General features: G+C 36.8%; 2 protein-coding genes across 9 annotated transcripts in view; both read left to right on the plus strand.

Moving 5' to 3' along the window:
- The first annotated feature begins 8,343 nt into the window (after positions 1–8,343).
- On the plus strand, positions 8,344–85,292 carry Zfr (zinc finger RNA binding protein). 4 transcript variants are annotated; one of them, XM_046422317.2, is made up of 21 exons: positions 8,478–8,633; positions 8,924–9,023; positions 27,520–27,543; positions 28,828–29,110; positions 31,164–31,308; positions 33,392–33,610; positions 41,135–41,382; positions 44,315–44,506; positions 45,540–45,831; positions 48,301–48,497; positions 50,390–50,509; positions 51,823–51,968; positions 53,962–54,124; positions 54,852–55,057; positions 56,087–56,237; positions 58,768–58,909; positions 63,466–63,563; positions 64,425–64,520; positions 78,016–78,127; positions 78,241–78,338; positions 83,682–85,292. In XM_046422317.2, exons 1-21 carry the CDS (start codon positions 8,597–8,599, stop codon positions 83,859–83,861), a joined length of 3,249 nt encoding a protein of 1,082 aa, XP_046278273.1. In that variant the 5' UTR covers positions 8,478–8,596; the 3' UTR covers positions 83,862–85,292. The 4 variants fall into 4 exon arrangements, with proteins under 4 accessions (XP_046278275.1, XP_046278273.1, XP_046278274.1 ...); XM_046422318.2 differs by lacking the exon at positions 27,520–27,543; XM_046422319.1 differs by lacking the exons at positions 8,924–9,023; positions 27,520–27,543 and having other exon boundaries at positions 8,344–8,633.
- Positions 85,293–100,923: 15,631 nt separating this feature from the next.
- The window catches only part of Mtmr12 (myotubularin related protein 12), an 81,132-nt gene continuing 37,876 nt past the window's right edge, over positions 100,924–144,179 (plus strand). Inside the window, exons 1-6 of one of the 5 annotated variants that reach the window (XM_058572090.1) lie at positions 100,924–101,136; positions 132,953–133,013; positions 135,871–136,013; positions 138,019–138,091; positions 138,827–138,957; positions 140,898–140,991. In XM_058572090.1, coding sequence (XP_058428073.1) covers positions 101,056–101,136; positions 132,953–133,013; positions 135,871–136,013; positions 138,019–138,091; positions 138,827–138,957; positions 140,898–140,991 — 583 coding nt within the window. In that variant the 5' untranslated portion in view covers positions 100,924–101,055. Of the gene's footprint in view, positions 101,137–101,290; positions 101,521–132,952; positions 133,014–135,870; positions 136,014–138,018; positions 138,092–138,826; positions 138,958–140,897; positions 140,992–144,179 lie in introns of those variants that run through there. The other 4 variants (XM_046422320.2, XM_058572089.1, XM_046422322.2 and 1 more) reach the window with 4 other exon arrangements.

Raw genomic sequence — 144,179 nt, forward strand, 5'->3', positions numbered from 1 at the left:
AATGTTGATAAGTGTTTAACTAAAGTTAGGTCATACGTGGGGAAAGGAACTTTGAGACATGAGATGAGATGGAGGCATTTGGGAAGGTATAGTTAGAGCTAAGAATGCTGATCCCCAAGTCCCCCACACTTCCCTGGGCAACAGAAGCCACCTTCTCCTGAATAAAAGTTTTTGAGTGTTGCATCTGGGACAGATGCCTCATGACTTAAGGCCTCTTCCAAGGACCCTGGGACAGATGCCTCATGACTTAAGGCCTCTTCCAAGGACCCTCATTGGTTGAGGCACAGTGCCTGGGGGACATCCTTGGATTTTTGAAGCAACATGGATGGCATCTGGGCATTTTCCATTTACTGGGAAACCCATAAGGCTACAAATTTTGAGTGTGATTAGGAGGAAGATTATGAGGAAGCTCTTAAGCAGGAAAACAGTGTGATTCAAACTGCTTTCCCGCTGGGCCTGATGACCCAAGGATACAGGAGTTCTGGAAACTTCTGCACAGAGATGCTGTGCACTTCCTCTGGCAAGCCCCAACAGGAAAATCAAGGGCAAAACCCCTAAGGTTTTAAAATCAGATTGTGTCATGTATGCCAACAGCTCTTCTACTTGAGAAGCAGTTCCTGAGAGGCTTCTAGGCTTGGTAGAGACTGAACAACTAAGTATGAGAACCTGTATTATTCCATTGTTAATTACTATAATAAAATGTCTGAGGCAGGCTAACTTTATAAAGAAAAAAAGGTTTATTTAGCTCACAGATCTGGAGATTCAAAAGGAAGGACCTCATGACAGAGCTGTGAGAGCATGTGTAGGAGGAAGAGATCATATCTCAAAACCAGAAGCCAGAAAGCAATTCAGGGGTCAGTCTTTCTCTTACAACAGCTTGTTTTCTTGAGAACTCAGGAGTCCCATGAAAGCTATCTTAATATTTTTCAAAGGCAGCTCCCCCAATGACTTACTGGGCCCTACCTCTTAAAAGTTCCACCTCCCAACATCATCATACTGGGGGCCAAGCTTAATAACACATGAACCATTAGAAGACATACTTAAACCATATCCAGACTGTATTATCTGATACACTGAACCATAAAAAAAATATACACAGAAACATTTTAAAATAGAAGTGATATATATATATATATATATATATATATATATTACATATATATATATATATATATATATATATATATATATATATATATATTACATATATTATATGTAAATAATCAAGGTAGAGCAGTCCTGAAGACAACAGTAAAGTCGTATAGCAGATGGCCCAGAATCCCATGGTACCTGTTCCAGTAACCTTGTACTCTCTTCTTCTAGCCGTCTTTGTAGCCTCATGGGGAGACCCCTATGACCAGTTAAGGAAAGAGGCAAACAAGAATTAAAGGCCTAAATCATTAGTGTAACTGCATGGTATGCTGGTGTGAGTTGAAATGGAGAATTGTTGTCCTGCTGCCCGACTTAGGGGACTTGTAAACTCTAGTGTTAAAGGGCCGGTTTCAGGGAGTACACATTATTGTCTATATCATGTGTAAACAAAGACAAATTGAGTATGGATTTACACTTATAAATGGGCACTGGCTGGTAGGCTGGTCAGCTGATCAGGGACTGGGAAAGAACTAAAAAAAAATATGAAAGAATGACTAGGGGAGAAAAGTATGGATAGACCTTCTAGAAAGTTCACAGAATGTGAAGACATTCATGTCTTGTGTATCTTTGGCCCACAAACCTAAAAGATGGCATGGCAAAAGGAACTTTCACAGATGAGATTAACTGAAGGATTTTAAGACAAGGAGAATATCCTAGATTATGAAGGTGGGCCCAAGCATCTTCCTTTTAAAAGGAAGACAGGAGTATCAGAATCAGAGAGATTTAAAAGGTAGGCAGTGTCTCCCACTCTCTCATTTTGTTTATTTATTTTTAACTGGAGATTGAAACCAGAGATGCTTTAACAGAACTACATTCCCATTCCTTTTTTATGTATTATTTTTGAAGCGGGGCCACCCTAGATTGCTGAGGGTCTTGCTAAATTGCCAAGACAGGCCTTGAACTTGTGATCATCTGGTCTCAGTCTCCCAAGTTACAGGTGTGTGCCACCACACCAGGCTGAAATATAGGGGGGGGAAATATATATATATATATATATATATATATATATATATATATATATATATATATATTTAAGACTGTTTGCTTCTTTCATTAATTGGTAATAAAGAACTCCCTATGAAGCAGAAGGAATACAACGTTGTTAACAACCGGATTTTAGCTCAGTAAGATTTCTAAACTTCCAGATGTGGCAGCACACAACTGTAATCCCAGCAACTTTATTTGGAAGGCTGAGGCAGGAGGGTTACATGTTTAAGGACAGCATGGGCAACTTAGTGAAACCCTGTCTCAAAATAAAAAATAAACAGGGCTAAGGTTAGAACTTAATGGGAGCCCATTTCTGGGTTTAATCCCCAGTACTTAAAAAAAAAAAAAAGATTTTTAAACTACCAAATTGTAAGATAATAAATGAATAAATGTGTATAGTTTAAGCTAGGAATTCGACAATGATTTATTACAGCAGCACTAAGAAACTAACATATTACATAAATGTTCATCAGAGAGTGTTGCCAGTGGTGGAGATACTCCAATATCCAGGTAGACAAGATGTTCCATCTTACGGAAGTCAATCAATCTCTTTTCCCAGCCATCCTAGTACAAACTTGATGGACCATGTACAAAATGTGTTTATTTATTCAATTCTCACATCGAATTTATGAAGTAAGCAGTAGTAGGTTTTTCCTCCCTATTTTATAGATGGAGAGGCCAGTGCATAGGAAGGTTAAGTAATTTGGCTGAAGCAAGTAGTGCAGCTAGGATTTGAACCTAGATAATTGGAATCTAGTATAGCACATATTGTATACAATATGGTAACCATTAGCCAGACATGGATATTAAATTAAAAATTTAGTTTCTGTCCAACTACCACATTTGAAGTGCTCAGCAGCCACATGTAGCTAGTGGTTGCCATATTGGGCAGTGCAGAGACAGAACATTTCCATCATTAAAGAAAACTCTATAGGAGAGTATTGCTCTAGACTGTAAGCCCTAAACCAATATACCCTTTGGCATCTCTCATTGATAAGATCAACAAATTCCAAATAAGGTCAAATTGTGGTTAAAATTCTCTCTCCAAGTCTTTTAAAAAATTACCTTCTTTAATTCTTTTTAAGGTGTTGGGGCTCAAACCAGGACCTTGCACATGCTAAGCAAGTGCTCTACCTCTTTATACCTTTAAAATAGTTTTTCCTTGTGACTGTCCTGCACTCCCACAGGTTCTTCAGATTCCTAAGAATATGTGTCATGGTGCTAGGATTGTGGCTCAGTGGTAGCGCTCTTGCCTAGCACATGTGAAGCACTGGGTTTGATCCTAAGCACCACATTAAAAAACAAATAAAATAAAGATATTGTGTCCATTTAAAAAAATAATCTGTGTCACAATGAAAGCCTTAAAACATTGATGTTGCATGTTGAGGCTTGGCAGCAAATACCATGTGCTAGAATGTCAAGGGAGTTGGGAAGACTAAAATAGGCTGATTTTTGCTTATGTGCCTATTGCTATGTCAGGTGGTAGTTGGGTGAGGATAGAAGATATTAAAGACATATATCATAAAACTATTGCCTTCAAGAAAGGGATATGAGACTAATTTCATCCATCCCACAAACACTTAAGTGTCAACTATATTCTAGGCATGGTCCTAGACATAGAAAACTTAGTGGCTGAATTGACATAGTTCCTGACCCTGTGGAGCTTAGGTTCTTTACTTGCGGGGAAGATAGATATCAAGCAAGAAGTGACAAGTTTACGGTGTGTTGGGAAATGCAAAGTATGTAATGCCAAATAATTAGACAATAATATGAGTGCTCTAGGAATTTATAAATGAGAAATAGCCCTGTGTGCTAAAACTGGAAACACAAAGATGACTCTAGTGACTCATCAGTGACAGGACATGTTCTTACTTTAGAAAAGTGAGAATCTTTGTGAGATTTTCAGCAGGGCGGTGACATGTGGGCTGACGTGTTTCAAGGAAGCAGTATGTCACAGAGGTCAGACATCTGGTCAGACCTACTCTAAATATTGCTTGTGGCACTTATTAGCCTTGTGAACTCAGTATACTGTCTCTACATGGAGTAATCATACTAGTTTCTACCTCACAGGTTTTTCTAAATAATTGAAATGATTCATTATAACATACATGGTTGTTCATATCACTACTTCCACAAATCTTATAATTGTGTGGAAGATGGGATTGAGAGGATTGGATCCTTAGGAAGAGAGATCAACTAGAAGGCTGTTGAATAGTCTCGAGCAAGAGATGAACTAGGACAGTGACTGTAGAGAGGAAAAGAATTTTAGATATTTATAAAGTTTTTTTAAAAAGGTATAGCAGCAATTCCACTCCTAGTATAAACTCAAAACAACTGAAAACAGACATCCACACAAAAACCAGTATACTGGTGTTCACAGTAGTATTCACAATAGCCAAACAATGGAAACAACATAATGTCCATCAACAAGCGTTCCCCTTGAACCATGAGCACTGTCCTACCTCACTTGCCCCTTAGGAGATGAACATCTTGGTCAACCTTACCTGGTCCTGCTGTTCCCTACATGCTGTGCCCTCCCACCACTAACCTTTATTAGAACAGTCCCAGAATGCCTGGAGTCTGAGCCTGTCTGAATCATGACCTATGCCAGTGCTTTATTTTCATTTGTTTATTTATTAGCCCCAAACCAAAGACTGTAATTACGTGTCCTAAAAGAGGATCACAGGTTCTAAATGAGCTTCCTGGTCTCCTGCCTCGCTCCCAGGAATAAAGAAATAATAGCAGTTTTGTCCCTATCTCCCCACAATCCTCCATACTGCTGCTACCTATCCAGATACCTCTCATTTTACGCCTGTGTGGGATAGATCTTCCTCTCTCCATCCTTTGACCCACTTTCCGATTATGAGAAGAATGGTGGTGGTTAGAATAACAGCTTACACTCACATTGCGCTTGCAACGAGGCAGGCAATGATTTAGAGATTCACATCTACAGGAAATAAAGCCCTACCAACAACTCCCTCATATAGAATCTACTTTTACATCTCAATTTACAGAGGAGGGAAAAAAAAAAAGATGCATAAAGAGGTTGTGACTGAGGTCACATAGCAGGGAGTAAGAGAGCTGGGATTTGAAACTAGCTGGGACCAGCTAGAATTATTGCTTTTATTTACATCATTATATTCTTCTCAGTATAGACTAGATAGTATGATAAACTTTCTAACTAATATATCTATATTTTAATAAGGCCTTTCAGGATACCAAGTCTTTACTCTAAGGTGTGACTGAAGGTGATTTGATGTACAGAATTTTCAGTTGTCTAGGGACAGCTTCTCAGGCTAGTGCCACCTCGTGGTTAACAGTACTCCCAATTAAGATTTCCTCATTTGCTTTCAGATGCTAATTGAGGCTCAAAAGTATGACCCTGAGGCACTACAGGTTTTTGACCTTCTGAATCACGAAAGAAAGATTATGTTGTGCTCCTCTGGTTTATTCCTTCCTTCAGTACTTACTGGGTCCCAATCACTAGGCACCCAATACTGGCTCTCTGCCCTCATGAAGATCATAATTTGATGGGAGAAATGCATATTAATGGAATAGTCACACAATAAATAAGTTTAAGATTGCAGCTGTGACAAGGCAACTAAGAGGAGATGTCTGGTGCTCTGCGAGCATAATAAAGGTCTAATCCATTAAGGTCAGAGAAGAATGAGGAGGGATTGACTGAACTGAGACCTCCAAGCATGAAGATTAACCAGGCAGAGAGAAGAAAGAACATGCTAGTCACAGAGATCGTGCAGAGCCCTGTGGTGGGAGGAAGGATGATAAATAGGAAGTGAAGGTAGCTGGAATGAAGAGAATAAGGAGGGAGATGCTGAAAAAGTAGGAAGGCCAGATCTTATAAAGTCTTGTAGGCTACATGGAAGAATTTTGCTTTATCCTGGGAGGGCTGGGAAATACAGAGTTTGATCAGATTTGTATTTTGAATCATTTCTGGGCATAAAGGATACCAGATACTATAGCTAATTGCCTCCAGTCAAGTCTTTCATCTTCTGTTATCAGCCTAGAGGATTACGTGCTGCCATATTGCCTAGACTGGATACTGTGGGACATATACTCTTCTGGGCAGAGCTGCCTACTTTTGGGTTGTATGTGAGTGACCTGCACAGTCATTCATTTACAAGGTTAATTTTAAAAAGATTCACAAATATCCAGGTTAATTCTTTTTAAATAAAAAAGTTAGGTGTTTCTTTACATAAATGTCAACTCATTAAGCCCCCACCACAATCCTATAAAGGACATGATATTGTTGTTCTTGTTTCACAGGTTCAGAAAGATTAAATAACATGTTGGGTCAGTCCACCACTAATTGTGCAAGAAAAAGACCTAGCCTTTTTTACTCCAGTCCTCTCCAACATTACTTCCTTAAATAAGGCCAAGTCAGGGAATATTCAGGGTATTCCTATAGGCCGCATCTTTTTTTTTTTAATATTTATTTTTTAGTTGAACACAATGTCTTTACTTTATTTTATTTTTTATGTGGTGCTGAGGATCAAACCCAGGGCCTCACAAATGCTAGGTGAGCACTCTACCCTGAGCCACAACCCCAGCCCTAGGCTGTATCTTTGGGGGTGTGGTTGTAAACAATTTCACTACTGCCACACCTACTGACTCCTAAGAATAGCCTCCAAGAAGGTAGATCTTCCTCTTTCTATTATGGGCTTAGGATGTGCCAATTGCACACCATCCTCTAAAGATCTGCCAAACAAAATCAGCCAAAACAAAATCTTTTCAGGCAGGTGATTCACACCTGTCTTTTCTCCTCTGGTTTTGTTCAATTAGCATATGTCTTGAGGCTTGATTACTCAATGAAGTTTGAGGCAAGTTACCTTTAAAATGCAGTTTTAATATCCTATGTGTAGGACATATTTTTTCCTAGCAACACACTAGGAGCACAAATAAATTTTGCTTGAGGAAACATCAGTATTTTCAAAAACAATGACAGTTTCTCCCCCCCCCCACAAGTGTTCTACATTTTCTCTTTTCGAAATGATTAAGAGGACATATCAGACAGGTTCTCATAACCTGTACTTTTGTAGGAGGTGTGGGGGAGCAGGGTTGGTACAAATAAGAATTGAGGCATTGTTTCTGCTCTGAAAGAGAGAAGGTGAGATAAAGCCCTGACTTTCATGGGGAAGCTCTGATTCACCCTTTGAATTTCTTTTTAATGCTCATATCCAACACTGCGCAGACACGAGTAGAAGGGGATCTGGGGGATGGGCATGGAGAAGGTAAGGCAGAGGTGAAATGGAGCACTTCGCGAGGATGAAAGCCAGAAAAAAGGGAAGGCGGCAAAACAGTCCACCAGAAGAGGGACTGAAAGAAGAAAGGGAATGATTGAAAATGAACTGAGACAGTTTAAAGAGAAAGCAGAAGGAAGGAAGAGATTTTTGCATGGAGGAAGAATATTGTTCCATCTTTACCACGAAGATCAGGCATCCATACCAAGCACCTTTTAGAACTGGTTTGTCCCGCCACTCTGACCTCTTGGATTTGGTCCTGAGTTAGGACCCTACCACTTCCTTCCCTTTCCCAAGTCTCTAGCTCGCTGATTCCCTCACTTCCTTCAGGTCTCTACACAAGTGGTGGCCTTAACTTCATCCTAATAAAATAGCTCTGCTTACTTTCTTGCCCTACTTTATTCTTAGCTCCAATTACCATCCGACTTTCTGTTTTGGCTATTATCTGACTCAGACCCCTTCCTAGCATGTGAATCCCATGTGAACGTGGACGTGGTTTTGCTCACGGCCACGTCTACAGCACTTACAACTGCGCCTGGCAACTTGTAAGGGTCTATATACGCTTGAGTGACTCAAAGGAGAGGGTGCGGCGACACAGAGGGAATGGCGGGAAGCGTATGTGGCAGGGGCGTCAGCGTGTTTTTTTCGTCTAGCACACTAGCCATTATTTTTTGGTTCTCTTCTCCCCTTCTCTCCCTCTCCACTTAAAAGGCCGAGGACAAACAGCAGGAATGCAGGAAATGAGGCAGAATTCTAACTAACCCAGCTCAAATTCTAATGAAAAGTGAAAGGAAGGGGAAGACTGAAACATGAGAGAACAAATGCAAATGCAAAAGTAAACGCGTGAAGAGGGCGAAAAGGCTAACAGACGTCACACCCTCCGATCCCTCTTCCCGATTCCCCGTGGCTGGGCGAGACGCTCTTTTCTTGCACTCGTGCGGCCGGGCCGCACGTCGCGGTCTCTACCACCTGGGAGAGGCCCAGGCTCACGGTCGCGCGAGGTGCCCCCACGCCGAGGCCTGGCTTGTGCCCGCGGGGGCTGCGAGGGCGGTGGGGACTACAGCTCCCAGGATGCCGAACGCGAGTGCGCCTGCGCAGTGCGGCCGGAGGCGGCGGTCTGTTCTCCGCTGAGGAGGAGTGGGGCAGAGGAGGGAGGCAGCGGGTGAGAGTTCAGAGTTCAGCAGCAGCAGCCCGAGCCCATGATTCCCATATGCCCTGTAGTTTCTTTCACCTATGGTGAGTCTAATGTGGCCCGCGAGGTCTCTGCCCTGTCCCTTCTCTGGCCTGGGGCAGCGGGGAGGCGCGGAGGTTGGGGCTGGCTCCGGGGAGGAGGCGGCGGCCGCCACCGGGGCGTGCGAGGGAGTGAGGGAGTGCGGGGCGGGAGGCGGACGGCAGCGCGGCCGCGGCCGGGCCGGCCAGGGCGGCTTCTCACGGCGCCTCTCTCTCTCCCCTTCCCTCCCTCGGCGTCCCGGTCCCTCCGCTTCTTTCCTCCCGCCATGGGACCCGACTCTCCGTGCCCGCCGCAGTGCCCAGCCGGCTGGGGGAAGATGCCAAAATGGCGACCGGCAACTACTTTGGATTCACCCACAGCGGGGCGGCGGCGGCGGCGGCTGCGGCCCAGTATAGGTAACGGCTCCCCACTCCCTTCCTTCTCTCCACCTCCTCGCCCCTGGGCCCGGATCCCGCCGACGCGACGCCCCCGCGGCCGCTCCCGCGCCAGCCCCCACCCGGCGGCCCCGAGCCCGGGCCTGCAGCAGGCCCAGCAGGGCCCCGCGGCTCTCCGGGCCCGCCCCGCCCCGGCCCGTCCGGCCCGGACCGCGGCGGGGAGCCGCCCCCGGTGGGGGCGGGGAGGGAGAGACAGCCGAGGTTTGGGGACGTGGAGGGCCGCTGGGGCCTTCGGCGGCCCCGGAGTTAAAATGGCCTCCTGCGGCCTTGGAGCGGAGCCGAGCCGCCCGCCACCGCCGTCCGGCAGGCCCCCAGTCCCCGCCTCCGCCTCTCCAGCCCCCACTCTTATCGTTCTCTCGCTCGGGAGATGGAGAGGGGATGGAAAGGACCTCTAGAGGAGTGTTGAGTCGCAGGCCCGTCGGCCTTTTCTCCGATGCCTCTCTTGGTCTTCCCCTTGTGCTCCAGCCCCCTGAGCCCAGATATGTGTCGTTGTCTAGGCACCTTCTCCTCCGTCCTGTTTCCCCTGCCTCCCCCCACCTGCGCCCCCGGTCCTACAAACCCACTGCCGGCGTCACTGCTTTCATCTTTTTCCCTCAGTTTTCCACGTAGAGAGAGATGTTAATATGCCAACCACCTGTGAATTGTGTAGTTCACTGGAAAAGATGTGCAAGTTTCTGGTGCTGATAAATGAGTGCACAGCCTTGTTTTAGCTACTGAGTTTAGGCTTCAGGTGGGCCAGTAATTCACCTTGGGGGTCTTTCGCCTTTGGGGAAAAGGAAACGCGATTGAGATTATACTGAGTCATTGCAATGCACTGGCTAAAATCTCTACCTTAAGGGAAGCTGTCAATTCCGAACTGTCTGTAGTTCATTATAAAGCTTTTCAAAGATAAAAACACAAAACTGGATGGATGTTTTATTGTTATTACACTTGAGTCATTCTGACACAGTCTCTTGATTTAGACCATAAGAGCACATGGCTCCTGAGTAGTAGTAAGCTTTATAATGTATAGATGTCCAGATGTATTCGGCTGGTTAGGTATTAGTTAAACCCAGATAGATTCCTTCCCCACCCCAATTTACTTAAGGGGACAGGTTGTGTAATGGAAAAGGGCATCAGTAGAGTCATACCATTTGAATGACAGTCTCTCTTGCTCTTGATTTTATGATGCTGGGGACAGCATACTTCTGGGTTTTCATTTTCTCCACCTGTAAAAATTAGTACTGGGTCAACTGTGTTTTGGGGTTGAAACTTCGAATTCTGAGAAAGTTGCCCTATATTATGGAGTCTTAGGATGCCATTTATTGCAAGAGACATCATTATTATATATGCTCCTGGGAAAAAAATCTGCCAATTAAAATAAGATGCAGTGTTTAAGACCCCATTGATTTTAAAATTTATAAGGGTATGTTATATTGACAAAATTTGTATTTTACTAATTGTTGAATGCATCATCATATGTGCCATTTTACAGCTGCCTTATCTTGAGGTCTGTATTGCAAAAAAGAACTGAGAGGACATTGTTACAGCAGAATTTGGGGGGCTTTTCAAATATTATTAAATCCTTTGCTTAAAAGTTGTAAAAACTATACAAAGTTTCGATAATAAACCCTTTTAGAGTTAGTAATTTTTCTGAAGAGAAAAAAAGCCATTTTATGTTTTCTGGGAAACGAGATAGCTAATTGGCATCTGTGCCATTAATCTACTGCTAGCAAGTACCATGTGTTCTAGAAAGAGCTGTTTTATGTAGTATTTTTCTGTTTTCTTAGTATCGACTGAGTGATTTGTTAAATCATTAGCTGCTCACTGAATAGTGATGGGTTTTTTTGTTGCAATTTAGAATTTTTTTTTTCTAAATGCAGACAGAAATAAAGGGAGGTAGTATGCATTTAAAGATACTTGATTTTTTGTGTAAAATACTTACATTTATATGTTTTATCCCAGTATGTGAAACTTACTACAGAATTTCTGTACCTAATATAACTACAGATAGAAACAAAGGAAGAAATATCAATTTAAAGAGACTTAATTTTAAAGATATTTACGTGTGTGTTATCCCAGAATAGAATACTCTTACAGAATTTTGTACCGAATATTTTGAATCCATTTCAGTAAACTGTAATAACAATCCAAATTACTGAATTGATCTGTGTATGTCTTAATGAGAAAATACTAGTCTTTGAATGCATGGTACCAAAACTAATTATTAAAGCTTTTTTGTCCTTGTACATATAGTTCATGAAAATTTCTTGCATTTATATAGAAGAAATCAGATCCAAGGATGCTAATACTTTGGCCAAGGAAGATGAATAAATAACATGAATAGCAAAGGCATATGCAAAAAAAAAAAAAGCAGTTATGTTGTTGATTTTTCTTCTGGCTGGAAACAGTTGAACTTTCAGAGTGAAAGAACACAGCTTAGTTTGCTAATTTTGTTTTTGTTTTCTTAATTTGAAAGATCTGAAACCCAGGAATTCTAAGTACTTATGGAGTAAATGTTCTAAATTTTAATTCCAGTTCTTAGTTTTCTTGGTTAAAGTTGTGCAAAGTATTTGATTGAATTTATTTTAGGTCTAAGGATTATTTTTTGTTTTGGGTAATGCCAGGGCCTTATGCATGCTAGACAAATGCTTTACCACTGAACTACACCTCCAGCTTAATAGTAGATATTCACAGTGGCATACTGAAGATCAAGTTAAGATGTTATAAGGAGATCTTTAAATTTATTGTAATAACTTTTAGGTTTTATTTTTGGTAATGAGTATTGAACATTTTTGTGGTAAGCATTTACTTAGTCTTTGTGTTACGTCCCATCATTCACTGTTTTTTTTCCTGTTTTATGTTGTTCTTAAAGGCATGTAAATAAACCCACTAAGCCATCTTTGCAAATGGAATCTTTTTATTTTCTTACCTTTCACAGATTTTATTCTCCCATGGGAAATTTTTATACACACAACACACAGACACACACACACATATATTTGTATGTTTATTTTGTATGTTTTTATAGGACATTAATTTGTGAGTGTACAGGACAGAAAATCTCAGGCATGGTGAAAACATGGATGGTTTTCTGGCAGAAAGGGAACTTGGGTGGATAACCTACTTGAATGTAGCAGTTGTCTGTTAGAAAAAATACACTTTTAGAAATACAGGACTAATTTTATAATAAATTTTTGGGAAAAGAACTGTTTGAACAAAGAATGTGAAGGAAAATAATTCTCAATGGGAAAAAAAACTTTGTAATACTTTAGGATCAAAAATCCTTTCCCCATTCCTTTGACAGGGCTACAGAATTTCTCATAGTACTTGAATTTTTCAAGGGGATTTGGAGTATATACAAATATATGTTATAAATTTTATCCATTCTATAATTAATAGGATGTAACCATTTACTTGAGAGTTTTAAACAGCCAGTTTTGTTGCATCTATTCTTTTAGAAAAACCTTGGACATTCCTTGTTATTCTCCTATTAAGTCAAGACACTTGTCTGTTACCTAGATAACCTAAATCTTTTTTTTTAATATTATAAACTTTTAATCAATGGCAAGATGATTTTACATAGTACTCATTGTATTTCTGTTTTTGCTCGGCCTACTATATATGACTGAGAGAACTAAGATCAGCCTGGTTTATTTTGGCTCATGATTTCAGAGATTTCAGTCCTTGGTCAACTGACCCTGTTGACTTGGGGCCTGTGCAAAGCAATAACCTAAATCTTTACCTTGTACTTAAATTAGTTTTCTTTGTCCTTTATATAACTCTTGGTGTGTCATTGATGTCTGAATGCTATTCTACCTTTAACATTTTTTTTTTACTATGTTTTATCTAGTATTTATTGAATCCAGAGACTTTAAATGTTACATAAACATGCAGAGTACGCCCATATTCTTAATTTTTGCAAATGTTAAACAATTTGTTGATGGACATTTAAATTAAGGATTTGCTAGTCCAACGAAGGAATCTTATCTAATGATTTTGAGATGTCTTTTGAGGCGTATGTTCCTAAATGATAAGTGTCTAAATATCACTAAGATAACTTTGGTTGGCTAACATTTAGCTTGGGTAGGTTGGTTAGCCAATGAGTTTATTTTTTTCTTTTTTCTTTTACACTTCCCAATATAGAGTTAAAAATATTATGTCTTGAAAGAAAGGATAAAAGTAATACTAGTAAGATCTAAAAGGATTAATCACTAACTGAGGAGGTGAAAAAACCAGGTGAACAGGTTTTTGAAACCAACCATGGTGGTGGAAATTTACTGGCTTTATGAAAAAATTATTTTTCCAACTTTTAAGTATATTGGCTCTTCCATTGTTGAATCAGAGAGCCTAGAACATATCTTGTTTGGATAAATTTGAAATAATGAAAACAAACTTTCTTAAAAGGTAGTTGCAGTTGCTGTTGCATTTAATGATAGTTCCCTTATATGTTTTTAGAGCCTTTAGAGTAGTTGGAAGCCAGGCGCGGTAGTGTGCACCTGTAATCCCAGCGGTCCAGGAGACTGAAACAGGAGGATCTCAAGTTCAAAGCCAGCCTCAGCAACTTAGCAAGGCTCTTAGAAACTCAGTGAGACAGCACTAAATAAAATACAAAATAGGACTTGGGATGTGGCTCAGTGGTTGAGTGCCCTTGAGTTCAATCCCCAGTACCAAAAAAAAAAAAAAAAGGTAATTGGAAAGTGCTAGAGTGTAGCTAAGTGGAAGAGCATGCTTAAAACGAAGGGTTTAATCCCCAACACTGCAAAAAATAAAAAAGGATTAGGTTGAGCCCAAATATCCCCACATAGAATGTTAAGGTGTATTTTTGAGTTTGCTTTTGTACACTCCCTTATTATTTACTATGGTGAAAAGAGCATGACTTTTGGAGCTAGTTGGTCTTCGATTTGAATCCCAGCTTTATCTCTTCTGTTACTTGGCCAGGGCACTTAGCCTCTCTAACACTGTTTTCTCACCTAACTTGCCTTGAGCTGAAAATTAAATATAAAGTTTTCTAGCCTAGAACCTGGTTTTCAGTAAATATTCCAATCAATGCTGTAGTATTCCTACAAAGTTGATATTTGAATAACAATACTATAATGGTTTTTAAAAGCTCCTTGGTTAATATCGAATATACTTAATACATAGAATTTCATAATCTCACAATAAAATTTTTTAAAAATAAGTGCTTCTATCCATTGGTGATAGGTTTCAATGTAATGAGAGGGAAGAAAGTTTTTCTTATATGCAGACAACATGAGTATTAAAATTATCAGACCAAAAAAAGTGAGAAATTATAAGAGCAGCACATTGGTAGGGTATAGTGGCACATACCTACAGTCCCAGTTGAGGCAGGAGGATTGCAAGTTCAAGGCCACCTTGGACAACATGGTAAGACCTTGTCTCAAAATAAAATACAGAAATGGCTGGGGTGTGTAGCTTGAGTAGTAGAGCACTTGTCTAGTATGCTTGAGGACTTTGGTTTAATCTTCAGTACTGCAAAAAAGAAAAACACGACTTTAAGTTCTCTGGACCTAAGATCAGGCAAAAGACAGTAGCATTCCTGTTGCAGCAATATTTTAATACTAATTTATTAGACCATTAAGTTTCAAGTAAGACCTGTTTAGATATAGCCATCAAACGTAAGTAGGAATAAAACAAATGAAACATGCAAAACACCTTAAGAAGAAAATACAATCAAATATAAAAGTTGTGGAAATAAAGGTTATATTCAAGGAAAAAAAATTAGTGCCATCAAGTTATTGACTACTAGTAGTCTATGTAAAATGTAATTCCAATAAAAATATCAAGATTTTTGGGTTAACTTGGGGGACTTTTATTGTTTGAAGTGAAGAACATAGTCCTGACAATCTGGTAAGAAATGATAAGCAAAGACTTGGAATATCAGATACCAAAACTTTATTTTTAAAAAAGTAATATTGACTCAGAGATAGACATAGATTGTTGGATTAAAACAAATTCCAGGGTTGGGGTTGTGGCTCAGTGGTAGAGTGCTTGCCTAGCATGCATGAGGCATTGGGTTCCATCCTCGGCACCACATGAAAATGCAAAATAAAGATATTGTGTCCACCTAAAATTAAAAAGTAAATATTTTAAAAACAACAACAAATTCCATAGATAGACCTATGCTTAAATATATAGTTAGTCAGAATGTATAGCTACTTAGAGGTATTTGTTTTTTAAAAAGCCACGTTATTTTAGAAATATGCCAGCAGGTTAATATAGAAGAGTAGTAATTGTTATAATTACTGAGATACATCTTTATCCTATATTAAAGCTGAGGACTCATCTACTGTGCTTGTTTGTAAATTGTCCTTGACACCACTGTAGGATACAATATCAGTGTACGTTTTTCTGAGTATGGCATTTCTTAGTATTTCATGAAAGCCATGTGCAGTTCAGCTCTTCATTACTTATAAAGATCAAATGAATGAAATAAACCCTAGCCTTTTGCTTTTGTTTTCTTTATACTCTGTATATTTGTAGGCCTGGGGTCATAGCATAGTAGTAGAACTCTTGCTTGCTACCATGTGCTCCCTGAACTCAACTCCAGCACTTTGTGGGGCTGGGAGGGGGAAGCATAGTCCCTTCTCTCAAGAAGTTTACATTTCTTGGGCAGGAGGGTAGGAACAGCTATTTGTACAAATAACTATGCCATGAAAACTTTTCATGAAATTCTGAAATGAGAAATTGGAAGATTCTGGCTATGGAGTTTGAGATAGATGTCATGGTTTTACATTTTGAAAATGGAGGGATTGTCAGTTTAGACAAAAGAGTTGTGTTGAGCCAAGACAGGAATGTGTAAATTGCCTTATGTGCTTGAAATTGGATGGGCTCTGAAGTTAGATTAAAAGCTGTATCTGGTTTCTTTTACCTGCCATGTAACTTTGAACAATATGGTCTCTTAGTAGTATTTTAGTTTCTTTACCTATAAATTGGAGATAATATTTTTTTTACCTCATAAAATTTAAGTTTTTTTTTTTTTTTAAATTTAGTTGTAGATGGACACAATATCTTTAATTTTTATTTATTTATTTTTATGTGGTGCTGAGGATCAAACCCGGGGCCTCATGAGTGCAAGGCAAGAGAGATACCACTGAGCCACAACCACAGCCCCTCCTAAGATTTAAAGTTTTAAGAACATTTATATATATAAAAATAAAAGTGCACATATAAGAAGATACTGAGTACACCTGTGTAACCTGCATCCAAATTAAATAAAACAAAACATTGTCAACACCTGGAGGCCTCTGCATTCTTCCATTGTGTTGTTTTGAAGATTCATTGTCATTCATAGTAGCTGGCATACATTGTATTCCCATCATTGTCAGCCATTATTCAGTAGGTGTTGGGAAATCGGATTCAAAAAAGGGATACAGGTTGGTAGCATAAATCTGAATATCTTCCATGTTGTGATGATCCCTACAGCTGTGACTTGGGACAAAATCAGAAAAGTACAGTTTCCAATTTGTTTTGAATGGATGAAAGAAAAATAGGGAAAGAATAAGCTATGTTTATAAAGTTGGGAAACATCTGTGTTTAAGGCAAAGCCAGAGAAAGAAAGAGATGCTGTCAAGTAATGTTCAAAAAGAAGTTAAAGACATAATACTTTTTTATTTGTTGTTGAACACAATGCCTTTATTTTATTTAATCCTACTTGGGGTTTGTTGGTGCTAAGGATCAAACCCAGGGCCTCGCGAGTATTAGGCAAGCGCTGTACCTCTGAGCTACAACCCCAGCCCAGACATAATACTTTTTTAGTTAAAAGAAAAACAAAAAAGGCCTTTAAACAATAACAATGAATTGCTATGATTTATGAAGATGGCTTTATAGCTTCTCTGACTAACCCCAACCCTGCCCACCCAATCTTTTTTTTTTAACCATGAGCATAATGCTCTTTATAAAATGTAAATTTAGTCAAACACTCTTCTAATTAAATTATTGTTGGAGTGTCTGATTGTTTTTCTTTTAGAGGTGTCAGTGTCTGATCCCTTTCCCACATTATGAAATCCAAACATATCTGAAAATCTTCTATTAAGTTTGTTAAAAAAAAAAAAAGTATAAAAACAGAATTGGTCAATGGCTACTTTCAGTTTTTTCATTTCTGTGAATAGTTGTATCATTCCTTGAAGTGATTTTAATATATTTGAGAAATGACAAAGTGTGTGTTTTTTCTTGAGTACGGAGTTTTGGAGCACTTTTAGTTAACTTATGGTATCCATTAGCTTTTACTCTTTTTTAAGCACTTCTATTTTCACTTAGTTATAAGGATTTCCTGTAAAAATGTTTAGGCAATTGTACAATGTTTTAGATTTTTTTAAAACTATTTTTGGACATAATTGTACACAGTGAACAATTATTTAAATTTACCTTCATATTTACCGCTTTTTACTTAACATTCATTTTTTATGAGATCATTTTTGTTCTTCCTAAAGTAAATCAGAATTTCCTTTAGCGTTGATATAAGAGTAACTGAGTTTTTTCGTTGTTGCCTTTTAAAATCTCAATCTTTAAAAATGCCCTTATCCTTGAGTAGTCATCATTTAGTTTTTATAGGGAATTTTTTTCCTCCAGCTGTTTAAGAGTTTTTATCATGTTTACCATTTCACTTGAGTGTATGTTGGTATGAATTTCCTTTTATTTAATCCTACTTGGGGTTTATTGGGGCTCTCGAATATGAAGATTATCTTTTATTAATTTGGGGCTGGGCTGAGGTTGTGGCTCAGCAGTAGAGCGCTTGCCTAGCATGTGTGAGGACTTGGGTTCGATCCTCAGCACCACATAAAAACAAATAAATAAAATAAAGATATTGTGTCCAACTATAACTAAAAAAAAAATTGGGGGACAATGTTTCTTTTCAGATATTTCTTTCTTGTTTTTCTCCATTTGTAGTATGACTTAGTTGTAAATTAACACTTTTTATTCTGTCCTCCAGGTTTTCAATCTCTCATGTTTTTCATCTGTGTCTTTGTACATTCTGGGTAGTTTTTACAGTTCACTAGTTTTTTTGTTAACCATGTGTAGTTGGTTATGTAATGCCTTCCTGAGTTTCTGGTTGTGATTTATATATATATATATATATATATATATATATTACATTTAGTTTTGGAAATTCTGCTTGGTTTTTAAAAAATTTATCTGATTATTTTTGACCCATCTCTTGTTCCTTTATCTATTTTGTACCCAGTAATTCTAATACCTGTTGTCTTTTCAGAAATAAAATTTCTTTTTAATTCTGTGGATTCTTTTGTACATAGTAGCTTGTGTGCCTTATGGGGCTTGTGATTTTTTTTTTTAAATTCATTTTTTGTTTGTTGGAACAGTGTCTGCAACATGTAGAGAGAAAAACATATTTTGTAATCTGAACTACAGTGTAGAGTTAGATTAAACTAACTTCTTGGCTTCGATCCTGGTCAGATGTAAATCCTAGAACCTGAACATTGTGGTTAAAGGGGAAACTTTTATTTACACAGAGCCAAGGCTGAAGTTTTTTTACAGTTTTCCCTTAAAGATGGAAGAGAGCTTTTTTTTTTTTTTTTCTAATTTACTCAAAGTGGTCATTCCTTTGGGAGCCCCCAGATTCTCTCATGTCTCTGATAACAGAAAATGATGTTTATGCAGCAGCATACTGGATGAAGTAGGAAGATTTGGAGCTCTGGATAAGAGTAGTTGCTGCTCTAAGCAATAGATTTGGGTTCTTACTACTCGTGCACTGCCAATTCTAAGAAATGATACTAACATCTGGTGGCAAGTTCTGCTTTTATACCATTCAAAAGTGTGGTAGACTGGTGCTGCTCTACGACCTCTTGTTAACAGCCTATAAAAGGTATTTGTAGAGAATGCAAATCAACTACATTACTAAACATACTATTTAATTCAACTTTTTTTTTTTTTTTTTGGTAGCAAAATTCCTCTTGGGAAGTGATACATTGACTTAATTTCAGTACTTAATTTTCTTTCCCTGCAGAAAAACTGCAGTTTGAAGACCTGCTACCTTAAGTAGCAGTGTTCCAGACCTCCAGGGATCAAAAATCACCAGATGCCATCAGAATAGCTAGTATACTTGTGTGGTTTTTTTTGTTGTTGTTTTTTTTTATTTTTTATTCTTTTTAGATATACATGACAGTAGAATATATTTTGACATTATTACAAACATGGAGTATAACTTATTAGGATTACCTTTGATTTTTAGCTATAGAATTTCCTTTTTTTTTTTCTGTCCAATATTCTCACTTGTATTAACAGAGATAAATTTTAAAAAATATTTGGTCCCCATTTTGGATGTCTTATAGTTGCTAATATTTTTGAGTTCTCTTATATAAATTTACCTAACTGAATGCTAAATGTTCGTTTGTTTTTTCTACTTTGAAAAATTGTCTTAGCCATATTAAATCAGAATGTGGAAGTGCACTATTCGGATTTGTCAAAAAATATTAATCATCTTAGTATTTTTAAGTATATAGTTCAGTAAACATTGTGTTCACATTGTTGTGAAACACATCTTCAGACCTTGTTCATCTCAAAAATCTGAAACTAGACCCATTAAACCACAACTTCTTTTGCCCTTTCCCTAACCCCTGGTAACCACCATCCTACTTTCTGTTTCTGTGAATTTTATCACTCTAGATATCTCATATAAGTATTTGTTATTTTTAACTAGCTGATTTCACTTAGCATAATGTTATTAAGGTTCATTCATAGTGTACCCATGTGACAGAATTTCCTTTCCTTTTTTGAGGTCGAATATATGACATTGTGTGTGCATATCACATTTTTTTTTTTTTTATTCCTCCTTTGTTGGATGTTTGAGTTGCTTCACTTCTTGGTTCTTGTGAATGGTGCTAGACATAAAAATATCTCTTGGATGTTGTGCTTTTAATTTTTTGGACATATATGCAAAAATGCAATTGCTGGGTCATATGATGTTTGCTTTTTATGGTTTTTTGTTGTTGTTGTTGAGGTATTGGGAATTAAATCCAGGTCCTTGCACATGCTAGGCAGATGCTCTACCACTGCCAATTTTTAAATTTTATTTTGAGGCGGGGTCTCACTGAGTTGCCCAGGCTTGGCCTTGAACTTGGGATTCTCCTGCCTTAGCCTCTTTAGTAACTGGGATTACAGGCCTGCATCACTGTGCCTGGGTACCTACTTTTGATTTTTTGAGGAACCTCTATGCTGTTTTCTACAGCAGTTGCATCATTTTATAATCACATCAACAGTACAGTTTTAATTCCTTTTGTATATCTCAAATACGTGTTTAGTTTTTATAATAGCCATTCTAGTGGGTGTGAAACGATATCTTGTTATAACTTTGATTTGCATTTCTCTAATCATTTAAGATTTTGAGCATTTTTTCATATGTTCTTTATGCCCCATCTCTCCATACTGGGGATCCAGCCCAGGGTCTTATACGTAAAACCCAGGGTCTTATACATAAGTGGTAAGACAAGCACTTACCACTGAGATATGTTCCCCACCTCTTTTTATTTTGAGACGGCTTGCTGAGTTGCTCAGGCTGGCCTCAAACTTACAATGCTTGTGCCTCAGCGTCTTGAGTGCCTGGATTACAGTGTGTGTCACCATACCCAGCTAATTTACAAATATTTTCTTCTGCTTGGTATGTCTTTTCACTGTGATGGTTATACCCTTTAATTCATAGAAGTTTTTAAGTTTGATATAGTTCCAGTTGTCTGTCATTGCCAAATCTACTGTGATTAAACTTTTCCCTTCTGTTTTCTATTAAGAATTTTAGTTTAATAGTTTAAATACTTTTATTTGGGTCTTTGATTTGTGTGTATGGTGGAGTGCTGGGCATTGAACCCAGGGCCTCATACATGCTAAACATGTACTGTGCTGCTGATCTACACCCACAGACCCTTTCCTCCATTTTGAGTTATTTTTTGTATATGGTATTCAGTAAGGAGCCATCTTTTATTTGTTGGCATGTGAACGTCCAGTTTTCCCAGCCCTATTTGTTGAGAAGACTGTCCCTTCCCCCATTGAATGGTCTTGGCATGCTTGTCAAGAAAGAGTTGGCTGTATGCAAGAGTTTGTTTGTGGGCCCTTTATTCTTTTCCATTGATCAGTATGTTGTCTTTATGTGAGTACCACAGTGTTTTGATGACTATAGGGTTTTTTGTTTGTTTGTGTGTTTGTTTTGGTTACTTTAGATTGAAATTAGGAAATATGAGACCTCCAGCTTTGTCCTTTTTTAAGGTTGTTTGGCTATGTGGGTTCCCTTGCAATTTCATACAAATTTTAGAATTGATTTTTAAATTTCTGCAATTTAAAGTCATTGTGATTTTGATATATATTGCATTGCATCGGTGGCTCACTGAGCATTGACATCCTAATACTAAGTGTTCCAACCCACAAACATGGGGTGTTTTTCCACTTTGTATCTTTAAATGTTCTGGCAGTGTTTTATGGTTTTAATTGCACAAGTCTTCCATCTTCTTGACTAAGTTTATTCTTAAATATTTTTATTCATTTTGATTCTGTTGTACATAGAATTGTTTTCCTAATTTTCTTTTTGGATTATTATATAGAAATGTACCAATGTTTGTGTATTAACTTTATATTCTACAACTTTTTGGTGAATTTGCGTAGTCTGATTGTTTATTTTTGTGGTATATTGTGGGGTTTCTACATGCAATTTCATGTCATTTGTGAACAAAGATAGTTTTATTTTCTTTCTTATTTGGACACATTTTCTTTCCTTTTCCTACATAATTGCTCTGGCTGTGATTTCCAGTTCCATGTTAAATAGAAGTCTTTTTCTTGATCTTCAAGAAAATGCTTTGAGTCTTACTCTATTAATTATGATGTTAGTAGTAGGCTTTTCATAAATATTATGTTGAAGTCATTTCTTCAGTTTCTAGTTTGTTGAGTGCTTTTTATAATACATGCATTTTCTACGTCATTTGATATGATTGCATGGATTTTGGCTTTCACTCTGTTTCTGTGTATTAATTACATTAATTGATTTTTGTTAAATGTTGAATTTGTCTCCATGTTGTAGACTATTTAAGAACACAAGTTTATAGAGTCGACATGGTAGCTAAGAGTACATACACTGGGGCCATACTCTTCAGGCTTCGGTCCTACTTGTTATATGATTCTTGAGTTTAGGTTAAGTAATTTTCTGTTAGGTTCCCATTGATTATAAGCCATACTTCACTGTAAGTAGTTGTTATTAATAAACTAGGCAATTTCTTTTTTCTGTTGCATAATAAAAAGAATCTTTTTGGTTTAAAGGGTAATAAATAGCAGGAAAATGAATGCTGAATAATCATTACAAACTCAAAGTTAATGGATTGTGTCATAAAAATAGTTCTTTTTGGTATTAGGATTCCCTCAGACCCTTGCAATTATTGAGGATCCCAAAGGGCTTTTGTTTTTTTTGGGCTATGTTGATGTTTACTACATTAGAAATTACAATATTCAAAATAAGAGAAATAACATGCCAACCAAAAATATCTTTATGAAAAATAATGAAATTCCGAAAAATAGATCAGAAAGACTTGTTTTACATTTTTTAAAAAATTTTTAATTCTCAGTCAAAGCTATTGGATTCTTAAATCTATTTCTGCATTTTGCCTGTTGCAGTAAATTGTTTGGATTAAAATATATGAAGGCAGTCTGGTCTCATGTTTAATAAAAAAGGGAAGAACCTCATGAACCATTTTGTAAAGGTCTTAGGAATCCGTGGATCACATTTTGAGAGCCACTGTTGTGTAGAAACTAAAAATTTACCCTTCCCAGAGACCTTTGTCCTTAATGAAGTCTAGTTTTCTTTTGGTGTTAATCTCCATATCACTAAATAATGTGCCTCTTTTGTTATTTCTTAATTTATCAGCGGAATGCAGTTATCTTTGTATTTCCTGTAATCATTGTTTAAAATTTAGTGCTTATCTTCTCTTCTCATTTTTCTTTTTTTTTTTTTTTTTTTTTTTTTAATTTTTTATTGTGGGTTGTTCAAAACATTACAAATTTCTTGACATATCATATTCCACACTTTGATTCTAGTGGGTTATGAACTCCCACCTTCACCCCATACACAGATTGCAGATTCACATCAGTTACACATTCATTGATTTACAAATTGCCATACTAGTGTCTGTTGTGCTCCGCTGCCTTTCCCATCATCCACCCTCCCCCCTCCCCACCTCTCCCCTCCCCTCCCCTCCTCTCTCTCTACCCCCTCCACTGTATAACCCTGAGGGTCTCCTTCCATTACCGTGCAATTTACCTTCTCTCTCCCTTTCCCTCCCACCTCTCATCCCTGTTAAATGTTAATCTTCTTCTCCTGTTCTTCGTCCCTACTCTGTTCTTAGTTACTTTCCTTATATCAAAGAAGACATTTGGCATTTGTTTTTTAGGGATTGGCTAGCTTCACTTAGCATAATCTGCTCTAATGCCATCCATTTCCCTGTAAATTCTATGATTTTGTCATTTTTTAATGCAGAGTAATACTCCATTGTGTATAAATGCCACATTTTTTTTATCCATTCGTCTATTGAAGGGCATCTAGGTTGGTTCCACAGTCTTGCTATTGTGAACTGTGCTGCTATGAACATGGAATTCAGCGGTAGACTCTTTCTATTTCTTCAGATTATACATTCCATTTCTAGCCCATCAAAGATTCAACAGTAGTTCAGTATTCTCTAAGAATTTTATTTTATTTTTTAAAATTCTTTAATATTTATTTTTTAGTTTTCGGTGGACACAACATCTTTGTTTGTATGTGGTGCTGAGGATCGAACCCAGGCCGCACGCATGCCAGGCGAGCGCACTACCGCTTGAGCCACATCCCCAGCCCTCTAAGAATTTTAAATGCTTGTGATTTTCTTCTATTCACCTCATCTCATGTTATAGTTTTACTTATGATAACATTTATATTATATTCTGCAATCAGTTTATCTTCTGTAATTTAGGTTGGTGCCAAAACTTTAAAGCAAAAACTCTTCCATTATGAATGTGTAAATAGTGTTCACTGAGGATCCAGATACCATTCATTCTGTGATTACATTTCCCAGTATGTTCATTTTTACAATCTTGTACCACTTAACAAAATCTTTGAAGGCTGAAGTTCAAATGAATTTTTCCTTTTACATACTGTACTAATTGCCCAATTGTGAACTCTTCTACTGGGATCATGCCTTTCCTGAGTAGTTTTCATATTTCCTGAAGTCTTTCATTGCTTTTTTTTTTTTTAACCTGCTGTCACTGTCTTGATTATATTTTGAGATTTCTAGCCTCCTTGTCTCTTATCTACTGTGTACAATCCTCTGTCTTCTGGATATCCTTTTCTCCGAGATTTCTGTTCTCCTGATTCCAGTTTTTAAACCATAGATGACTGGGCCTGCAGTGTAGCTGCTGACCTATGCTTTCATCTTTCTCCACTGATGGCATGACCCCATGATTTCTTGGTATGCTTTTTGTTTAGCCTGGAGTGTATCTTCGTGGAGCTTCCTAAGAAAAGGCTTACAGGAGGTAAATTTCACTCCCTGCATGTCTAAAAATATCATTATGCTGGATAGTTGGACTGAGTAAAGGAGTCTACATTAATAATAATTTTTCCTTGAGTTTGGAACAGACGTTTCCCTACTGTCTACTAGCCACTAGTGTATCTATAAGAAGTTAATTTTCATTTCACTGTAGGTGGCTAGGTTTTTTTTTTCTTTTTTTCCTGTCCTTTGGCAAATTGAAGGATGTTTTTTGGTGTTGCAATGTTGTTAAAAAATACTATGTCTCCAAGTTTGGTTCTTTTATTCTGTTTTGCTTGCATTGTGTAGGCCCACCATTGAATTTGAAAATGTGTTTTTCTGCAGAAGTGGGGAATTTTTTAAATTTCTTTCTTTTTTTCCCCTTTGATACCAGGAATTGAACCCAGGGGCACTTAACCACTAAGCCATATCCCTAGCTCTTTCATATTTTATTTTGAGACAGGGTCTCACTCAGTTGTTTAGGGAATTTCTTTCATCTACTTTTTTTTTCTTTTTCTCTCTATAATTCCTTCTACTTGGATATTAGACCTTGTAAATGTATCCTTTTTCTTTTATATTTTTCATATCTTTAACTTGACTGTATTGCTCAACTTCATGTTCTAAGTAATGCTAAGTTCTTGTTTTATAGATACAAATTAGTTTTTGAAAATTCTCATCTGTTACCTTGAGAGATTTATTTCCCACGAGGTTTTGTAGTTAAAATAGGCTTTCTTTAAATGTCTGGTGATTTTGGTAGTTAATTAATTAATTTATTTAAAGAAAAAGCAGTAGGCTGCCTGGAAGTTCTATCTTAGGCCTCTAGCTCACTTTTTGACAAGCGGGTAGGAATCTGGTCATTAACTTCCAAGGCAAATCCAAGAAAATTATTACTCCTTAATAATTCCCTAAATACTGTCTTTTCTGTTATTTTCTTTTTTACCAAGAGAAGTAACTATTCTTTATGTCTGACTCTTGAAATATTCCTTTACCTTTCTTACACGTTATTCGTTATTCTTGTGTTTGTTTCCTGGTTGATTAATTAGCTTTTCCAGTTTAAAACAGACAAGATGATTAGACTTTCTTCAGAGGGAGATTATTATCCAAATAGGAGTTTCTGCTGTACAGGATGCTTAGTAAACAGAAGTTTCATATTTCACAAATATTTTTATGACCCAATACTTGGATTTTTTGTTTACTTCATGTCCTGGTTTACTCAAGAAATAATTTAAAGACAGGTACATTTTATGTTTCGTGTAGTGAGAAAATTTAACAGCTTTTATTTTAATGCTTCATTAATTAGGTAAAAACCTTGATTTTTACTGTCTCTTATCTATGATAAAGTTTGCATAAACTACTTTGAACTTGATTTGACCTGAATTTTCTTCTCTTTATAATGCACCCTCAATCCCCAGTGTTAGGGATGAACCAGGGCCTCCCTCATGTAGAAAAGTGCTCTACCACTGAGCTACATCCCCCAGTCCTTGGTCTGAATTTTTTTTTTAGTAAATTTACTTATCCACTAGATAGTTAGTTGAATCAATGCAATTAATTAGTTGAATCTGATCATCTATATCATGTTAAAGGTAATTTTTCTAAAAATGTTTGTAATTAAAAGAATTTCTCAGATGGATTTAAAATAACACACCCTCTGGGTTCTCTAACCTTATTCTGAACAGCATTCAGCTGCCCTAGTGCTTGGTACACTAGGAATTAAAACTGCATTATCATTCTTCCTAATGCTTTTGGTAGAGATTATCATTCCAGTTCAGATGAGTACGTATCTGGCTCTACAGGGCAGAGTTGGATTAGGCAGCCTATGATTGATTGATTGATTGATAGATAGATAGATATCGATATATATATCGATATATATATGTACAGTAATTGCTAATTGAACTGGCATGTTTTCTGTAAGCTTCCTAGGAAGGGTGACATTAATTTATTGTTCAAACTGAGACACTTGGAAAAGTGATGGAGAATACTTTTTATACTGGGGCAGAAGGAATGAATCAGAGCATAGTCATATTCCTGTGTCACATGTACTTTTAGAATTATAATCAGAGGGAATATAAATCACTTGCCTGCCTAGCTGACTTGACATTCCACTATATTCCCACTTGCTTTTTGTCATATAGGATAAACTTTGGGGACCAAGAAATGTGGACAAATACTGAATAAGAAATGGTGGGATGAATGGAAACAGTATAGTTAGCCATCTATACCTGTGTGTTCTACTTTGTGAATGGAAAAATTCAAAAGAAAATAACATCTATATTAAACATGGTGAAGTTCTTTATTTCCTAAGAAATACAACATAACAAATATTTATGTAATATTAAGTGTTACAGTTAATCTGGAGATGATCTACAGTTTACAAGAGAATGAATATAGGTTGTATGCAAATATTAGAGCAGTTTATATAAGGACTTTTGAGTATCTTTGGTTTTTGTCATCCATGGGAAGTCATAGAACCAATCTCACATAGATACTGAGGGACAACTGTATAAGAATCCAAGACTATTTGAATTTTTAAATAACCAAAGTCCTTTCTATCCAATGTGTGAAATATTACCCTATTAGTAAATGATTAATGTAGGTTTCACAGACCTAGTGTATTTATATTTAACTATAATTCTTTTTCTCAGGTCTGGGAATTTTGATGATGTGATTTGACAGTTTTTCTTAAGAATGTAGAATTGCCCACAGAAAATGTCAAGTCCCAAACACTTCCCACTATTAAAATATAAAATTCCCTTTTCCTGTCTTATAACTTGGCATTTATGTAGAAAATGTTGGTTAGTTTTATATCAAAATATGGAAATCTCATCCAAATAGAAACTATTGGCATTTCTTTGGATTCTGTTCTTTGGACCCTATTCTAAGTTTTGTTTGTTTGTTTGTTTTGTTTTTTGTTTTCTTTTTCATATTGGACTGAAATCTGCCACCCTGTAACTTCCATCTGTTGGTTCTAGTTCTGTTTTCTGGAGCAACATGGAGTAAGTGTCTTCTTTTAGAAGGCAGCTATTACCTTTTCTAGACTGAATTTCCTCAGGTCCTTCTGTTTTACATGAATTAAAACCCATATCTGTAAGATTTATCTTGATTCCCCTTTAACACATCCTGGTTTTCAGTGTTTTCCATAATACAGTTAAATATAATGCTCCCAAATTTTTATTCTAAACTGTATGGTACCATGGACACCCATGCAGAATACCCTGTACTATAGCCCATGAATTCAGATACTCTATTAGTGCAGCTTCATCTTATTTCTGGGTCCCCACTACCCACTTAGCTATTCTTAACTGTCAGCTCATTAAAACTTGTGGTCAGCTTAACTTTGCCCACTTAATAGCCATTGGGGCCCTCATTTCTTTAGAAGGTATTTCTACCTTAATTATTCAGCTTTGGCAAGTGGAATCTTGAGAATGTTAAGCAACAAATCTATAGGCCTTCGGTTTTAAGTGACATAGGGTCTCGATTTAAAAGTTAAAATAACGGTGGGAAATTATTTGATTACTGTTAAGGAAAATATTTTTGCCTCTTTTGAGGTAATGATTGCAAATCATCTGATTTGGATCTCCTTCTATAACATTTTTAAGAAAAATTAATATAATGAAATGCTGCCTCTAAGATGGAATGTTTATCTAAGTTCGTATTCCAGTGGAAGTTTTCTACCCTAAGACATAATTACTCAGCCAGAGGACTGTTGACATAATTTAGGTATTTGTTTTGGGGGTGCATCTTAAGATGTCTTAACAGAATCCCTGGCCTCTTCTGCCCACCAAGTTAAATGCTAGTAGCACATATCAACATTACTGCCTCTGAAGTTTGTTCATCAAAAGTATCTACAGGACTGAGGGTAGAGATCAGTGGTAGAGCGCCAAGATTTTTTTGTTCAGATTATAAAAACTAGAATACAATAAAGAACTTCACATACAACAAATAATTCTTTAAATTCCTAATTTGGTCAGTTTTCTTTTTCTTCCTAATGATCCTATCCCAGTTTGCTGTTCTTGCTTTGCAATATGATCCATGATCCAAAACATAATATGTGTGAATATATAATGTATTGGGATTCAGGAATAGAAATTAAAGAACAGAAACAAATATGGTGTTAAGTAGGAGGTTTATTGAGTTCAAATACTTGGCCTTTTGTAGTCTGTGACTAAATTACTTGCAAATGTGATTTTAATTTAAGTTGATGAATAACTTTAAGTTGACTTACTCCTTGGTTTTAAAATTAAATTTTGTTATATTTATTCTTCTACTTCACAATATAGCCAGCAGCCAGCTTCCGGTGTAGCCTATTCTCATCCAACTACAGTTGCTAGCTACACTGTCCATCAGGCTCCAGTAGCTGCTCACACAGTTACTGCTGCCTATGCACCAGCAGCCGCCACAGTTGCAGTTGCCAGGCCCGCACCAGTAGCTGTTGCAGCTGCCGCAACAGCTGCTGCTTATGGAGGCTACCCTACTGCACACACAGCAACTGACTATGGTTACACCCAGAGGCAACAAGAAGCACCGCCACCACCACCTCCAGCTACTACACAGAACTATCAGGTAAGAAAACTACTAGTTTCAATCACCTTAATGTGAAAGTTTAGTGGGCTCTCAGTATGTAATATAATGCCCAAGTCAGTACTTCTCAAACTTGAGTCTTCCAAAATATATAGGTAACGAGAAAAGTGAATGGATTTTCTAGATATTTTGGGGGACAATAAGCATTAAATTTTCTTGAAATGAATTTTAGTAATTCTCCCTTACCCTGTTTATTATATGTGTGTGTGTGTGTAAATGTATATACACACACACACTTTTTTTTTTTTTTTTTTGCTTTAGCTTTTTAAAAGTTACACATGAATTCTAGGTTAAATATTTTGTACCCAAGTTTTTGATTAAAAAAAAAAGAAGGCATAGGACAGATGTTCTTGATTGTACTAGAATGTTATTTATCCATCTGAAGCATAGGTGTGGCTCGCTCTTTTAAGAATGATGGGGACTGGGGCTATAGCTCAGTGGCAGAGCAGAGTGCTTGCCTAGCATGTGTGAGGCATTGGGTTTGATTCTCAGTACCACATAAAATAAGCAAAGGCATTCTGTTCATCTACAACTCAAAAAAGTTTTTTTTTTTTACTCATGGGCCTAAGCTATATTGGACAAATATATTACATATTTTCTTCTAGGCACTTACCAAAGATGGAAATCCCGTGGCCTGTACATTTATGTTGTCAAGATTTTCTTTTTTAGTAAATAACAAAAATTGTTCATGCTCTTACTCATCTAGGTACTTGTTCATTCTTTTTGAAGTTCTAAATCGCCTTTATATAATATTTTGTTTGAAGACATTACTTGATTACCATTAGCTTAATTAAATTTAGTTCTGATTTCTTTAACCCAGTTTCTTTTTGTTTTGTTTGGGTTTATTTATTTGTTTGTTTATTTTCGTGCCAGGGATTGAACCCAGAGGTGCTCAACCACTGAGTTCTTTTTTTCATTTAGAGACAGAATCTTGCTAAGTTGCTTAGGGCCTCGCTGAATTGCTGAGGCTGGCTTTGAACCCAAGCTGCTGGCATTACAAGCGTGAATGTGCCACTGTGCCTGGCTGTTTGTTTGGTTTTAAACTTTGATCCTACTGGACTTGCCCCAGATTTCTCTTATTTGTGGAAAAAAATGAAATCAACATTACTAGTATTTGCTATTGATTTTATTTTTTTAGTTGGTGGACCTTTATTTACTATATGCAGTGCTGAGAATCAAACCCAGTGCCTCACACATGCTAGGCAAGCGCTCTACTGCTGAGCCACAGCCCCAGCCTAACTTTGTTGTTTCTAATAGGGTCTTTGAAATCCATCATTTTCTGGGCCATGACTACTTCTTCAGCCTTTCCACCCCTCCTTACTTTAGACAGTGCCAGAATTCACTCAGCTCGCCTTGATCTTTCAGAAAGAAAGAAAAAAAAAAAATGGAAGAGAAAACTAGAGTAATCACAAAGCTTAATAACACAAATAGTTTGGTTGGTTTTGTTTGTTTTATTTTGTTGTTCTGGAAATCAAGCCCAGCGCCTCAAATATGTGAGGCGTGCTCTCTACCACAGAGCTACACCGTTAGCTTCATGGGTCATTTTTTCTAATGTTGTAGGATCCATCTTTAAGGCAAAATTTCCATAAGTCTTTTTTGTTTATTTTTGGTATCGGGGATTGAACCCAGGTGCACTTAACCACTGAGTCATCTCCCCAGTCCCATTTTAAATTTATTTTGCAACAGGGTCTCACTAAGTTGCTTAGGACATTGCCAAGTTGCTGAGGCTGGTTTTGAACTTGATAATTCTCTTGTATCAGTCTCCTGAGTTGTGCTGTGAATTTTTAAATGAAATTAAATTTTATTTGAATAAATGTTATTTTTAAATATTTCAATGATGGTTCTGATTTTAGAAGTTAAACATGCTGCTAGAAGTGTTTTTGATCTTGATATAGTTCAAAATTAATTTCTTTATATTGAGTTGATTCCTTTATGTCTAGGTCTGATATTTATGTTGTTTTTCTTTTTTGTATTTCTATATAGTAAGGATTTTTTGCTTGCCAATTTTAGCAAGATTTCCTTTCATTTTCTTTAGGACTCATACTCATATGTAAGATCCACAGCTCCTGCTGTAGCTTATGATAGTAAGCAGTACTACCAACAGCCAACAGCAACTGCTGCTGCTGTAGCTGCTGCTGCCCAGCCTCAACCTTCTGTTGCTGAAACCTACTATCAGACAGGTGGGTTGTATTAACTTACACAATTTCATTTTTAACCATCAAAATATATGATTCAGGATATTTTCTTAAATACATTTATTTATTTATTTATTTATTTATTTATTTGTGTGTGTGTGTGTGTGTGTGTGGTGCTGAGGATCGAACCCAGTATCTTTTGCATGCTAGGCAAGTCCTCTACTACTGATCCATAACCGTAGCCCTGATTGAGAATATTTTTAATGAGTAATCACAAAGCTTAGTAGCACACAAATGAGTCCACCTAAAATCAGTAGTTTTATGTATTTATTGAGTAGCAGATTCTAGCTATGTCCTTCTTTTTAACTACTAGAAATCCTTTGAGTCATAGAGAAGTTAATGGAAGCAGTTCATAATCATGTCCTTTTCTCCTGGAAATGTATTCCATTTGTGGTCTTTAGCAGATAGTTCCCTCCCTGCTGAAATAAACTATATAGAAGCAGCTGTGGTAATAATTCCGACCACATTCTTACCTTTATCAGAAATGCCTAGAACACTTACATTGCTGATTGCCTTTGTAACCAACGGACACTTCATTAATGGGCTCCATATTTGGTAATTTCTTATCTTTTTTTTTTCTTTTTAAAAAGTTTATTCTTTTTAGATAATACATGACAATAGAGTATGTATTTGTACATGATGCAGAGTTACACTGGTAGAGTATCCATATATAAACATCTCTCATTTTAATGACTGTTAGTTCTGTTATCAGCCACTGATAATGTTAAGTACGGTATATGTGATGTTGCAAATCAGGAAGTGTTTTGTATGTAAAGAAGCCTGCATATTTTTTACTTTAAGAAATGAACTTCTCATAAATTCAATTAAGAACTTTTAAAACTAAGCTTTTTGAAGTCTGAAAAGTTGGTAGCTCCTTTAATTATTTTTGAAGGACCTGAGAATGTGAGTAGAGCTCTGGATTACTAGAAAGTAAAATTGGCTTCCAGCTCTGCCTTTTACTTTTAGTATGGGTGAGGTTTTTGTTTTGTTTTTTTAATCCATCTCTGGCCCAGATTTCTGTAGGGTGTCCTTTCTGATTTTACTATTTTATGAGTCTCTTCAAAGTAGTATTAAAATATTTTGAATTGTAATGACTGCTATTGTTTTACTTGCTGCCTTCTCTGTTGATTTTGGCATGTAATTGTCTATAATGAACTTCCTAGTTAATTAATTACCAAGCTAGGCTTATACATATTTAAGAGCATTGAATTACCTAAGAGTCAGAAGATCTTCGTTTCATCTTAAGTTCTGATATTGTATGACTTTTAAAGTCATTTAGGTCTTAAATATTAGTTTTTTCTCTGTTAAAATGTTATCTTCATCTGTGTGGATCACATTTCATAGGTAACAGATAAATGTTACAGAATGATTATGGTCTTCTGAGATTTGGCTTTCTCAGAAATAACCTTTGTATTCTTTAGTGATCATTATTAAGTGATTAATTACTAATTTAGTGATTGATAATAAGGCTCATAAGATTCTTTCAAAGTGTATATTTGTTTTGAATATGGTTGAAGGCAGGAGAAAGTTTAGCAGAGACATGAGTGGTAGTCATTTGAATTGCTGTACTAAAGCTATTGACATTTGAAGAATTAAGCCAGTAGTACCTTGGGAGTTAAGAGTTATATTGATGTTCACTAGGGTCAAATCACTTAAATGTGATGAATGGTATGTGAACATGTTCCATAGAATTAAGCCTTGAAATTTTTAATGTAAATTGAAATGTATATTTGAAGGCACTCTCAATTATGTTCCAAACATAAGTTTGATTCTCTAGTGTACTGACTAGCCCAAATACACATATACTGCTTATCTAAAAACTTTTTATCTACCAGTTGTAAGTACTATTACTATTCCAGTTGTAAAGTTTGCCAAAGTATCATTTTGGAAATGTGTAGAAAGTATTTGGGGAAAGGTAGTAAATTATTTATATATTTCATTCATATTGGTAATAAGAATTTTACCAAGAAGAAATTGCTAGCACCTGTTTTTGTTGGTGTTTAAGAATATTGTTATAGAAGCTAAGCTGACTCACTCTTCTCATCTTCTAATGTGTTTTTTACTTTAGCTCCCAAAGCAGGGTATAGCCAAGGTGCAACTCAGTATACTCAAGCCCAGCAAACTCGACAAGTGACAGCCATAAAGCCAGCTACACCAAGTCCAGCTACCACTACTTTCTCCATTTATCCTGTGTCCTCCACCGTACAGCCAGTAGCAGCTGCAGCTACTGTGGTGCCATCCTATACTCAGAGTGCTACTTACAGTACCACAGCAGTTACTTATTCTGGTAAGACTGATAAACTGTGTTTAAATGACTAAACAAATTACAAAGGGAAACTCTTGATATTCTGTGGAATTATCTTATTCCTGATAGCAAGAACTGAATTGATAGGCACTAATATAAATGTATGTGCATATTATGACAAAAGACCATACTCTAAGTAGTTTGCGGTTCGTGAGGTGTGTGGGGGGGTGGGGTTTCTTTTTTTGTTTTGTTTTAAGTGAACTATTTTAGCAGAATATAAAGTACTCTTTGGGAATTTGAAAGTCAGTGATGAGTCTTTGACTTAGTATTGCAATTAAAAGAACAAATACCCAGTCTTCTATAGGATCACTTCCTTTCTGACTTTTTCAAATGAGTTTGAAAACTCAAGGATAGCACTAAAGGGATAAACTATAAGATGGTTATGTAACACATCTATATTTAAAGTACAGAATAGCTCTATTTTTCTTCAATAATCATAAATTTTCCCTAAAGAAATATGATCGTTAAAACCTTGCTGTGTCCATGACTCTTGCTAATTTCTAGTTGAGGTATTTCATGGTGTTGCAGTAATTGAAATCCCACATTGTTTGTAAACTCTTGGTTTTATATTACTGCATTGTTTCTTATTGTTTTGCATTTTATTTATTCCTTAATACCCTATCTCGTTCAATGGAGGCTTTAAGGTGACATGGGCTAATTAGTACTAATGTAATCTATTAAGAAACATAGTCCAGGATATTCCCTATTTAAGAAGGAAGTCCTTTGTTAAGATCACAAGAAACTATTTATTATATTATTTGTATATTATTATACAAGACTTCCCAGGTGCAGATTTTTGTGTATCTATCTGGGTAATTAGTTATAATTATAACCAAAATTACTGCAATGAAATGATTGGGCACTTTTTTTTTTAATGTCCACATTAGCTTCAAGAAAATAGGAAGTACAAGAGCATCCCTTTCTACTCATTATATTCCTCTTAGATAAGTTCCAACCTAATACGTTACCCTGGATTCTTCAAAAAGTATTTCCTAAGAATAAAGACATTGTTTTATGTAACTACAACAACTCTTTCAGGTAGCTTGATTTTTACCTTACCCAGTTTATAGGTGATTATTAAAATTAGAAACTGTTGACTTTTTTTTTTTTTTTAAGAAAAGTTAAACCACTAAGCATTTTATATCTAGACATCAATTGTCATTCACATTTTAGTGCATGTGTGTCTACTATATTCCTTATGTATTTGGCAGTATGCATATATCAATATAATTCTTCATAAAAATGAATTTGTCTTAAACATGCTATTTCGTGAACTCCTTTATTCTCACAGTGAATGTCCTTTTACTTTACTAAGTATAGAGATGTAGCATTTCTTTGATTGATGCTTTTATCCAACTTTTTATTTTGGAAATTTTGAATTGTGTAGAAAAGTTGGAAAAATAGTATAAGGAATACCTGCATACTATTAACCTAGATTCAGCAATTATTAATGGTTTTTCACATCTACTTTATCTTTCCTTTTCCTTAAAATCTATTTTCATATGGTTTAGTAATATATTTTTAAGTTGCAGACAATGTGGTATTTTGCCCTTACATCTTTGGAAAGTATTTCCTTCTAAGAATAAGGTCATTTTTTTCACATACCTGTAATACCAGTATTATTTAAAGAAATTAAACATGGATACTAGCAAATATATAAAATTTCCCGTTGTCCACAATTTTTTTTTTTTTTTTTTAACGACTGAGCTTTATATACATTTGATATATTTGTTTGTGCTTTTTTAAATGCAGGGTCCAGTCTACGATCATAGATTGTATTTGATTGTCATACCGTGTTGGTTTCCTTTAATCTAGAACAGCACACCCACCTGCCCCCTACTTTTTTTTTTTTTTTTTTAATAGCAGGGATTGAACCCACTGAGCCACATTCCCAACTCTTTTTATTTTTCATTTAGAGACAGGTTGTTCATCTGGGCCTGTTGCCCAGCTACCGTATGATGTTGGATCCTTTGGGGAAAAATCTCAGTTTCTATAGTTCTCTCAGTTAATTGCAATTTTTTTTTTTAATGTTATTGGGCATTCTTCTCTATAAAAGAGCCCCCTCCTTCTACTTTTTTTGGTTTCTGTGGACTTTTTCTTTGTTATTCAGTGTATTATGATCCATTACTCTTGTTGCTATCTTCAAGGCTCAAATGTCCCAAATTTGGCTAACAGTATTTGACTCAAATCAGCTCCTGAGTCTTTTTGACATGACTACATTAGTCTTTGAGCTCTTCTCTTTTTTTTTTTTTGGCACTGTAAGTTATTACAGATACATTTTGAGCTTCCCATTTCCTGAAATGGTTTCTTATAAATGCCTGTGGTATTAGGTATTAGGCTGCATGGTATTTTATTGTATGGATGTACTATATTTTGAAATATGTATTTGGGGGCATTTAATTTTAATTGACATAATTATATTAAAATATATAAAAGACTATTAAGCACAGTGTGACATTTTAATATGCATTTATTTATATTGCATAATGATCAGATTAGGGTAATGGATATATCCATAACAATCTCAAACATCACTTCTCTATATTGGGAACATTATAAATCCCTACTAGCTATTTTGAAATGTTCAGTTAACGGTTGTCAACCATAGTTTTTCCCACTGTGCAGTATAAAATACTAGAAAGTATTTCTCCTGTTGGACTGTACCCTGCCATACCCATTAACTGTCCTCTCACTATCCACCCTTCATCATACCCTTCCCTGGTAATAGTGGTAACCACTATTCTATTTTGTGTTTCTTTGAGATCAAATTTTAGCTTCCACATATGAATGAGAACATATAGCATGTGTCCTTCTGTGCCTGACTTACTTCACTAAACATAATGTCCTCCTGTTGTATCCATATTGCTGCAAATGACAAATTTTCATCCTTTTTTATGGCTTAATAATATTTTGTTTATATATACCACATTTTTGTCTGTTTTTTCTGGACACCCATGTTAATTTCTTATCTTTATTGTTATGAATAGCATTGCAATAACAAGCAAGTAAAATGCCGCTTCATCATAGAAATGTTCATCCCTTTGAATATATAGTGAAATATTGCTAGATGATATGGTGGTTTTATTTCTAGTGTTTTGAAGAATCTCTCATTTTCCATAATGGCTATTCTAGTTCTTCTCTGTTCACATCCCAGCCAACATTTTTTAGTAGCTATTCTAACTGGATGAGATACTATCTCATTCTAGTTTTGACTGAGGTTTCCCTGATAATTAATAATATTGAGCATTTCGTCGTACTTGTTGGCTATTTGGGTATCTTCTTTTGGGAAATATCTGTTAAAGTCATCCCTCCAGCCTCAGGTGCTGGCAACTGAACTGTGACTGGCCAGCAAGCATATATACTACCACTGTTACACTCCCAACTCCATTTTAAAATCAGTTTATTTGTGTTTTTTTTTTTTTCCTGTTGAATTGTTTCTTATGTTTTTAAAATTAATCCCTTAATGAATAATTTGCACATACTTTCTCCTGTTTGGGTTGGGTTTTTGTTGTTGTTGTTTTTATTGTTTTGTTTTTTGTTAACAGTTTGTTTTTGGTCTTTTGTATTGTGTTGTTTTTGTTTGGTTGCTCAGGAGAGCTTTAGCTAGTAAGGACCTTTTTGGTTCCAAGTACGTTTTAGGAATGTTTTGAATTTCCATGAAGAAAGTTAATAGTGTTTGATGGGAATCATGTTGAATTTATAGATCACTTTGGGTAGTATGGACATTCTAACAATATTAGTTCTTCCAGTTCATGAACATGGAGTCCTTATTTGCTTGCATGTGTTCCCTCTTCGGTTTCTTTCATCAGTTTGTAATTTTTGTTGTAGAGATCATTTACTTTCTTAGTTAAATGTATTTCTGGATTTTTGGTTTTTGTGCTTATTGCAGGTAGGCTTGCATTCTTGATTTCTTTCTCAACAAGTCTGATATTAATGTATTAAATGTTTACTGACATAACTAGATAGATTAGTCCTTATCTTAAGATAAATTTCTACATGGAACCATTTTGTCAAAGAGGATCTACTTTTTTAGAATATGTGATATACACTATGAAATTACCTACCAGAGAGCATTCTTAGGGCTTCTGAATTCTTTTACTTGTGGGCTTTGACAATTAAAACTTAGGTTATTTTTATCTCAAAATAAGGAGTTCTAGGGGGATTGGGGGTGTAGTTAAGTGGTAGAGTGCTTGCCTAGCATGTGTAAGGCACTGGGTTCTATTCTCAGCACCACATATAACTAAGTAAAATAAAGGTCCATTAACAACTAAAATAAATAAATAAAAAGGAATTCTAGGGAATGGGGCTATGGCTCAGCTGTAGCACAATTGCCTGGCATGTGTGAGCCACTGGGTTTTATTCTCAGCACCACATAAAGGTCTGTCAAAAACTGAAAAAAAAATAAGGTGTTGTAGAATATTGCTACCAAGTAGTTACTTGAAACATGAAGGGTTGATTGAAATTATATGTTTTTGTTTCTGATATTGTACACTTAGGAATATTTCAGTTCTAATAATGTTGCTTAAAGTGAAACTATTTTAGTTTTTAAAATGGAGCTTTTAGCTGGGCGCAGTGGAGCTTATCTGTAATCCTTCCTTGGGAGTATGAGGCAAGAAATAAAAAGGGCTGGTGATGTAGCTCAGTGGTAAAGTGCCCCAGGTTCAGTGTTCAGTACCAAAAAAATAAAAAAGTCAAGCTTTTACTCAATTTATTGATAGGCTTATGTTTTCCCACAGTACTTTTATTAGAAATATACATTTGTTTGCTAGTAGTTAACAGGAGAATTTAAGTTGTTCTTTAGCAGAATTCCAGAAAATTTTACTCACCTTTCAGTGTTTATTCTGTTTTTGTAAACTGAGTAATAAATTATAATTAGACTTTCCTCTTATTAGTTTTGAACTACCTGTGTGCAAGTGGAGATGACTCAATGTTAGGCTTAACCTGGTGATTTTATGGTTAAATAAGTCACTGTTAAAGGAACTCATACTTTCTCAGTCTTAAGTTTTCTCATCTGTTAAGTACAGACAGTGGTACTTATCTGTGCTGTGTCTGACACATTGCTCCTCATATTGTGAACTCTCAAATTAAAAGAATTAGAAGACCTGGTCATTCAGTACTGTTGGCCTCTGTTGCCGTTTTTCTCTTTGTTTTCTTCATAACAATTCATGAAGTTATATTTAAATGGCATTTTTACATTTTCTATACAGGACTGAAATCATTTGGAAGATGTCTATTATGAAGACTTCATAGAGGCTAGGGGTATACAACAGTGATAGAGTGTGTGCAAGGCCTTGGGTTTGACCCCCAGGATCTCCCCCCCCCCCAAAAAAAAAGGGGGGGATTTCATGATCCTAATCATGATACTAATAAGTGATAGTCTAGAAATAGTTTTGTTCTTAATTTATGATTTAATTTTTAATTTATTTTTTTGGTACCGGGGATTGAACTCGGGCATTCAACCACCAAGCCACATCCCCAGCCCTATTTTGTATTTTATTTAGAGAAAAGGTCTCACTGAATTGCTTAGCGCCTTGCTTTTGCTGAGGCTGGCTTTGAACTTGTGATCCTCTTGCCTTAGCCTCCCAAGCTGCTGGCATTATAGTCATACACCATAACTCCTGGCTCTTAATTTATGATTTTTTGAGACAGGATCTCACCGGGGCTTGATTGATCCTAGTACCTCAGACTCATAAATAGCTGGGACTACAGGTGCATGCTACTCTTTCCATCTAGCTTTGTTGTTTTTAATTTAACAAATTTATTGTGTTTCTTTATAGAGAAATTTAAACTGTATCTGTTTTTGCTTATAAATTTGAAAGCCTTTAGCTGTAAGTTAAATTATGATCCTTTAAAAAAATATTTTCTAGATGTTCATGAACCTTTATTTTATTCATTTATTTATATGTGGTGCTGAGAATTGAACCCATTGCCTCACTGGGCAAGTGCTCTGCCACTGAGCCACAGTCCCAGCCCTAATTATGATCTTTTTAATCACATTCGTAAGTAACAGAAGACAGTGATAGGATGGCCTATAAAGAATCTGGGCTGTGGCTCAGTGGTAACACACTTGCCTGGCATGTGTGAGGCAGTGGGTTCAATTCACAGCACCACATATAAATAAAATAAAGGTCTGTCAACAACAACAACAACAAAAAGAGTCTATTGATTACCTGATGTGGGTGAGGCCCTGGGTTCAATCCGCAGTTTCACCACCCCTCTACCACACAAAAAAAAAATTGTTGGAACTATAGAATTTTTCTCTTAACTAGTCATATTAATTATTTTCTGTTCTATCTGATTTTGTGCTTTTCACTGATATGTCTGCTTACTTTTTCCTACTTGATGTTAGGTATCACTTGTCTATTTCAACATTCTATCTTAAAACTTCATAAGCATTTGTGTACTTTAACAAACTAACAGACATTTGGGAATGCTTTTCTCAAAAATTGCTTGACTTCTTTCTTTCCTGGATATGTCCATTTCCAGTTACTTATGATTCTGATTTCCTATACATTTTTTCTCTTATTCTTCTAGCTATGCATTCTTCCCAGTGTGTGTATATATATATATATTGGAATCAGTGGGTTTTAAGACCTTTTAGTAGAGGAGCCTGCATTCAAGGGACCAAAGAGTTGAGTTCTCTTGAGTAGTGTTCTTTGCCATCTTGACCACTAGGAATCTCTCTCCTGAGCCTCACTCACTCTTTGCCTGACTAGTCTCACTTAAGGGAATAAAGGCCTAACTGAAATACATTGAAGAGGGAGTATACCAAATTTCTGGAGATTTGGGTTTATGACGGTTACATTTTCCAGTGTTCAGATAGTCTTATATATAAATCCAGCAATTTTGTCAAATTTTACAGCTTTATAAATTCCAAAATCTGTAAACCGTATAACATAAATGTTTATGTAGTATGTCAGTAACTTGCATAATGTGCATAATAGCTCCTATCTTTGGTTTTATCACTTGTGCAACCCATCAGTCATTCTTGGAGGTTATGATCTTGATATCATCTTTGTGTATTTTTCTCTTCTTTTAATCTCTTTTATCCTCTTACACTCTAAGCAAATCAATTCTTATTTTCATGATTTTTGGGGGGCGGGTGATTTTTTTCCTGTCTAGTATCGTACTTAAGATTCCACCTCAGATCCAATGCTTCCCAAATTTTGTTCAGAGGATTTTTGTTTGGGAAATATTAATAGGTTCTATGACTGTATAAGTTTGTCAAACACTATTACATCCCTCCATTTGAATTATTTGAATTATAAGCTTTTTCAAGACAGACCAAATCTTATACTTTATACCTCTGTAACACCTGGCATGTGTTGAGTCACTGCTTGAGTGACATGTAGATGGAAGATAAAAAGTTTCTGGCTATACATTATTGTAAATATTCACATGTAAATCTACCTGTATTGGCGGGATTTATTGACTTTAAATTTATAAATAATATTTAACTTGTTTTATAATTATGTAACATAATTTTTGTTTGATTTTATTTGTAAGGTACGTCTTATTCAGGTTATGAAGCAGCAGTGTATTCAGCTGCATCTTCCTACTACCAACAGCAGCAGCAGCAACAGAAGCAAGCAGCAGCAGCAGCAGCTGCTGCAGCTGCAACAGCTGCCTGGACAGGGACCACCTTTACTAAAAAAGCACCATTCCAAAATAAACAACTGAAACCAAAACAGCCTCCCAAACCACCCCAGATTCACTATTGTGATGTTTGTAAGATCAGCTGTGCTGGACCACAGGTACTTGTGTTGTATGTTTTATCATGAATCTCAGTAGTTATTTTTGGTAGTTAAGTATGCTGATTTTCTGACTCTTGTGCCTACACAAAAAAAAGGTTTACATATTTTTTTTCCTGTTAGCTTTTTAGCTAATACATACATATAGTTGGTCCTTCACATCTGCGGGTTAGCACATCCATGGTCTCAGCTAACCATGTAACAGAAATATGTGCGGCAAAACACATCTATACTGAACATGTACAGAATTTTTTCCCTTGTTATTTTTCCCTAAACAATACAGTACAACAGCTATTTATGTTGTATTAGGTATTATAAATGTAGTCTAGAGATGATTTGATGTATACAGGAGGAAATAAATAGGACTGTGCCATTCTACCTACGGATGCACAGCCTTGGAATTTTGTAACCAGTCTCTCACTGGCAGTAAAAGAAGACTGTATTTCTCAAATAGTCTTTTTTTGATGGGGGGTTGGGAGTAGGGGTGGGGGCTGGTCTTGGGGATTGAACCCAGGAACACTTAACCACTGATCCACATCCTCAGTCCTCTTTATTTTGAAACAGGGTCTTGCTAAGGTTCTTAGGGCCTCACTAAGTTTCTAAGGCTGGCTTTGAACTTTTGATCCTCCTGCTTCAATGTCCCAAGTTACTGGGGTTACAGGCATGTACAACCATGTCTGACAATCATTTTTTAGAAGCTGTTTGTATTGCAATTTGAAAGTATTGTTGGGGGGGGAGCTATAAAAATGATTATGAGTATAAATGAAAAATAGGGAAATTGAACTTTTTTCAGGATGGCTGCTTTGCTTATTAATTAAAAGCTAAATTCAATTTCAAAGTTTTCAAATTTATAACTTTTCTGAGACTGACTTATACATGCTTTGTAGAATATTATTTATTTCTATAAATTTTCATATAAGGACTGTAGGAATGTTGGGAATAAGGAAGATATAAGCACATAAGCACATGTCTTTTTCAAAAAGAACAATTAATGAAGTATGTAAGACCTCCATTTTCTGGTTTTGTTTGGCTCCAGTTTTAAATTCAACGCCTCTCCCAGTCTTGTAGCTTGGTAGATTAAAAAAAAAAAAAGATTAATTTAAAAGAAAAAATCAATTTGACTTTCTGGTAGTTTCTTAAATTATAGCCAGCTATCCCTCTGCCCATCCAGTGTACATTTCTTTTTTATTTACTAGATTACTTCTATGTTTAATTACAAATTTGAGGAGTGTTTTCAGTTACTAGTACTGATGATCTCTGAGTTACTGAAACCAATTTTAATATATGTGGCTAGATTTATAAAACCATGTGGGTTTTTTGTTTTATTTTTTCCTCCACTGTTTTGGGTATGATAGGAAAGGGTGGCATTATGGCCACATGGTTGGTGGGGGCAAAGTGATTTTTATGATACAAGTAGCAAGCACAGAAATAGGAGATTTATTGACTATGTGGGTGCCCATATGAAAAACATGAAACATGGTACTATGGTGATAGTTTAACAGCACTATTTGGAATGAAGACATGAAGTTGACCGTTGATTACAGGGGGAGAGAGGAGAGTTAGATGGCTACACAAGAATGGGCCAAGGGTATTTCTGCAAGTCAGAGACTGAGCCTTAAAGTGTTAATGAATCTTAAAGAAAAATATCACTGAGATTTGAATTAGACTCTAGGTATGGGCCAAGAAAGGGAGAGTTAAGGTGAATTCAGGGCCAAGGTTTAATCTTGGTTCTACAGCTAACCATGTTAGAGACAGACTTCTTTGAGCTTTTCTTTCCATAACAAGGATTTGTCTTAAGTAATTAATAAACTATTACATGGAACTACTTGAGGCCACTGAGATAATGACAGGAGAATCAAACAACTGGTCCTTAAAATTTCACCCAGCTCTGAAATCCCATGATGAACATAAAATTTGATGCTTATCATTTGTGAGTCTTAAAAATAATTTTAATAATAAAACATGAAAGAAGAACCATTTGGCCACACAGAAAACAAAATTGCCTAGCAATTCTTATTGTTCTTTTATTTTAATTACCTGCCTTCCTTAATCATGTGCAAAATATCTGCATGGTTTATTGGTAATTTTACCATAATAATGGTTTTCCTTACAAATATATACATTTTTGACTCTTAGGTACCTATTTTAAATAAGCTTTTGTTCAGGTGACATGGATTATAATACAGGTAATGTTTCAGAATACATTCTGAGTTAGAAAAGTCAGTTTTATAAATAAACATGCCTATTTGTCAAGACTCTTATTACCATGCAGTAGCTTTTTTTTTTTTTTAAATTTTAATAAATTTTTTTTAGTTGTAGGTAAGCACAATGCCTTTATTTTATTTTTATGTGGTGCTGAGGATCAAACCCAGTGCCTCACACATGCCAGGCAAACGGTCTTCCACTGAGCCACAACCCCAGCCCCATGCAGTAGCTTTTGGTACTGGTATAAGGTACATTTTTCTTCCCTCATCTTAATTCTGTAATTAATTCCTTTGTTGAATGACCATTCTCCCTGAGCATTCTCTGTTCAACATTATACATAAGCAATAAAAGATATGAATTCTTGAAACTGGAAGAAGTTGCTTATGTTATGACTGTGTATGAAAGTGTTTTGCAGCTCAAAGTGTTGGATAAATGTATTCTTGGAGGGAGGTGTACCTCATTGATGAAGGGCCTGCTTAGCACACACAAGTTTCTAATTCAGCCCCTTCACCACCACGCACAAAAAAGTAATCTCAATAAAGAGCGTGCAGAGACTCACAGATGTATCACATATATAGTGAATTCTTCATGCTCGTGCTCACATTCTTATTCAGCTGCTTTTTAAATTTTCATTTTTTAAGTAAGTAGTAGAAATTTGAGAATTAAGTAATATGAAATTCTGTAGAAAGAATATCAGTGAAGCAAAATTTGCCCTTTTTGTTTAAAACAGACTTATAAAGAACACTTAGAAGGACAGAAACATAAAAAAAAAGAAGCTGCATTGAAAGCCTCACAAAATACCAGCAGCAGCAACAACTCTACTCGTGGGACTCAGAATCAGCTACGTTGTGAGCTCTGCGATGTGTCTTGTACAGGAGCAGATGCATATGCTGCCCACATTCGTGGTGCTAAGCATCAGAAAGTAGGTGGATTTTTTTGGCACACAGCCTTATGTCTTTGTTTTCTTTTACCTTTTCAATGGGGATTTTAGTAAAGATGACTTCAAATTTTGAAAACATTGTGTTCTAAGCCTTGCTTATGTGCTAACATATATAATTCTTTAAAGGGAAAGACTAGATTCCTTTCTTTAAATTGAATTAAACCACTTGAAATAAGTGTTTGAAATGATATAATCACTTTCTACTTGGTCTTTTTTAATTATAGATTGGCTTGCATGTGACCAAGTTGTTTCATCTTTCCCTATTTCCTCACCTGGTAATAGATGGAATATGTATACATACCTGCTTCACAAAGTACCTTGAAAATAATGAGTTTTGTATATAAAAGCATTTCACTTAAAAAATATGGCTCTTCAAAAACTATGCATGGAGCCACCACATGACCCAGCTGTACTACTACTTGTTATTTATCCTGAAAAATTAAAGTATTACAGTGATACCTGTTACAGTGATACTTGCATACCTGTTTATAGCAGCACAGTTCACAATAGCCAAATTATGGAACCAGCCTAGGTATCCATCAGTGGATGAATAAATAAAGAAAGAAAATGTGCATATACACAATGGAGTTTTATATAGCCATAAAGAAAAATGAAATTATGAGATTTACAGGAAAAAGGATGGAACTAGAGACCATCCATTTGTTAAGTGAAATAAGTCAAACTTGGAGGGTTCTTTTTCTTTCATATGTGGAAGCTAGAGAGGAAAAAGGAAAACAAAGGTGGGGTTTGGATCGCCTAAAAATCAGAGGGAGATCAGTAGAGGAAAAGAACCAGTGGGGGCTTAAAGTGCTGGGCCAGATTATCATATTATGTTATATGCATTTGTGAATGTGTAACAACAAATTCCATCAATATGTACAACTATAAAGCGCCAATAAAATGGAAAAAATATAGCAAAGAAAAATATGTTCATTTTTTTTATAATGTCATTTAGATAAGCTTAAAAGTTTGCATTTTGTGTTTCCTGACAAATAAATGCACTTTTGTTTTGTAGGTGGTTAAATTACACACAAAACTCGGTAAACCTATTCCTTCAACAGAACCAAACGTTGTTAGCCAAGCTACTTCTTCAACGGCTGTCTCTGCTTCAAAACCAACTGCCTCTCCTTCAAGCATTGCAGCAAGCAATTGCACTGTGAATACTTCATCAATTGCAACTTCTTCAGTGAAAGGTCTTGTGACTACAGGAAATTCATCTCTTAATAGTACATCCAACACTAAAGTATCAGCAGTGCCTACCAATATGGCTGCCAAGAAAACATCTACACCCAAAATAAACTTTGTTGGCAAGTACTGAAGTTTCTCTGTGTTCCTCTTAACTCTGTCAAAATGGTATTTCTTTTCCACTGAAGGATTAACCCTTCTGCTTATGCTATTCAACTCATCCTTTATCTTCTTCAGATATCTGCCCTTTTCTCTGTATCTATCCTATACTGTTTTCTTCCCTTCAGCCATAGAAATATGACCATATCTTATGTAGTTGTGGATTTACTCAGAGACCTTTTTTTTAGTTTGGTTTGGGGTTTTTGGCACAGTGTTAGGGATCAAACCCAGGGCTTTGTGTATGCCAGACAAACACTACCACTGAGCTATATCCCTCCTGAGTCCTTACTTTATCTACTTCTGTAGTTCCTTTTCAATTCAGTCTACTATAGTATTCCCTGAAACTGATTTCAGGATTCACCAAAGACTTAATTGCTGAGCGCAGTGGCCAGTTTTTGGTTTCATCCTATTGACCACCCCTCCCCCCCGATATTCTCTTTCCATTGACTGCTGTACTATAAAACTTAAGATACATCTTTATCTCTTTTTATAGGTCCACACATCCTTTTCTCAAGTATCGTTATTGGTCCACTTCCTGGATGCTCATTAAATAGTTCCTAAGATGCTGATTCTAGCTCTTATCTCACTATGCTCCATTATTCCTGGGTGGTCTCATCCATTCTGATACTGTTCGGTGACTTGAAATATTTTTTGGCAAATTAAAAACCCTGGAGTTTTAGAGCTGTGTTTTACATACTTATTCTCTGTTCATTCTCTGTATGGTTTCACAGATGTTTTGCAATGTGTTCTGTTCTAACCCATAAATCTGTCACAAGAATACCACAATATAATCTCACAAAATTACTGATTTTTCAAATAAAGTTTACTAATACTTTTTATTCATTTCTTCCTCCTGCTTTTTCCTGTCTTTTTAATTACCCTTGCCTTAATTTTTAGGTCTGAAGTCTCTTTCTTAGAACTTTTTGTTTCTTACTCTATCCAGTATCTTCAATATGTTGTTTGATAGTCTGATCAGTCATCATAAAATACATGCCAAATTGTATTAGTCTTCTGCTTAAAAATTCACTTTGGCTTTCCTCAAGCATATCTATATTCCTTAATTCTGTCATATAAGATTCTTCATGGGGCTGGTGATGTGGCTCAAGCGGTAGCGCGCTCGTCTGGCATGCGTGCGGCCCGGATTCCATCCTCAGCACCACATACAAATAAAGATGTTGTGTCCGCCGAAAACTAAAAAATAAATATTAAAAATTTCTCTCTTTAAAAAAAAAAAGATTCTTCATAATCTGCCTCCTACTACCTTCCTAGTTTCATATCTTGTCACTTCTTCCTAGATAGTAATTCATACTGAATTATTGACTCTTCCTTGAATTTTCCATTTCAATTCCCATGTTGCTGTGTTTTTTAAGTACATGCTGTTCTGTTTAAACATTTTTTTCTTTCTTCCTGACCAGTATTATAATCATTACTTCTCTTTCCAAGCCCAGTTCAAGTTTCACACCCTTTGTGTAGCCTTTCTTAACTGGATCAGGTTAAAGAGTAATGACTTCTTTCTTTAGCTTTCCTACAATATTTGGTTCCTACTTATTGTAGCACTCTCACATGGTGTTATAATTATTTGCTTTTTTGCTTTTTTTTTCTTTTTAATTTTGGGCACCTCAAAGGCATCTACAGTGTCTTCTGCCCCCAGAACATAGGTGCTTAACACTGAGCTTGATCACCAACCTTCCGACCTGCCCCCCACACCCATTTTTGTTTTGTTTTTTTAATTTCTACTTAGGGTCTTGCTAAGTCGCTGAGGTTGGCCTTAAACTTGGGATCCAAGTATCTGGGATCAATAGGCGTGTACCACCACAACTACATTCTCTTATGGTATCATCAAAACTTAGGACATTGCCCTCATTTTGTATATTGTTTAAAATATTTTTGAAAGAAAGTCTTTGTAGACAATTTGCAATCAGATACTCAGGCGTTCTCTTGGATAGTTATTTAAAATGTTAAGTTTAGTTGATAGTGGGCTGGGGTGGTAGCTCAGCAGTAGAGCATTTGCCTATTGCACTGGGTTGCCTAGCACATATGAGGCACTGGGTTCAAGTCTTACCAACAAATATAAATAAATATCCATCAACAACTAAAAAATTTTTTTCAATTTCTTTAGTGGATAATTAAAATGAAAACCATGATTTATGGGGTTTTATTTCAGTTTTTGAGATTATTCATACTATCAGTTTAGAATAACAAACTTTTTGATTAGCTTTTGGATTTTAGAGCTAAAGAAGGGGGGAGTTCAGAAATATGTTTTATTAATAGGATTTTAGAAGCCACTTGTGTGGTTCTTTAAAATTCCCATCTTTAGTATACGCACAGAAGTTTGACTATTGGTAGAAAATAACTTTCTATGAAGTTTTCATTGTATCAGGGTTTGTCCTTTTATATAGAAATAAAATTACTGTAATTCTTTGTTGTTCTAGGTGGTAACAAGCTGCAGTCAACAGGAAATAAAACAGAAGACTTAAAAGGAACTGAATGTGTTAAAAGTACTCCTGTCACTTCTGCTGTGCAGATTCCTGAAGTAAAGACAGACACAGTGTCAGAACCAGTCACACCAGCATCTCTTGCTGCATTGCAGAGTGATGTGCAACCAGTGGGCCATGATTATGTGGAAGAGGTATTGCTTTGAGAATACTATAGCTCTGAAATTGGGTAAAGGGAAGATGTATGTGACTTTGTTGCAAGCATGCTCTACATGTAAAATAAAAGTATACTTAGTTATATTTTAGATTTAGGTCACTTATGAAGGAATGAGTATTATAAAAAAGTCCTTTAAGCTTGCCTGTTTAACTTTATTCTTGTTAACAGTGTCACTGAAGTGTAAGGTAACTTTTATTTATTTGCAGATATTCTTGTAATATTCTATTTAGCTATCATAAGACATTAAAATTTAAAAAATTCTGCTGGGTGCAGTGGTACATGCCTGTAATCCCAGCGGCTCTGTATCCTGAGGCAGGAGGATTGTGAGTTCAAAGCCAGCCTCAGCAATTTAGTGAGACCCTATCTCAAAATAAAAAAATTCAAGAAGAGTTGGGGATGTGGCTCAGTGGTTCAGTGCCCTTGAGTTCAATCCCTGGTACAAAAAAATGTTAAAAAATTAAAAAATGCATATATTTTTTTTAATTCTGTGAAGCAAAAATAATGATGGAGAGAGCAAGTAGATCTCCTTTTGAATAATTATTTTGATTTATGTTTAAAATTAAGGTTGCTAATTTAACACATGACATTTATTTGGTTTCTCAAGTTGATTAGAACACTATTCCTATTTAAAGGTTAAATAAATTAGTAAATATAGGAGCAAGGGGACATTAGACTTGAATAAATTAAGTTTAGGATTAGCATTTGCTATTAGCAGGAAAGAAACCCAGTGTTGTGACACTGCTATTTACTTTCATTTTATTGCAAAGCATTGTATCATTTTTCTGAGCTTCAGTGTCCACGTCTATAAAATAGGAATATTCCTCAATAAAATTATGACAATTAGATGAAACTAAGAACCTAGTACATGCCTGGAAGACTGCATATTATTTTGAGTTCTTTACTTACAAGATGCATTCTGTAATTTATAAGTAGTTTATAAACAATTCTAACTTAGCTTTATCTCTTATAAGTAAAATTTGAGCTGGGCACAGTGGCACATGCTTGTAATATCAGTGACTAGAGGCTGAGGCAGGAAGATGGCAAGTTCAAGGCCAGCCTCAGCCACTTAGGCCCTGTCTCAAAACTAAAAAAAGGTCTGGTGATTTAGTACAATGGTAAAGCACCCCTGGGTTCAGTATGCAGTATCACTTAAAAAATGTAAGATTTGGTATTCTTTTTTAAAAAAATGTTTTTAACTCAAGCATCCTAATTTCTGATTGATTTGGATTAATTAAATACTCAAAAATTTCAGAAATTTGCATTCAGAGCCAGTCTAAATGCTTGTAATTTCAACTACATATCCATTATTAAATTCGTAATAACATTCTTGTCTACTTATCTTTCTGATTGTACAGTTAGAAAAAAAATTAATCTGGACTTTCCATAAAGTTACATGTATAAAATCTTTCAGGAAGTTGTATGCTACAGTAATGCTTTTAAAAATCTTCATCTCCAAGAACAATATTTGGCCAGCTTTAGGTATTCTGTACTACTGATGAGAAAATTTAAGGCATCTAGCTAAATTTCAATCTAAGTGTTTATAGATTAAAATATTCAAATGAAAGAGAATTACAAAAGCAAATGTACGTAATATTTTGAAAGTTAAAAATACTTTCATTCTCAGTTTCTATCCTTTTAAATGTATATCCATTCCATTTATGTTTTTCTCCCACTTCAAATTCCAGATGTTCACATCTGTATTAAATAATCCATGAATATTGTGTGTGTGTGTGTGTGTGTGTATGAAATTTGCAAAATGAATTGCACCATTATGTACAATTACACACATTAAAAAATACAGAAGCAAAGAATCTGTAAGGGTCTATGAATGAAATTTTACAATTATTTCCTGTTTTTTTCTACACCAAGGTACGAAATGATGAAGGAAAAGTAATACGGTTTCATTGTAAATTATGTGAATGCAGCTTTAATGATCCCAATGCTAAGGAGATGCACTTGAAAGGACGGAGACACAGACTTCAATATAAAGTAAGTAAATTTTAACTATTCTGTTTTTCTTACAACTCATATGTTCTTTATGTAAAACAAAACATCTAACCACAACTCACCCAGTCAGTGAACTCGCATGAGCTCTTGAAAGATTCACGTAGGTACTAAATCAGATGTTTGTTTTTTATTTAGTAGTTAGTAAAACCAATATAACTATTTTCTCATCAAATTTGGTAATTGTGGAAAAACGAACAAATGTTGCTTTGATCAAGTAATCATTTAAAGATAGTTGTTCCATATAGTGTTTGAAAAATGTGTCAAATCTTTATCTACTTCCTTTATTTTGGTAGAATTCCAAATAAAATCAATTTTAAGATGATTTTTTTGAAAAATTTCATCATCTTGCCCTAGGAATTCTTCACTGGATACACTGTAAGAATTAAGATAAATCTTATTTTTTTTTTTTTAATTAGTTTACCTTCTTATTTTTTTTTTTTTACAACTAAAAAATATTTATTTTTTATTAGTTAGTTGCTCATGATAATACAGTGATCTTGACATCATACATTTGATTCAAATGGGGTATGAATTCACATTTTTCCAAGTGTACAGGTTGCAGAATCATCACATTGGTTATAAGGCCATGTATATACATACAGCTATACTAGTGTCTATTTTATTCTGCTGCCCTTCCTATCCCCCCCTCCCATCCCATCACCTCTCTCTACCCAATCTAATGTGACATTAGATTAGATAAATATTAAGATAAATCTTAATATTTAAAGTTTTAACTAGGTCGGATTAATGAACTAGTTTTATATTTTCTCTTTAAAATGCAGGGCTGGCAAAACAGTCTGTTAAATGGCAATATTTTCATGAAAAGAAATATTGCCAAAGCAGATACTTAGAATGTTTCATCTATTTATAAACAACTAAAATTAAACATTCATCAATCAGTCCCACAAGGACTTTCATTTGGTCAACACTAAATTACATACTAATTACTTAGTAATTTTATATATTTTTTAAAATTTTTTAGTTGCAGATGGACACAATACCATTATTTATGTATATGTGGTGCTGAGGATCAAACCCAGTACCTCACATATACAAGGCAAGCGCTCAACCTCCGAGCCACAAATCCCAGCCCTAGTAATTTTGCATTTTAGTTAATGTATTCTGAATTATTTCCTCTGATTCAATTTAGTTATGCTGATTTTTCTCTTTAGGAAAATTTTGTAAGTAAAAGCCTCTATGATCAATATGTGTAGTTGTATGGCTAAAGATGGAGGTAGATTGTTGAAGGTGGCTGCCTTTTTTTTTTTTCTTTTAATTTTTTTTTTTTTTAACAGAAAAAAGTAAACCCAGATTTGCAAGTAGAAGTAAAACCTAGTATTCGAGCAAGAAAGATTCAAGAAGAGAAAATGAGGAAGCAGATGCAGAAGGAGGAATATTGGCGAAGACGGGAAGAAGAAGAACGCTGGAGAATGGAAATGAGGTAATATCCTTAACTTTTAATAGCATGATAGTGATTCTGCCTTCATAAAAAAAAGTTTCTGGGTATATGTCTTCCATTTAGAGCTAATTCATATTTCTTTAATGTACTTTTAGTGTTTAGTAAGATCATAAGTCTAGGAAACATTATATTAAAATTATTGGGATTAGGAATTTTCTTGAAAGTGGTATCATGTAAAGAATTTCATGTTATAAATTAATAAGTACCTCAATTTAAAACAGGCAAAATAGAATGACTGGTTACATGATAACAATATTCTGAATATAAGGGTTTTTCGTTGTAGATGGATACAATACCTTTATTTTATTTATTTAGTTTTATGTGATACTGAGGATTAAATCCAGGGCCTCACACATGCTAAGCAAGCACTCTACCACTGTGCTAAAAATTTCTTATTTTTTATTACTTATTTGTACACACTTCCTATACAGTACTTACTTGGCTTTTATTGTATGTTACCTTTAGTTTTTACCATTACGTGTAAACCAGTTTTTATGTGTAAGATAAAAATAAGTCCTATATCCTTTTTGGAGCTTCTGCCTTTGTAATGTATTCTTCCCTATACTAGGACTTTCCCCTCTCTACTAGGTTATATAATTATTTTTTTTTACTTGTATGTCTAAAATTTATTAAGTACCTAATTGCCGGTAAATGTGTTACATACTATAATGTGAATTGGCAAACAACAGTTAAATGTCCCAGCTGTTATTTTACTTAAACATCTTTAGCACTAATAAACTATTCCAAGTTGGACTGAACATATTTTTCAGAACCTTCAAGCTGTTTTTTTTTTTTCTCAAGGCCTACATCACATAACAGGATATTTGGTTCCCTCAGTCCTTGGATTACCTAAAAAGCTATGCTTATTCCCAACATGAAGAAATGAGTAGTTTGTTACAGTGGTGGTCAAGAAGCATAATTCTTTCTTAAGTTTTGTTTTAAACAGATTTGTTAATAAAACTTGCTACCAAAATTTGCTTGACACATGATTTTCTTTGAGAGCTCTTACTATGCTAGTTTGAAGTTGAAAGTAAAGGTAGAACCCAGAGGGAAAGGGATGGTGAAGAAGATTGTAGAATAGATTAGAAAGATGTCACCTGTACACTAGATGTCCACATTACAGGTTCAGCTCATGGGTGTTTTATTTGGAATACATAGTAAATTTTCATCTGAACCAACAACCATGAAGTTTTCATAAAAACCCTGATGACCTTGGCAAATGCATTCATTATTCCTTATGGCGACAGTTATTATGAACTAACTAAGTCACAGCTGTTGTCTCTAGACAGGATATTTGCTTTGTACTGTACTGTAATCTCTATTGCTCTTTATAGGTCCCCAACAATGAGACTGTCTCATTGACCTTGAATAGCCATTTATTACTATACACCATTGATTTTGCTCATATTAGAGAAGTGTATATGTTGTGCCTGTATCACAAATAGAGAAATTAAAGGTATTTTAAGAGGCTTTCTTTAAGGTAAAAAAAAAAAAAATGTAGGAGAGAGTTTTAGTTTTATAAAGACCAAGAAAATGCTATTAATGTCTGTGTGCACATTGGGTGTTTTATATACATTACTGGTTGAGCCCCCTTAGGTGTAGATATTTGGGTTTACGATCTTTGCCTTGTTTATAGTCCTTTGCCTATTCTTTCTCATTTGTCATCATAAAGTCTTGGCTGTTGTAAAATTTTAAGTTATAGAAAGCAAAATTTCAGTGGGGAGAGGTTGGAAGGAACAGTTTCTGTTCTTTCTACTTTGACCTTCAGCTCTGAAGTTTTCTTCTGCTTTTTGTTCTCTCTGGTTCTGTGTTTACATTGATTTACTTCTCAATGAAAGCAAATATGGGAAATCAGGTAAGTAGGGAAGAAGAAAAATGTTAGGCTGACTTGGGTAGAATTTTTATGTCATCACTGATGCAAGTCCTTGGGTTGTATTTCTTCTCATAACCTCGTATAATATTCTTTGTGTTTCAGACGGTACGAAGAGGACATGTACTGGAGACGAATGGAGGAAGAACAGCATCATTGGGATGATCGTCGCCGAATGCCCGATGGGGGCTATCCTCATGGTCCTCCAGGCCCATTAGGTCTTCTGGGAGTTAGACCAGGCATGCCTCCTCAACCACAGGGTCCTGCAGTGAGTGTCTATGTTTTTTATATAAGAAATGAATATTTAAACTTGTTTCAACATTAGGAGATCCTTTGGAGGGCTAGTTTGTAGACTAAATCTCTTAATCTAATGGGATTTTTTTTTCATCTGATTTAGATGTTTCTCACAAAGATCTGTGTCTTGAGAGTTTATGTTCTGAACAAACTGGCTAAAAGGATTATGAGGAACATCTCATAAAAGAAGTTCAGACTACTGAAAACAAGAACAAACATTCAGCAGTTAGAAAAAAACAGCAAACTCCTTTGCCTATTCTTTCTCATTTATCATCATAAAGTTTTGGCTGTTGTAAAATTTTGAGTTAAGGAAATCAAAATTTCAAAATCATCAATACTTTAAATTTATTAAAAAATATTTTCAGGGGTAGCCATGTACCTCAGTAGTAGAGGTCAAGTCCCTGGGTTTGATTTCTACTACCACATGTAGTCTTGCATTTTCATTTTACTGAAATGGAAAATTGAAATTTGTTTAAGTGGATATTTTGCTTAACTGGTTTTTATTGAAAAGATATGATCAAGTGTAATCAAAAAATAATATTTACTTTTGCTCAGAAGACTTTTTTAGTATCAGGGATTAAATCCAAGAATGCTTAATCACTGAGCCATATCCCTAGTCCTTTTTTATATTTTATGTAGAGACAGGGTCTCACTAAGTTGCTTAGGGCCTTGCTAAATTAAAGTATAACTTTTCTCTCTAGCCCTTACGTCGTCCTGACTCATCTGATGACCGTTATGTAATGACAAAACATGCAACCATTTATCCAACAGAAGAGGAGTTGCAAGCAGTTCAGAAAATTGTTTCTATCACTGAACGTGCTTTAAAACTCGTTTCAGACAGTTTGTCTGAACATGAGAAGAGCAAGAGCAAAGAAGGAGATGATAAAAAAGAGGGAGGTAAAGACAGGTGTGTTTTCAGTGTTATTTACTGTACATATTTTTAGTTTTCCTTATGTGCACTTTTTACATTTGAAATCACAATTAGATAATTCCTGTGTGAGTCTACCTTTCTTAACTATCCTTGTGTTAGATACGTAATATTTTCAGCTAAAATGAGAAATACATAGTCCCACTGACAACACAGTTTAAACCTTGGATTTTACTCATTTAAGTTTACATAAAAACATATTAAATCTGTTTCAAAGTCTCTGGTATGGTTTTCCAGTTGCATTCAGCCGCTAATTTCTCTATTTTTTTGTTGATATGTCCCCCTTGCAGTTTTACTATTCTGTTGTAGCACTAACCATAAAGCATGAATAAGCCCAAACTTTAGCTCCATCTTTCTTATTGAGTTTGTATAGTATGATCTATAACTTTTTACTTTTCCTTTTACCATTTGGAAATATTTTTGTATTAATTCAAACATGACTTTTATTAATGGTAAAGTGAAAAACAGAAGTACTCGGTATCCTTTGTTTTGCCTGTGAGAACTTAGTTCTTGGGTTGGGGGGAGGGTACTGGGGATTGAACACAGGCGCACTCGACCACTGAGCCAAGGCCCCAGCCCTATTTTGTATTTTATTTAGAGACAGGGTCTCACTGAGTTGCTTATTAGCACCTCACTCTTGCTGAGTTAGGCTTTGAACTGATGACCCAGGGCCTCAGCCTCCCAAGCTACTGGGATAACAGGTGTGTGCTACCATGCCCATGATTTATTTTTAATCCATATTGCTTATCTAATGATGTATAGTTAAAAATACTATAGTTTTGTTAGTGTAGTTGATGAAGATTTTAATAGTATTAAAATAATTTCCCTTTAATATTGTGTTTAGAGAATATCATGGTTCTGACTGAGGGCATATATAGGTCAGTGGGAGAGTGCATGCCTAGCATGGAAGAAGCCCTGGATTCGATGCTCAGCGCTGCAAAAAAGAAAGAAGACGGGGGGAAAAAGGAAATAAATGTCATATTATAATATGAGTTGATTTTGCTACAGAGCTTTGAAAGGAGTGTTGCGAGTGGGAGTATTGGCAAAAGGACTACTTCTCCGGGGAGATAGAAATGTCAACCTTGTTTTGCTGTGCTCAGAAAAACCTTCAAAGACATTATTAAGCCGTATTGCAGAAAACCTACCCAAACAGCTTGCTGTAAGTATGATGGAAAATGTTAAATTTACCCCTTGTCTGGTTCAAAAGTTTTTGGCAGGACTAACTGTGCTTCAGTTTAAACCTCAGCCAGCCTTTAAATTTTTGGCTTGACTTTCCATATTGAGTTTTTTGCTTAATTGTGCAAACTGATAAAACTATTTTCTACTTTGTCTTTTTAGGTTTTATGGTGCTTGTATTTGACATGAAGCCATCTTGCCAGTTTATTTTGAAATGTAAAATTGTAGCATATGCCCTCCTTTTCCTGTTCTTTTTCCAAGACTTAAACTGTAAGGCAGTTGATGGGGACAAAAAGTGATTTTTTTTTTCCCCTCTTAACAAAGCCACACTACCAGTGTTTAATTTTAAGTTTTTAAATTCATGAACCTCTTACTTATGTAGTTTGACATATTTTTAATAAAATATAACTAAAAGAAAGGATTTGATTTTGATTTCTTCAGTTTAATTATTAATACAATAGTATCCCCTTATCCTCGGGAATGTGTTCCAAGACGCCCAGTCAGTACCTTAAATGATAATACCAAACTCTGTGTATATTGTGTTTTCCTTATACATACATACCTTTGATAAGGTTTAATTCACATGTTAGGCACAGATTATCTTTTGTAGATTTTAATTGCCGGCATCACTACTCTGCACTTTGGGGCCTTTAAGTAAAATAAGGGTTACTTGAACACAAGCACTGCCATTCCATAACAATCTAATAACAGTTCAACTAAGGAGCTAATGGGCATATATAGCATGGGCTAGGCAAAGTCATGATTCACATAGCTGGCCAGATAGGGGAGGGTGCCTCAAGATTTCATCATGCTATTCAGAATAGCATGTAATTTAAAACTTATGAATTATCTGTTTCTAGAATTTACTGTATAATATTTTCAGACTGCAGTGATAACATGTAACACACTACAGAAGGTGAAACTACAGATAAGGGATGACTTCTATAGTTTCAATTTTCTAATGTGTATAATGGTAGGAAGTACTTCTCTTGTCTCCAGCAAATCATGGCAATACACAATTAAGAGAACATTCCTATTTATTTTTGGTACCAGGAATTGAACTCAGGGGTACTCAACCACTGAGCCACATCCCCAGTCCTATTTTTGTGTTTTATTTAGAGACAGGGTTTCAGTGAGTTGCTTAGCACCTTGCTTTTTCTGAGGCTGGCTTTGAACTCACGATCCTCCTGTCTCTTCCTTCAAGCCTCAGGGATTATAGGCGTGCGACAAGAATATTCCCTTTTGGTTTTACAAAACAACCTTACTTTAAAGCTTGAATTTAATTTTTTTGTGTGGGGGGTATAAAGTCATGATATCTTGGATAAATTTTATTTCAAAACCTTTCAATTTAGCCATTCTGAATTCAGGGATTAAAATTTCATTGGTAGTGTGGATCCTACAGTACTAAGTCAGAATACTACCTGACAGCAATATTACAACAGATGATAAAAGGAACAGTGAAAGCACCTTGTTGAACTTAAACTTGCACCACTCTAGCACTTTCTATTGTTCTCCTACCATTGTTCTAGAGAGAAAGTTCCTGTTTGTCTTTTTACCTCTTTGTTGTCCCTGTTAGGCCAATGAAAGGGGCAAAGAAAAGATTAGGGGCCTTAGAATAAAGTCATAGAATTTGTAAGAAACATCTCCATTCTACTTAATAAAACTACAGAGCAGGAAATCCTGTATCCTAATTAAATAATTAACAGTTAAGCTAAAGCAGATAGCTCTTTCAAAGCAACCTGCTCTTATTATGTAAGTGGATTAGCAAGTAAAGTAAAATTAATTCTTCATCATAATCATAGTTAACATTTACATAGTAATGGGTTTTACGTAAATAACAACCTAAGTGTTAGGTACAATTATTGTTCATATTTTACAGGAACAATCACAGGGTAAATAATTTGCCCATCTTCACATGGCTTATAAAATAGAGCTAGGATTTAAGACTAGACACTACACTGTAAACACTTCATGTAATTTTTGTCTAAAACTTTAATTTGTTCATATAAATTGTGACTTTTTACATGTCTACCAAATTGCGGTAAATCTTGGGATTTGTTTTTTGTTCTTAAGTGGGACTTCCTGCTTCCTGATAAGATGTGGATCTATTGAATTCACTGAGAATATATACTGGGAATGCTTGAACTGTGGCTGTAGGATCCAATGGTTGAATTGTTAGGTCCAGTTATTTTAGTTCCAAGTTCTGTAAATATGAAAAACAATGCCAGTATTTTTTTTTATCTAAGAATTCATCATTTAAGAGACATACACATTTACAAATATCCCAAATAATACTAATAATGTTAAATATTAGCTCAACAAAGATTTTGAAAATAAAGAGGTACAAGAGATTAATTATATGGACATATATGGCAGATCTTATAGTAGTATATGATCTTGTCTTTATAGAATGGTTAGGGTAGTAGAAAACTAAAAGAATCATAATGAAACTGCTTTTGTCTGTTAACAAATGCATTATATCCAACTAATTTCTTATAATCTTTTTTACATAGGTTATAAGTCCTGAGAAATATGACATAAAATGTGCTGTATCTGAAGCAGCGATAATTTTGAATTCATGTGTGGAACCCAAAATGCAAGTCACTATCACCCTGACATCTCCAATTATTCGAGAAGAGAACATGAGGGAAGGAGGTTGGAAAGCTGTTAAACATTCTACTTTTCTATTAACTGTTTTTTTGTTTTGTTTTATCATTATTTTCAATTTACCTACTCTTTAAGATGGCATTAAGCCCTAGAAGGCAACATGCTGGCATTACATATTTAATAGATTTGACTTATTTAGCAACCAGTTTGGGTTGAGATCATTTCCCACAAAGTAAGTGCTCTTGTTAATGATAATTTTTACATGAAACCCATAGGATATGATTGGTTTTCTTGATTTTTTTTTCTTTTCTTGCTAACCTCAGATTTCTGGAAAAAAATTCAAAATTATTTTTACTTGGCATAGTTGACTTGTGAAAAAAAAATTTAAATGTTTACTAGTATAGGGGCCACAACTTTAACTTCCATTAAGAAGTTCTCAATCTTGCCTTGTCTTAAAAGAAGACAAGAAAGTTTCACAGACAAAATTGGCTAACTATTCTTAGCACTTACATTTGAGGTATTATTATATATGTAATCATGGATTTGGCTTGTTCTAAGGTAAATATTTCTAGTTCTCTGAGGTTGCTCTTTGGTTTGGAGCACTTTCATAAATGTTGATCATCCTAATGCACATAGATTTTGATATTTGGCCTGAATATCATATTAGAATTAAAAATGAATTAGGCAGATACAGTTAGTGAGTTAGAGTACAGTTCAGCATTTTTAAACTTAATTTGCCATTGTAGAATATGAATCCTGCTGGTGCCAGCAATGTTGCTTTAGGGACTGTTCTGTAACATTTTTAAAGCTTCAAAAGCTTTTAAGCCAAAAAGCATGATCAGTGTCTGCAGTATGTTGATTCTTTTGTTTTATGGGTCAGATAAAATTTACTTTGTTTCCTTTCATGTTGTTTTTATACATCTTAACTTGTTAAATATGGAATTACACTAATATTTCTTTGTGATACAGGTTGAGAAAAGCCTCTCAATTACTGTCCATTTAAATTTGTTTTCTTACAGCAAAGCATTGTTTTTTTTGTGTGTTTTTTTTTTTTTTGTTTTGTTTTTTTTTTTAATGGCACTGGGCTTTCTACAACCCAGGAAAAAGGCATTTTACCTAAAATGTCATTGGGAGACATGTTTTATCTTGCATACTTTGTTATTTACCATATTAGGATTTGTATGTTGTATCTTAAGCTTTGCATCTTCAAAATAAATGAGTTTCATGTAAAGGATCTTTTATGTAACATGAGTTTCCACTCAAGGTTTGGCCATGGGTGTTGCTGGAGAAAGAGTTTGAGTCAATCTGATCAGGTCATAAGTAGCATATGACCTTTTACTTACGTAGCATATGACCTTTAACATATGTAGCATATGACCTTTTATTTAGGACTGGAAATTTTAAAACTTTCTAATACAAAATATTATAAATGTTGCTATTTTAGTGTGAAATTATATAACAATTAACTTTGTTTCAGAGTACATTCTGTCCAATTATGTTTAGACTGAATTAAATTATGTACAGTATCAAGCCTTTTTATTTTGCAAAAAATTAAAGTTAATAGTGTCATAAGTGTAAGTTCTTTGATAACCTATCCCTTTTAAAGGAAACAAAATTATATTTTTGTCTGACCCAGACTTGAGTTAGAATTACTGTTCTGAATTATAAAAATGAACCTGAGGGAAATGGTCAGTTCAAAATTGAAAGATTGTGCTTCAAGACACTGAGCTGGAAAGTTGGATATGCAAAAGTGTAGAAACATTGATAGAGTGTTCCTTGCTGCAGATAACTGCAGTAAATCATTTCTTTAGCTTCATTACGAAGATTGCTTCTTTCTTGCTGCAGAGTAACGGTATGTATTCTCTCTCACTGCAGCTCCCAATGCTCTGTGTCTTAAAATCACTTAAAGCCTATAGCTTGCTTTGGGGAGTTAGTACAGGGGTTAAGGAAGGCTTTGCCGGAAGAACATTGTAAATCATGAGACTGACTACGTGCACATAGTGTGGTAGCTCTTTGATGTGTAAAAACCCTGTTTCATATGAAAAAATATTTAATAAAAGAAACTATTAAATTGTTCTAATAACTGTTAAACGCATGACAGATTTTACTTTATAGTACTGTGTTTGACAGTTAAACATTTAATTGACTTAAAGCTTAAAATGTTCAAAATGCTCTAACCCTTGCTACAGAATTGTTTTCTGCAGCAAGTCAAGTATTGTGTGTGTTTTTTTTTCACCTGTAGCTTATCAGGCCCGGTCCAAAGCCTTCTAGCAGAGGGGATTGATTCCTGTCAGGGGTTGCTGCCAAGACATCGGAAGGATTTTTGACCAAGGTTTTCAAAAGCTCAGTGTCACATCTGCCATTTGGTTAAGGAGGGATTTTGGATGCAGAGTCTGGCATTTATTGTCTTTCGTGTGGCTGTTTTGTTTGTTTTGTCTTTGTCTCTTCTAGAATTAAGCAGTGTTCACACTAGTTTTTAAATGGTTGAGTGGATTATATATTTTACATAACCATGTTAATTTAAATTAATATATTCTTATTAACTTTTAATCATAAAATAGTGTGGACACCGCATGTCTTCTAATTGGTGATTAACCCCTTAAAATTTTTGAAATATGTTCATGTAGAATAATAATTTGCATTTTGTTTTTATAAATTAACTGATTTCTGTTTTAACTGGGTGTTAGGCAGCAAGTATGATTTTAGTACGATATATCTAAGGGGTTAATCCACTTGAAGTAAAAAATGGGTGCAAAAATCCACACTCTAAATTTAACAGCAATTTCCTACTTATAGTTCTAATATATTTTTAACTTGAAATAGGTGTCTTGGCATCTTTGAATTTGTGTCATTGATTAAAATTTCCAAAGTTATGAATGCTTGTGAACAAAATTCTTCTGTATTGGAGGAAATTTTTAAATGGTGCGTTAACATTAGATTATTTAAAAACTTAAAAGGTGATTGCACACCATCACCTTTGCATTTTAAGCTTCAGCAAATAATATAAATAAGGAACATGGAAAAGAGGTCCTTTAAAAGCATGTTCTAGATACTTTGGAGAGCAAGAATGGTTTGGGGAGTTGGTTTTTTTTGTTTTTTTTTTTTCCCCTTAACTGTGCTTTCACGTGTCTTTCTTCCTTATTTCAAAGAAGTCTTTTTCTTATATTAAAATTTATTTCTTGTTTTCAGTAGCTAGTCTTTCAAGTTTTGAAATTACCTACTAATATTTTTTTCCTTAATAGTTTCTTTTTAGCACCAAATCCCTCCTTCATTGCCTATTCTCAAAATACTACATAATTTTCCTTGATTATCTATAAGACTTCCTTTTTATAGGTCTTCTAAAAATTTTGTATCTGATTATTTGAGGAATAATAACTGAGAAAAGAAAACCCAAATGGGATGAAATTCTTCATCAGTTTTTTAACATACTTCTTTATACGTCATCTGCTTAGAATGAGGACAAGCTGTCTTTTTTAAGATTTGTTAATACTCATGATAAGATATACATTGAAGTAATTTGCATCCTTACCTTTTTCTTGTTTTATCTTCTGTTTCTTCTTTTGTCCCCAATATTCATTTGGGGTTCTCAATGAATTATATCGTGAGTGCCTAGTGATTTTGGTATTCTTTGACCAAAGGACTGCTATAATTAACTGATGATATAGAAAATGTACTATAAAGTCACTGAAAACTGTGAATTAGATTTAAAAAGTTACTATTTGCTTGCTGATAATTTGATTTGCATATTTGATATATCATGTACATTTTATAGATTTTAGATGAATATATGGTTGGTCCTTTGACTGCTTATGTGAGTGACTTTTTTTAGTTTAAAGTTAACTTCTTGTCCTGGTTTAGTTTCATATTTTCTCCACAAGTTTTATGTACATCATTTATGTTTTAACCAAGTTGAAAGATCCTATATATTATTTATCATCAAAACATTCATTCATCTTATTCCATCTTCTCTGTTCTTAATTCCATTTAACCATGCTAGTTTCTATTACCCATTTCTGCTTTACCCATTTGCTTCTCTAGTTACTCTTTGGATTACATTTTGTGAAAACTTTGAATTTTAAGGGGCATTTCATATTCTAAAATCCTCTTGTGGAAGAAAATCATTGATCTCTTAGAGAAATGCCTGTTTGGGGGCCCCCCATATTCTATTGATCATTTCATATTTATCATCAGTTCTTTGCTATAATTAGCCTCAGAATAACCTTTGATCACTTAGAATACTCAACAAACTCAGTAGTTAATTGTACATTCTCATTTATTAAGGTGGATTTTTGTGTTCCCTTTGTCTTGTCATCTTTGTGCTGGTGCGCTGTGTCCAGTAATCTTTCCTTTGGATTTCATTTGGGTGGGTAGGGTTTATTTTTCCAGAAAATATTATATTATTAAATTAAGAGTTAAACTTAATTTCTCCTTTTATTCTTAAAATTGAATTATGTAAATTTGTTGAAAATAACTCCCTGGGTGTGTTAAAGTGCTGACAAACTTCAAATGGCTCATGTGACACTGATGCTACTTTAAGGAAGTGTCTTGCTCACCTGGTCAAACACCCATTCCTCACTGCATTTTGCCAATTCAATCCATTTTAGATGTAACCTCGGGTATGGTGAAAGACCCACCGGACGTCTTGGACAGGCAAAAATGCCTTGACGCTCTGGCTGCTCTACGCCACGCTAAGTGGTTCCAGGTTCGGAACATCATTTTACTTTTTTCTTGTAGCCTTATGAGAGAGTCGTTCAGTACACATGTTTAACTGTGCTTAAACATTTCAAAAGATTGCCCAAGCAATATTATTTTAAATTAAATCTCAGAAAATATGTTAACATAGAAAGCTGGATGTGAAGATTCTGCATATTGCAGTTACTATTAATTTGACAATAAACTTTCGTTTTGGGGGTGTTTTGTAGTTTGGGTTTTTATTTTTTCTTTTTAGTGGCTATATTTAAACTTGACTTGTTTAGGAACATCACATGTTTGTATATGTATTATATTCCATAAGGCTGCAGATTAATTTTGCTTTAAATAATGGAATATGTGTTTAAAGCTTTGTGTATAGTTTTTTAAGATTTTTTCCCCCCTCTTTCTCTAAGTTAATAAGTGTAGGGAGTGAAAGGTGAGGAAGCAGCTGTTTGGTTTAGTGACTTTGCAGTCATGCAAAGGCACAGCAAGGAAACCAAACAGATTTCCTTAGCCTTTCAGTCCCTAGACAAACTTTTTAGCTCTTCACTATTTCTTTTATTTCTAATGTAGGCAGATTTTTTTTTTTAAGTTTACTGTTTTAAATGAATATAGGTCAAGGTTCACAGGGGATCAAGAAATTTTATTCTTGTATAATCTGTTTACTTTGACCTAAATACCAACTTTTATATACTAACCCTGGCATAAAATACTGCTGTAAATGGCAGCTCATTGAATCCAACTTTTAAGTGTGATTATTTTTGTTTTTATCTGAGCTTCCATTGAACAGTGGTATTTTAATTTTTTTTCATCAAGGGATATTTTCAATATTTCTAAGTTTAATCCAGCTGGTTTTTGTATTGCCCTCAAGGCTAGAGCTAATGGTCTGCAGTCCTGTGTGATTATCATACGTATTCTCCGAGACCTCTGTCAGCGAGTTCCAACGTGGTCTGATTTTCCCAGCTGGGTAAGTAGTATATAACTGCATAATGTAAAAAAATAAATATTCAGGAAATATGTCTGCAGTTACTTTTACCCTTAAGCTTCTATTTAGTTATCAGTCTTATTTTTATTTATTAAATACAGGGTTTTATTATTTATTTTTGTGTGTGTTTTGGCACTGGGGATTGAATTCAGGGTCACTCAACCACTGAGCCACATCCCTAGCCCTGTTTTGTATTTTATTTATTTAGAGACAGGGTCTCACTGGGTTGCTTAGCACCTCCTGGTTGCTGAGGCTGGCTTTGAATTCTTCATGCCTCAGCCTCCCTAGCCACTGGGATTATAGCTGTGCACCACCATGCCCAGTATTTTGTTGGTTTTTTGTTAATTTTTTGTTTGTTTTCTTTTGATGGGAAATGCTGGGCATCTTAGCATGTTTGATTTTTCTCAGAAGTTAATAAAGAATTATGTGTCATACTTATTTTGTATATTTTCTTTGCTCTTTTTTTCCTCTTCCCAGTGGTTTTTTTTTTTAATATTACAGCAGTAATTAGTTGGATTTTACACATGTAGGTATATTTAAAAGACTGAAAATGAGCTGTTAAGCCCTCTGTGCAGAATTCTGTTCATATGTTTTTAAAATAATGCATAAAGTTGAGAATTTCAAAAATTCAATAATTCAGAATGGTTAAAAATAAGTATTGAACACCTCCTTATTTAAAGGCAAATTATATTAACTGTTTGCTGTAATTTTTTCTGAGGGTAGGGAATGCATACTTATGCATCCCATATATTTGATTTCAGTCAAGCCTTTTGTTTTTTGGGGGTGGCAGGTATTGCTGGGAATTGAACCCAGGGCCTTGTATATCTTAGGCTATTCCATAGCCCCCGTGTTTCTGTTTTTTGTTTGTTTGTTTGTTTGTTTTTTATAAATAACTGTACTGTTATATACTATTTGCATCTTTCTTAACAAAATAGATTTTTTTGAAAAGTACCTCATTCTCTGTATTAACTATGTAGTATTCCCTTGTGCTGTACTTTATTTAGTATTCATTTGATAGACATTGGGGGTTTTTGCAGACTTCAGCTTTAAGTCCTCATTTTATATATTATTTTCAAGTTTTTGAAGGTAGAATAAATTGCTACAGCTGAAATTTCAAGATCAAAGAACATGTTCTAATTGTTCATCAGAAAGTTGGATCATTTAAAATTTCAAAATATTCTGGGATATCATTGTACTTTTCTTTTTGTACTGAGACTTGAACCCAGGGTCATTTAACCACTGAGTCACATCCCATCCCTAACCTAGAACTTTTAGTTTTTTATTTTGATAGAGGGTCTTGCTAAGTTGCTTAGGGCCTCAGCCTCCTGAGCCACTGGGATTATAGGTGTGCATCTCCGCCCCCAGCTCATCATACCTCTTAATGTTTAACAATATATAATAGACAAAGTAAGCCATCTCATTTTTCATTTGTTTCTTTTCTTTCTTTTTTTGGTACTGGAAATTGAACCCAAGGATGCTTTCCCAGTTTTTTATTTTATTTTGAGACAGGATCTCACTAAATTACTGAGACTGGCCCTAGACTTGTTAACTTTTTTCCACAATAAGAAATTGGCCTTTGTCTCTGTTAAATGATATTTTCCAGTTTCTCATGTGCTCTTCAGTTCATAATTCTTGCTATGTAAAAGTCTTCTAAATTTTTATAAATTCTGCTGGGTGTGGTGGCACATGTGTACTCCCTGCATATTTAGTGGGAGGAAGGGATGGTTAGAATAAAGATTTGTAATGTTTGGTCTGGGGCTGTAGCCCAGTGGCGGAGCACTAGCCTGGCATGTGTGAGGCACTGGGTTGATCCTTAGCACCACATAAAATAAATAAAATAAAGGCATTCTGTCCATCTACAACTACAAAATAAATTTTAATTTTAAAATAAATTTTAAATAATTTTAAAAAGACTTATAATGTTTAATTTTTACCAGGAAAAAAAACTAAGTATTACTTGTTTAGTTAAAAATTAACTTAAAAACTAGAAATTGATCAAAGATGAATCCAGCTGTGTACTTTTGTAGACAGATTGCTAAATTAGTTCTATATTTGAATGGTTCACTAGGTCTTTATTGAGGTGGCTTTTCATTTCTTGACTGACTGCATTTTATCATCAAACAGTTCTTAACAAAAAGTATGCTTTAAATTTCTTACATATTTGAGATTCTGCCAGTCACCACTATTTCAATGAGGAATACTTTTGTTAGGTTACAGTTTTTCCCTCTCCATTTGTAATTGTTGCTCCATTATCTTCTGACATTTAGTATTACTAAATCTAAATCCCAGTTAAGTTTTTTTTTGTGCTTGATCTGATGCATGAGTGTATTTAAAATTGTTTTCTTTATCCTGGAATTTGAGTAACTTAACCACATTTGTCTGAAAATCTTGTTCTTATTATCCGTATTTCTTTAAAATGTTTGTGTTTCCTTGCCTCTTACTTTTTACTTTTGTTATAGCTAAAGGTGAAGAATAATTTTGTTATGTTTGATCAATATGCTTATTTTAGGAACACCGATTGTCCTATTGTTTGGTTGCCTTTGTCTAACATATCTACTCTGATTTTTTCAATTGTTTAGTCTCTGTCTTCTTTCTTTCTTCTTGTATCCCCAGTGATTATCTCCTTGTCAACAACTTAGTTTTCAGCTATGTCCTATTCTTTGCTATTTGTTTATTAGTTCTCTAAGTTATTTTGCATTTCAGTTTGCTTTATTAGCCCTATAATCTTAATAACCTCTTAATTTTGAGCTCTTAATTTTAAGTGCCTTTAATTACACATCATACTCTAGAACTCAAATGTTAGAATTTACTTTCATTCCCATAAATTAAGATTCATTCAGAACAGATTTTTTTTAGAAACTCTTTAATGGACTTCAAATTTTATAGCAGATTTTGACTCACAGAAAAATTCAGTGAAAAATATTGAGTTCCCACATATTCTTTATCACTACACATGCACTGCCTCTCCTACCATCAACATCCTGCTCAACAATTGAACTACTTTAACATGTCCTTATCATCTAAAATATATAAAGACTAGATTTTTCATCTCTATTTTCCATATTATAGGCACAAAAGTACAAAATGTCATACAAATCTATTCCACTTTTTTTAAATGTGTTTTTTTATTCTTAGTTGACGCTTGTGGGGTAAAATATGACATCTTAGTACATTTATGTAATATGTAATGATCATATCAGAGAAATTGGCATGTTCATCACTTCAAACATCATTTTTTTATTCTGGGAACATTCAAAATCCTCTCTCTGCTAATTTGAAATATACATTTAGGACTAGTAATAAAGCTAAGTGGGATAGAATGATTATAGCATGTGTGAGGTCATGGACTCTATCCTGAGCACCACCAAAAGAGAAAGAAGCATATAATTAATTGCTGTCAACCATAATTACCCCACTGTGTTATAGAACACAAGAAGGTATTCTGCCTATCCTGTTGGCTCCCCTGTACCCATTAACAGTCCTATGTTCATTTTACTTTACTCTCCTGTACACCCTTCCCAGGCTCTGATAACTGCTCTTGTACTTTGTACTTTATGAGATCAACTTTTTTTTTAAAGTTATAGATGGACACAATACATTTATTTGTTTATTTGTTTATTTATTTATTTTTATGTGATTGAGGATTCAACCCAGGGCCTCATGTGTGCTAGCACGTGCTCTACCACTGAACTACAACCCCATCCCCCTGAGATCAACTTTTTAACTGCCACATATAAGTGAGAACATGCAGTATTAATCTTTCTCAAAAGCCTGGTGTACCTAGCAGCTTGGGAAGCTGACACAGGAAATCATGAGTTCAAAGCTAGCCTCAGCAACTTAGTGAGGCCCTAAGCGATTCAGCGAGACCCTGTCTCTAAATAAAATATTAAAAAGGGCTGGAAATGTGGCTCAGTGGTTAAGCACCCCATATTAAAAAGGGCTGGAGATGTGGCTCAGTGATTAACCGCCCCAAAAAAATGCCTGAGGTATTTTACTTAAAATAATATTCTCCATTTCTATTCATGTTGCTGCAAATGTCAGAATTACATTCTTTTTCATGACTGAATAACATTCTGTTGTGTTTGTATGTCTTATTTTTTTTATTCAGTTATCTGTTGTTTTTTGGTACTGGGCATTGAACCCAGGGGCACTTAACCACTGAGCCACATTCCCAGTCCTTTTTATTCTGGGACAGGGTTTCACTAAATTGCTTAGGGCCTTGCTAAGTTGCTGAGGCTGATCTTGAACTTGGAATCATCCTGTCTCTGCCTCCGAGCTAATGGGATTATAGGCATGTCTATTATGCCCAGATCAAGAATGTTTTTAATATTTCTTCTTTTTCTTCCACTGTGCATTATAAGAATTGCTTTTACAAAGGAGTTGGATTTGGCTATATGCACCCTTGCTAACAGACATGGGCTATGCACTCTATTGTATCTGCTTCAGGTTTTAAATCCAAGAGCCTTTTCTCTTGCAAAATCTCCATTTGTTTCTTGAATCTGATTGCCATATCATTTTAGGAACAACCTCATTGGTGACACCACTAAGGGTGTTTGAAGCCCTCATGTTGAGAGTTCATAACCATCTTTTTTGGGGTTGGGGGTAATGGGGATTGAACTCAGGAGCACTTGGTCACTGAGCCACATTCCCAGCCCTATTTTATATTTTATTTAGAGACAGTCTCACTTAATTGCTTAACTCTTCTCTTTTTGCTGAGGCTGTCTTTAAACTGGAGATCCTCCTATCTTTGCCTCCTGAGCTGCAGGTGGGATCACAGGTGTGCATCATCACGCCCAGCCACAACCATCTTTGATGTTTTTTTTTTCCCCTATTTACTTGGTACTTGCTTCGTTTATTTACTTATTTTTATTTTACCTGTATTTTAGCCATGTCTTTTTATTATTGGGCATAATTAGAAGTGAATAAGTATGATTCTTCTACTCTTTCCTGATTTCTACAAAAACTTCAGCATTGCAAATTATGCTGCCTTTTTTCTACTGAGGTAGAAGGTGGTCAGAAGAGGTTTTTCTTTTCAGGAACATTTCTTCTAGAACTACCTGCAGCATAACTCATGCTACCTTTCTACAGCTTGGAGGTTATTGATGAAGTCTTTTGGATTTTGTTCACTCAGTCAACCCTATTCCTCCCCCACTTCCCACCCCACCCACCCCAGTCTGGAGAGCCCAATAAGACCAAGACCTACATGAGAGTTACCCAAACAGGGTAAGCTCTCAGTTCCTTGTAAATGTTCTCCTTCACTGACAAGCCTTTCCTGTATTTGATTCAAGTTATTGCAGTCTTGGTTACTGGCAGAAGCACATGCACATTATAATATATTTCTTCTTTTTTTTAAATCTTAGTATTTGTCATTGAATCAGGGGTGCTTTACAGTGGTTTGTAGCCTCATCCCTTTTCTAAATTTTATGTTCAAACAGTCTCACTAAGTTGCCAAGGCTGACCTCAAACTTGCTTTAAATTTCTTACATATTTGAGATTCTGCCAGTCATCACTATTTCAATGAGGAATACTTTGTTAGGTTACAGTTTTTCCCTCTCCATTTGTAATTGTTGCTCCATTATCTTCTGACATTTAGTATTACTAAATCTAAATCCCAGTTAAGTTTTTTTTTTTCTCCTTCAGCCTCCTGAGTCACTGGGATTACAGATGTGCACCACTGTTCCCAGCTTGTAATTTATTTTTTAATCATAGTCATGTTTGGGGGCCAGAAGATCTTGGGATTTGGCTCTTGTGTGTTGTCACTTTAATAACCTTTCTTCTTGATTTTCATAAAAGAAATTGGAGGTTCTTATGAACTTTATTTTTAATTTTATATAGCCTTCTGATTACTTACTTTGAACAAATAATTAATAATGCTTGCTTTTATGGATTTTCATATACATTGAAATAGTATTGAAAATGGTATTCTACCTTCTTTTGTTCTGAATTTGTCATGGTGAAGTGCAAAAAAATTCAGTGGAGTTCTTTTGTAAGGTTGGTCTGACATCAGAATTGCTATATAGTATCCATAGCTTCTTTAGCATGGTATACATGCTGTAAATTATGAATGGTGTGTAGTTGAATTTCTAAAAATATATATTTTATTGCTAAACAGTGTATTTGGATGATAAATAGTTCACATGAAAAAATAATAATCTGTTGTAGTATAGATGAATCTCCAAAGCATTGTTTAAAGTGCAAGAAGCCGGGCTTGGGTTGTGGCTCAGTGGTATAGAGTGCTTGCCTAGCATGCATGAGGCATAAAAATAAAAAATAAAGATATTGTGTCCAACTAAAAAAAAAAAATGTTTAAAAAAAATGTGCAAGAAGCCAGGCACAAAAAGTCATATTGTTTCCATTTGTATGAAATAATGAGAATTAAAAATTTCATACAAGGAATGTATATCCTTATGGACTAGGGAAAGACTGCTTAAGGGGTAAGGAGTTTACTTGGGTGTGTTGGAAATCTTTTAGAACTAAGTAGAGGTGATGATTGCACAACATAGTGAATAAAATACTAGTTGTTCACTTTTTTAAATAGTTAACTTTACATTCCGTAAATTTTACCTGAGCTTTTTAAGCTCTCTCAGATTGTGGGGAGAACTGTTCTAATAATACTGCTCACATAATAATTGAAATACGTAATTTAACATTACTTTTCACATATTTTTTTTTGTTTTCTTCAGTGTGTTTGTAAGTAATTTAGATATTAGTGCTGGTAGCAAGAGAGTTCTTGTCTATCGCTGAGGGAATCAATGAAAAAAAAATTAGGGCTGGGGATGTGGCTCAAGCGGTAGCGCGCTCGCCTGGCATGCGTGCGGCTCGGGTTCTATTCTCAGCACCACATACAAACAAAGATGTTGTGTCCGCCGAAAACTAAAAAATAAATATTAAAATTCTCTCTCTCTCTCTCTCTCTCTCTTTAAAAAAAAAATGATAGTATATTGATAACTCCAGGCAAAGAACTAACATTATGTTTGCTTACAAAAGAATCAGCAACTTGTACATGGAGTATCATCTCATTTACTTTAACTTAAAAAGGGGTAATAACTCAGCATTTAGCTAAAAGTAAACTTTCCCCCAAAAGTCATAACAGTTTAAGACTTTTGTAGATTTTACCACTTTGAAGTAAGTTGTTCTGCATAAGTTATGTTACAAAAATACAACTTCCTGTGATTGGACTTGAAAAATGGAAATCTGTCACACATGCATTAATATTAATCTATGTCAACTAGAATATATAATTGGCTGTTGTATATAGAATTGTTCATAATGGATCTATAGAATCCTTTTTTAATAGCATAAATATAATCTGTAAAATGTGAATAATAGTTATATCTACCTCCAGAAGGTGGTTTTAATGGTAAAAACTAGTCAACGTATATAAAAACTGATACCAGTGGTTACTGCAGGATAAGTGCTAAGTAAATAGTAACTAAAATGTTGAAGAGGATACCTGCTACTACTATTATTTAATCAGAACTCATGCTAGAGATTTCTTCTAGTCACAGATGAGTATTTTTTGTGCTTTTGTTAAGTGTAACATACTGACTTTCCTGGTTTAATTAATATATGCCATTTAAGACTTTGATAGAGCTTGCTGGTTGTGCTCTAAAAATGGTTTTATTGCTTTATACTCCCATTAATGAAAGTGCCTGTATTACTATAGTCTCTTCAAGTGTATATGTGTGTGTGTGGTTTTTTTTTTTTTTAACATGACTTTTTTTTTTTAACCTCTACCAAAACTAGAAATTAATGTCTAAGGAAAGGTTTGAAAAAGTTGGTTTTGACTCAGAAGAACTTAGGTGATAGCTTTATTACCTACAATAGTCTTAGACAAACTGCTTAATATCTTTTAAGGTATCTTTTTTTATATCTTTAAAATTGTGGTATAATAGCATCTATGAGAATTAAGTGAAATGATGTATTTAAAGTGCTTAGCACTTCATGAATACTTGCCTGTAATCACAACAACTCTAGAGGCTGAGGCAAAAAAATCCGAAGTTCAAGACTAGCTTCAGCAACTTTTCGAGGCCCTAAGCAATTTATCAAGACCTTGCCTCAAAATAAAAGGGGCTGGGGGTGTGGCTCAGTGGTTAAGTGCCCCTGGTACCAAAAAAATACTAATAATTAAATACAAGCAAATATTATAATCATAGATTATTTTTATTTTTAGTAGTAGATGAACACAATACCTTTTTAAAAAAAATTATTTTTATGTGGTACTGAGGTACAACCCCAGCCCCACATGTCATGTCTTAACATACCTAGATTTATAATTGATTAATTTTCCCACAACTTTCTCTAGAAGTACACTGTGAAAATCTGAGATACTTTTGAAAAGCTGCATATTTTATAATATATTTTGGGGAGTGGATACTAGGGATTGAACTCGGGCACTCGACCATTAAGCAACATCAGCCCTATTTTGTATTTTATTAGAGACAGGGTCTCAATTTCTTTCATCACTGAGTTGTCAGTGCTATTCTCACATTCTTTGTAAAAAATTTTTTATTAGTGCATATTCATATATACATAAAAATGTAATTTTATCAATTTTACTCCTCAATTCCTCCTCCCATTTCATCCCTATTCTCTACCCTAATGGTTTCCCTTCTTCCATGGCATCACCTTTTTTTTCCCCTGTTTTTTTCCCTCTAGCTTCTACACACATGAGAGAAAATACATAATTTTTTTTCTTTTAATTTATTTTGCTACAAATTATCGTCTCCAGTTTTTATCCTACAAATATTGATTTCATTCTTGTTTATAGTTAAAACTCCATTGTACATACATACCACATTTTATCTTTCATCTGTTGATAGACACCCGGGCTGATTCCATAACTTGGCTAATGTGAATTGTGCTGTGATAAACATGGGTATGAATGTATCTTGAAAATATGCTGAATTTAATTATTTTAGAGAAATATGTAGATCGTATAGTAGTTCTGATTTTAGCCTTTTGAGGGACCTCCATACTGATTTCCGTAGTGGCTATACTAAGTTACATTCCCACTAACAATGTATAAATAGTCCCCCCCCCCCATCCTTGCTAGCATTTATTATTTATATTCTTGATGATTGCCATTCTAACAGAGTGAGATATAATATCAAGATTTGAATTGCCCTGATGGCAAGAGTCGTTAAACATTTTTTTCAGGTAATTTGTTGGCCATTTTTACTTCTTTTGAGAAATGTATGTTTAATTCACTTACCCATTTATTGGCTGGCTTATTTGTTTTATTAGTGTTGAGTTTTTATATATATACATTTTTCTAAATATTAATCCTCTGTAGGAAGGGCAACTGCAAAGATTTTCTTTCATTTTGTAGGTTCTCTCTTCACTGTGTTGTTTCCTTTGCTGTGCTCTTCAATTTGATGCCATCCCATTTATTGATTCTCTTATTTCCTACCTAAGCTGTAAGGTTCCCAATCAGGAATTCTTTGTCTGAGCCTATATGTTGAAATTTCCCGGTTTTTTGTTTGTTTGTTTTTTTGGTTGTTGTTGTTGTTTTGGGTTTTTGTTGTTGTTGATGTTTTGTTTTGTTTTTCCTAACAATTGGAAAATTTTAGGTCTTACGCTTGATTCGTTTCACATTGACTTTTGTGCAAAGTGAAAGGGTTCTAGTTTCATTCTCCTATATATGAATATTCAGTTTCCCATCAGAGATGGCCTTTAACTTTGAATGTTTTTGGCACCTTTATAAAGAATCATATGATTGTGTGGGGTTTTCTCTGTCTTCTGTACCATTGATCTACATGTGTATTTTTTTGCAAGTACAGTGTTGTTTTGTTTCTATGGTTCTGTAGTACAATTTGAAATTAGGTTAAAAATACTCTGTTTCAAAACATTATTTACTATATGCTGGCAATTTATGCTAGTTTAGGAAATTAAAAATAAATATCTACCTTAATCTCATTAAAATAAATATCTACTTTAATAATCTCAGTCTTTTGGACATCTTTTTTTTTTAGAGAGAGAGAGAGAGAATTTTATTCATTTTTTTAGTTTTTCGGCGGACACAACATTTTTCTTTGTATGTGGTGCTGAGGATCGAACCCGGGCCGAACGCATGCCAGGCGAGCGTGTTACCGCTTGAGTCACATCCCCAGCCCTTTCTTTAATTTTTTTCGGAAATGAGAGATATTTCTTTCACATGTATGGAGTTTTCTAGATGATTGAAGCTTATTCCTTAAAACACTAAAACTTTTAAATGACATTCCTTTAAAAAATGTCTTCACCATCTTTCTATATTCTTCAACTGAATAAACTGAGCTGTTTTATTTTTTTTCACTGTGATTTATATTATAAGCATTTATCATTTTCAGTCTCATTTATGCAAGCTATCATTTTTTCACAGCCATTAATGTGCAATTTTTATAAGTTACACCTCTCTTGAAGTGTATTCCTAACTTTGGAACTATATTCTGTATGTGTCCAACTTTTTACATTTTAGATTTTGAGAAATGGTCTTAAAGTAAATAGTTTTTACCTCTGTTCTCTATGAGTTTTTTAGTGTATAACTAAACATGGAATCTTTTTTAGCTCCCATATCATTTTAAGGATTTCTTTGTAGTAGTTTCATAAAATATATTTTCTTTGGGGACGCACTGTGGCTCAGTGGTAGAGCGCTTGCCTAGCATGTGTGAGGCACTGGGTTCAATCCCTCGCACCACATAAAAAATAAACAAAGTAAAAGTATTGTGTCCATCTAATTTAAAAAATATATTTTTTTTCTTTGAATTGTTATTTGTGGTTTCACTTATAATTTAAATGAAATCTAAGTATTATTCTAAGTGAAAGAAACCAGACTTAATGTGGTTCCACCTGAATGTAATGTTCAGAGTAGGAAAATCTGAAGAAGTTGAAAATAGGTTGAGTTGCCCAGGGTTGAAAAAAAAGGGGAATGGAAAAAAGAACAGTCTTTTGGATATGGGGTTTCTTTATGAAATGATGAAAAGTTTTTGAGAATTAGATGATGATGTTTGGACAATTTTGTAAGTATACTAAAAGCCACTGAATTGTACACTTTTACTTTCAAAGGGTGAATATCACTGGGCATGGTAGCATTTGCCTGTAATTCCAGCTACTTCAGAGGTTGAGGCAGGATTGCAAGTTTGAGGCCAGCCTGGAGGACTTAGCAAGATTCTGTCTCAAAATAAAACATACTGGGGATGTAGCTCAGTGGTACACTGAGTGCACCCATGGGCTTAATCCCCCAGTACTATACAAAAAAAAAAGTGGATCTTATATGTGAATTAGAAAACAGTTTTTAATATTTTTGAAAACACATTTTTCTAATTAGAGACCCTTCAAAACGTGTCCCGAGTTGGCTGCTTTTTAATTCTGTACTTTTATTTTTGTCTTCTATTCATTGGTTTAGATTTTGAGTTTCTTACATGTAATTTTATAGTGATTGTATACTTTGTATTTTCCTCAGATAATAGAAGTTCAGTTATACATCCAATGGAAGTATAGATGATACATGTATTTTGTAAAGAAAAAGCAGAAGTATTTTCAGTAGAATATTGTCCTAATTTGTAGCAGCATCAATCTATAGGTATGAGAAAACAGTGTATGCAGGATGAAAATAATTTAAGAGTTTTTATTTTGTGTGCGGTAAAGGAAGGTTTTAATTAAAAATAAATTAAATCTATTCTTCAATTTTTTTTCATTAAACACAAATTTTTTAATTAAGCCATAAGTTATAATACAAAATATGTATAACACACAATACATACATGTAATAGTTATGTATATGTATGTACATATATAAAGAGAAGCACAATTTTTTTTATTATTAGTTATTCAAAACATTACATAGCTCTTGACATATCATATTTCATACATTTGATTCAAGTGGGTTATGAGCTCCCATTTTTACCCCGTATACAGATTGCAGAATCACATCGGTTACACATCCACGTTTTTTTTTTTAAATGTAAATTTTATATTGTCTTATTACTTTTGATGTTTTGGTTTTGGGAGATGAGATCTTGCTAGGTTGCCCAGGCTAGCCTTGAATTCCTTGGCTCAGTAGTCCTGCCTCAGCCTCCCAAATAATTGGGATTATGAGTACATATTACCAATCCTTTGTTTTTATTTTATTTCTTTTTTTAAAAAAAATATTTTATTTTTTAGTTGTAGTTGGATAATACCTTTATTTTACTTATTTTTATGTGGTATAGAGGATCGAACCCAGGGTCTCGCATGTGCTAGGTGAGAGCTCTACCACTGAGCTACAACCCCAGCCCCTATTTTTATTTCTTTATTTGTATTTAATTTTTAACGTTCTATACTATATTATAAATTTCTTTTATTTTTTAATTTTTAAACTTTATTTATTTGGTGCTGGGGATTGAACCCAGGGCCTTGTGCATGCAAGGCAAGCACTCTACCAACTGAGCTATATCCCCAGCCCAAATATCTTTTTATTTTATGTAATTATTTTTATGTGATGCTAAGGATTGAACCCAGGGCCTTGCACATGTTAGGCAAGCACTCTACTGCTGAGCCACAACCCCAGTCCCTATAGTATAAATTTCTATTTTCTGTTTTTGTGAGTTATTTTATTTATTTATTTTAAAATATTCTTTAGTTGTCAGTGGACCTTTATTTCATTTATTTTTATGTGGTGCTGAGAATCGAACCCAGTGCCTCACACATGCTAGGCAAGCACTCTACCACTGAGCCAAACCCCAGCCCTGTGACTTATTTTATGTAATATTTTTAAACTTTAAATTTTTTCTCTTTTCATTTTTACCCTTTGTTCTCTCCCCACCCCCTTAGTACTAGGGATTGAACCCAGGGGCACTTTACCACTGACCTACACCCTTAGTTCTTTTAAATTTGAAACAGGGTCTCATTAAGTTGCTGAGGGTCTCACTAAATTGCTGGTGTTGGCTTTGAACTTGGGATCCTCCTGCCTCAGCCTCCTGAACACCTGGGATTACAGGCATGTGCCACCATGCCTGGCAATCTAATATTTTTAATGACAACCAGGAGTGGTAGCATGTGTGTGTAAGCCCAGCTACTTAGAGGGCTGAGGCAAGAGGATCCCAAGTTTGAAGACGGCCTCAGCAATTTAGCAAGATCCTATCTCAAAATAGAGCTGGGGTCTGTGGATGTTGCTCACGGGTGAAGTCATCCCAGGTACTACATGCCTGGTACCACCAATATATATATATAATGACACTTCAAAATTTGTCATTCTAGTGTTTGAAAAATGAATTTTATTTATTGGAACATGCCAATTACAGCTATTCAGGAAGCTGAGACAGGAGGATCACAAATTTGAGGCCAGCCTTGGTAACTTTGTAGCCTATGTCAAAGTTATTAAAAAAATTGAAGGGATAGAGATGTAGCATAGTGATAGAGCAGCCCTGGGTTCAAGCCTCAGTATCACCAAAAAAGGGGAAAAAAAGAATAATTTCTTTTATCTGTATGTTATTAAACATATTCTTGTTTTTGTTTTTAGGCGATGGAGTTATTAGTAGAGAAAGCAATTAGTAGTGCTTCCAGTCCTCAGAGCCCTGGGGATGCTCTGAGAAGAGTGTTTGAATGCATTTCTTCAGGGATTATTCTTAAAGGTATATTTCATTTTGTTCTTAATGAAGTAAATTTGTATGATAGTTAAATAAAAGTTCTTCTCTTACAGATGGGTATTGCTAATACGTTTGTCTCCTTGTGGTAATGATTGTAGGTAGCCCTGGACTTTTGGATCCTTGTGAAAAGGATCCCTTTGATACCTTGGCAACAATGACTGACCAGCAGCGGGAAGATATTACATCCAGTGCACAGGTACTAGAATTTCTAATCCCAGAGCTTTGTTGGGTTACTGTCTTTAAAGTTTTATTTTTTCATAATTGTTTTTTAGATGAAGTCACTATATAATATTTTGCTTCTTTATTAAGTAAACCTTTAAAAAAGACTTACCTTAAATTAGATTTTGCTACTAGAATTTTTAATATATTATTTAATTATGCAGGTGTTTTCAATTAAGAACATTATGTACTATAAACACAGTATTTTCAATGTTTCGTTAAATCAGAGTATTAGAATATATATATATATATATATATATATATATATATATATATATATATAAAATAAGCAGAAAGTCATGTTTTCTCAATACACGGAAGTTGTAGGGTATCTGGTTTTAGACGTTATTGATATAATTTAGCCTTTCCTAACAGTGCACAATATAATAAGTGAAAGTATGAACTCCGGGGTCAGACTCCCTGGGCTTGAATACCAACTGTGCCATCTTGTTTATAAAATGGGAGGAAAGCAGTTTCTAGCTCAAACAGGATCATTGGGAAGATTAAATTGCTTAATATATGTAATTATACTATACTACTAGGTATATTGAAAGATCTTAAATGTTAGTGTCATCATCAGTTATCAATCTAAAATTATTATAGCCATCCATAATTTTTATGATCCCAGAAATGTACTGAGTAGGGAGGAAAAAAACATTAGCTGTGAACAATAGTAATCCATTCTATGGTAGATGAGAGTTGTTAAACTTAAGATCTTGATTTATTGCCTCTACTGGCAAGGGTAATTTGGAATTTCAAAGATGTCAGGCATAAGTAAATGTTACACTGGAAAGTATACTGGGTGGGAGGCAGTAGTATTAGAACATTAGGGATATTTAATAGACTTAAAATAGAACCAATTCTACAGTATTAAACTAGTTTTGATTTCCTTGATTTAATTTTCGAAAGAATTAATTGTGAATTTAAGTGAAAAGAAATTTGGGGTTAGGAGCAGGCATTTGAAAACTCACTCTGCAAGCCACCCCCTCACTCCTCACTGTACTAGGAATTGAACCCGGGGGCACAGTACCACTGAGCCATGTACTCAGCCATTTTTATTTTGTGACAGAGTCTCTTTGAGTTGCCCACATCGTCCTCAAATTTACAATCATCTTGCCTTAGCCTATCCCAAATTGTTGGTATTAAAATCTTGTGCCACTATGACCAACTAGAATTGACAATTTTAAAAAGTACTTTTTTTTTTTAAAGCAGCCTTGAAGAAAATTGTCTAATTTTAGGAGATAGTTAGAAATGTTCTTATTAAAAGTGATGGAGTTACAGAGTCCATAATTCAGTTTATTAAACATCCTTGAAATTGCAGTTAAGAAGAGATTAGTGAATCCTGAAAGTTAGGGCTAGGAAAAGAGAACATTGTAGCTTTAAAGGGAATGTTGTGCTCATGATACAGTTGAATGTCTTGATTGTGATGGTGGTTAAATAATGTACAGCTACATATATAATAAAATTGAAGAGGGCTGTACATATATAAATAGTGAAATCTGAATAGTCTCTATATTGAACCAATTTTCAGCTTGTTTCTTCATGTCCATGTTTTATGTTTCTCTTTCATTCCTTTGTCCCTTTTTAGGACTATTCCTCTTTTCCTTCCAAAAACATTCACCTTCTTGTATGCCGTTTTGAAAAATAAGTTAACGGTCCCTCAATAAGTTATACATAAATTATCCTGTGCTTCATCAATTCTTTGATTCCTGTTTATAAACTCATGAAATCAGAATGCTGTGACCCTCTCTTCTCTGTCAGCCAGGGCCATTAATTAAGGTGATACCAGACATAGTGGATAAAGAAAAGACAAACAGACACACATAGGAAGAAAAAACTGGAGCCAGGTGTGTAGCCAAGGCCTGGTGAGGCTTGACTAACTCCGGAACTAGCCAAGAAAAGTTTTATTATACAGGTTTCATCAAAGGTTTTATTTGTGGGAAAGTTTCAGCAAAGCAGGCAGTCTGAAGGATGCAGGATTGTCAAGACATTAGGGTCATCTTGTTTTGCTCAGAGTTCACTATCCCTGGGAGAAGATGCTGAACTCAAGGCCTCCGCTAATAGAGCCACATGCCTTCTCACATAGCCCACCTCCCCCAGCGTTACCACAGCAACTGGGCATCTTGACCCACACCTTCACACAGGCAGCTCCCAGCACAAATGCAGCCACAAGAGTCAGATAGGCCATGATTTAGATCACCTCTCTACATCAGAAGAAAAAAATCCATATGAAAACTTGTTCACAAATGTTCATAGTAGCATTATACATAATAGCCAAAAAGTGGAAACAACCTAAATGTCCATCAATTGATGAATAGATTGATTTAAGAGTGATAAAGGTTTGGGAATTAATGGAGACAGTTTAACGACTTCAAAAGTATTACTAAAAATGACTGAATTCTACTCTTTGAAAGTATGAGTCTTGGGTTTGGGGATATAGCTCAACAGTAGCATGTGCAAGACCCTGGGTTTGATCCCTTTGATACTAGAAAAGGAAGGGAGGGTTAACCTTATGATGTGTGAACTATAGTTCAGTTTGTGGAGCTGGGGATTGAAGCCAGGGTGTTGTGTATGCTAAGCACACACACTACCAATGACCTGTACCCCAGCCCAACTTTCAAGATTTCATGAAATCTTGCCATTGGTGCCAAAGACACCTCTATTCACTATAGACATAGTCATATAGTGAAAATCTTTTTTATTCATGAACTAACAAGGATTTTTTTTTTTTAACCATGGGGATATCAGTGTCATGCAGTGTTTTTATATTCTTGGTAATTATGTTGTCACAATGACAGAAAGTTGGTTTGCGTAATGGTTTGATGCTTAATGATTGTTCAATAACATGTTATGAATTACCCAGAATTATTTAGGTTTTGTAGTTAGCCTTTTCCACTGTGTTACTAGAGAGTAGAATTTGTATGTGTGTGTTCCAAGGGATCATTTGGGGATTATCTGTTGTTGGGGGATTGTTTCAACTCATTGAATACCAGCTACAGTAACAGAACTTTTTTAAAATATCTTTTTAGTTGTAGGTGAACACATAACTTTATTTTTATTTATGTGATGCTGAGGATCGAATTTAGGGCCTCACACATGCGAGATGAGTGCTCTACCACTGAGCCACAGCCCCAGCCCTAACAGAATATCTTTAAGATATCTTATAGTGAATAAACATAAGCAAGCATACACCCAAAGGACTTAAAATCAGCATAGTATAGTGATGCAGCCACATCAATGTTTTAGCAGCTCGGTTCACTATAGCTAAGCTATGGAACCAACCGAGGTATTCTTCAACAGATGAGTGGATAAAGAAAATGTGGGATACATACACAGTGGAATATTACTTAGCCATAAAGAAGAATGAGATTGTGGCTTTTGCTGATAAAATGGAACTGAAGAATATCATGCTAAGTGAAATAAGCCAGTCCCCAAAATGCAAAGGCCGAATGCTTCCTCTGATATGCGGGGGCTAATTCACAATAAGGATGGGGCATTAGGGAACAACAGTTAGTTTAGATTAGGTAGAGGAGAGGGGAGGGGATATGGGGATAGGAAGGATAACAGATTGAAACAGACATTGTGATCTTATGTACATACATGCCTTTATGACTAGTGTGGATTCTACAAAATGTATAATCAGAAAAATGAGGAAATATACCCCATTTATGTGTATCAAAGTGCATAAAAACATTCTGCTGTCATCTATAACTAATTAAAACAAATTAAAAATGTATAAAGTAAAAAAGAGGGGATGAAGGGAAAGGAGGGGGATGGTAATAGGAAAGACAGTAGAATGAATTGGGCACAGTTTTCCTCTGTTCATATATGAATCCTCCTGCCTCAGCCTCCCAAGCCACTGGAATTATAGGCATGACCAGTATAACTCCACATCATGTACAAGCACTAAATGAGATGTATCATACATACTCCATGTAAGAGGCAGGTGGGGATGGGGTGCAATGGTAGAGGGACAGCGCAAAAGGCAAGTTGGCATGGTTCAATGTGAAGTTTGCCTGATCTTACAAAACAGAAACGGTAACTCCCAGATACCAAAATATCCAGTAAACCAAGTATGGTGTCATATACCTGAAATCCCGCTACTCAGAAGACTCAAGGCAGGAGGATCACAAGTTCAAGGGCAAGGCTGATCAAATTAGCAAGGCCCTGTCCAAATAAAAAATGAAAAGGCTAGGAATGTAACTCAATACTAACGTGCTCCTAAATTTAATCCAAAAAACCAATAACTTTTGAGTATAACTGCAGTTCCAAAGTTGTACTTTATACCAAATGTCTAGGAAGGCTGTCACCAACCATTATATGAAAGCAGTTAACCTGCATTTTTTTGTTTTATATATCCTATATATTTTTTGATGTTTCATAATTTATAGTTAATTTATGTTTTAGTTTGTTTTTCATGTATCTTCACTAAATAGTAAGCTTCGTGAAAGCAGAAATGTTATTTATATTCTGGCATAGTAAGTGCTTACTTAGATATCTAAAAGGAGCAAGCATATGAATGAATGGCTAAATGGGAAAGAAATTGAAGTACGGTTCTCTGTTTTGTAAAGCCTTATATGTGTGTACAACACGTGCCTTGAGCCTGTGCTCATGGGTATCCAAAGAAAAAGTAGTAAGATAGGTAGATAAGAACAAAAGAACAGTTTGCTCATTGAGAAAGAGACCTTTTCTTTTATTTCAGGATGTTTTTTCCAGTGAATATAACACTAAATTTAAACTGGCTGTGGTTTCACACCCCTGTACTCCCCGCTACTCAGAAGGCTGAGGAAGTAGGATTTAAAGTTTGAGGTTAGCTTGGGGTTAGACCCTGTCTCAAAATTTTAGAAGGGATTGGGGACTTGAGGTGTACCTCAGTACTTTTTTATTCTTTATTTATTTGGCACCTGGGATTGAACCCAAGGGCATCTGACCACTGAGCTATATCCCCGGTCCTTTTTTATATATTTTTTATTTAGAGACAGGATCTCATCAGCTAAGTTACTGAGGCTGGCTTTGAAATTGCAATCCTTCTGCCTCAGCCTCCCAAGCCACTGGAATTATAGGCATGGGCCACTGCACCTGGCTGGTCATTTGTTTTTTTAACTTAATGTTTCAGAAAGCAACATGCACATACAAAATACTGGGGGAAAAAAAACGTCAGAGCATATAGATGTCAGTTCTGATAATGAGTTATGAAACTAATTAATTCAGCGTGTGTATTTCATTAAACCTGCTTTTTTAAAGTTGTTAAATGGAGGGAATAAACATAAGAATATGTTGGTTTTAAAAATTAATTCTAAATTCTGACTCTTTGTTACAGTTTGCATTGAGACTCCTTGCATTCCGCCAGATACATAAAGTTCTAGGCATGGATCCATTACCCCAAATGAGCCAACGTTTTAACATCCACAACAACAGGAAACGAAGAAGGGATAGTGATGGAGTTGATGGATTTGAAGCTGAGGGGAAGAAAGACAAAAAAGATTATGATAACTTTTAAAAAGTTTCTGCAAATCTTCAGTGTTAAAAACAACAGGTGCCGGTTTGTTGGCTCTTTTTCATTCATAATAATGTCTACTTTGAAAATTTTATCAAGAATTTAAGAATTTCATGGAAGAACCAAGTTTTTCTATGGCATTAAAAACAATGTACAGTGTTAGGTATTATATGAATGGAAAGACACCAGAAAAATTGTGTTCCAACTAAGGAAAAACAGAGGTTCTGGGTTTTTTTCTCCATTATTTTGGTTTTATTTCCTGATTGCCCTAGCGCCCCCTATTTTTGTGTCTTATTAACTAGTGCATTGTCTTATTAAATCTTTACTGTATTTAATGCAGGATTTGTGCTTTAGTTGCTCTGTGTATTTGGATATTTTTATTTAGAAGTTTTGTTTGCTTTTTGACATTAGTTGTTAAGTTACTTTGTGTCATAGATGATATCCTTTACCCCTTAATATTTTACAGCAGTACGTTTTTTTGTAACGTGAGACTGCAGGATTTTTTCCTTTTGTTACTGTATGTGAAGGATTACAACACAAAAAGTTATCCTGCCATTCAAGTGCTCAGAACAAAATGTTTCTGCAGATCTTGTGGCATTTGTCTCTAGTGTGATATATAAAGGTGTAATTAAGACAGATTTCTGTTAATCTAATCAAGTTTGCTGTTAGTTGTGCATTAGCAGTATAAAAGCTAATATATACTATATGGTCTTGCAACAGTTTTAAAGCCTCTGCATAATTGATAATAAAAATGCATGACGTTTTTGTTTTTAATAGACTTTTAAAATTATAATTTTAGGTTTGACAGGTAGATCTTTGTACAGTTGACTTTTTGACATAGCAAGGCCAGAAAATAACTTTCTGAATATTTTTTTCTTCTGTATAAGTGGAAAGAGCATTTTTCACATATAAGTGGGCTATTATTTTCAGAAGAAGTTTATCATTGTGCAACTAACAACTAGCCCTTAATTATGGTGACAGTTTCTTTTCGGTGTGTGTGAGATTACTATAGCAACTATTACAGTATAACACAGTTGAATGATTCCCACACACACACACACACACCCCATCACCCAGATAATTTACAGTTCTGTTAACAGTGAGGTTGATAAAGTATTACTGATTTAAAAAATTAAGATTATCTAAGGGAAAAAAAAAACAGAAAATTATTTGGTGTGGCCATCTTACATGCTAATGTCTTCTACAAATAACTAAATATTCTAGCAGTGGTGTAATGAAAAGTTACATCTTACTGTTGATGTATGTATGCTCTGGTACACATATGTCATTTTGTTGTCACAGCACTACAGTGAAATACACAAATAAAAACTTAAATTCATATAATGACTTAACTGTATTATATGTTAGAATTTATATCATAAACTTCTTTTGCTTTTAAATGACTTATGCTTCAGTAAAATTATATTCAAATTTCTTGGGTACTACATATCGTTATTCCTAACATAAGTGCTACCTTAGTGCATAATTACCAGAAACTTTTATAGTTCAGTACTGTATTGGTTCATTTTAATTCTAGGCTCATGATTTTCCCCCAGATTTTTACATCACCAGGTAACTGTAAGATACAACTGGGGAAATAAATAGGCTTCTCTCCCAGATATGTCACAAACTATCTGTGTGACTTTGTCAAGCCTCTTTTTTTTTTCTTCCTTTTTTCCTCCCTTTTCTTTTCTCTCCCCCGCCCCCCAAGTCTACCCTAGTAGTCTTCCACTATAATTTTAGAATTTTTTTCCTTACAGTTCTCTTAAGGGAAGGAATTTTTTCTTTTTTTTTACTGATAACAAACACCGTATTAGCTTTTTTCTCTTTTTTTCCATGTAAAGCTATTCATAACAAAGTCTCATTGTTAGAGTGCTTGCATAGCATGCTTGATGCCCTGGCTTCAGTCTCCAGCACCAAAATATAAATCAATAAACCTATTCATAGTAAGTGAAAGTACCATACTATTTATTTTCCACATGAGGAAACTGAAGCCCAGAATAAAAGATCATACATCTTCAGTATTAAGTGACAGTTGAAATTAAGACCCAAATTTCAAAATTTATGGTCAGCAACACTTTGTCAGACTGGCCCCATTATTGCAGTTATGTTCAAAAGATGTTTTCAACCCATGTTTCAAAATTTTGCCTTTGGTTTGGGTGCCTTTATCCGGAAATACAATTGGTCCATTTACATTTTTTTGCTAAATTACTTGTGTATTGATTTTTTTTTGGCACGGCTTAATTGTTGTAGTAACTATGGCTAAACCCATAGTAACCATCTTGTATGAAAGAATAATTTACTCTGTAGTATAAAGAAGCATTGATTTTCACCTTAATGCATGCTTGAGCTAGTTGTTTCATCAGCTGGTTTATTTACCAGTTATTCTCTGCATCTCAGACTGGCTTTCCCTGTTATTACTGCATTCTTATTTTAAAATAATTTAATGGTAAACCAAATAAATTTATTCTTTCTCACCATGCCCTAATGATATAATGCATTCCAAATTAGATTATTTTCTTTGTCTTAAACACTATTATGTTTCTGTTTCTTGTCTTTTTTTTTTTTTTGGTGGGGGGGGATGGTACTGGGGATTGAACTCAGGGCCTTGTGCATTCGAGGCAAGCACTCTACCAACTGAGCTATATCCCCAGCCCCTGTTTCTATTTCTCTCAATAATGTAGAATTAAAATGCAAAATTGCGTAAAAAACTTAGCAAAGAATCCGATTTTTTCTTAAGTCAACAGTATAAAATCATTTTTTTCCTGCTTATTTAAAAAAAACAAAGAACCTTTTGTTATGAAATTTTTAAATTTTTTTAAATTTAAAATTTTTTTCCCAATAAAAAGCAAAGATTTTAGTGTCATATAAAGATGATAATATTCATAGTAGTCATCTAAAATTTTTTCATGAGAGTCACCTGCAGAACATTTTAAGATTAAGATTTCTCAGCCCTAATTACAGATTGTTACTGAAGAAGACCATAGTAAGCCTGAGAATCTTCATTTTAAGATGGATTTCTGTCAGGAATGGTAGTACATGCCTATAGCCTGTAATCCCAACAAGTCAAATGCTGAGGCAGTAGGATGGCAAGTTTATGGCCAGCCTTAGCAACTCAATCCCTAGTACTGCCAAAAAAAAAAAAAGTCAATAAGATAACTTTTTAATATCTATTTGAATGGATAGCACATACACATGATATAAAAGTCAAAAAGATGTAAAGTGGTATATGGTGTAAGTATTCTACCTCACCTTACCTTTAGTTGTCATTTTTCCAGGAGCATTCAGTATTGACTCTTTGTATTCTTTCATATTCTTTCACAGATGATTCCTGCACACATTATCACAAATGTATGCTTCCTTTGTTTTGTACACAAATGACAGCAATGCTGTGTACATTCTGCAACTTATTCTGCAGCTCACTATTTTTCATTTGATGTATTTGGACATCTTTCATATCAGTAAATTAGACTTTTTTTTTTTTTTTGTAGATGGACACAGTATCTTTATTTATTTTTAAGTGGTGCTGAGGATCGAACCCAGTTCCTCACACATGCTAGGCAAGCACTTTACCACTGAGCTACAACCCCAGCCCCAGACTCTTTTCTTTAATTGATGTGGTTCTCATACAAGTGGCCCGTGGTTCCTGCTTTAATAAACATTCTTCATAACAGTAATTCTAGTCATTATAGTAACTGACCTTTATGAAATGCTTTTTAAAAAAGCAGCAATCTCCTGTTGATCAGAAGTATAGATGATTAATTTGATCCCAAAACCTACTAATTACTTTTAAAATGGATGAATTTTTTAAAAGCAGGGGTTGGGAAGCAACATATTTCACTTGAATAAAAATAAGCCTTGTAAAACTATAGGATGATTCCAAATAAAAATGTTCTTTATGCTGGTGGAATGTGATGGACATCATTATCCAAAGTACATGTATGAAGACATGAATTGGATGTCAACATACTTTATTTACAAACAAAGATATGAAAAACTGTGGTAAATATGTGTAATAAGAATTGTAATGCAAAAAAAAAGATTTTTGAGTTGTTAAAAAAGTAAATTGTAAGCCTGGGGGTGTGGCTCAGTAGCAGAGTGTTTTTGCCTAGCATGTGCAATCCCCAGCACCACAAAAAATTAAAATAAAAAAATAAAAATAAATAGCTGAATGTGGTCATCCACACTAGCTATAACCCTACTTTTTTTTTTTTTTTATGTGTGTGTGTGTTGGAGATTGAACCCAGGGCCTTGTTCTTGTAAGGTGAGCACTCTCCCAACTGAACTATATCCTCAGCCCTAACCCTAGCTATTCTGGAGGCTGAGGCAGGAGGATCTCAAGTTCGAGTACAAGCCTGGGTGATATAACAAAACCCTGTGTGAAAAAATTTGAAAGGGCTAGGGCTGTAGCTTAGCGGTAGAGCATGTGCCTAGCATGCACAGGCTCCTAGTACAATCTTTGACTTATAATGTAAACAAATACAGAAGACCTGACTTTTGGTAATACATGTTCTGAGGGGTCGTAGGGTAATTAAAACTTCTATTGCCAGTATCCGCTAAATTAGTGAGCTAGCATTGGAACTCTTAACAGGAAAAGTTTCTGTGTCTCAATAACATCAAAATGATGGGTGTACATAATAAAGTCCTCCTACACTTGGCATTGGTCACATCAGATCTGGAATAAGGTGTTCCATTCTGAGCATTAAGTGTAAGAGATGCTCAAGAGAGAATGACTAAGTGAATTTGTTTCCCTCCCTTTTTCCCCCCTGTAGGGAATCAAGCCCAGGGCCTCAAATATCCTAGGTGAAGGTTCTGCCACTGAGCCCCCTCTCATAAAAAGGGCGGGGATGTAGTGTGGTGGTTGAATTACCCTGGGTTTAACCCCCACCCCGCAACCAAATGGTTTCATGGCAGCTAAGATACATAAAATTTTGGGACAATTGGTGCTGGTTTTGCTATTACCTTAACACTTGTCTTGGCACTGAATATTGTGTGTGTGTGTGTGTGTGTGTGAGATTTTTCCTGCCTTTTCTAAGTGGTACTTTTCGTTCTTCTGGTACAGCGTTTTTTCTACATGTACATGGGATTTATGACCTATCTCATTTCTCTTCCAAGCTTTAGATTCTCCCTTATTCAAATTATTTTCAAATCCTGTTTTCAAACTCAAGTCTGTACTAATCAATGTACAGCCCTTGTATATTCCTTCTAAGTCTGATTACTGCTACTTTTAGAAGCCTTTAAGGCAGGCTTAGTGGTGCAGGCCTGTAAACCCAATCTTTTGGGAGGCTGAAGCAGGAGGATCACAGGTTCAACTCCAGCATTGACAATTTACCAAGACCTTGTCTCAAAAAAAAAAAAAAAAATGTTTCAAAGGCCTTCAGACAGCTGCATCATGGCTCAACAGCATATATTATTTCATACTCATAGTATTGCTATGATAAGTATTCATTATATATGAGCAAGCTGAGGTTTAAGGCTATGTAACTTAATGTTGATATAATAAAGGATCATCCAAATGATTCCCATCATCAAAATGCTTCATAATTGGGGAATTCTGTTGACTTTAAAGCCTGAGCTTTTAACACTAGGTACCTCTTTTTTTTTCTTTTTAACTTTTTGAAAATTTTTATTAAAAAAAAAAACACAAAGCACAAGACTTTTTTTCACTTCAGTATGTGGTATGTTGCATTTTCCAGTTTGTTCAATGCTTTAAAGCTCAAGGATGCCTCTGCTTTCAATTGTACATGGGCCTGAAGCATCCTAGCTTTTGGCAAGGAGGCAGGAGACTCAACAAAAATCAAAATAGGAACAAGGCAGACTAAATGCAGGGCACATCTGTTTGAAAATTACAATATCAGTAAAAGTGATACGATTTACAGGTGAAATGAAACTATCTGGAACTGGCCTACCACAAATTTCTGAACCTGGACTGATACAATAAGTTATTATATATAATTATGTATAAAAAGTTTTGTTTACATCAAGTGGAATTGGCAATCCATGCTTATAACTTTTTTAAAAATCTAAGCAGGGCAGAAATCCAGACTAAAAAGATATTTTATCTACATTGAGTCCAACAGCTTCTTTCATGAACTACTTATTAAAAGCCTCAAATAATCAACAAAACAAGAAAACCATCCACACTACAGTCGCTCAAAACTGGACATTTCTTAAGCAAAGGGGTAGAGCAAAAAAAGCAGTTCCTTTCTCCCCAGATATTCCTAGGGGATCCAGCTTACTTTATTAGAAGACTACAACTCTATATAAATGCCCTGCTATTTTAACCTGTGTTTGACATACATGAATATACTAATTTCTCTCTGTGTGTATATGTGTGTGTGATGTTATGCTGTGTCAGGCCAGAGAACTTGTTATTATATCACTAACATCACCCAATCTTAAATTGGACAACACTAGGTACCTCTTATAAATGTCTTTTAACAAAGCCTTTTTCTGTATAGGGTAGTAATGCTTATTAAGTATTCAAGTAGATTTCAGATATTCCAGTTTTGATCTGCTCGAAAGTACTGCCTACCCATCAGCCTTTTTTCTCTCTTCATTCTAAAGAACCTACAAAGCTATATCTCTTTCCAAGGTCAGTGGTTAAATAAGGTTAGGGAAAAAGAGGGGATTCCATTAATGTTCTGCATTTTGACCTTTGGTCAAAAGTCAGAAATTAAATACTTAAAATTTTAGTGTGTAGCCAAATCTCTTGGGCATAATTGCTAAAGTTATTCTTAGTTCTAAAATTCTTCAGTCAAGGGATCAGATGCTTGTTATGCATGAGGATACTTAATGTTCCAAATTTAATGAGAGAAACCACCACAGAGAAAGAATGATATACTTCCTTCACAGTAAATTCAAGACAAATGTGGGGAAGGAGGGTTGAAATAGAAGCAAGTTAGAACCTTAAGAGGGAATCTTTTATTTCAGAGGTGAGTCCAAAACCACTCATCTCAATAAACTCAGTAACATTAGAGCAGCCTGCTTGTCTTCATGTCTGGGGGAAAAAAATAACACTGGCTATCCCTGGGTTATGAGATCCTTCATGACTTTTTTCAACTAATTCCTATTATTTGAAAATGAACATGGAACATTTTGGTAATATTATAATATCAATTTTCTTTAAAAGGGTAAATGTACAATTACACAATCAGACAATTCTCAAAAAATACATATTCTCAAAATATAAGTGGCTGATAACTATATGAAGTCAGTTTTTTAACCGACTAGTTACTAGTAATCAAATAAGTATAAGGGTTTTTTTTAAAGGTAATATTGCAAATATTAAGGTCTGAGGAATACCAAGATCTCAAAAATCAAGGAGCACAAACAGAGTTAACATAAATTAACTTTAAAAAAAAAAAATACATAGAGCCAGATACAGTGGTGCATGCCTGCAATCCCAGCAACTTGGTAGGCTGAGGCAGGAGGATCCAGAGTTCAAAGCCAGCCTCTTCAATTTAGTGAGGCCCTGAGCAACTTAGCAAGACCCTGTCTAAAACATTAATAAATAAAAAGGGCTGGGGTTATGGCTCAGTGGTCAAGCGCCCCTAGGTTCGATCCCTGGTACAAAAAACAAAAACCCAGATACATGTATAAATTTATAAGTTCTAGTATATTTACTGATACATTATCAGCATAAGACTCGTAAACAGTTGAAAAACCTATTAAGGAGTTCAGTGAAATACAGCCCAACCAATTAAATGATATTATAGACCAGTGTTTCCTTAAAACCCTTTCCTTGTTACTCAGGAATGTTAGGTCAGGAAAAGTTGAAAAAACTATGTAGTACATACAATGAAAAAAGTAAAGTAAACGCATGTGTATTCTCTTGTTTTAATATGTGTGCATTTATATGCATACACACACCATTTTTTTTTCCCAAAATGCTTCCAGTTTGGGGCTTCTGTTTGGAGTTTTTATTTTTTGTTTTATTTATTTATTGGTATATTTTGAGACAATTTCTCCCTAACTTGTTTAGGGCTTCACTGAGTTGCTGAGGCTGATTTTGAACTTGAGATCCTCCTGTCTCAGCTTCCTCAGTCACTGGGATTATAGGCATGCATCACTGCACCTGACTTTATTAAGATTTACTGTTAAGTGGCAAAAGTTAAAAGCTAGAGATCAGTTCTTCTAATAATTCTTAAATTATACTTAATAATTTCTTTTTTTAAAGTCAGGTAAGGTGGTATATGCCTGTCATCCCAGCTATCTGGGAGGCTGAGGCAGGTGGATCATAAATTTAAGGCCAACCTTGACAATTTAGGGATACCAGTCTCAAAAAAGGGGGGGGGGCGGCGGCTGGTAGAGCACTTGCCTGCCACGTGTGAGTCCCTGGTTTCGATTCTCAGCACTGCATATTTTAAAATAAAATAAAAAGAACTGGGGGTATAGCTCAGTGGTAAAGTACTTCTGGTTCAATTTCCAGTATTACAAAAAATAAAAAAGATGTGAAGACCCTTCTAAGGATAGATGGCAACACACAACAATAAACTGCAGAATCCTTTGACATTCAAGGCCCATAAATGTACCTCCAGCCTGTCCTTCCAGTCTTCCAGCACTCTGCATTATGACCCACAGTATAGCAACCTCCAGAGCCAATTGCTCTCACCTCTACATTGCACATGCTGGTCCTGGTCCTGGTTTTTCTTTGAGTTTAGCCTGAGAAGCCTTTGTGAAGTCCTCTTCTGACCAAGAGTGGCAAAAGCCTTTCCTTTGAGGTGAGGAGAGGTGTCACCCTGATGATATGAGAGGACCAGGAAGAAAGTGGAGCCGACTTCTTTCTGAAAATGAAAGGGTTACTTCTCTGACTTCTTGTGGTTTCAATTATTTTCTCAGTGTTTTATCAAATGAGTTGAGAAGATGAATTGATTTCCACCCAACTCTTTCTGGGTCTTCAGGTATTTGTAGTCTGAGATTGCTAGCTTTTACTTGGCTGCCCTCACAACCTATTCCAAAAACCAGGTGAAAGAATGCTGAATAAGACTAGTGTTCTAGAGGTAGGTATGGAGGTGGGGAAATGGCTTATTTGTTCAGCTGGGCTCAAGGAGAAAAGTTAGTCTGTAAAAAACATGGAGATATTTCTTTGCAGCTTAGCAATTCCTTATGTTCTCTTTCTGCCTTTGGACAAAAACTTTTTTTTTTTTCATAAATTTTCCTTACATCTTAACCTTGTGACAAAGGACAATTTCTAACATAAAACAGGGCCTTTTAAAATCCCTGTTTTTCTTTTACAGCTACCTGAACAATAAACCTTTCAGGTTTTCAGAGAGTGAGAATGGTGAGCCAAGCTCAAAACAGGCCTGACTGTACTTTGAGCAAAGATCAAATATCCCAGTGCGGAGGAATGTCTAGCCTGTTTTTAGTTGAGAAAGTGCTGGCACTTAAGATTGCAACAGCTTTCTTCATCTAAAATCATTAGGCTCAGGGCTGGGAATGTGCCTCAAACGGTAGCGCGCTCGCTTGGCATGCATGCGGCCTGGGTTCGATCCTCAGCACCACATACAAAGATGTTGTGTCCGCTGACAACTAAAAAATAAATATTAAAAAAATAAATAAATAATAAAATCATTAGGCTCCAATGGTCCTTTACTGTAGAAAAGAAGCACCCTCCCATTCTTTTTCCATATTTTAAGCCATATTGATTACCAAATTAAACTGGATGGCTGCTGGTCCCTCGTGATCCCCTGTCCAGCAATACTAGAAACTTTTAATTTTTGGTTGTAGATGGACACAATACCTTTATTTTATTAATGCATTTTTATGTAGTGCTGAGGATCTAACCCAGTTCATCATTCATGCTAGGCAAGTGCTTTACCACTGAGCTACAACTCCAGCCCCCAGAAACTCATAAACTTAATACTTTGATCTTAGTTAACATTCAAGAAGGAATAACACATTATTTTTTATTTTGATACACAATCTTCTTAACAGTTGTGATATCACCCAGTAGCAGTCAATGATATGTAAAGTGTTAAGCTGTTAATGATTTGAGATACATCAACAGCTTTTTTCATTCCTCCTTCCTAGAGATCATCCCAAATTGGATGCCAGATCTTGACTTCTATCATCATGGAATGAGTCCAGAGAAATTTAAATGGAGGGCCAACCAAAACAACAGGTTTTATTGGCCTCCCTTTTGTTAGGTAGTAGCTAGCAATGAGCAGGGAAATGCATGGCAAGTCACAAGTGTTCTTTAAATTAGGATCTTCTTTAAACTACTTCCAATGTAGACAAGAAAGCAAAGGGTGGTACTCAATTTGTAGAAAATAAACAAAGGAGCTAATAGGAAAATGTGTCAAAAGAAAATGGGACTAACTCTTGACAGGGTCCATTGATGTTGATATGAAGCTAGAAATTATGGCTATGGGCGTCTCCATTTGCCTGGGAAGGAAGATTCCTTTAGTAGTGCAGAGGCATTGAGGTAACTTCTGACCAGCTACTGACCCTAGTGCCCACATTAACATGGGTTTGACTTGTAGATGAAGCCCCCTAAATAGGATGGTCACCATGGCAGTACCGGAGAGGACCAACTAAGGTCAAAAACTACACTGCCCTGTGTGCTGGAGTTGTGGCTCAGTGGTAGACCACTTGCCTGGCATGTGCGAGGCCCCGGGTTTGATCCTTAGCACCACGTATAAATAATGGATTGACAACTAAAAAACAAAACTACACTGCCCTAGATGAAGAAGGAGTCCAACAACTGATCAGCAAAGGGTACAGATGATGATTCCCCAGTTCTTCCAGTAAATATCAAACAGTAATAAATTTGGAGACAACATCTGATCAGAGATGGCTCGTGCCCGCGCATGCGCGCGCGCACACCACCACCCCCTCCCCACCTCTCGCTGGTGCTCGCTTTTGGTGCCTGACTTTAAATTTTCTTTTGTGGGAGCACAAGAACTGAGTTTTGGAGTTTCAGTTCCCCACTTTCCTGTGACACTTTAATTCTTCCTCCCAGCACATTACACACCCCAGATACTGAGGGCTGTGAGCTAGGGAGAGAACTAGCTCTGAACAGAGAGGGCAGAGTAAGGACCAGAGAGTGTCCATACACTTAAACACCTACCTGCCTTACAATTTCCCTGTAATTTGTGGGAAACTGCAAGAAGAGTGGGCCTGAGTCTTACACCCCTGTATGGAAGTTTAGGAATGTGGTAGCCCTGCTGATCCTAGTCCAAGCCCCCAGCCAAAGTACTTGAAATGGTAGCATGGCTTTACCTGGTGCTTGCTTCTGTGTCTCCCAAGTTTTCCATGGCCCTCAAGTGAGATATGGAAGGTAATAAGGAGAGAAAACTAAGGTGCCCAGCAGAGGAAAAAGGCACATCCAATAAAGGATATGCATAAACTGCCAAGGGATAAGGACTCAGCTTCATCACCAAGGAAAAACCAAGCTATTGAGCTATATAGGGGCAGGAGGAAGTGTCTGTACTTCCTGAGTGAGCACTTTCCTGGCCTAGAGACAGATGAGATAAGCCCCTGGGACTCAGGTCAGGGAGGCTGTACCTCCAATCCCCCACAGGGACTTTGTGCACTCCTAGAGCCCACAATTCAGCTCAGTTAATACTCCATACTTTATGTGATTGTGGCTGAGCAGAGGAAGCCTGGTGACGGAGTGCTAGCAAGAAAGGAATGTGCGCCAATTCCTTTAGTAGTTTTCCCTATGGAGCTAAGAAAATTTCCCAGTTGACTGAGAATACCTTCCTCTCACCACTTTTTAAATAGTCCTGTAGAGGGTGCAGTTTCCCTGTCCCTGGGGCTCGCATGATCATGCAAGTCCTGAAGACTTTGCCATTCAACAATATATTCAAAGCACTGAGGACTCTTCTGGAGAGAATAAAAGCATCCAGAAGCACGGGAGGGGCCTCTGACCTTGAGGATCTCCCAGCATACTCTGAGGAAGACGTAAAGACACGGACTTAGTTCCAGTTATCCCAAGCATGTACAAGGCAACATACAGTTCTAGATGCCCAGGAATTCAGAAAAGGTCTATCCTATTACTGGCCATCTTTGGGAACATATCCACAGAGGCTTGATATTGGGAGTAGGCTGCAGGAAATGATAGGAGACCTATGCCAAGACTGGCAGAGACAGAAAATGGCAAATTCTTGAAGGACCATGTCTTTAATATTCAAATTGTTCAGGGCTAGCTCTGCAGCCCAGTAGTAAAACACTTGCCTAGCATGCAGAAGGCCCTGGGTTTGATCCCCAATATCACTGAAATAATTCAAATTATTTAAAGTTTTCACTATAAAATGGCTAATGTGACATTCACCTCAGCAGGCTGAGGAAGCTGCACTGAGATAGCAACAACCAAAAAAAGTTTTTAAAATTTTATTTATTGTTGAAGCTAAATAGTAATTCTCATGGTTCAGAATCCAAAGGTAAAAAGTGTGTACATTAAGAACATTTTATCTTTTCTGAAATACCCCATTTCCCTTTCTGAAAGCAACTGGTGTCATAGGATTTGTGTGTGTGTGTGTAATTTCTTTTGTAACTATCTGAAGATGTTCTATGCAAATATTAAGAGATAATGAGATAATTATACGTAGTTTTTAATGCTCTCTTTTTTTACACAAACGGTAGGTAGCTTATCTACTACGTATACTGTTCTGTACCTTGCTCTAATCGTCTACCACAAGCACCAACACTGAACACTTAACTCATTTAATTCCCACAACAATCATATGAGGTAGATGCTATTAATATGCTCATAACCCTTATTTTTTTTCCTTTTTTGTTTTTCTTTGGGTGCATAGCACATATGTATTGGGAATTGAATTCAGAATCTCATGGATGCTAGGCACATGCTTTACTACTGAGCTACACTCCCAGTCCCCAAACCTCATTTTTAGAGGTGAAAAAACTGAGTTTCAATTAAGTTAAAAATTACAGATCCAATAATTGGTGTGGGTCAGACTTGAACTCAGGCAGTCTGATTTCAGAATATTTGTCTTTAACCACCCAACTTTACAATTTCAACCTAAAGAACTTTCTCATTCATTTTCTCAACTGCATAATATCCCATTGAATGGCTGTTGTAAATTATTATTACCTATTGATAAACACTTAGGTTTTTCCCAATCTTCTTCCGATATGCTATAGTGAATAAGCTTGGACACGGTTTCGGAGACTATTTTTTTGACTTACTTTTTAGTTGTAGTTGAACACAATACCTTTATTTTAAATATTTATTTATTTTTTAGGTGTAGATGGACACAACACAATGTCTTTTATTTTTATGTGGTGCTGAGGATGGAACCTGGGTCCCGCCCGTGTTAGGGGAGCACTCTACCGCTGAGCCACAATCCCAGCCCCCCTTTATTTTGTTTAATTATTTTTATGTGGTGCTGAGGATCAAACCCAGGACCTCACAGGTGCCCCTTCTGAGGCTATTTTTGATAGACTTTGTAAAATTGCCTTCCCTCTTGCCCTACCAATTTATACTCAATGTACACACAGATAAATAAATCACCAGAAATTTTCCCTAGCAGATCCTTATATTATGGCACCACCAGATTAAGAATGATCTAAATTATGCTTCTTTCTTCAAATTTATCCCTCACCATCTTCATAGGAGAATCAAAACACCCTTTGTTATAGCCAGAGGCTAAGGAATTTTCTATTTCCTATGAAAGAAGAGGGAGGTCTGAAGATACCAGACCATTTGCTAAAGTTGAAATTTGGCAAGTAGCCACTAAACAGCACTTTCATTTTAGTCCCTGAATATATATGTATGCATATATCTTGCTTGCTTACTAATCACAGCCTTGTCTGCTTTTTATCCAATGCCATTTCACTCACTCAAGTGCAAATATTTATTGAATTCCTCCTATATTTAGGCACCTGTTAGATAAAGATGAGTAAAATGCACAAATAGGCTGTTTCAAGTGGCTCCAAAAGGAAGAAATGCAAATGGCTAGGCTTCAACTATGTGCCAGAATAAAATGCTGCTCCCATCTGGGAGTATGCTGCTGCCTGTCAGTTTCTGGGAAGAAACAGGACTGCCTTTGATCTGGCATACTTTTCTATGTAGGCTTTGTTGCTATTTATAATTCTCCCAGAAATTAAGGCAGCATTGGGAGAAAGAGTGGCCTTCAGGGGCTGGGGCTCAGCGGTAGCGCACTTGCCTTGCATGTGTGAGGCACTGGGTTCGATTCTCAGCACCACATATAAATAAAATAAAGATCTATCAACAACTAAGGGAAAAAATATTTTAAAAAGAGTGGCCTTCAACTACTGTGTGTGTAAGTTAAGATATTTCAGATCCCAGGGGCTACCATCAGAGTTTATTAGTAGGTGGCGTATTATTTGACTTCAGCATGACAGGAATTTTTCAGTAAGACTTTTCTGAGGTTAGAACTACACCCTACTAGCAACTAAAAATATGCTGCTGGGGAACCTTAAGAGCAAGATGGGAACAGATTTTACTTTGTTCAAAATAACCTATAAATAATGGAAACTTACTTCTCACAGTTCTGAGTGCTAGTAAGTTCCATATCAGGATACCATCAGATTCTGTCTGGGGAGGGCTGCTCTGCTTCAAGGACGGCACCCTCTTTCTCCAGCCTCTCAGGACAATAGGCAAGGGAATTCCCTCCAATCTGTTTATAAAGGCACTAATTTCATTCATGGGGGCTCCTCCCTCAAGGTTAAATCACCTCCTAAAGGTCCTGCTTCTTAATACTATTGTGTTGGTGATTAAGTTCCAACATGACTTTGTGGGGACATAGGAGCTGGACTTTCATTCCTTAAAAACTTTCTGCATTTGTTAGCTATAGTTTGCTGCAAGTGTATGGACCTTGTGGTAGGGTAACATTTCCATAATCATTACATTACAAACCAACATGACCACAAGTGAATGGTGAAGTTCAGGGTAAAGTAAGCATTTAATGCAGGGTGATTTGAAGGAAGGGAAATTTGCTTGAATTTCTATTAAAACCCATTATTTCTGGTTCAAGGATTGGACCAGAAGTTAAAAACAATGTTGGGGGGCTGGGGTTGTGGCTCAGTGGTAGAACACTTGCCTTGCAGGTGTGAGGCACTGGGTTCAAGCCACATAAAAAATAAATAAACAAAGATATTGTGTGTCCATCTATGACCAAAAAAAAAAAAAAAAACAATGCTGGGGATATAGCTCAGTTGGTAAGAGTGGTTGTTCTCATATTCACAAGGCCCTGGGTTCAATCCCCAGCACCACCAAAAATAAAAATTAAAAACAAAATCTGTTTAACAGGACCCCACAGCTGAAGAACAGGGAGGGGTCACTTTTCTCTCTTTCTGCCATTCCTGAAACAAAATAGGTTATGTCCTTTTTGTTGAGAGAATAGCCATCATCTCTTTAGTTCTTATCTACCAGCTCTCAGTGGGATCAACTTGTTTAATTATTTTATTTTGCGGTGGGGATTAAACCCAGGGCTTTACCCATACCAGGCAAATTCTCTATCACCAAGCTATATCCCCAGCCCATTTTAAAAATTTGAGGCACGGTTTCATTAAGTTACTCAAGCTAGCCTCAAACTCGAGATCCCCCTGCCTCAGCCTCCCCAGCCGCTGGGATGACAGGTGTGTGCCACCACACTTGCTTCACTTACATTGTATATTTACCCAGAGTGAATTTGTGAAGGGGGAGCACATGAAGATTAATTGGGTAAAAAGCAAGGTCACTGATGTGACTAATGCTTAATTACAGCATAATACCTGATACTTGAAACTTAACTGCAAATATTCATCAGTATTTCCCACTACACTAAATTTCTTGGAAGGTGGATCCCATCTTATTCATCTGGAATTTATTATTATTATTATTTTAATATTTATATTTTAGGGACTGGGGTTGTGGCTCAGCAGTAGAGCATTTGCCTAGCACCTGCGAGGCCCTGGGTTCGATCCTCAGCACTACATAAAAAATGAATAAATAAAATAAAGGTATTGTGTCCAACTACAACTAAAAAATAAATATATATTTTTTAAAATACTTAATTTTTAAAAAAATATTTATTTTTTAGTTGTAGGTGGACAGAGTATCTTTTTTTATTTTTTATTTTTATGTAGTGCTGAGCATCAAACCCAGTGCCTTAAGCCGGCTAGGCGAGTACTCTACCACTGAGCCACAATCCTATTATTATTATTATTATTATTATTATTATTATTATTATTTTACAGTGCTGAGGGTCAAACTCAAGCCCTCATAAATGCTAGTCAAAAGTTCTATCATTGAGCTATATCCCCAGCCCCTAAAGGTGAAACATAAATTTTGAGTTTTTTTTTTTTTTTTAAGTAATCTTGACTAAAAATGAGTTTGTTGTTAACTAGAGAAATAATAAGTCTCTTTAAGGGCTTTTGACATTCTGTTAGAAACAAACGAAAAAGTTTGGGAAAATAAGGTTGACAAAATCTTTTTATCAGGGCTAAAAGCTGTGGGCTCAGCATGTGTAAGGCACTGGGTTCGAGTCTCAGCTCCACATATAAATAAATGAATAAAATAAAGATCCCTCAATATTTTAAAAAATTCATTAAAAAATCTTTTTATCATTACTCAAACCTATTGCTTATTGTCTGTTAATTCTTGGTTCCTCTTCTTTTTAAAAATAATAAAGCTTGAACGCTATTGATTTAGACTTGTAATTCATACGGTCAGACTCTATACATCACACTTCTGGACGTTTTATTACAAAGCGGCAAGCAACGGAAGGGAGCAACGCCGCTGAAAAACTGCTCACAACAACTTAGTGATCGCAGGCTCATTGGATGACAGCGACATACTCGCTATCCAATCGCCAGGAAACCCGGAGTGAACGCTCTCTGGATTGGTGACAGGAAACATCTCTCCAGGTAATTCAAGAAGGCAGGCAGCACCTCTGGCCAATCAGAGGAATTCTGGGGCCGGCCTTGCCGCAGGGGGTGGTATAGAACAAGTCACCGGAGAAAAATCTCCGCGGTCAGACCTGCCTTCCGCGAAGGGAGAGGGCGTGGCCTCCGGCTGTGAGCTCCAGGCAAGTGGGCGGGGCGCGCGGGCCTGGGCGGGGCGAGTAGATTCTGTGGCGGAGCCGGATGCGGGCGGCGCCGCGGCCGCCGCGGCTCTAGGAATGGGCGGAGCCCCGGCCGCTTGTGCTGGTGGCCACCGCCGCTGCCCAAGCCGGAGACCGAGCTGCCGACTTAGTTCCCGCGCGTCGCTGCTTCTCAGAGCGGCGGAATGCTGGGGAAAGGGGTAGTCGGCGGTGGCGGTGGCACCAAAGCGCCAAAGCCCTCCTTCGTGTCGTACGTGCGCCCGGAGGTGAGAGTGCGCCGCGCGGGCGCAGCGTCGGGCTGGAGTGGCCGGGACCAGGGGTATCGGAACCGTGCCTTGACGCGGAACCGGGCGCTTCCTGCCAGTCTTCGGGGCTGGGCGAGGCCCTAGGGCCGCAGCGGCCTCTCTCGGGCGGGGCCGGGACCCCCGGGCGGGCAGGCAGGTGCTCGAGCGTAGCGCCGGGCTCGCTGGCCAACGAATGAAGGGGCCGGAGCCGGGAAGATCTTGCGGCTGGGCCGCCCTGGGGTACTCTAGTAGTGAACTGGGATTATGGGCACCGCTCTGAGAGGGAAGAGCTCGTGTTCGGGACCCGCGTGGGGCCGCTCCTAGAGTCCGCAGCCCGGTGGGTCTGTCCTGCGCTGGACTTTGTCCGTGAGTCTTCAGGGCTCTCCTGTCCCAGCTGCCTGTTCTGAGTGCCATTTGATGCCACTGGGGGGATACTTTGCACCACCTGCTGCCTCCCATCAGCCCTGCGCTGCGGCTAGAATGTGGGTCGGCCCTGGCCACAGCCTGTCTCTGTCTGACCCTTGTGAATTCCTCTGTTTTGTTTCTTTCCCTTTCATATCACCCCCGCTTCTTGTGGTTCCCCTGCCGTTTTACTGTCAAGAAGTTCGTTCGTTCATTCATTCATTCTTAAAATACTTTCCGAGCTCCTACTGTGTGCCAGGAGGCACTGTTCTGAACACTTGTGATATACATCATCAGTGAGCAGAACAAAGATCTCTCCCCGGAGCTTATATGAGAGGGAGAAGAGAAACTGACTAAATCATAGATATATAAGCAAATTATAGGGTGTATTAGAAGATAAGTATGGGAAACAAAAGGCATCCTTTTCATCCTTGAAAAGGGGCATTTGAGCCAAAACATGAGCGAAGAGTGGTTCAGGTAGCTGGGCCTGGTCTGGCCTGGGGAAAGCCATGAAAGCTTGGAGGAGCACAAGGGAAGCCAGCATTGCACATGCCCTATGGGCAGGAGGGAGAGGTAAAGGCAAATTTCTAGACCTTTTTAATGGTTTCTTAGAACTGTAGCTTTTAATGAATGCCTAATTAAATGCCTTCACATTTTGGATTTGTTGAAGGTTTAATCTACCTTTCCCTACATACAGCACTTTAATCAACTATACAACTATCAAATTCCCTATCTCCAGATGTCTTTTCCCACTTTTCACCTCTGTAAGGCAGAGACAAGTGAGCTGTGGATGAGAGGTCTTAATCAGGGACTGCTTCTTCAAGACTACCTGGACTCCATAACCTTTGCATATGAATCTTCAAGTTCAAGATGAGTGTGTTTTCTCTAGTGGAGAGTACTTTTGAAATGGGCCTTATTTTTAGTCCTAATTTTAAAATAAAAACCACTTCCTCTGTTAGTACTTTATATGGAGTCACGGTCATCTTAAATTTTCAGCAGACTTCCCGTGTAATCACATGTAAGTAATGTGGTCAGTTTCTTTTCTTTTTTTTTTTTAATATTCTCTTTTAAAAAATACCTTTATTTCATTTGTTTTATATTTTTGTGGTGCCAGGGATCAAACTCAGTGCCTCACATATGCTAGGTAAGCCCTCTACCACTAAGCCACAACCCCAGCTTGGTCAGTTTCTTTTTGTGTCTTTTTTAATAGAGCCCTGGTTGAAGAACGAGTGATCTTTAACCTTTCCTCTTCAGTGAGATTAAACTTACAAGTGGAAAGTCTTCTGAAATGTGGCCAGAGTTCAAGAATGTTCAAATTCCTCATCCACCAAACGCACATGTTGTAATTAGACATGTTTTCACTCTTTGCCCACAGTTCCTGATATATTTCTTTTGAGGGATAATTAGGAAAGGAGAGTAGTTCAGCTCCCAGATAAGCCTGAGTGATTGCATTTTTCAGATCCTTAGAGTTGGCAGTTTTGTTTTCTTGCATTAAAATAATGCTGTCAGATGCTATTCTTCTCTGTTGTATTCTGATTCTAAAAAATATTTTGTAACAGGATAAGGCTCTCACCTAAATTATGGATGTTTTTTTAAGTAAAGGTAGGAGGAGGTGAGAAATAATTTATTTTTAAGTATATAGCTTTGCAAGACTTCCCATTATGGGAAATGCATGTGAGCAGCATTGAGGCATTGTTTATGTGTCACAGAGCCTTGGGTCTAGTAACCTCTACACTCACCCAATGGGAGAGTCCCTCAGAACACTTAAAGTTGTCATTCACTGTTTCTACTCCTGTGTCCCTCATGTTGCCTTCATCTTTACAAGCCTTTGGTATATGGCTTGCTATCACTTCTTTCTTTTGCTAGCTGGAAATTGCAGTTTCTCAGATGCTTTTTTTTTGGTAGATGTCTGAGCTGCCAGAACAACTTTTAAGCCTTACAGTGTAATGATAGCTAAGTAGGGAAAAGCTTATTCTTGCCAGATCAGATCCTGGAATGTTCAATGTCAGTGGCCTTCAGTATACCAAAAAGTCTCAAGAGTCAGCACTTTGTGTTGAAAAACAAAAATAAAGTATTGATAAAGTATTTGAAGGTAATGTTGTTAAACATAGGCTTATTTTTTCCTTGATCAAAAAGAACTGATGTGCTGGGGATGTGGCTCAAGCAGTAGTGCGCTTGGGGATGTGGCTCAAACAGTAGCACGCTCGCCTCCACGTACAAACAAAGATGTTGTGTCCGCAGAAAACTAAAAAAATAAAATATTAAAAATTCTCTCTCTCTGTTTTAAAAAAAAAAAAGAACTGACTTTTTGGGCTGGGGCTTAGTGGTAGAGTGTTTGCTTTGCATGAGTGAGGCCCTGAGTTTGATTCTCACCATCACATAAAAATAAATAAAGATATTGTGCCCAGCTACAATTAAAATAACAAAGAACTGACTTTTGATAGCCTAAAATGAGAGAGAATAATTAACCCCAACTTTTAAAAATTAATCTCTGCCAGAGTAACTTGTGCTCTTTTGTCTTTAATTCTGGTAAGTCAGTGAATATGACAAGTAAAACTCTGAACTGTAATTGGGGACCTGTAGCCAAGTTTTGTAAATTATTCAGAGAGTTACTAGTAAGTAGGAAGCTGAAGGCTCTGAACGTTTAGGTAAACGAGAGAGAGAGCCATATTTGTACTTGATGTTAGGTGCCTAAAAACATCTCAGCACCCTTATCTTAGCTCAGTCCCAAGCACAAGATACAAAGGATGTTGGTGCCTATGTGCAAGGGAACTGTTGGGTACTGAGATCTGCTCCAGGCAGGTGTCTAGTTATAGTTTGGATGCTGGATCCATCTTTCATCTTAAAATATGACACTTAAAGTTTAAATTATTATTTTATCAGAAGCCGTACATAGATGTTCATTACAGAAAAATAAGACAAATATATACAAAAATGTTAAGTAAAAATTATAAACTTACCAACAATTTATGTATCATCAGATGTGTGTATAGGTACATACATATACGTATATGTAAATATATATGTGTGTATATGTTACAAAAATGGGATTAATACTGCTAATTATACTGTTTTTTAAATGTTTTTCTCCAAAAATGTGTATTATAAACATCTTACCATGTCAGTTGTTCAGTTACAACATTATTTTAAATTAGCAAGAGCTAGAGATGTAGCTCGGTGACAGAGTGCTTCCCTAGTATGCTGAACCCCTGGGTTCAGTGTTTACTACATCAACAAACAAACAAATAAACCTCTTCCTGAATAGAAACACACTGTGGTGGAAAGCTAAAGTAGCACAAACGACTTAAGGAGATGATTTTCAAATTCAGATAGTTTTGTTAGGAACTTTTTCTGATGCTGAATGACAATTCTGATTCTTCAAGACTATCAGTTCTTTGCTCAGATACCTTGAAATTGTTAGCACTGGTTTGGTAATTTATAATGATTAGAAATTCTTAGCACTGTACCGTGAAGCTTTTACATAAAGGACAATTTGGTGATCCTAAGAGAAAGTTCTGATTTAACAAGAATCCGTTTCATTGTGATAGTCAGTAAAATAAGAGCTGCAGGGAGCTTGCATGTTCTTTAAAACTGACCTGGAAAAATTTAGCTTTTAAATTGCTGCTGTACTTGTACTTATTTTTGTGTGGTCTTCAAATATGGTTACAATGAATTTTCTAAAAGAGCTTGAGTTGATGTTTCACTAGAATATAATAATAATTATTATCAATGATGGATTTTTAGATTTGAAAGATTTTAGTCTAGTCCACCTCTCTACTTTTTTCCATTATATAGACGTGAAAAACTGAGACCTACCAGATTAAATGTCCTGCTCAAGAGTACAGTGGTATTGCAGAATGGAGATCAGAGTTAAAAACTGTCTTCTAAAGATCCAGCAGTGTCAGTGGCTAAGCCAGACCCACAGGAACTCCGGAAAGGCTTTATATAGATGTGGGAAGAAAAGGCAAGAAGAGAGATGAAGATTGAGAAGGGCAAAAATAAATAAATAAATTAAATAATGGTTGTGAGAGCCATTTTTTTTTTTTTAAATTTATCCCTCAGGGAAAAATTGCACAGCCCTTTTTTTAACCCATTCCTTTGGTGGGGAGAAGTGAATTTGTGATAATGCATTCTTCCCAGAGATAGGACTGTGGGTATATACCAAAACAGACAAAGTAATTCCTAATATACTTATTAGGCATTTCTGTGCCCAGGATCTATACTTATTTCATATTTTCAACAATCTTATGAAACAGATCCTATTATAACTCCCCTCCCCTTTGTTTTCAGATGTGGAAAACGGCTCAGAGAAGTTAAGTACCTTGTTCAAGATCATAACTAGTGGGATTGGGGATAGCTCTGTGGTAGAGCAAGACCAGGGTTCAATCCTCAGTACCACCAAAAACAAACAAAACTAGCAATTTTTGGTGCCAGATTTAAAAGTCTTACTCCAGCTGAGCACAATGGTGCATGCCTGTAATCTCAGCAGCTTGAGATGGGCCAAGGTAGGAGGATCTCAAGATCAAGGACAGCCTCAGCAACTTAATGAGGCCCTAAGCAACTTAGTGAAATCCCAAAAACAAAAAGAGCCTGGGATGTAGCTCCATGGTAAATTGCCCCTTGGTTAAATCCCCAGTGTACCCCACCTCCAAAAAAGTTTTGACTCCAGGACTCATTCTTTTATCCTTATACTTATGAATGCAAGAAATATTAATGAAACTTGCTTACAGTTATACTTGGCCTTTGTACACTAGAGTGCTTTCTCATTGGTATTCTCCAGTAGCCATTTCTTTCTAGGCTTTTGTTAGATGATCAACTAGGTGACTGCTAAAAAGATACAGGGATCCCTTAAATATTTTAGTCTCTAGAGGCAGTGTTTATTAGGTTAACAGATGCAGTTCATTAGTTTAACAGATGTTTACTTAGCACCTGCTAAATACCAGACATTATTCTAGGTATTGAGTAGGACTATATCAATCTACAAAACAAAATTATTGAGGTGACTTTTTTGCTGGATCATTGACTTTGTTAACTTTGGTGGATAGATGTTAATAAGATGATGATGATAACAAGAAAAGATGACTTATCCTAAAACAGACTTCCTTCTCTCAGTCCTGGTAAATAAAAGTAGCATTAGCTCGGTGCATGCCTATAATCCCAGGAGCAGGAGAGGCTGAGGCAGGAGGATCTTGAGTTCAAAGCCAGCCTCAGCAATTTAGTGAGGCCTTAAGCAACTCGGCAAGATCTTGTCTATATAAAATACAAAAAAGGGCTGGGGACGTGGCTCAGTGGTTAAGCACCCTGGGTTCAATCCCTGGTATCAAAAAAAAAAAAAAAAAACAAAAAAACACAAAAAAAACTTTAAAGAAAAGTCCGGCTGGGTGTGGTGGTATACACACCTGATCCCAGCGGCTTGGGAGACTGAGGCAGGAGGATTGTAAATTCAAATTGCCAGCATCAGCAATTTAGTGAGTACCTAAGCAACTCAGCAAGACCCTGTCTCTAAATAAAATATAAAAATGGGCTGGGGATGTGGCTCAGTGATTAAGTGCTCCTGGTTTTAATCCCAGGTACGAAAGAAAGAAAGGGAGGGAGGGAGGGAGGGAAAGAGAGAAAGAAAGAAGAAAGAAAAGTCCAGATCTGTTGGTTGCTTTTTCTTTTTTTCATGGTGGTGTTAGGAATTGAATCTAGAAGCACTCTACCATTGAGCTACATCCCCAGCCCTTTTTATTTTTAATTTTGAGATCGGACTGTCTCTAAGTTCCTGTGGCTGGTCTGAAATTTGTGATCCTCCTGCCTCAGCTTCCAAATTATGAGGATTATAGGTATGCACCACCTCCCTGCCTGTTTTTTTAAAAGAATCTATAACTTCATAAACTTTTTCTCCATTCCGAACTGATTTTTTGTAACCCAGAACACCTGCCTCTCTGACTTTATTTATTTATCTGCTTGTTATTTATTTATCTGCCTATCTATTTATTTTCAGTGCTGGGGATTGAACCTTGGATCTCTGGCATACTATGCAGTTACTCTACATTGAGCAGCCACTTCCAGCCCCTTCCCCTCTGGCTTTTGAATGCTTTCGGTGCTTAACTTGGCACTTACTGTGTGTGAGACACACTGCTTTGATTCTGTTAATAGGGATAGGATACTAAAATACACAACCAGCCCCCTGTCCTCAGCCCCTCCACAGGCTTGTGTGTGTGTGTGTGTGTGTGTGTGTGTGTGTGTGTGAACGTGGGCATGCAGTGCTGTGAGCCTAGAGCCTAGAACCTTGCACATGCCAGGCAAGCGCTCTACCACAGAGCTATACCCCCAGCTCCCCAAATAATTTTTTCATGGTGGAATTTTCTCCTTCAGATTGAATCACTGATAGTGATTTAACAGGCCAACAAAGGACAATAAAAGCTCTTCCTAAAATAATCACTTTCTTAGCTGTGGCTTTAGCCTGATGATCTGTCTAAAGCTTCCGCTTTTTCTCTCCTGCATGTGCTTCCTGCAGCATATCCCTGGGCCAGATCCAACACCACATAACTTCTGCAGATGGAGCATCATAAAGCATCATGAGGCTCTGCCAAGCAACACTTCCTGTAGCACGATCAAACAGCTGCCACACGCATAGCCTTCAGCTGAGAGCCAGAAACTCCTCTGTAGCCTTCCATCTGCAGTGTTACAATAAGGACTATTGCGGCTGCGGGTATAGCTCAGTGGTAGAGCGCATGCTTAGCAGGTGCAAGGCCCAGGGTTTGATCTTTAGTGTGCATGTACACCCCCACTCCACAGTACTACTATCAGAATCTTAGTTTGTGGGATCACACTTAGAAGTTTAAAAGTTCTAGATCTTTCTATGAATATCCTCAATAGAATGTTGGATATTTTGGAATACTTCCACATAAAACTATCCTATACAACAGTGTGCTTTAGAGAGAATCTGATTTTCAGGGACCAGAAATCTTTGTAAAAAGTCCATACTTTGTTATAATAAAGTCAAGTGTAATAACATTGTATTTGGAAGTTAAAAATTAAAAAATTGCCCTTACTTATGGTACCCTAGCCAAAGCAATTATTCCATTTTTATAGTATGCCCAAGCTTTGTTCTTGTGTGTATCTCATGTGATTCTACTTGTGTGTAAAAATATATAGCTTTCATGTGTGGTTGTCATTTTTGGAATCTGATATGGATCAGGTACTGTTGATGCATATGAGTGGAGCATATACTTTGAGTTGTTTTAATAGCTGGGAACCACCCTCTATTTCTCATCAGTGGGTTTGTAGTCTTTGATAAGAGAATATGTGAATCCAGAAAAAGGCTGAAGCCGAGTCTCTGGTTTTGTTAGGGTTATGCCTTGGTAGCCACATGTGGGGACTTACGTGAAGTTTAACAAGTAGCAGAGGTTTTGGATAGATGGAATTTTGGTCAAATACATGTTCACCCACGTTGAGAAACCAAAGTTGTCTCAGTTTGACACCCTGAGTTTACTGTCACTGAAGTAAGTTTTGTGGTGAATGGGAGCCATATAAAAATATTTTCTAAATCGTTAATGGAATTGTTTAAAATATAAACCTCATGAGATATATTGGGAAGTTGCATTGAAGTGGATAATTCTTTTAACCTCTACTGTTGCTTTGGGAGGAAGAAGAAGTAAAAGCAGAGAAGGACTCTAGGAGGGAGTAAATCTGTCAGAGATGTCTCTTTTCATTTCCAGCGCTTCACCTTTTCTTTATTTCCCTCTGCCTATTTTGTTGATCACATCTCTAAGGAAAGCAAAAACTTGTCAGTGTCTCTTCATATTAGCTGAGGGTTAGGAAATTTACTTAAAGCCTTGCTTGTTTTCTGCCTGAAAAGTGGGAAAAATAATAATGCCCATCTTATATGATAGGTATGTATGAACATTTTTGTGGGGCTGGGAATGTGTCTCAGTGGTAGAACACTTGCCTAGCATGTGTGAGGTTCTGACTTCAATCCCTTGAACCATAAAAATAATTATGAATTTATTAACTGTAATTACATATGTAAAGCCCTAGACAGGATACTTGCTGTATAGTTAGCCTTCAATAGAAGTGAGCTATTACTGTTATTCAGAAATTGGTCAGAGCTGCTGGGATGGTTTCATAAAGTGCTTAATCATTAATCTTGGAGTTCAAAAATCTTTCCCAGCAAAGGTATTAATAAAAGTGGAGTATTTTGTTATTGTGGTTGTTGCCATAGTATCATGCCAGGAAAGTTCACTACATGTGGTAACTCTTTCTTAGAATATTTTTCACTATCTCTAAAAGTTTCTTTTCCTCTTTTCTTTGTTCCTTTATACATTTGAGAATGATTTGATTATATTTAAAATTCCAATCTAATGACAGCACTTAGTTGTTGTCTCTTTTCATTATTAACATGTGTCCTTTGACATTTTGCTAGTTTCATTAAAGACTTATTTTTCCTCTTTCCTCATTTCCAACTGGCCACTCTGACAAAGACCAAATTCTGTCCAGTCAACTCATTTGTCCAATATTCATTTATGAATATTTGTGAATTTCTGAATCAAGTAAAATCACAATTAGCCTAAGTAAAATCAAATTATCTCTCAGAATAATAACTGTTTATTTCAAAGGCAGTTGCAAGACTGTGGTATTTTGGTTTCATATTTAAATACTTTCCCCCCCAAATACTGTCATCATATTCTTGTGTCCTGTCTTTCATCATTTCTTATAGACCTGTCTGGTGGGCAACCTGTCAGAAGTGGCATGCTAACTCCATTATTTTTTGGGAAGGAAGGGATTTTAGCCACAAGACAGCAGAGCTTAAGTGTGGGTGGTGACAAAGGAAGCCCTGGCCACAGTGGCAAAATATTTTGAAATCTACCTGTAAATATATATATATATATATATATCCCTGCCCCCATACTGGGAATTAAACCCAGAGGCGCTTGACCACTTAGCTACATCCTGGACCCTTTTAATTATTTTTTTTTTTTTATTTTGAGACAGAGTCTCACTAAGTTGCCTAGGAAGTTAGTCTTAGTCTTAGGCTGGCTTCAAACTTGAGATCCTCCTGCCTCGGCCTTTCAAGTTGCTGGGGTTAGAGGCATGGGCCACCACATCCAGCTGACTGCTGGTCTTTTTATTTTTGTTTTTGCTAAGAGAGTTTAAAATACCTGCGAATGCCTTGAAGGGAATGAGCCCAGTTTTTTAAATAAAAAATCTCACTACATTCTTGCCTTTTTTTCTGGATAAAAAATTGAATTCTTTTTTTTTTTTTGATCTAACAAATGTATTCAGAGTACATGCAAGGATGAAATTAACTAAATACACATGAAAAATCTTTCTGGGTAGATGGACAATGGAGAAAAAGAAATTATAAACTGGAAAAAAATTACTAGGAACATGTAGGTATGATTTTGTTATAAAATTTTATGCAACAATAGATTTGTATGGGTATATAATGTGTTGGTGGTCAAACACAAAAGGTGAAGATGTTATTTGTGTTAGGATAACGGAGAGCTCTGAAGGCACTACCTTCGAATCTGAGGTTCAAGTTCATAGCAGTAGATGGGCACCACATTAAATTACTGATCACAAACCTTATGGTAATACACTTTGCCAGCCAACAATCACCCATTCTCAACAGCCACTTCCAACTTTCAGTTAAATATTATGAAATCTACATGTATCTTGAGATTTATCTGATGAACCAACTTCACAAGAAAAATGTGGAAATCATTAGAACGGAACTTACTCTGATCCACACTTAACTTTTCCTCCTGTTCCAACTGTGCAATAGAAGATGTAGTGGGTTATATAGTGTCCCCCCCAAATTCATGTAAGTCTGGAAACTTCTGCAATCTGAATAAAATGTGATTTCTACTTTACAACAAAACCATAAACATATTATTTTCTCCCTGAGTCTCCAGGAAAAAGTCAACCTTGCCAATGGCTTGATGTCAGAGGTCTGGTTCCTGAACTATGAGAGCATAAATTTCTCCTTTTGAGCCAGTCAATTTATGGCAATTTGTTATGAAAGCCCTAGGAAACTACTATAGAAGATGAGCCTCAGCAAATATCAAACACCAAGACTTCCGTAATCTGGCTGCTATACTGCATTAGCTAAATCCTTGCCTCTTGAATTAAAAAAAAAAAAAAAAAAAAAAAAAAACTCTGAACTTACTCCCATTTATTCTATTTCTTATATTTCTGCTGATTTCCTCTCTAGTCATAGGCCCAGACAAATAATTTATATACTTTTTTTAATTTTATTTTTTTTATTAGCTACACATGACATTACAATGATACAATGATCTTGGCAATTCATACATTTAAATCATTGGGGTATAATTTCTCATTTTTCTAATTGTACAGATTGCAGAATCACACTGGTCATAGACTCACCTATATACATACAGCAATCATAATGTCTATTCTATTCTGCTGCCCTTCCTATCCCCCCCACTCCTCCCCTCCCCTCCCATCATTTCTCTCTATCCAATCTAATGTGACATACTTTTTTTTCTTTTTCTCATCACAACATCATACATGTATTCTGTATAACGTTGATTTTATATCACAATATAAAAAATTGAATTCTTTTTTTTTTTTTTTTTTTTAAAATGTGTATTAGTTTCTTTTTTTTTTTTTTAATATTTATTTTATTTTTTTAGTTATCGGCAGACACAACATCTTTGTATGACACAACATCTTTGTTTGTATGTGGTGCTGAGGATCGAACCCAGGCCGCACGCATGCCAGGCGAGCGCGCTACCGCTTGAGCCACATCCCCAGCCCCCAAAAATTGAATTCTTTAAGATCATTTTCCCAGTGTTTCCTTGTGCTTGGGACACACATGATTCTTTCACTCTGTCTCCCTTTGAAGATGTGCTGCCTGTATTTACAAAATAGTAGGTGTAGCACTTTCTCCAGTGACCTGGTCTGTGGTATTGGACATCATGTTAGTTAAAGGAGAGTCTGGGACTCTGTCATAGGGATGAATTGTGTCTCATCAACAGAACCTGTATTATCTCCCAGGGTATTGTGGGTGGGGCTCCATGTTCACATGACCACAAATACCATCTGTTGGCCCCTCTTTTTCTCACCTTTATCTACCTACCTATCATCTATCTGTACTCCCTACCCCAACCCAGCTTGCTTAGTTTTTGCTTCAGTTTCACTTGCCCCAGTAATCCCTTATGCTGCTTTGCTCTTTTTCCTTTATATTTTAAAGGCCTTTGTCTGCTACCTGCTGAGTAAAGAAGATGGTCTGTGCTCAAAGGGTGATAAAAGAAACCATAGTGTATGTATAATTAGTGCCTAAGGAACTCCATATTTCAGATGTGATCTGTTTTGCAGACAGAAGAGGGGCAGGGGCACTCTGGGGTACATAAGAACAGCCCTCAGTATGGTATGAGCCAGGCTGTCACTGTGGCTGGTGCTGAACAGAGGGACATCTGAGAAATAAACCTATAGTGGAGGTGCCATGTTATCATGGAAGAGCCTTTGATTTTGGAGGTTTCCAGTCCTGCTTCAGCTACTTGATGGTGACTTTAGATGTGGAACTTCACCCTGTAAGATTTCTCACCTATAACATGTGGATAGTTTCAATGCAGCATTATTTTTGAGGATGAGAAGAAATAAACTTGTGTACCTAGCTCAGGCCCTGACAAATGGAAGATACTCAATAGCTGCTAGATGCTCTTATTATTATTAATAATAACTTGCACTGAAAGAGTATTTGTTTGAGCAACATTTTTGTGTACCTACCATTTGCTAAATACTAGGTTAAAATTAGGACTCCAAAGAAATAATGTGTACTTGGGAGTTTCACATTCTGTTGGGGAGACTATAGATCACCAGATGGCTCTACTGCAGGGAGGTAGGAGCTGCCTACTTAAGAGGGAGGGGAACCCAGAATGCTCCGGAGCACGGAGTAGGAGGGTCCACTACAGAACCCACTGCAGCAGCTGGTCTTCTGTGAAGGCTGTGTAGGACTTGGAAAGGCCAGTGTTAAAATGGGATTTGGTGTGGGAAGGAGGGGGATAATGTAGCAGGCAGGCAAGAGGGACAGCTTGAAAGGCTCATAGGTATGTTGAGATTGGGTTGTTACAGCATCTGTCCCAATCTCTTATTTAAGGCATGTGTACTCATGCATGAAAATGAGAGAGAAGTCTTGAGGAGTAGAATCCAAGGAGCACCTCTAGGACATGATTCTGAAATTTTTTTTTTTAAAGGACTCCTTCTTTCTGTAACATGCTGCATTGCCATTAGGTCAACTGGCCCTTAGCGAGTCTGTAGATACCTTTTCATTCGTCCCTCCCTGCTTCCTCTTGTCCTTCTCTTGCTCCAAGGCATTGAGCTCTTCCCACCTATTTGGCTAACTTGGAGTTTATAGAGTGGTTTTAAGGGAGTTGGTGGAGGGGGAGGCACAGAAGGCAACACCGTGTGTTTCTGCAGCTGCCATTAGTCACATCCCGTAGTTTAAATTATAAGGCAGTGACAGCTCTGTAACCGCCACCTACCACCTTTTTCTCTGGCATTTACACATCCTAACACCACCATATAATGTAGTAGTTAAGAGCGTGGCTGTGGAATCAGAACTCTGCTACTTGCTAACTGTGGATTTGGGCTGGTTATTTAACTTCTCTGAGCCTCAGTCTTCTGATTTTTGAAATGGGAATAATAATAGGTTCTAACCCCTAAGATTGCTATTAGTCTTACATGAGGCAATCCATAGAAAGCTGTTAACACAGTATCTAAGGTGTAGTTTTACTGTTTTGGGGTTTTGGGGGGTATCGGGGATTGAACTCAGAGTCACTCGACCACTGAGCCACATCCCCAGTAGTATTTTGTATTTTATTTAGAGATAGGTACTCACTGAGTTGCTTAGCACCTTGCTTTTGCTGAGGCTGGCTTTGAACTTATGGTCCTCCTGCTCAGCTCCCAAGCCACTGGGATAACAAGCATGTGCTACCGCACCCGGCTTTGTTTTATGGCACTAGAGATTGAACCCAGGGCCTCCCCAATGTTAGGCTCTTCAACCAAGCTACAACCCAGCCCTATAGTGTTAATTAGTTGCTATTCTTCCTTTCATTGAGCTGTCAGTCTGGTTCTGATAATGGTAAGACCTGACCTCCATTTCCTTTGAGCATTTTTCTTCCTGTATTCCCAGAGGTGGGAGTTCGGAGATGGGAAGGAGGTACCATGATATCGTAGAAGAGCCTTTGATTATGGAGTTTTTCAATCCTGGTTCAGCCATTTGATGGTGACCTTAAATGTGGGACTTCACTTGAAACTTCTCCTCACCTATAACATGTGGATAGGCATATTCCATGCAGGCTTATTTTGAGGATGAGAAGAAATCAACTATGTATACCCAGCTCAGGACCTGACAGGGGTACCTTTGCTCTTGAATGACTATACCTTATCCACCATGACTAACTTTATTTTCTATCCAGAGGGCCTCCCTTAACTGCAGTTTCTTTTTCAATAAATAGATTCATGATTTCCTTTTTGTCCTCCTGTAGCAGTTATCTTTTCTTGTCCCAACTTCTAGGAGGACTTGAAGTTTGGTAGTGTTGTAAGTCCTGAGCTGACACCTTCAATTCGGCTTAGCTTCCTTCTCTCTCCTTTTAAGTCAGCAGCCCCTTTCTCTTCCTAGACACCTGTACTCCAAACCAGTCACAGTCCCCAGGGTGCCTTCTGTGATAGTCTGTGTTTTTACGAATTGCCACCCTTCCTGTCTAGTATCCCCCTTTGTGTCTGAGTTCACTTTCTGCAAGAGCTTGACTGTCCTCTCCACCTCCCACCTCTTTCTATCTGTACCTCTCAAGAGATCATCTGCACACCACGGCCAGGCTCCTGCTGAGTTCAGTCTTCATGTTGTCATTTTCCCACCTGAGAGCCCTCTGCTTCTCCTGCCCCTTCCACTGATCCAAATCTTAACAAGCTTTAAAGGCTCATGCAGGATCTCAGCCTGCTTCTGGTTTTGTTGAAAGAGCATCAGCTTGGATTTGGGAAGCCTGAGCTCTGGCCAATTTTTGTGTGACCTTGAGGTCTCATTTCCTATAGAGTTTTAAAACATGTTTTGTTCAAGGAACCTTTTAGAGAATCAGATATGTAAAGTAAATACAAAAAATTAAAATAAAAATTTTTACATAGGAGACATAATTATACCGTAGGGGAGGGAGGCACTGTAGTAATCTACATTTTCAATTATGGGAATCTGGTGAGCAATCTCTACAGACTGGGAAGGAGAGGTCTCCAGCTGTTAGATCATCTAAAATTTTTCAAAATTTTAGGTAACTGAACTCTTCCCTTATCCCTTGTTGAGAACTGCTATTTCAAAAGAAATCATGGAAAACTCAACAATATGTAGAGAGAAAGGAGAGATGTGAGAAGCAGTTTGACAAGCTCCTGGCTGAGCAGTATCTAGGCCCTTGTTCCTTCAGCCTCTGCAGCCTTGTCTGTCCTCATAACTGGCATCACTTTTTTTTTTTTTTGGTCTGTATATGAGTTGTCTGCACTTCTGGTTCTTAGTGATTAGCATCATTCAGAGGCTTTTTTTCTTCTATTGAATATGTTTTGAAGATTTTTGGTTGTGAGATATGTTAGGCTTTTTTTTTTTCTTTCTTTTCTTTCTTTTTTTTTTTTTTTTTGCAGCTGCACACATGCTATGCAGGTGCTCTGCCGCTGAGCTGCATCCCCAGCCCCTGTGTTAGGTCTTTAGAGTGATCCCTGACTCCAGTCTCAGTCTCTATGCCCCAGTAATCAGTTCTGGCATAAGGTGCTTTGCCTTGAAATACTCCTTTTACTAATAGTATGGCAGTTAGTTGTTAAACCAGTGACATGTCCTGGTGCTTGAAGCCCAGTTGTTCCCCTGTTATGTCTCTGACTGCTCTTTTGCTTCCACAGGCAACTCCTTACTCCATCAGGTATATAGGTTCTCTTTGTTGGGTGTGACTCAGAGAGTGAGAGAACCAAGCCAGTCAATTGTTTGGTGAAGTCAGACCTGTAGTTCTGTGGATTCACTGGCATTTGGGTCTTACCATTTTTTCTCTGACTTGAATTTCTTACTAGGGAGAGTTTGATATAGTGTTTGGATTGTTTAAAGGCTTAATAAATTCTGGTGAGGATCATTCTTGCTAAGAAGTATGAATAAGAAATGCTTTTACTGCCTTCAATAAAGAATGAGCTGTCAAAACAGAGTGAGGAAATCAGTGTACACCCTAGTGACCAGTTACTATCTTCCTTTTAAAAAAAAGAGAGAGAGAGAGAGAAATCTAAGGCAAGGGCAAACAACAACAACAATTACAACAAAAACAAAAAATAGTAAGTCTAAATGTGAAAGAAAGGATTTTTAATTGCCACATGAGTAAGTAATATTGCTTAGCTATCAGAGTAGTGTACTTTTTTACAAGTCCTTGCTGGTTTCCCCACCCTAGAAATTTGTTACAGTTGAAAGGACATTAGAAGGTGTTACTTTGTAAGAAGAAAGGGGTTTAAAATTGGTGGTTGCCAAAATATTCTTTATGGGGTGATGAAAATGCTCTAAAATTAATTATGGTGATGGTTATACAACTCTATGAATATATCAAACACCATTTTAATACTTTGTATTATTAAACTCTTTAAATAGGTGAGTTGTGGAACTGGTTTCTTCTAGGCAGGAGGAGCCATACTAGGTGCACAGAGAAAGAGTAGACACTGCGGATGAGTTGGCTTCTCCCTCAGCCCTACCCAAACAGAGTAGGGTTGATGTCTGGGCCATACACCTTTAAGTTCTAGCCATTGTGAGCAGTTTTTATGTCTTATTTATTATTTCATCAGTTTCTGTTGATTAATTTTCCTCCTGATTTATCAACTAACCAGACCTGCTCAGGGCGACAACTCACAGGGATCAGGCACAAGGGGGCAGGGACTGTAGGGAGGGGAAGGTTTTTTCACAAATCATTGTGACCTCAAGGACTATTTCAGAGAAGGGGCATGTGCAGCAGAGGAACCACCAGAGGACATCAGCGGTCCTTCCTCTCCATTGTCCCGGTTTCCACATTAGGTTCCCAAGATGTGCTTGGGTAGCACAGAGAGTGCAAAGTAGTAGTGTAGGATGTTTTGTGTTGTTAAAAATATTAAAGAAAAATAGTAGTCACATTTTCTCAGATTTCCACAAGCATAACAAAATCTGAACCCAGCCAATTATGGGGATCTGGTGAGCAATCTCTACAGACTGGGAAGGGGAGGTCTCCAGCTGTTAGATCATCTAAAATCTAGGGGTGTAGTTTTCTACATGACATAAGGTGTAAGAAAAATGCCCAACCCTGGGTCATAAACACCTTTAAGTTCTAGCCATTGTGAGTAGTTTTTATGTCTTATTTATTATTTTATCAGTTTCTGTTGATTAATTTTCTTCCTGATTATGGATCACATTTTTTTATCATGTCCAGAAATTTTTGCCCAAATGCTGTGCATTATGACTTGAAGACATTTAAATGTATTTTTTAGGAGGGGGAAAAACAAATAATTAGGTAGGAAAATATCAATCTCGGCTATGTTTTTAATTTCCAGAGCTGACATTTAGATAGCAACTCATTGCTTGCAGGCCAGAACAGAGTGGGAGGTAAAATTAGAAGGCAAAAGTACAAAGGAAGGAGGGAGGGAAGGAGGAAGGAAAGAAAGAAGGAAAGCAGGCAGGCAAGCCAATGTTTAAAAAACAAGAAAAAAAGATTAAGGATCAAGGTTTTTAGAGAGAGAATTTTTTAATATTTTTATTTTTTAGTTTTCAGCAGACACAACATCTTTGTTTGTGTGTGGTGCTGAGGATCGAATCCGGGCCTCACGCATGCCAGGCGAGCGCGCTACCGCTTGAGCCACATCCCCAGCCCTCAAATCAGGTTTGATGGCACACACCTGTATTCCCAGTGGCTTGGGAGACTGAGTTAAAAGGATCACAAGTTCAAAGCCAGCCGCAGCAACTTAGGCCCTAAGCAACTAACAAGACTCTGTCTCAAAATAAAAAATAAAAAGGGTTGGGGATGTGGCTCATTGCTTAAGTGCCCCTGGTTTCAATCCCTGATACCAGGAAAAAAGAAAAAAGAAAGAAAGAAAAGAAAAAGAAGTTTAAGGATCAGAAGTACTAAAGTTGATGTCAGAATGTCTGAAAATGAGTTCTGGCTTTACCATCTATTTAGCTATATGAACCTTGGGCATATTATTAAATTTTCAGAGCTTCATTGGATTTATCTGTAAAGTAGGGATGCAAATACCTTACAGGATTGTCAAGTGACATGAGACATATGAAAGTGGTCACAGTAAAACCGCCAACAAATTATATTTTTGTGTGTTTAGTTAGATGTATATCTTTGTAACAGCACTTAGTCTGTAAATGCTGTCTGGAGTTTCCAAATAGCCTTATGAGATAAGCATTTTTTATGGTTGATAACTGATTTGCATAATAAGTATTTAAACAGCAGAGTCCTTAAAGACTAGGTACAGTCATCTATGTATGTGGTCTGTTACCTTGGGACCAGACAGAGATTGTCAGTTAGTCTTACTGCATGTCTGCCTCCCTGGCTTCAGATGCTGTTTCTCTTGGTTTATTGTCAGAGTAATTGGAGCTTGTAACTGCCACAGGCAGTGTATAGTTAGGGGAATAGAGCTGTGGTCAGCAGCAAAGCTATTACCTGGTCATGCTTTCAGAGGCTTATGGAATGAGCCTGCTAGTCAGGCTGACTCTGAGAGAGCCAACCCCTCCAGCCAGAAGCTGGCAATCAGCAGCTCTAGGAACTAACTGTAGGAAACAGATCCTATTTCTCTTTCTAGCTCCCTAGAACTGGATAAGGGATGGATTCATTCAGACTCTAGTCTGTATCCTCAATGAGAAGTCTTAAAGTCTGATTTTGAGTATGCCCCTGCTCCATCAATGAAACTAAAGTATATTTCAGAAAGCTAGCTAAGGGAAAAATGGAACAGTAGTTCAGTTGAACCTGGCACTAATCATATACATAGAGTGTTAGTGAGCTTTCTATCACTTTAACAGCTTAAAAGCAAAGGTTTATTTTGGCTCACAGTTTTGGAAGTTCAATCCTTGTTTGCTTGACTTTTTTGCTTTTGGGCCTGTGGCAAGGCAGCACATGGTGCCAGGAAAATGTGCTAGGGCAAACTGCTCCCTTCATGGCCAGGATATAGGAAAAAAGGAATGGACTTGGGTTTCACAATCCCCTTTGAGAGCATGCCTGCAGTGACCTAAACACCTCCCACTAGGCCCAACCTTTTTTATTTTTTTCCTTCTTCTCTTTTTATTTTTTCCTTTTTTTGAGGCCTCGTGCAATCTCCAGCCCTTTTTAGTTTTTATTTTGAGACAGGGTCTCACTAAATTGTCCAGTCTGGCCTTAAACTTGCCATCCTCTTGCCTCAGCCTCCCAAGTAGCTGGGATAACAGATGTGTGCTACCACCCCCAGCTAGACTTCACCTCTTAAAGTTTCCATCACCTACCAGTAGCACCAAGCTGTGGACTAAGCCTTTAGCACATGGGCTTTTGATGGACATTTCAGGTCTTAACTGTAGCACTTGGAACTTAATTTATTTATTTTTGGTACCAGGGATTGAACCCAGGGGCATTTCACCTCTGAACCTTATGCCCAGCCCTTTTTATTTTTTATTTTGAGATGGGGTCTTGCTTAAGGCCTCACTAAGTTGCTGAGGCTGCCTTTGAAATTGAGATCCTTCTGCCCCAGTCCCCCGAACCTCTGGGATTACAGATGTACACCTCTGTGCCCGGCTTGGGGATTTTTAATAGAACTATTTCTTTACCTCTGAAGAACTATGTCTAGGCCGGGCACAGTGGCACATGCCTATAATACCAGCAGCTGGGGAGGCTGAAGATGGAGGAGGATCATGAGTTCAAAGTCAGTCTCAGCAACTTAGTAAGGCCCTAAGTTGCTCAGTGAGACTCTGTCTCTAACTAAAATACAAAATAGGGCTGGGGATGTGGCTCAGTAGTTGAGTGCTCCTGAGTTCAGTCCCCAGTACCTGCTCCACCCCCACACACACACACACAAAAAGAACTATGTCTGGCATTAAAGAACATTACCAGGATCAAGAAGTATTTGTCTTTTTGTATTTTTTCATGTATGTGTACTTTCAGTAGACTTTCATTAACAATATACTTTATCAGGAGTTATATACTAGGAGTTGAAGCTTAAAGTCCATAAAGATATAACCTAAGCCCTCGATTTGTGTCTTTGATTGGCCAGACAGACTAGGTAAGAGATTATTGCACTACAGTGTGAAAAGTGCTGCAATGGAATCATATACAGAATATGATTTGGGCACCCAGAAAAGATGTCCCCCCCCCCACTTTCTGATGGAGAAAGTTTCAATCCAAGAAAGCTTCACAAAGGGCTTGTACTGTGTGGACAGAGGATTGAATGGGGAGTTGGATGGACAGGACTGGGGATAGTAGATTGGGTGGGCCTAGTAGGTGCATGGGGGCTAGACAGAGGTGGTTAGATGGGCAGTCACAGGAGCATGTGAAGGATGGTGACCTGAGGTAAGAGAGCAGCAACAGGCAGGGGCAGATGTAGATGGATTTATAGGTGTTCAGAAAGCAGAGCACAGTATGTAAGAGGTGGGAATAGTTAAGAGTGACTTCCAGGTTTCTGGTATGATTAGGTAAGCTATCCAGAGCCCACAGGAGCAGGCTTGCCATCCTCTTGCCTCAGCCTCCCAAGTAGCTGGGATAACACTAGGGAACGGAGGTGATGATGAGCTGGTTTGAAATGTGAATTTTAAGGATCTGAGGGACATTCTAGTACAGGCAGCTGGAAGGCTTTAGGGTGTCCAGGTCCGAAGCTCTGACGACAGATCTTGGTGAAGAACCATTCGGGGTCATCAGCCAAAAGTATTGAAATACCTGATCAGAACTCATCCAGGGAACACAGGCCTTATGAGGAGGTCAGAGGACCCTGTATTTAGGATATTCAGGAGCTGTTTGTTGAAATGAACTGGTATATATGAGAAATAAATTTGTTGTGCAACTCTTGGAGGAACCAGACATATAGCTTGAGTGTTGATTTAGCCTTATTGGAGCCCTGTGATTTGGGCTACTCCTTCTCAGGAACAGAGAAGCAAAGAGATCAGATTGACAACTTTCTCATTGCTGACTGATGTGGGTTCCAGTAGGTGTGTCTTCTTTGGACTGTATGCTTGTTGAAGAATGGGTGACAGTTCTCAAACTCCTGTATCTTGTCTGGGGTAGACATTGTTAGAAGAGGAAAGCTTCTGGCTCAGCATGGGTGAGGTTCTTAGATGTCATGGGTAAAGTAGTAACTGTGCATCCTGGGAATTGTTTATTCACCGTGGGAGCTAGAACAGATACAGTTGGCTCCTTTTGATCTGTGAGATAAAGCATAAGGAAATTGAAAGACTTATTTTTTATGATCTTATCCTCTTTTTAAAGTAAAACAAACAAATAAAAAAGAGTAGCCATAACATTTAGATAAACTTTGAAATATGAAATTAACAACAACAAAAACCTAGCCCTGATCCTACCCCTTTGACAGAACTACTCTTCATTTCCATCATGCCTCTATTCTAATTGAATTTAGAACACTGAGATAACCTAGTTTTAAAAACTTGGACATGTTATGGCTCTAGCAGATTTTGCCGTTCTTTTGTGCCATAATAGCAAGCTTTGTGAAAACTAAATGAATGGCAAGAGGTGCTACACAGAGCACATAGTTCATTTTTAAAAGACCCATTTGTTGAAAATTTGTGTAGCTTTCAAATGAGTATTTGAGAAGTCTTTTAGCCTAACCAGTAAAACCAGTTCTTCTCGATTATTAAATAACCACACCTTTTCTTTCTTTTATTCCCTACACATTCACATTTAATGTGATAGTTAATGAGGTTGGCATGGAATTTTATATCACTTTTTATAGCTGCAGAAATAAGATTTGCCCCCATTTTCTGAGTAGGCAGTTGGCAGGGAGTGGCAGAATGAAAAAGTAGCATGACAGAAGGAATAAAGGCATAAGGGGAATTCTGGTCCCCTCTCTGAAACTAGGTGGTGGTTTAAGAAGCTTCTACCACCCCTAAAAGCAAGGGTACTACAGAGGCATTTGGTTGAATCATTTCATTGGCTGCTGGGCAAATTGGCTATGAGATCCACAGCTTTTGCCCTGATGCAGTTCTTTTGGACAGCCTTCATACATGGTGGACTTTAAGGGAATGCTCTCTTTCTTTAGTAAATTAAAATCTGTACCACAAAATAAATAAATAAACCTTTCACTACTTAAAGTTGTTATTAATGAAATGATTCAACAAAATCTTTTTTGTTTGTTTTTCAATACGGGGTATTGAACCCAGGGCTTGGTGCAGTGCTAGGCAAGTGCTCTATCACTATGCTACATCCCCAGCCCTTAACAAAAAACGTGAATACTTAGTGAGTGCAAGACCTGTATTAGATTCGAGGGACAAATATCTGTCCCCAAAGGACTTATAGATGGTGGGGAGATAGACTTAAATAATTATTTCAACAAATATTACATTATAATTGTAAACAGATGTAACAAGAAAGAAACCCATGAGGCTGTTAGAACCTGGTAATTGCCTTAAGGAAATGACTCTTGACCTGAGATCTGATAGCTACACAAAAAATTCACAGGACAAGGGCTGAGGATGTAGCTCAGTGGCAGAGCATTTGTCTAGCACGGGCAAGACCCTGGGTTCAACCCCTTTTACCACAAACAAAAAATTCACAGGGCAAAGAGAGATAGGCATTCCAAATAGAAGGAACAGCCTGTGGAAATGACTGTCAGTGTGGTAGAGCACAAGGCAGATATGGGAGGCCAAAATGGAGAGATGAGGGAAGGCGATAGAAGGAGATCACATTGGGCAAGTAAGTATGGGCCATATTGTGTAGGGCCTTGGAGACCATGTCATCCCATGAGTAAGGCAAAGTGGATTGTGAAAAGGAAAGTGGAAGGATCACTCCTGCCTGAAGAGAGAAGATGGATTAAACAGATGCAAGTAGAACAGTTGCAAAGCCATTGCAGTGGTCTAGGAAAGAGATTGGAATACTTGGAATAGAGTGGTATTGGTGAACATAAAAGAAACTCATGGATTATAGATGTATTTAGTAGATAATATTGGTAGGATCAGGGGACAGATTGGATACTGAGGATGAAATTGAAGGAGGTGTAAAGGGAAACTCAGAGAATGACCTCTAGATTATATGCTCTTTGAGGCAGACGCAGAATTTCTGTGTAGTACGTAGCAATGTTTTCTGTAGGTAGAGCTCTCCCAGAGTGCAGTGGATCTGTCCCTTCTCCTTGAACTCTTCAAGGTCAGTTGGAATAAGATCCTAGACACTGATGCCTTGGGGCACAATGGAGTAAGTCATAAGAGATAACTCTGAGCAGGTGTGGATGAAGCCCCAAGGTTCTGTTCCCCATGTGACTGGCCAGTGTCACTTAAGTTCATTATTTGTGAAGGGTAGGTGTTTTCTGCTTCCCCTTCAGCTTCCTTTGGCCTCTCCACAGTGCTCGTTGAGGTTTTGCCTAGGTGATTGTAGGTAGGTGATTGTTTTCATCTGGTTTAGGGGTGTCTAGCCGATCATTCTGTCTTACTCTTCCTCTTTAACTTTATTCCTTCTTTCCACATAAGAGGCATCTGATAAGAACACAGACAGCCAGTGTACGTGGGCTTGAATTCCACCTCAACATGTACCAGTTGGTGTTTTCATCTGTAAAATGGAGATGCTTGAGGATATAACTCTACTTCAGAGACTTGCTGTGAGGATTAAATGAGTTAATAAATGTAAAGCTCATATAGGAGGATTAGATGAATTCTAGATAGGGAAGAGGGGTGGGAGGGGAAGGGAGGGGGCAGGGGACTAGCAAGGATGGTGGAATGTGATGGACATCATTATACAAAGTATATGTATGAAGACTTGAATTGGGTGTCAACATACTTTATATACAAACAGATATGAAAAATTGTGGTATATGTGTGTAGTAAGAATTATAATGCAAAAGTACATGTATAAAGGCATAAATTGGCGTGAACATACTTTATATACAAGGATATGAAAAATTGTGCTATATATATGAAATAAGAATTGTAATGCATTTCACTACTGTCGTGTATTTAAAAAAATAAAATCAATAAAAGATAAAAAAATGAAAATAAACAAAATAAATAAAAAGCTCATTAAACAATGCTTGGCACTTATGGCTTAGTAAATGTTTATTGTTTAGCTCTCTACCTCAGGGCTGGCCCTGTACCTACTTTGGAAAGAGGGACAGTAGACTTTGGCATTCACAGATTGGATAGATGTGATCTTTACAGTCCACAAGCAACCCGCGAGTCAAGTTGTAGTAATTTATAATCTGCTAAGGAAGAAATTATATGTACTCATTCAGTTGTGAATGTCAAGTTGCATAGCTTGTAATCATTTGTCCAGTAAACTTGCTGAGGAAGACAGTAGCTTATATGCCATCAGAATAGCATGATCAGGAGTAGGATGCACATGTGGAAATTTTATCTTGTCCAGAACCAACAGAAGTTCACCTCCAGGACTCAGCTCATCCAGATGTGGACTCTTCTGTATCTCGTTAGTATCTACCTCCTTTTTCTTCTCATTAGCTCTGTTTATTTTCCTGATATCAACAAGCAGAGGATGGTATAACTATTTTAAGAATATTGATATACTACCTCCCTATTTGTTAGTACCTTCTTTGTTTTTCTTGTAGAATTAAAAAAAACTGTTTAGAAACACAGAGGTATAAAGAGACTATAGGACATTAACAATGAATACTATCCATTCTGTTCCTCTACTCCCTCCCTGCCAAACAGCAGGTAACTTTTGAAAACCAAATTCAAAGAAAAATTTCAGTCAGCTATTTCTGAGGGGTGAATTTCTTTATGTTTTTTGTTTGCATACGGTGATTTGTTGGAGTTCTTTAGGTTATTTCTCTTCTTAGGACTGGTGTATATTTTAATTGGGGGGGTGGTTGATGTAATTGATGTTGGTTAATTATATGTAAGAATTGCATAGTTTATAATTTTTTGAAGTGTTAACTAGAAAAGGGTTAGATATCAGTGATGATTGAGTACAGTGTCAGACCTTAAATTGCAATGTTTGAGTGCTTATATCAGTTATTTTCAATTTATTACCAATTTACAGCAACTATATCTATTTGCAATAATAGTAACCAAGCATGTTGGCATGTGCTGATAATCCCAGCTACTCAGGAGGCTGAGGCCAGATGATCACAAATTTGAGGCCAGCCTTGGCAACTTAATGAGACCTTGCCTCAAAATAAAAAACAAAAAAAGCTGGGATATAGCTCTGTGGTAAAGCACCCATGGGTTTAGTCCTCAGTACCAAAAAAAAAAAAAAAAAAGTCTACACTTTTGGTCTTTGGTCTTATGGTGAATTCAAAGTATGTTCTTTGCAAAATATGAATATAGGATTCACAGTGATAAGAGCTAAATCACTGTGGACTTCTAGAAAACACATCCTATTAATAGAAAAATACCATTTTATTTATTTTTCTATGGTTGTAGATATTCTTGTGTAGTCAGAGTCTTATAGAATTAGGGCCAACTTCGGTATTGCAGGTTTTCAGAGTTTCTGAATCACAGGAAAAAGAATGAGGGACCTCCTGAGTACAGTTATTTTAACGTGGAAAACAACTGTGAGAGAAAAAATTATTGTACTCATGTGACAGAACCTTGAACAGTTTCATCTCTTAAGTATTATATTTAAATTATTTGTTTACTCATGAAAGGAAAGGAAGAAGCAGCACAGACTGCTATGTTCAATAGTTATAACAATTCCATTTACTAAATACTGGTGCCAGCTGTTTACAAATATAAACAGCTTGAAGCTTTTCTATTAGGTGGGACTTTTTCCATTTTATGTAGGAATAAATTGAAGTTTAGTTTAAGTGACATGCCCAGTTATGTCTGTAGGCACCAGAGCCAGATTTGGACTGTGTTCCCCAAATCTGTATTATTTCTGTTTTTAATTCATGCACAGAAAGAAGATTAGAGAAATATGGGGAAAGGCATATTGGTATTATGCTATATTTATAGTACAACTTTTTGCTTTAAAAAAGGTAAATTTTGTTTTAAGATACACATGTAGATGCAAATTTGTGGATGCAACTAGATTTTTCTCAGATTTTCTATTTAGTGGAGAAAACAAAGAGTATTAAATGTTCATTCTAGAAAAATAGGGCAACTTTGAGGAAGTGCAGTGTCTGTGTTTTTTGTCCTTTTAACATTTTGTTGCAATGGAAAGAAATTGTGTTTTGGAATCTTTAGGGATCTTGAGGGATGTTGCCTATTAAGAGTCTGTTCCTCTGTTGGATGAAATTCATATCACTACAGTAATTTCAGTTTTTGACTGAAAGCTATTGATTTGAGCATTTATAAGCATTTTGACCTATGAGAGTGTCTTTGTGAACCCCCACCTGGTTCTTTTCAAGGTCATTGGTCTTTCTGGTAGGGAGGGCCCTTTTCTGACTTTTGTGAGGTACCCTCAGGTCCATCGACTTTTGACAAGATGTGTGCTCTGAAGGTGAACTTGGTAAGAAATCAGAGAACTGACTTTTTGTTAACTAGTTGAGTGAAAATAACCAGGCCGCCTCTTGGTCTTTTTAGCAGATCTTCAGGAGCTGTAGCTGACTTTAACTTTTGTGTGTTTTTATCCTGTATGTGGCAGTTCCTTGTACAGTGAAATACAGTTCTCTTAAGAGATTTCTTCTAATTTGTTCTAATCAGTTTTGTAGTAAAACTGGTTTCAACTTCTACAAGCAAACAGCAGAAAGATTGTGAGTCCTGAGTTAGGATAGGGCTTGGGCTAATACTTGACTAGTAACTTGTTTTTCCTCTAAAATCTAAGGCAGGTTATTGATTCTCCCTAAATCTGTTTCCTCTTCACAAAATGGAGGTAATACTAGAATTGTTATGAGAAGTAATGAGATACTAATGAAGAGTACTTATCTTGCACATAATAGAAACTTACTGATAGTTGGCTTTTATCATTAGAATTAAAAGCATTTAGTTGTGGTGGAATCAGTCTGGCAAAAAGATTGTGGAGGACTTTGATATCTGTTTTGCAGAGTTGGACATGTTTTTATTACTGCTCAGAAGTCTTTTTGACTTATGATTTTGGGCAGTATTCCAAATAGGTGAAAGGTTGCTATATGATCTAGGTTTGGAATGAATAGGGTCTTGGTATAGTTGATTTAGTTGCTTTTGAGGCAGGGGCTTGCATGTATTTGATTTGGTTATTTTTCTTAGACACTGGCTCTTCAACAGCAGTGTACTTTGTTGTTCTGACCTTTCCTTTCCCTATATGCAGTGCTGAAGGAAGTCAGATGAATAGCAGCAACTTTAGTAGGAAGTTGAATGCTCTCAGGAATCTTGGTGGTTTTTCTGTCATCCTCTTCCAATGTAGAATTATCTCATGCTTAATAAAATATTGGCTCCTGGATGACCTAACTGCTTTTTGAGTTTTCCCTTTTCTCTATCAAATTGATTTTTGGTCAGCAGCATAGTGCCAACATTAAAACATATTTAACCTTGTTCTGGGGAAAAAGAGGAGTCAATACTTCTAAAATGAAAAATGTACACTGTGTTTTTGAGGCATCTGATAAAATGAGGGTGAGTGGGAAAAGGTCACATTGCCTCCTCCTTTTTCCTTTCAGGAAATGCTCCAGGTAACAGGTATTCTCAGGGATGAATATCATACATTCTATGACTGATCTGGGATGTTGAGAATGGAGACCCATTTCTTTTCTCTCCTGCTCTTTCCTTCCTTCCCTTCCCACTTTTCTTCTCTTTTCTCTCTCTCTCTCTCTCTCTCTCTCTCTCTCTCTCTCTCTCTCTCTCTCTCTCATTTATGGTAGGGAGTATTTACTGAAGGTCAAACCCAGGGCCTCACTCATGCTAGGCAAGCACTCTACAATCCTAGCTTTCCTTCTCCATTTCTAATGAGGGAAAGCCACCAAGCACCCTGCCTCCCTCTGAACACAGATACCCAGATTCAAATCATATTGTGATTTTAACCATGCACAGCTCTCTTGTGCATCACCTCACAAAGTACGCAGAACAGCTCTTCATTTTGTTCTTCCAAATTGGACACTGATACTGGGACACTTGCCCAAGGTCTTCCTGGTGTCTTTGTCAAGTAGGAGCCACCCAGGTTCCTGATTTAGTCCAGTGCTTTTTCCTGAAAGTTTGAGATAGTAAATAATATGTGCTTAATTCACTCCCTTGATTAGAATCCTTCAGTTGCTCCCCATTGCCAACAGGATTAAACCCAAACTCCTCAAATTCCTTTAGGCTGTGCTTATATCAGCCATATTTCTTACCTCTCTTGCAACATTACCTGCCTTTATAGGTATTTACAACTTCTCCTTTCTTTCCTCTTCTTTCTGTCCATTTATTAAAATTCTGAACATTCTACATGTGCCATCTCCTCCTCCTCCTCCTCCTCCTCCTCCTCTTCTCCTTCTTCTTGGATTTAACTCAGGGTTTCACACAAGTACTCTACCATTGAGCTACATCATCAACCCTTTCATTTTGAGATAGTCTCACAAAGTTGCTAAAGCTGACTTCAAACTTGCAATCCTTCTGCCTCAATTTCCACAGTAGCTGGGATTACAGGCATGTGTCTCCATACCTGGATTCACATGTGTCATTTTCTTAGAAGGACTGGCTTGAATAGTTACCCGCTCCATCCCATTTGATATTTTTTCTGTTACTGGACCCAAGTCTGTCAGTTCACTGCTCAAAACCCAGTACTCTGTAGATGAGAGTTGGTAAGAAGGAAAGTCAGATTTAGTCAAGGACTGGCAATGAGAAGATGAAGGGGGCTTTTGTCCTAAAGCACCATCTTAGGGAACTTGTGCACACAAAAGTGCTTTTATTGGGAGGTACAGTGGGACAGACAATGGGCGGAAAGATTAAGTGTTGAGTAGGGTCTTCCCTGAATAGGGTCTTCCCATCATCCAGGGCACAATGTCTTTTTTTCTTTGCCTAAAACACTGCAATTGACCTTGACCTGCTGGAGCTATTTCCTGTACTTATTTAGACAAATATTACTTTTCTATAAGTTAAGCATCATCTTTACACTTTCTGATAATCTAAGGGTTAACAAATGTTCTAGGGTCTATAAATCTAAAGAAAGATTATTTAACACTTAACATCTTAATCATTTAGGTGTAACTTTTCTTTAGAATTTAGAGTTCTAGACAAAGAGAGGGGAAGCTAAAGCAACTCTGCTAAATACAACTCCCAAAAGATTGGCCACTGTTAAACTACAGTTAGGTGCTCCTTTTTTGTGCTGCCATACCCTCATATTCATGCTTTGCTAGAGCGTACCCATTGTATATATGATTATGAAGGTGTGTCAGTATTGTTTGTTCTCCTCACTGGACTACAAACTCCTGTTTGCCTTTGGGTGCCTGGTAAAACTAACACTTAGTACCTTAAATTTAGTTTGTCACTTATAAATGACCTTCTTCCTGACCATTTACAAATGTCAGCTACTTTTAGAAGTGTAGCGTGTTCTGCTTTTTTAGTTTAGAAATTACAAAGCTAAGAATAAAATGGATTTTTTTTTGTTAAATTTTAAGTTTTAAAGTCACTTTTTGCCTGGTGTATGTTTGGCAGGAGGGCATTGTATACCTCCATGTCCAGGGATCATGATGGGAACGAGGTGGTAGCAGACAGGGGTATTGATCAGCTGAATGATGGTAAAATCCTATTAGGGTTTTTCTGTTTAGAAACTCCATACATCATGCCCTCACCTAGAGCCCACATACTTGAGACAGTAGATGCTACTTTGAGGACTTTTCTCTGCCAGTCTTACTCATGAGATGATAGCTGTGACATTAGATTCTCCCCTTGGAGGTCTGTATATACTTACTGTACATTGTCATATTGGATGACATGATTCTAATCATCTCTAATTTCTTATTGTTAATCCAGTTGACCTAAGTCAGTATGTTTGTTGACAATTAATAGAATCCTACTCTAGCTAATTTATACTAACAAGATAATTTATGATAACAATACAGGCATGACTCATGGAACTGTGCCAAAGGTATGCTTGGGCCTTACAAAAGCCTGGAAAGCCACGGGAATCCAGGCCATTATTTGTGTGTCTGACAGTGGTGTATCCAATTCTCTGCAGAACAGCTTTATCTCCTTCCCCACATTCATGGCTCAGTTTACAAATCTGTCATTTAAGTAGCCAGCTTGATTTGTGAGCCTTCAGCTAAATAAATAGGAAAGACAAAAGTGAATCACCCCATGTCTGTGGGACCAGTATCCATGTTAGTTTTCTGTGCAGTTGTCTCACTCCAGAGGGTTGTAGGAGCTGGTACCAGTGGTTTAGGGAAAGGGAGCTTTGGGTAGGACAGAATCTTAAAAGGTACCTCTGGGTATTTTTGTTTCTGAAATGTAAAGAAAAAGTTTCACTAAACATTTCAAGAATTAATATAGGTAGTTTTAAGTTAATGTGGAAGATATACTTCTGTTGATTTAACAATAGGCTAGTCTTCTCTGTGCTGGTTCCAGGGTTTGTACCGAGTTCCAAGAACTAGTCAAGATGATCTCTGTAGTTTTCCAACAGTTGACTAAATTTAATGAATAGCTTGCTTTCTTCTCAGATAATGATGGTAGAACCTGTCAAAAATAATTGTGCTTTAATTTGCTTTTTGCAAATGACAGACAATGAAAGTTCTCAATGAGAATTTTTAAATTACAAAAACACTCAATAGTATTTACATATGCAGTAATAGTTCCTCTTGTATAAACCCTAGTGCAGTGCATCAGAATCAGCAGGGGAGCTTTTTATGAAACCAAAGGCCCTGTCTGCATCCTTAAGCTTGTGGTAGAGTGGGTCTGAGTGTCTGTGTATGTAACGGGCTTTCCAGATGACCAAACATGTCCCAAGTTTGAGAAGCATTGCCCCAAGGGACTTGATTTGTGGCCATTGCCTGGAATGGAAATCATAGTCACCTCCACAGTAGACCATGCTCTATATGGGTTCCCTGGAAAAGTTGTGGCATTCTATTGCAGCCTTAAGATGGACTATCTATTCTCCCCCTGCCTCAAGTATGTATAAATTTCTTCTAATTCATTCTGAACTAACAAATTTAGAAAACTTACTATATCTGGATCCTTCTACCAAAAATAAAATAAAGTAATACAGTTTTATTTGTTGACAAAACTTCTTGTGTTTTATAGAATTTTGGGAGGAGGGGGATTGAACTCAGGGGCACTCATTAATTGAGCCACTTCTCCAGCTCTTTTTTGTATTTTATTTAGAGACAGGGTCTCTAAATTGAGTTGTTTAGCACCTTGCTTTTGCTGAAGCTGGTTTTGAACCTATGATCCTCTTGCCTCAGCCTCCTGAGCTGCTGGGATTACAGGCATGTGCTACAGTGCCCAGCCTGTGTTATAGAATTTTCCAATTAAGGTTGGACTGATTATGTTCCCATGGTGGCATTTAATGTGTTTCTTGTCCGAGTGTTTCTTATTAATTAGTAAATTGCCATAAAAGCTCAAGCAGTTTGAGATTAGATATTTTGGCAAGAATACTTCATAGAGGTACGGTAGACTTCATTAGGAGGCTTATTACTGCGTCACTCTTTTTGTTGTCTTAATAGCCATTTATGATCATTATTTTGAAAGCATCATTCATTAAAGTTTGCTAATTATCTTTGCATATCCAATAAATACTGAGCCTGAAATAGAGGAACTTGAAGATACATTTATTGAGAAACAGTCACAGAACAAGTTCTTGATTACCCATTAGGTGGTTGCGCTCCTTGGCACTGTCTTGTGGATTTAGGTAACTAATAGCGGGCAGTGAACATTCTAGCTTTCTCTACTAAGCCTCAGTATGCTATAAAGTAAGTGGATCTGTACCAACTAGGTACAGTCATATTTTCCTATTTTTGCCTTTAAGCCTTTATATGTCAGTTTTCTCTCAAGAACTAATGATCTTTTGCTTTCAATCCTTGATTCTCACTGGATAGAAAGCAGTATTGCTGGAGTGTGTCTTTTCTTTCTGACTCTGTGTACTCTACTTTGCTATGTGGTATTTCAACTTGTTCCTTTACATAAAGGATGCCTACCCCTGCATTTGTGCTTGGGACAACTAATAGTTATCAATCCTAAATAATTAGTTTAATATCTTGATTATCACTAATTTTTTGGAATTTTCTGTCTTCCTTTAGTTAACAAGTTAGCTTGTCAAATAAAGCTCCTGTGGTTTAGTGTGTATTCTATAAGCATGTCTTTATATTACTATGAACCTTTAAACAAAGAAAAATATTATCCTTTGCTCTTCTTCTTCTCCTTCTCCTTCTTCTTCTTTTTTTTTTTTTTTTTTAGGAAATTCACACAAACGAAAAGGAAGTAACAGAGAAGGAAGTAACTCTTCACTTGTTGCCAGGTAACAGTAATGTTAGCCTCATACTTCCAATGCAACTCAAAACCAATGATAAATTACATCATCCCTAGTTTTTCTATATATAAACTTCTTTGTTTTTTATCTTTTGGCATATAACAGTAATGAGTTAGACAAAGATAACAAGGTCTTTAGTTCAATAACTGTACACTTGACTCTTGAGTATTACACTATCTGGAAAAAAAATCTTTCTTGTTTCCTTTTACCCCCAGCTGATGAAAATAAACCTGGGAAATTCTTGCCTCTTTGACAAGCAAATGAGGTTGTCTTACTTGGTCCCATCCAGTATTTGTGGTTTCTGGTCAGGAAAATCCCAGTCCTTGCTGCCCAAGTCTGTAGCTGCCCTTGGACAGTGCAGTTACCCATGCCTCCCAGGGCAGGTGTTGGTAGATGGTCTCACCTGCCATTTGTGCTGGTGTATCTGAGAGTGGGTCCTAGGGATACTGGGGTTTACCAATCCTGGGGCCACTGGGGCTTTGCTCTGAGTCATTCATTATGAATGGATTGCTTGAATTTTTTTGAGACTGGAAAAAGTGGCAGTAGCTTAAGTTAGGTTTTATCACATTTGAGTTCAGGAACAGAAACTATTTGGTGAAGTATCCTCTCCATTTATGGAAATTCCTGTCAGCTATGTATTCTTTTTTCCATTTTTTCCCAATTCAAAATAACTTTTTAAATAAATTTTTATGTGCATTTTCCCAAAACAATAGAGACCCCATTGTGGTATTTTTAAACTTTGTTCCAGTTTGTCCAGGGAATGTGAATATGTACAAGTTTCTGACTGATCCATGTTATTTGGTAAAACATATTAGAACCCTTTAACTTTTTTCCTTTTTTTAATAGTACATCTTAATTTTACAGAATAGTGGGCTTCAATACAGCATATTCGTACTTGCATATAACATTTTGATCATTTCCACCTTTTTTTAATGTTTTTAAATTTCAAAGGCTTTTTTTTTCTACAATGTTGACTTAAACTTTGATTCGTATCTCCTGTTGTTTTTTTCTTTTCTTGGACTTATAGATTCTGAAATTAACTTTTGTTTTAAATTTTGTGTCATATTCTCCCTTCTCCTGGCTTACTAGACGGTCTCTTCTAGGTGCACAGCTGTGAGTTTACAGTTAACTTCTCTGAGTCTCAGTTTTCTAAAGTAGACTAAGATCGTTTTCAACTCCCAACTCTCATGATTCAAGAGTTTGTCTGGTACAAACAATTTGTAACCATGGTGCAGCTTGCCATGTCTGTGGAGAGTCTCACCAGGAAGGTCGTAATAGGACTACATTGCTGATTTCTAGGCTCCATACAAAACTCTGGTAATGGGCTATCCTGGTCTTGAGGAGAGCCTCGCTGATAAAAGCTGTTGCACATTAGGAGTTGAAGCACAGGAAACTTTGCCCACGTGTCTTTCACCTTGAACTAAGCTGTGACATTTTGGGGCGACTATTTTAAACCCTAAAGAGGCCCTGACTTCATTGTTTTCTTTAAACTCTGTTGTTTAAAGAGGCTGACCTAGTGACTGAGCCATCTTCCAATATTTCCTTAGTGTTTCAGCCAGGGGCAATTAACCCCTTGAAAGATAAAAAAAGAAAACACTGTAATATGGGCCCTTGGATTGTTTGAGTGCCTGAAATTCTTCTTTGTTTTCTTTCTTTTTTTTAAATATTTATTCTTTAGTTGTAGTAGAACACAATACCTCTATTTTATTTATTTTTATGTGGTGCTGAGGATGGAACCCAGGGTCTCGCACATGCTAGGCGAGTGCTCTACCACTGAGTCACAACCTCAGCCCTCTTCTTTGTTTTCTTATTGCAAGCTAGACAAAATGTATTTTCAGCCCAAAAAATAAATTTAAAGATGGAAAAATCCAGAGGGAGATTCTGGGGGAAGATAGCTGAATGAGAAGAATACTCCTTTTGTTGTTGTTGTTGCAGAGTATTTACATTTAGTTTTTTCATTTTCCCCTTTTTCTTCTCTTTCCTACCCTCACCAAGACATCTCAGCCCTCATGAGTATCTCTGCTTCCATGGAGCAGAGAATGCTTACCTGTACCCCAGTCCTAACTTTTTAACTATAAAGAGAATTTCTGTCTCTAGGAAATATAGCTTCTCATGTTGGCTGGGTGCCTGCAGATAGAGCAGGAGAAGTGACACCTGGAGAGGAAATGTTCTCATCTAAGAAAGAGAGGAAACTCACCCCCCCAGTACCACACACACACATACACACACACACACACACACACACACTGCCTCTGACCTTTTTTTTCCCTCTCATCCTCCCAGTGTGCAGCCAGAACAAGGTGGTCATGCTGTGGAAGGCTGCAGTGCCTCTTGTGTCTGAGGAAATCCTGGAGCTCTCACAGGAAAAGGGAGTGGGACCTGCATCCAGGCATGCAAGCAAGCTGCTCCAGTCTTTGCTCACTTAGGGTATTGCAGTTGTTGAACCTCTGCTGGGGTCAAAGTAATAAAAACACTAAAATATATGCTTGAAAGTGCAACTGAAATCATTACCACCTATTTGGAAACTTCCATTATTTGTAGTGAGACACCTCTGAGTCTTTTTTCTTTCTTTTTTTCCTCCAGTGCTAGGGATCAAACCCAGGGCCTCACACATGCTACCACTGAGCTGAGTCCCCAGGCTCTATCTGAGCCATTTTGTTTTCCATACTCTGCTTCATCTTCTCTCCTAAAATTTGCACTTCTTGACCTTCTCGAAAAGTGGCTCATTTTGAAGTGCTGCATTGTACTATGTTTGTCCTCATTAAATAGAGTGCAGAAAGTTCTTAATGTTTGCATACGGTGTTAACTGAGGACCCTAAGAAGGACTTGTTTTGGTTTCCACCAGGTGAACAGCTGCTTTGTGAAGCCAACACTGTCCTGAAGTATGTGCAGGAAGATTCCTGTCAGCGTGGAGTCTATGGGAGACTTGTTTGCACAGACTTCAAGATTGCCTTCTTAGGCGATGACGAATCTGCATTGGATAATGGTGTATGTATGAGCTGTGTTTGGAGGGAATGGAGTTATGGCTCCATTGTTTCTTCCCTCAGCTTCTCAATTCTTCCACCCCAACTCTAACACATAATAAAAACAAAAGAGAGAAGTCTCATCACTTATCTGCTTTCTATCCTTCAGGAGTTTCTTTCAGCTGTAGGACCATTCAGAAATTTCCCACCTATGCCTCATGTCATGCTGGTTTGCTTTTAACCTCAAAAGTTGACACTATCAGTGTTTTTTCATTTTCTTCTGTATTTTAGCACTCATTAAAGCTGGGCCTTGTGGTGCACCCCTCTAATCCCAGCAACTCAGGAGGCTGAGACGGGAGGATTACCAGTTCAAAGTCAGCCTCAGCAACTTAGCAAGGCCCTAAACAACTTAGACCCTGTCTCAAAATAAAAACAGAGGGCTAGAGGGACTGGGGCTATAGCTCAGTGGCAGAGCACTTGCCTAGCATGTGTGGGGAACTGGGTTCCATCCTTAGCACCACATAAAAGTAAACAAATAAAATAAAGGCATTCTGTCCGTCTATCTACAACTACAAGATAAAATTTTTAAAAAGGTGAGAGCTGGGGGAAGAATGTTTGGGGCTGGCTCAGTGATGGAGTGGAGTGTTCGTATCGCATGTGTGAGGCACTGGGTTTGAGCCTCAACACTATGTAAAAATAAATAAATAAAATAAAAGGTCTATATACAACTAAAAATATAATAAGAAAAAAAAGAAAACGGGGACTGGAGTTGTGGCTCAGTGGTAGAGCGCTTGCCTAGCATGTGTGAGGCCCTGGGTTCGATCCTCAACACCACATATGAATAAACAAATAAAGTGTAAAATCCACTGGCAACTAAAAAAAAATTAAAAAAAAAAAGAATGGCTAGAATCTTAGAGACTTATGGGTCACCAATACTGATCCAACTTTAGGAAAAAAGGGGGGATTGGGGTGTGGCTAAGTGGTTAAGTGCCCCTGGGTTCAATCCCCAATATATATATATAAAAAAAAAATCAACCAATCATTGAAATAACATGTCCCAAATGTACTACTTCCCCATGTTTTCTCTATTCTAAAACTCTTCCTCAAATCTAGAAACTAAGTTCGATACTGAAATGGATTGCAAGTGTAGCATTTGAATTTGGGTCTACTTTATGCCTAATCTGAATCTAGTGGCAACATTCTTGTGAGACTTGTTCCTACTTATTACTGAGCTGCTGGGGAAGGAGAAGACTGCAACACTGGAAGAGCACTGTGTGGTAATGGAAGCCCAGTCAGGCCCGCCCCCGCCCTATGCCCGCAATATGCAGGCCATCCTGGACCACCCTTGGCCTTTTGTTTTTGCTTTTATTTATTTATTTATTTTTGCAATATTAGGGACTGAACCCAGGGTTGCTTTACTACTAAGCTACACCCCTAGCCCTTTTTACTTTTTGTTTTGAGACAGGTTCTTCCTAAGTTGCTGAGACTGGCCTCAATCTTGCCATTCTCCTGCCTCACCTTCCCAATAGCTGTAGTTGTAGGCTCGTGCCAGCCTGCCTGGCTCCTCCCTTGCTTCTTAAATAGCAGCATGGTTGCTGCTTCCAAGTCTGGTCTCTTGTGCTGCTGTACACTGTAGTGACTTAATTCCTTTTCCTTTATAAAAACAGCATTCACCATAAACTTTAATCTCCCAGTGTTTTCTTCCCAAAGATCTCAGGTAGCTTGTCAGTCATCTCAGCATTTATGTGGAGGAACATTAACCTGCACGTCACTTGCCCATACTTCTCAAAGTGACTGTGTGGAGTGGAGGGCCTGGAAACAGCCCAGAAATTGCATGGTCTGCCCAAGTTTGAAAGAATCAGTGCTTATAAACTCTTCTCCCATACTCACTTGTCCCTTTCCTAAGAATATACAGATGCATTCCCCCATTTATTTCAAAGTGCAAGTGGAGAATGGTGATTTACTCTGCTTATAAATGTCTTAACAGTGCATAGAAGGGAGTCACATTTATTTCCTTTTGAATCTTTTAGGAAACTCAGTTTAAGAATAAGGTTATGGGAGAAAATGACATTACACTCCACTGTGTTGATCAGATTTATGGAGGTAAGGATCTCTTTTCCCTTGGATTATTGTCAGCTTTTGAATATATAGTTAGTAATGATGATAATATTATTATAGCCCTTTATAGTTCACAAAAATATATTCATATAAATTACCTTACTTAAGTCAGTTTTATGGATGATAAATTGAAATGTGAAGTAGCTTGTTTGGAGTTACTTAGCTAGAGGAGTACTGATCCTTCTATATTCATGTTTAAGGCTGATTTTTGAAGGTCTGTTGTATTGCATCAGAATATCTTTTCTGCTGGCTAAACAGGCCTCTCCTGCCAATTCATTCTGTTTCTCTTCTCCATTTTTGTGTTCAGGGCACTTCCAGAAGTTATTTAATAGCTATTTATGATGTTCTTAGTACCAATAGGTGCTAACTGGGTAGCTCTGGGACAGAAAGAAGGTGTCAGGAGGGGCCTCAGTACAAACCTAGGGGTTGACTGGCAGAAATGCATGTCCCTAGTGCTCTTTCTTCCATCCATTATGATCTCAGCTTTCAGAGCTGTGTTTTCTTCAGGCCAGTGAAATCTATTCTGCTAATAGTGGCCAGTCCATTTGGGTCTTATGCTTGCTCCAGGGCAGTGAATAACCCTGTGTGCTCTCAGAGTCAGGGCCCCTGCTGGGACAGTCTGAATGCCTATTCTAAGAAGTTAGCAGTCTGCCTTGTTTTCACATTAATTTATTGTTGTATAACATAATTTTTCTTCCCAATTTCATCATTGATCTATAGTGTTTGATGAGAAAAAAAAAATTCTCTCTGAACAACTGAAGAAATACCCTGAGAAACTTATCATCCACTGCAAAGACCTCCGAGTGTTTCACTTTTGTCTGAGATACACAAAAGAAGAGGAAGTCAAAAGGGTAACTAGTCGAAATTGTTTTTAGGTTTTGTTTCCCTTCAGGTTTTCCCCACTGACTCTAGGTTTCGCTTACATTGACTGAAGGTGGAGGGGAGCCTTTTATTTTGTGAAATTGAATCCAGTGTTCTTTTTTTTTTTTGATCCTGGGAATTGAACCCAGGGGCGCTTAACCATTGAGCAACATCCCCGACCCTTTTTATTTTTTATTTTGAGACAGGGTCTCAGTTGCTTAGGGCCTTGCTAAGTTGCTGAGGCTGACTTTGAACTTGTGATCCTCCTACCTCAGCCTTGAGAGCCACTGGGATTACAGGTGTGCACCACCCCACTCTGTGGATCCCATATTCTTTCTTCAGAATGTGAGAGGTAATTGGTAAAGCATGCCTGCATATCATCTTAGCACATGCTACCTTTACTCCTTCAATTCATAATGGTTTGATTTCTAGAGCCACTAAAAGATGGGAGGTGATAAGCCAGGTCAGGAAGTAGTTGAGAAAGAGAAGGATGGGATAGGTTTAAGTTGTCTCTCATTGCCATCCAACCTATTCTAAAGACAGTTGCACTGTCTTCCTATTCCTGTGAATAAATGAGTCACTCTTGGAGGTAGTGGTTGTGCTTGAAAGGAGGAGGTACAGCTAAGAACAGCTAAGGTTAGAGGAACAAAGCCGAGTCACCGGGTGTGCCTTTGGAGACTGTGAACATGATTCCCTGGTTGTCATGGCAAATTGAGATCCATAACTGAGTGAACTGAAAAAATGGCTGTAGCAATTTGGTGTTCATTATAACTTCCAAGATTTGTCTTATTGAGATTATAAAGATCTCACATTTGCCAGTATCATACATCATGCCGCAGTCTGGCTGGGCACAATCAGGAGCCACTTATCAAAAGAAACTAACTTTATTTTTAGAACCACACACGCCAAACAAAACAGCCTCTCAGGAAAAACCCTCAGAGCCTCAACTGCCACCACCGGCTTTCCACAAGCCTCTCTCTCCCACACAAGCTTCTCTCCACCTCCCACAATCCTCCTGCTCTTGAGGCCGATTGGCTGGGTCACGTGGGCGGAGCCAAAAAAGTCCCCCAATGAGCAGCTCCGTGGTCTGAAAGGGCAGGGAAACAGCCCAATGAGCATCACCGCAGAGGAGCCAATCAGCTAGATGTTGCTGGGGCCGCTGTGAGCCAATCATCAGCCGGCAGCTGGAAGTTTGCTGGCAGCTTGAAGTTTGCTGGGGCCCCTTCGGCTGTGGCTCTCAACACATCAGGGGAGATTTAGCAAGAGTCTAGTGCGTCTTTTCTGTAATGAGTCATGTACACTTACTTCCAGGTCACGGCTTGATTGTCTTTCATATGGTAGTGTGGTATTTCAGGTAGAATGACACACATGACTTGTGTACATATTCTGAGGGGAGAAAGAGTGATATGGAGAATGTACTGAGAATCCGGAATCCTCACTTAGAACATTGATTTTAGTCATCTATCAAAACATAATTTTGTTTAGTACAGTAGACAAACAGAAGGCACAGTAGACTGAGTTCTTCTTCATCTTCTAGAAGATTCTAAAGACCACAGGTGAGTCAGAAAGAACAGCTAAATGTCTTGGCTATTATCTGATATCACCTGTAAATCTTCAACATGTCAGATATTTGGAATACCTGACTTTAATAGGGCACTTAAGATTTTTAGCACTTTGTTTTTGAGAAATTTGACTATATTATAAAAACTTATCCCTACAAATTCAGAGCTCAATAAGTCTGACAAAATAGTATTCTGTTGGTCTGGCATTATTCCAACAACTAAATTATAGATTCATACTTTAACAAGGATTACTGGGTTGACCCTAGAGCTCCATTAGCATGACTGAGAACCTAGACAACTTGGCTCCTACTTTTCTTAGTGTTTACCTGTCAAAATCGTAACTATTCCCATTGGTCCATTCTTTCTAGATTGTCCATGGCATAATTCATCATACCCAGACCTCTATACTTCTTAAGAGATTATTTCTGTTTTCCTATGCAACTGCTGCACAAAACAATACAGGTAAGCATCTTCTGGGTTTAATTAGAGGATAGACAGTGTCCTTTATACTTTTCTAAAAAATCTGTAAACATGAGAGGGTTTTTTGTTTTTTGTTTTTCTTTTCTCTAGCAGTTGGTCATCTCTTTCTTGGGTGATTCATTCAAAAGGTTTATATTTTTTCCCTGTGATTGTTTTTCTTTTTTTTTTTTTTTTGTGCTAGAGATGAACCCCAGGGGCATTTAACCACTGAGCCACATCCCAGCCCTTTATATTTTTTATTTTGAGACAGGGTCTTGCTAAGTTACTTATAGGGCATTGCTAGTCACTGAGGTTGGCCTTTAACTTGCAACCCCCTTCCTCAGTTTTTCAAGTTGCTGGGATTACAGGCATGCGTTAACTCATCTGCCTTTTGCAGTGATCTTTGTTTAACTTACCTTTTAGATTTTTTTACTTGCTTTTTGAAGTGGATTGCTGTTTAGTTGCTTTATTAAAAAAATATATTTTTTTTTAGTTGTAGATGGAAACAGTACCTTTATTTTATTTTTATGTGGTGCTGAGGATCAAACCCAGTGCCTCACACGTGCTAGGTGAGTGCTCTTTTCTCTGAGCCACAACCCCATCCCCTATTTGGTTGCTTTTTATGAAAAGTAAAATCAATATATTATACTAGGAGTATGAAACTATAGAAAAAAAAACAAAACTGGAACAAGTTTAAAATAACCCTATTTTTCCCTGGATTCTTTTTTATTTGAAAATAACCCCGTTTATCCCTGGGTTCTTTTAAATATACTTGATTTCATTTCATAAGATTCTAGAGAATGTCCTACATTCCTGAAAGTATTTAAACAATCAGAGCTTGTTTTATAGCAAATATTTTGAGGGAAATAAGACATCTGTACATAAGGAAACCTGTTCAGAAAGCTGTTTTGTTAAGAGAAAACTTAAAATACCAAATGTTTTCCATTTAGTTTGCATTTATTTTTTTATTTTTATTTTTTTAAAGAGAGAGAGAGAATTTTTTAATATTTATTTTTTAGTTTTCGGTGGACTCAACATCTTTATTTTATTTTTATGTGGTGCTGAAGATTGAACCCAGCGCCCCACGCATGCCAGGCGAGCACGTTATTGCTTGAGCCACATCCCCAGCCCTTAGTTTGCATTTAGTAACAAACTTTGGCCATCTGAATTAACCATTAGCCATGCCTAGCATATGTCTTTGTAGATGTCTGTCTTCTTCATTCTCCAGTTATTTTCCCTTAGTCTATTGACTTGCTGTGCCCATTACTCTTACCATGAAGTTGATGTTTACTGATCCTGAATCCCATATCAAGGAAGTGGCAGGTTTGTTTAAAAGCATATGTATAGGGCTGGGCATGTGTCTCAGGGTAGACCACTTGCCCAGCATGTGTGAGGCCCCAGTGTCAAACAAAACAAAAACAAACAAAATCCACCAACATATAAAGTTTTCTGGACTGCAGAGTTACTATCCACTCATTTAATAAACATTTATTGAATGCTTGCTGTGGGACACATCCTATACAGATGTGGAGGAGAGCAGGACTTAATCCCTGCCTCAAGGAGTGCACAAATAGGAGTAGAAGCTGAGAGATGTGTCCTCTGATGGACACCCACCCTCTCTGAGGGGGGCAAAAAATCAGAGAAGGCTGTGCCTTAATAAGTAGTGGAGGATGGTAGAAGCATCTGGTAGGTTTAGAGGAGTGCAGAGGTGTAGCTGTCTCAGAGAGCATGTTACATTTTGGGAACTGTGATAATTTAGATGAAATGATACAGGTATAGGTTTTGGTGTCTGTCCCATCTGAATTCAAATCCTTGCCCAGCTACTTTCTGGCTTTGTGATCTTGGAAATGACAGTGATCCCTCAGGACTTCCATTTTCTCATTTTAAAAACAGCAATGTTAATGCTTCCCTTGAAGTTTTGTGAAGAATCACAAAGTGTGAATAGCGTGGCACATAGGGTGCAGGCATTAAGAGTTAATAGAGCGGCTGTGGTTGCAGCTCCGTGGCAGAGTGCTTGCCTAGCACATGCGAGGCCTTGGGTTCGATCCTCAGCACCACATAAAAATGAATAAATAAAATAGAGGTATAGTGTCCAACTACAACTAGAAAATAAATATTTTAAAAAATGACTTTTTTGTTTATTATTATAATTCATATAAACATTTATTGGGCTCAGATTTTTAAATTCAGCCTTTTATATTCTGATTCTAGGTCTGGACTTAACATAGGATGATTTCCAGGCCAGCCAACATGTTGATCAGCATGCCAAAACCCTTATCTTGATTGATCCTGGCTGTTTCATTACCTTCTGGTGGCTTTTGTGCCAGAGACTCAGGATCTGAGGCATCTTTATTTTATTTTAATTCCATCTTTCTCCTCTCTTCCTTCTAGCCTCCATTTTTTTTTTTTTTTTTAAGTAAAGGTTATAATTTGACAGATGCTACTTGGCTAATTAGCTTACTCTTAATTGAGTAGGGGTACAGGTGGAAGCTTTACCAACTGAATATATTTCATTATTCCCTGGCTTCATAATTCACAAATGTGTTTTGAATGAAAGGTCCTAAATGTCTCTGACAGGGCATTTTAGGGAAAGATTTTTCTGTATTGCTAAGAATGTTTTCTTACTCCTACTATTGTTATTACTTACTGGGATTTTTTTTTTTTTTTTTGCATTCATGCATTATGGATATTTCCTTTACAGCTGCCTGGGTTTGAATTCTAGTTCTACATTATCTAGCTCTGTGTGACTTAGGCAAGGCAAGTTATCTGCCCTTTCTGTAACATCAAGGAAAATCTGTAACATCAAGGAAATTAAATTACCTCTTACATTACCTATCCTGTAAGGTTGTAAAGATTAAGCTAATAAAAGTATAATATGCTCAGAACAGTTTCTGGGACAATAGTGCTGTACAGGTTGAATATCCCTTATCCAAAATGCTTAGGATCAGGAGTATTTTGGATTTTGTAATATTTTCACATACATAATGAAATAATCTTGGGGAGAGAACCCAAGTCTAAACATAAAATGCATAAATATACCTTATATGAAGATAGTACAGTATCTTTAGTGCCCCTGGGTTTTGACTGCAACTTGTCACACATCAGGTGTGAAGATTTTCAGATAAGGGACATGCAGCCTATATAAGCATTCTTTGTTTGGTTTTTGTTTTCACAGTGCTGGGAATTAAACC

This window comes from Marmota monax, unplaced genomic scaffold (assembly GCF_021218885.2).
Source record: "Marmota monax isolate L192 unplaced genomic scaffold, Marmota_monax_Labrador192_F-V1.1 WCK01_AAM20220418_F8-fsc00077, whole genome shotgun sequence".
NCBI classification, from domain to species: Eukaryota; Metazoa; Chordata; class Mammalia; order Rodentia; family Sciuridae; genus Marmota; species Marmota monax.

Bases quoted from the DNA above. Each gene is read 5' to 3' on its own strand.
- Zfr (XM_046422317.2), top strand. From the start codon at position 8,597: ATGATTCCCATATGCCCTGTAGTTTCTTTCACCTATG. The intron at 51,969-53,961 runs GTAATATCCTTA...TTTGTGTTTCAG, and splicing joins CGCTGGAGAATGGAAATGAG to ACGGTACGAAGAGGACATGT. The intron at 78,339-83,681 runs GTACTAGAATTT...TCTTTGTTACAG, and splicing joins ATATTACATCCAGTGCACAG to TTTGCATTGAGACTCCTTGC.